The sequence below is a fragment of the Staurois parvus genome, unplaced genomic scaffold (genome assembly GCF_062004578.1).
Source record: "Staurois parvus isolate SC_StPar_1 unplaced genomic scaffold, SC_StPar_1.0 ptg000512l, whole genome shotgun sequence".
In the NCBI taxonomy this organism is placed as follows: domain Eukaryota; kingdom Metazoa; phylum Chordata; class Amphibia; order Anura; family Ranidae; genus Staurois; species Staurois parvus.
In genome coordinates, this window is record NW_028318308.1 from 663,574 (window position 1) to 807,752 (window position 144,179).

The 144,179-nt window shown below is 48.2% G+C and overlaps 3 protein-coding genes across 4 annotated transcripts in view; all 3 read right to left on the bottom strand.

The window, feature by feature from the left end:
* Positions 1–14,607: 14,607 nt before the first annotated feature.
* LOC149451878 (phospholipid scramblase 3-like) lies at positions 14,608–61,489 on the bottom strand. 2 transcript variants are annotated; one of them, XM_089690054.1, is made up of 8 exons: positions 61,241–61,480; positions 48,593–48,627; positions 43,146–43,294; positions 36,081–36,108; positions 34,477–34,658; positions 18,862–19,023; positions 18,648–18,776; positions 14,608–15,025 (listed from the first exon to the last, which is right to left on the bottom strand). In XM_089690054.1, exons 2-8 carry the CDS (start codon positions 48,603–48,605, stop codon positions 14,963–14,965), a joined length of 726 nt encoding a protein of 241 aa, XP_089546180.1. In that variant the 5' UTR covers positions 48,606–48,627; positions 61,241–61,480; the 3' UTR covers positions 14,608–14,962. The 2 variants fall into 2 exon arrangements, with proteins under 2 accessions (XP_089546180.1, XP_089546181.1); XM_089690055.1 differs by lacking the exon at positions 18,862–19,023 and having other exon boundaries at positions 61,241–61,489.
* Positions 61,490–66,866: 5,377 nt separating this feature from the next.
* Positions 66,867–91,359, bottom strand: LOC149451879 (phospholipid scramblase 2-like). Its single transcript, XM_089690050.1, has 7 exons — positions 90,782–91,359; positions 89,699–89,862; positions 86,600–86,627; positions 79,410–79,591; positions 76,058–76,222; positions 69,763–69,891; positions 66,867–68,045 (listed from the first exon to the last, which is right to left on the bottom strand). Exons 2-7 carry the CDS (start codon positions 89,849–89,851, stop codon positions 67,989–67,991), a joined length of 714 nt encoding a protein of 237 aa, XP_089546176.1. The 5' UTR covers positions 89,852–89,862; positions 90,782–91,359; the 3' UTR covers positions 66,867–67,988.
* A 26,998-nt stretch (positions 91,360–118,357) lies between these two features.
* The window catches only part of LOC149451880 (phospholipid scramblase 2-like), a 42,610-nt gene continuing 16,788 nt past the window's right edge, over positions 118,358–144,179 (bottom strand). Inside the window, exons 4-7 of the mRNA XM_089690056.1 lie at positions 133,935–134,116; positions 130,311–130,472; positions 123,540–123,668; positions 118,358–120,139 (exon numbers count right to left, since the gene is read on the bottom strand). Coding sequence (XP_089546182.1) covers positions 120,083–120,139; positions 123,540–123,668; positions 130,311–130,472; positions 133,935–134,116 — 530 coding nt within the window. The 3' untranslated portion in view covers positions 118,358–120,082. The remainder of the gene's footprint in view (positions 120,140–123,539; positions 123,669–130,310; positions 130,473–133,934; positions 134,117–144,179) is intronic.

Sequence of the window (144,179 nt, forward strand, 5' to 3'; positions counted from 1 at the left end):
TGCTTGTAAGGTGATACTTACACAATAAAGCTTTCAACGTAAAAAAAAACATGAGAGCGAAGCTGAGTGAGGATATGGAGGTGAACTGGCTGGGAGGAAAGAGACATCAATGGAGGCCATCATTGGGGAAGACGGCTGCATGGTATGTGGACTCACAGTAGACACGGCCATACTTTTATTCCTCAATACCATAGACAGCAATGATTTACTGATCTCCAGTCGGGGTACAAGAAGGCCAATGGCAGTCTCCTAATACAGAGATGGTGAAGCTGAGTGAGCATATGGAGGTGAACTGGATGGGAGGAAAGATACATCGTTGGAGGCCATTGGTGAGAAAGACTGCTGCATTGTATTTGGACTCACAGTAGACACGGCCATACTTTTATTCCTCAATACTATAGACAGCAATGATTTAAGGATCTCCAGTTGGGGTACAAGAAGGCCAATGGCAGACTCCTAATACAGAGATGGTGAAGCTGCCAGCATTCAGAGTGAATCACAGCATAAAATGTAAATTAGGGAGGAGCTGAACATACCTGGATTCAGTTCAAGGAGGATTTGCAGAACATGGCTAAAGTTCAGATGCCGAATTCGAAACCCTCACCAAAATCAATGAGAGCCGAATGTTAAAAAAAAAAATATTAGTCCGCGTCTTATACATATATTAGTGAAACTTGTGCACACCGTACAAAAAAGAGGACCAGAAATCATAAACCATAAATTATAAACGAGTCCTTTAAATGTGATATATTTATCTGCAAAAAAATTGTCCTTCTATTGTGTGTGGTTGTGTCAGGGATCCAGGTATGACCAGAGATGTGTGGACTGACACAGGGAAGTAGCAGGCTTCAGGAACACAGGCGTAGTCAGGGCTGGAGAGGTGGAATGGTCAGGCGGGCCATAAGGTACTGTCAGGCACCGCCCGGCGGGATCTCTAGTGACCACAGAACAGGGTTCCCCAGGGCGCGGAGTCTAAGCCACAGTCTGCCTTTTCACCAGAGCCCCTGATGGTGGGGATGGACTTGGCGCAGGACTGAGACCAGGTCACGGCCCCTGAGTGCACCCAACTGTGGTAGAGGGGTCCGCTGAGGGTATGTACCGGAGGAAAGCCTGATGTGAAGGGGCTGGCCGGTTTGGACAGTAGTGACTGGATCCGTGCGGGATGGATGGATCGTCTGGGTAGCGTCAGGTGTAGTCAGGCAGGCCAGGTCAGCAACGTGCGGGCAGTGAGGTACCGGAGGAGCAGGCAGAGAACAGTCAGGGTCACAAGCCGGGTTCAGTAACTCACGGGCAGCGCGGAACAGAGGATCAGACAGAGAATGGTCAGGCAAGCCAGGGGTTCAACAGGAGATGGTCAGCAGGGTCAAGAACAATGCAGAGTCGGCAACAAATCAGATAGGCAGAGGAACAGGAACACAGGCTACAAGGTACAAAGGCTCATGGGAAACAACACCAAGGCACTGACTGCAGGTTCGGCCATTCCTTAAATACACCTCCTGCAATCAGACTCAGGTGATGGCTGCCTGCAGGAGTGAGCTTCTGATTGCTGAGAGCACCCGCTGGCCAGCCCTGTTACTGCAGCCCACATGGCAGGTGAGTCCCACCACCAGTGCTGAGTCCATTCCTGACAGGTTGTCCTCCCATCCAACGGTAAAAGAGTGAAAACCTTGCTTTTAGTCAGTGCTCATTATCACCAAAAACGTGTAAGTCCTCCACTGACATACATAAACACTCACTGGCCACTTTATTAGGTTCCCCTTGCTAGTCCCGGGTTGGACCACCTTTGGCCTTCATTCTTCGTGGTGTAGATCCAACAAAGTGTTGGAAACGTTACTCAGAGATTTTGCTCCATAGTGACATGATGGCATCACACATTTGCTGCAAATTTGTCAGCTGCACATCCATGATGGGAATCTCCCGTTCCATCACATCCCAAAGGTGCTCTATTGGATGGAGATCTGGTGACTGTGGAGGTCATTGGAGTCCAGTGATCTCATTGCCCTGCTGGAGAAACCAGTGTGAGATGATTGGAGCTTTGTGACATGGTGCATTATCCTGCTGGAAGGAGCCATCAGAAGATGGGGACACTGGAGGCATAAGGGGTAGACATGGTCAGCAACAATACTCGGGTAGGCTGTGGCGTTTAAACAATGCTCAGTTGGTACTAAGGGCCCAAAGTGTGCAAAGAAAATGTTCCCCACACCATGACACCCCCACCACCAGCCTGAACCATTGATACAAGGTCAGATGGATCCCCCACACCATGACACCCCCACCACCACCAGCCTGAATCATTGATACAAGGTCGGATGGATCCCCCACACCATGACACCACCACCACCACCAGCCTGAACCATTGATACAAGGTCGGATGGATCCCCCACACCATGACACCCCCACCACCACCAGCCTGAACCATTGATACAAGGCAGGATGGATCCCCCACACCATGACACCCCCACCACCAACCTGAACCATTGATACAAGGTCAGATGGATCCCCCACACCATGACACCCCCACCACCACCAGCCTGAATCATTGATACAAGGTCGGATGGATCCCCCACACCATGACACCACCACCACCACCAGCCTGAACCATTGATACAAGGTCGGATGGATCCCCCACACCATGACACTCCCACCACCACCAGCCTGAACCATTGATACAAGGTCGGATGGATCCCCCACACCATGACACCCCCACCACCACCAGCCTGAATCATTGATACAAGGTCGGATGGATCCCCCACACCATGACACCACCACCACCACCAGCCTGAACCATTGATACAAGGTCGGATGGATCCCCCACACCATGACACTCCCACCACCACCAGCCTGAACCATTGATACAAGGTCGGATGGATCCCCCACACCATGACACCCCCACCACCACCAGCCTGAACCATTGATACAAGGCAGGATGGATCCCCCACACCATGACACCCCCACCACCAACCTGAACCATTGATACAAGGTCAGATGGATCCCCCACACCATGACACCCCCACCACCACCAGCCTGAACCATTGATACAAGGTCGGATGGATCCCCCACACCATGACACTCCCACCACCACCAGCCTGAACCATTGATACAAGGTTGGATGGATCCCCCACACCATGACACCCCCACCACCACCAGCCTGAACCATTGATACAAGGCAGGATGGATCCCCCACACCATGACACCCCCACCACCAACCTGAACCATTGATACAAGGTCAGATGGATCCCCCACACCATGACACCCCCACCACCACCAGCCTGAATCATTGATACAAGGTCGGATGGATCCCCCACACCATGACACCACCACCACCACCAGCCTGAACCATTGATACAAGGTCGGATGGATCCCCCACACCATGACACTCCCACCACCACCAGCCTGAACCATTGATACAAGGTCGGATGGATCCCCCACACCATGACACCCCCACCACCACCAGCCTGAACCATTGATACAAGGCAGGATGGATCCCCCACACCATGACACCCCCACCACCAACCTGAACCATTGATACAAGGCAGGATGGATCCCCCACACCATGACACCCCCACCACCAGATTCTGACCCCATCATCTGAATGTCCCAACTGAAATCCAGAATTCAGACCAGGCAATGTTTTTCCAATCTTCAATTGTCCAATTATAGTGAGCCTGTGTGAATTGTAGCCTCCGTTTCCTGTTCTTAGCTGACAAGAGTGGCACCTGGTGTGGTCTTCTGCTGCTGTAGCCCATCTGCTTCAAGGTTCTACATGTTGTGCATTCACAGATGGTATTCTGCATACCTTGGGTGTAACGAGGGGTTATTGGAGTTACTGTTGCCTTTCTATCATCTCCAACCAGTCTGTCCATTCTCCTCCGACCTCTGACCTCAACAAGGCATTTTCTTCCACACAACTGCCGCTCAGTGGATATTTTCTCTTTTCGGACCATTCTCTCTAACCCTGGAGATGGTTGTGCAGGAAGATCCCAGTAGACCAGCAGTGTTTGAAATACTCTGACCAGCCCATCTGGCACCAACAACCATGCCATGTTCAAAGTCTCTTAAATCCCCTTTCTTCCCCATTCTGATGCTCTGTTTGAACTTCAACAAGTCATCTTCACCACGTCTAGATGCCTAAATGCATTGAGTTGCTGTCGTGTGATTGGCTGATTAGCAATTTGTGTTACCAAGCAACTGAACAGGTGGACCTAATAAAGTGGCCGGTGAGTGTAAACCCTCACCTCTTGTATATGACCTGTGAGATTTAGGTCAGATGGGGCTTCTCCCTTTAACCAAGGTTGGTTTAGCCCAGTGTTTCTCAACTCCAGTCCTCATGGACCCCCAACAGGTCATGTTTTCAGGATTTCCATTATTTTGCACAGGTGATTTGATCAATTTCACTGCCTTAGTAATTACCACAGCTGTTTCATCTGAGGGAAATCCTGAAAACATGACCTGTTGGGGGTCCATGAGGACTGGAGTTGAGAAACACTGGTTTAGCCTCCTGCGCTCTCCAGCCTCCAATTCCTGATGTAACTCAATCCATTCTCATCCTCTCAATCCATACACGATATTGCCTTCAAATGTCAGAAGGAATACACCATCCTAGTGTATCAAACGTTTCTCACCGGTATTTATTAAATATTATATTGCATTCATATTAAAAAGTGAACAACCGGAGCACCTCAGTAAAAAGCCTTCTGTTCCCTTAAGAGATTAGGTTCCCTGGTCGTGACGCCAGAGCCCCTGACTCTGACGTCACCACGTTGTGGGCTTTCCACGGCCAGTATAGGAAGTGTGAAATGTGAGTGGAATTATGCACCTTATATGAATAGAACACTTCAGAGGATAACACACGATGGGTTTGTTTCTTCTTTTCTGACATTACTTCTGTGGAGTTCTGGAGGGGGCATAAGGAGGAATTAGACCCCTGGAGGGGGCATAAGGAGGGATTAGACCCCTGAAGGTGAGAAGGAGGAATCCATCCATCCATAACCAATACCATCCAATATCAGAGCATTGCAGAGACAACAGGTGGAAAATGATTATATTACAACGTTGTATCGTCTGAGAAGGATTTCTGGCTCAGGAGGTTCTTATCTGTCCATGTAGGACAAAAAGCGATTTTAGCCTAAATATTAATTAAGCTGAAAAGAAGGGGAGTGCATAGAAAAATCATAACTGATCCACTTAATGAAGCAAGCCTCTTCAGCCTTAATTCAAAGAGGACTGTTTATAGATTGTTGTATGGACACATTTTATATGCAAATTTCCTATGATATTGATTTTTCACTCATTATTTTTAATGGTTATTGATATATTTTAACCACAAGCCTACAGGGCACTTCTACCCCCTTCCTGCCTACCGGGCACTTCTACCCCCTTCCTGCCTACCGGGCGCTTCTACCCCCTTCCTGCCTACCGGGCACTTCTACCCCCTTCCTGCCTACCGGGCACTTCTACCCCCTTCCTGCTTACAGGACACTTCTACCCCCTTCCTGCCCCCTACACACTTCTACCCCCTTCCTGCCTACCGGGCACTGCTACCCCCTTCCTGCCTACAGGGCACTTCTACCCCCTTCCTGTCTACCGGGCACTGCTACCCCCTTCCTGTCTACCGGGCACTTCTACCCCCTTCCTGTCTACCGGGCACTTCTACCCCCTTCCTGTCTACCGGGCACTCCTACCCCCTTCCTGCCTACCGGGCACTGCTACCCCCTTCCTGTCTACCGGGCACTGCTACCCCCTTCCTGCCTACAGGGCACTTCTACCCCCTTCTTGCCTACCGGACACTTCTACCGCCTTCCTGCCTACCGGGCACTTCTACCCTCTTCCTGCCTACCGGGCACTTCTACCCCCTTCCTGCCTACCGGGCACTTCTACCTCCTTCCTGCCTACCGGGCACTTATACCCCCTTCCTGCCTACCGGGCACTTCTACCCCCTTCCTGCCTACCGGGCGCTTCTACCCCCTTCCTGCCTACAGGGCACTTCTACCCCTTTCCTGCCTACCGGGCACTTCTACCCCCTTCCTGCCTACCGGGCACTTCTACCCCCTTCCTGCTTACAGGACACTTCTACCCCCTTCCTGCCCCCTACACACTTCTACCCCCTTCCTGCCTACAGGACACTTCTACCCCCTTCCCGCCTACAGGGCACTTCTACCCCCTTCCTGCCTACAGGGTACTTCTACCCCCTTCCTGCCTACAGGACACTTCTACCCCCTTCCTTCCCCCCGGGCACTTCTACCCCCTTCCTGCCTACCGGACACTTCTACCCCCTTCCTGCCTACAGGACACTTCTACCCCCTTCCTGCCTACCGGGCACTTCTACCCCCTTCCTGCCTACAGGGCACTTCTACCTCCTTCCTACCTACAGGGCACTTCTACCCCCTTCCTGCCTACCGGACACTTCTACCCCCTTCCTACCTACCGGGCACTTCTACCCCCTTCCTGCCTACAGGACACTTCTACCTCCTTCCTGCCCAGGCCAAGTTCCAGCTTTCAGCTCTGTCACATTTTGAATGACAATTGCGCGGTCATGCAACACTGTACCCATATGAAATGTTTATCATTTTTTAGTGACAAATAGAGCTTTATGTTGGTGGTATTTAATCACCGCTGGGTTTTTAAAAAATTTTTCTTAAACAAATAAAAAACCACAGAAATGTTTGAAAAAAAAAGTTTTTTCTTAGTTTTTGTTATAAAATTTTGTGAATAAGTGATTTTTCTCCTTAACTGATGTGTGCTAATGAGGCTGCAGTGATGAGCACTGATAGGCTGCACTGATGGACACTGATAGCTCGCACTGATGGGCACTGATGAGGAGGCACTGGTAGGTGGCACTGATGGGCATTGACAGGCATCACTGATGGGCACTGAAAGGCAGCACTGATATATGGCACTGATAGGCGGCACTGATTGACGGCACTGACTGGCACTGTTAGGTAGCACTGATTGGCACTGTTAGGCAGCACTGACTGGCACTGATAGGTGGCACTGATGCGCACTGATAGGCGGCACTGACTGGCACTGATATGTGACACTGACTGGCACTGATAGGTGGCACTGATTGGCAGCACTGATAGGTGGCACTGATTGGCATTTATAGGTGGCACTGACTGGCACTGATGGGTGACACTGAAAGGCAGCTCAGATGGGCACTGATATGTGGCATTGATGTGCACTGGTAGGCACTGATATGTGGCATTGATGTGGCACTGATGAGCACTGACACAAGGCACTGATGGACACTGACAGCTGGCACTGCTGGGGCTACACAGATCATCAGTGCTCTAATGATCAGTGTAGATGTCCCCTCCGCAGAATGATGATTACCGGCTCTCCTCTGTCAGCGTGACGGCTCGTGAGAAACGTGCAGATAACCGGCATTTCCCTATTTACATGCAATCAGCTGTGATTGGACACAGCTGATCACATGACCGAGCCGACATCTTCGGCTCTTTCCGTGATCAGTGATCCGCTGTATCCGAATGGACACAGCGCACCGCCGATCACCGCGCTGCGTGGTCCCTGAGCCGCGCATGCGCAGTGAGAATGGGAGGACGTCACATGACGTCCTCCCACAACGAGAGAACCGCCTTGCGCCCGTCATTGTACTATATGGCGGGCGGGAGGCGGTTAATCAGCATTTGAGTAGTATTTGAGGTTTTTGGTTTTATCATGCACACAAGGATATATTTTTTGAATCACATTTATATATATTTATTTTATTTAAAGATTCATATTTATATGGGTGATATATAATTGATAGTCGCAGGAGCGCAACACTATTTCTGTCGTTTTATTTGGAGTTATAAGCTCTATTTATGAGTTGGTGTTGAGTGTCCGCGAACCGAATGTGTATTCTTGTCATTGAATTGATTACATTTTGCACAAGTTCACCATAGGAGCTTCCAAGCACTATAAACACTTCATAGGACATTCCTTCCTACTGCTCTGTTCTAATGGCTGGCTGGCTGCAAGGACTTTGTAAACGACACAGTGAGAGGTTGTGCAGAATCCAGGACGACGGATTTTGAACAAGTGAAGTGGCCGTTATAAGGATCCTGAGCTAAGAGTGAGCTGTATTGAGGTGCCTATATCAGGAAGGAACCTGAGAGTGTTATTGCAGAAAGGAGCGTTTGCGGCATCTTCACCTGTGACGGGATAGTATCCTTAACCAATACACGCCCGGCCAATAGCCAAAAGGTGGCCGGCAAAACGTATTGGATTTCTGGGTTGGACGCCAAATGACGTCCTCCCGCACATACGCACTTTTCGTGCTTGCAGAGCCGCGCATCGGTGCGATCTGTCACTGGCCGTGTACCTCAGACACGGCTGATGACAGATCTGAGTATTGGCCCCGTTGCCGGTACCATGTGATCTGCTGTGACCAATCACAGCAAGTCACATGACAGTTGTATACAATGGATGGCTTCATTCATGCCATCCATTGTATACTAGTGTCTAGCTATGAATGGTCACACCAGGTCACATGCACATGTCATGTAATTAGCTGTGACCAAATCTCATGTGGTGTATATTGAGGTGTACGGTGGGATGTGTGGTGTATATTGAGGTGTACGGTGGGATATGTTGTGTGTATTGAGGTGTACGGTGGGATATGTTGTGTGTATTGAGGTGTACGGTGGGATGTGTGGTGTGTATTGAGGTGTACGGTGGGATGTGTGGTGTGTATTGAGGTGTACGGTGGGATGTGTGGTGTATATTGAGGTGTATGGTGGGATATGTTGTGTGTATTGAGGTGTACGGTGGGATGTGTGGTGTGTATTGAGGTGTACGGTGGGATGTGTGGTGTGTATTGAGGTGTACGGTGGGATGTGTGGTGTGTATTGAGGTGTACGGTGGGATGTGTTGAGTGTATTGAGGTGTACGGTGGGATGTGTGGTGTGTATTGAGGTGTACGGTGGGATGTGTTGTGTGTATTGAGGTGTACGGTGGGATGTGTGGTGTGTATTGAGGTGTATGGTGGGATGTGTTGAGTGTATTGAGGTGTACGGTGGGATGTGTTGAGTGTATTGAGGTGTACGGTGGGATGTGTTGTGTGTATTGAGGTGTACGGTGGGATGTGTTGAATGTATTGAGGTGTACGGTGGGATGTGTTGAGTGTATTGAGGTGTACGGTGGGATGTGTTGAGTGTATTGAGGTGTACGGTGGGATGTGTGGTGTGTATTGAGGTGTACGGTGGGATGTGTTGAGTGTATTGAGGTGTACGGTGGGATGTGTTGAGTGTATTGAGGTGTACGGTGGGATGTGTTGTGTGTATTGAGGTGTACGGTGGGATGTGTTGAGTGTATTGAGGTGTACGGTGGGATGTGTTGAGTGTATTGAGGTGTACGGTGGGATGTGTTGTGTGTATTGAGGTGTACGGTGGGATGTGTTGAATGTATTGAGGTGTACGGTGGGATGTGTGGTGTGTATTGAGGTGTACAGTGGGATGTGTTGTGTGTATTGAGGTGTACAGTGGGATGTGTGGTGTGTATTGAGGTGTACGGTGGGATGTGTTGAGTGTATTGAGGTATACGGTGGGATGTGTTGAGTGTATTGAGGTGTACGGTGGGATGTGTTGTGTGTATTGAGGTGTACGGTGGGATGTGTGGTGTGTATTGAGGTGTATGGTGGGATGTGTGGTGTGTATTGAGGTGTACGGTGGAATGTGTGGTGTGTATTGAGGTGTATGGTGGGATGTGTTGAATGTATTGAGGTGTACGGTGGGATGTGTGGTGTGTATTGAGGTGTACGGTGGGATATGTTGAATGTATTGAGGTGTACGGTGGGATGTGTGGTGTGTATTGAGGTGTACGGTGGGATATGTTGTGTGTATTGAGGTGTACGGTGGGATATGTTGAATGTATTGAGGTGTACAGTGGGATGTGTGGTGTGTATTGAGGTGTATGGTGGGATGTGTTGAGTGTATTGAGGTGTACGGTGGGATATGTTGAATGTATTGAGGTGTATGGTGGGATATGTTGAATGTATTGAGGTGTACGGTGGGATGTGTGGTGTGTATTGAGGTGTACGGTGGGATGTGTTGTGTGTATTGAGGTGCACGGTGGGATATGTTGAATGTATTGAGGTGTACGGTGGGATGTGTTGAGTGTATTGAGGTGTACGGTGGGATGTGTGGTGTGTATTGAGGTGTACGGTGGGATGTGTGGTGTGTTTTGAGGTGTATGGTGGGATGTGTGGTGTGTATTGAGGTGTACGGTGGGATATGTTGTGTGTATTGAGGTGTACGGTGGGATATGTTGAATGTATTGAGGTGTACGGTGGGATGTGTGGTGTGTATTGAGGTGTATGGTGGGAAGTGTGGTGTGTATTGAGGTGTATGGTGGGATATGTTGAGTGTATTGAGGTGTACGGTGGGATGTGTGGTGTGTATTGAGGTGTACGGTGGGATGTGTTGAGTGTATTGAGGTGTATGGTGGGATGTGTGGTGTGTATTGAGGTGTACGGTGGGATGTGTTGTGTGTATTGAGGTGTACGGTGGGATGTGTGGTGTGTATTGAGGTGTACGGTGGGATATGTTGAATGTATTGAGGTGTACGGTGGGATGTGTGGTGTGTATTGAGGTGTACGGTGGGATGTGTGGTGTGTTTTGAGGTGTATGGTGGGATGTGTGGTGTGTATTGAGGTGTACGGTGGGATATGTTGTGTGTATTGAGGTGTACGGTGGGATATGTTGAATGTATTGAGGTGTACGGTGGGATGTGTGGTGTGTATTGAGGTGTATGGTGGGAAGTGTGGTGTGTATTGAGGTGTATGGTGGGATATGTTGAGTGTATTGAGGTGTACGGTGGGATGTGTGGTGTGTATTGAGGTGTACGGTGGGATGTGTTGAGTGTATTGAGGTGTATGGTGGGATGTGTGGTGTGTATTGAGGTGTACGGTGGGATGTGTGGTGTGTATTGAGGTGTATGGTGGGATGTGTTGAGTGTGTTGAGGTGTACGGTGGGATGTGTTGAGTGTATTGAGGTGTATGGTGGGATGTGTGGTGTGTATTGAGGTGTATGGTGGGATATGTTGAGTGTATTGAGGTGTATGGTGGGATGTGTGGTGTGTATTGAGGTGTATGGTGGGATATGTTGAGTGTATTGAGGTGTATGGTGGGATGTGTGGAGTGTATTGAGGTGTATGGTGGGATGTGTGGTGTGTATTGAGGTGTATGGTGGGATATGTTGAGTGTATTGAGGTGTATGGTGGGATGTGTGGTGTGTATTGAGGTGTACGGTGGGATGTGTGGTGTGTATTGAGGTGTATGGTGGGATGTGTTGAGTGTGTTGAGGTGTACGGTGGGATGTGTTGAGTGTATTGAGGTGTATGGTGGGATGTGTGGTGTGTATTGAGGTGTATGGTGGGATATGTTGAGTGTATTGAGGTGTATGGTGGGATGTGTGGTGTGTATTGAGGTGTATGGTGGGATATGTTGAGTGTATTGAGGTGTATGGTGGGATGTGTGGAGTGTATTGAGGTGTATGGTGGGATGTGTGGTGTGTATTGAGGTGTATGGTGGGATATGTTGAGTGTATTGAGGTGTACGGTGGGATGTGTGGTGTGTATTGAGGTGTACGGTGGGATGTGTTGAGTGTATTGAGGTGTATGGTGGGATGTGTGGTGTGTATTGAGGTGTACGGTGGGATGTGTTGTGTGTATTGAGGTGTACGGTGGGATGTGTGGTGTGTATTGAGGTGTACGGTGGGATATGTTGAATGTATTGAGGTGTACGGTGGGATGTGTGGTGTGTATTGAGGTGTACGGTGGGATGTGTGGTGTGTTTTGAGGTGTATGGTGGGATGTGTGGTGTGTATTGAGGTGTACGGTGGGATATGTTGTGTGTATTGAGGTGTACGGTGGGATATGTTGAATGTATTGAGGTGTACGGTGGGATGTGTGGTGTGTATTGAGGTGTATGGTGGGAAGTGTGGTGTGTATTGAGGTGTATGGTGGGATATGTTGAGTGTATTGAGGTGTACGGTGGGATGTGTGGTGTGTATTGAGGTGTACGGTGGGATGTGTTGAGTGTATTGAGGTGTATGGTGGGATGTGTGGTGTGTATTGAGGTGTACGGTGGGATGTGTGGTGTGTATTGAGGTGTATGGTGGGATGTGTTGAGTGTGTTGAGGTGTACGGTGGGATGTGTTGAGTGTATTGAGGTGTATGGTGGGATGTGTGGTGTGTATTGAGGTGTATGGTGGGATATGTTGAGTGTATTGAGGTGTATGGTGGGATGTGTGGTGTGTATTGAGGTGTATGGTGGGATATGTTGAGTGTATTGAGGTGTATGGTGGGATGTGTGGAGTGTATTGAGGTGTATGGTGGGATGTGTGGTGTGTATTGAGGTGTATGGTGGGATATGTTGAGTGTATTGAGGTGTATGGTGGGATGTGTGGTGTGTATTGAGGTGTACGGTGGGATGTGTGGTGTGTATTGAGGTGTATGGTGGGATGTGTTGAGTGTGTTGAGGTGTACGGTGGGATGTGTTGAGTGTATTGAGGTGTATGGTGGGATGTGTGGTGTGTATTGAGGTGTATGGTGGGATATGTTGAGTGTATTGAGGTGTATGGTGGGATGTGTGGTGTGTATTGAGGTGTATGGTGGGATATGTTGAGTGTATTGAGGTGTATGGTGGGATGTGTGGAGTGTATTGAGGTGTATGGTGGGATGTGTGGTGTGTATTGAGGTGTATGGTGGGATATGTTGAGTGTATTGAGGTGTATGGTGGGATGTGTGGTGTGTATTGAGGTGTATGGTGGGATGTGTTGTGTGTATTGAGGTGTACGGTGGGATGTGTGGTGTGTATTGAGGTGTATGGTGGGATGTGTTGTGTGTATTGAGGTGTATGGTGGGATATGTTGTGTGTATTGAGGTGTACGGTGGGATGTGTTGTGTGTATTGAGGTGTACGGTGGGATGTGTTGGGTGTATTGAGGTGTACGGTGGGATGTGTTGTGTGTATTGAGGTGTATGGTGGGATGTGTTGTGTGTATTGAGGTGTATGGTGGGATGTGTTGTGTGTATTGAGGTGTACGGTGGGATGTGTTGTGTGTATTGAGGTGTATGGTGGGATATGTTGAGTGTATTGAGGTGTACGGTGGGATGTGTTGTGTGTATTGAGGTGTACGGTGGGATGTGTTGTGTGTATTGAGGTGTATGGTGGGATGCGTTGAGTGTATTGAGGTGTACGGTGGGATGTGTTGAGTGTATTGAGGTGTACGGTGGGATGTGTTGAGTGTATTGAGGTGTATGGTGGGATGTGTTGAGTGTATTGAGGTGTATGGTGGGATGTGTTGAGTGTATTGAGGTGTACGGTGGGATGTGTTGAGTGTATTGAGGTGTATGGTGGGATGTGTTGTGTGTATTGAGGTGTACGGTGGGATGTGTTGTGTGTATTGAGGTGTACGGTGGGATATGTTGAATGTATTGAGGTGTACGGTGGGATGTGTGGTGTGTATTGAGGTGTACGGTGGGATGTGTGGTGTGTATTGAGGTGTATGGTGGGATGTGTTGTGTGTATTGAGGTGTATGGTGGGATGTGCTACAATCATTGAGATATATAATGGGGATGTGCTGAGAACATTGAGGTATATGATGGGGAGTGTTGTTTCGCTACCTTGTCTTTTTTGTGTCACCTCAGACCATTGCTGGTTTGAAGCATTTCTCTCTATAGCTGGCCAGGAGGACATGCTTTATAAAGCTGGCCTAAAGGACCTCCTATCCATAGGTAGACAGAAGGAACCCCTCTCTATAGGTAGCCAGAAAGATCCATTTTACTTGGCAAGGTAAAATAACTCTCAATCTATAGGTGGCCAGAAAGATTTCCCCTCCATAGTAACCCTGTAGGACAGCCTCTTCATAGTGCGTCTGAAGGAACCCTTTCCATAGAAGCAAGAAGGACCCCCTCTCCAAAGCAAACTTGATGGGCCCCTCTCTGTAGCTGGCTTTTACACACTTCCTCTCCTCAACTGGTCTGGTGGAGTCCCTGTTTATAACAGATTTAAAGGACTCCTCTCCATGATTAACCAGAAGGACCCCTCTCTACAGCTTGAAGAGCTTTCTCCATAACACCATAAATGGCTTGAATGATCCCCTCTCTTCAGCAAGCTTAAAATACCCCCACCCCCCACAGTCAGCTTGAAGGAATCCTCTCTATAGCAGGCTTGAAAGACCGACTCACCATAACAGGTTTGAAGGACTCCCTCTCCACAGCTGGCTTCAAGGACCCCCTCCAAAAAGCCAGCATGAAGGCCCTCCCTAACCCCCCCAGCAGGCCTGAAGGACCCTTCTGTATAGTAGGCTTGAGGGACACTTTCTTTATAGTAGATTTTAAGAACCTCCTTGAAGGATCCCTCATTATAGCAGGTTTGAAGGACCCAGTTTCTACAACAGGCTTGAAGGACCCTTCTCCACAGTCATTCACTCCATATCAGGCTTAAAAGACACTCTCTTGATAGCTGGCTAAGGCAAGAAATATTGTATGTTAAGAAGGGTTCTTTTTCAGAATATGGGAGTCGTATGCTGATGGCAGCTGAAGCCCACTTTCTGCAAACCCCCCATTTCCCATTCATCCGCTAGAGACAAAATGAAAAAAACAAAAAACAAAAACACAGCACTTACTGCAACTCAAAGTAACTTCTCCAGCCATACTAAATCCTAGGAAAATGGCCCTGATATACAAGGATACAAAAGCACTTAAGGTGTCCTGAATTGGGCTTAAGGTCCTATTGGTAGCTTGATGAGCCAGGCAAAGTGTGGTCTGAGAGGCCACTATAGTATCCCTTACTGCAGCTTAATAAATCAAGCTCATTGGTTAGTAAAGTTTTGCTAAGGCCCAAGTCATCTGCAGAGGAAGGAAGAAATGCTCAGCATATCAGATACATCTAAACATTATACGTGGCACCATAGGATACATAGTATATATGAGCAGACATGTATATGATAGCGTTGGGCTTCAGTTGTGTCTGTGCCTCGCATTTCTCTCCACATATTGCTTCTTCTTAAGGATGAGATTGTCCTGGAAGAGAGTGAAGCTGAATTAATAGAGAGCCCACAGAGGAGAACATCTCTCTATATACTGGGCGTGATGGGAACAGTGCTGCGGGGACAACGTTATCCGGGATGCAATTGTTCAGTGATAGTGATGAGACAATCTGCCTCGGATAGATCGGCTGAGGTTTAGGCAAAGCCTTTTAGAGTCTGGCAAAACCTACTTAGCAGCAAAATCTATGGGGGTCAAGTCTTGTTAGTAAAGTTTGCCCATTTTGAAGGCTAATAGCTAAGCCATGCATGGGACACTGGTGTGTAATAAGCAAGACTAGGCCTAAATGTACTGGAAACACTGGAAGGGAGTGACTGGAAGGGAGTACTGGAAGGGAGTGACTTCTGATGTGAAAGGAGGAGACTTCTGATGGGAAGGGAGTGACTTCTGATGTGAAAGGAGGAGACTTCTAAAATTCTTCTAAATGTACTGGAGACACAGGATACAGGTAGGTGTTTTCTTACAAGCACAGAAGATAGAGCAGTATCACATTAGCCAGCAGCAGGATCATTTTATTAAGCAAGGTTAGGTCCAAATGTACTAGAGACAAAGAGCAAAGGTTGGGGTTTTTAGTACAACAATAAAGACACTGCAGAGGATACAGCTGTGTACAGGTGTCCACAGGGAAAGGGGTGACTTCTTTTTTTTAAAGGGGGAGACTTCTGTTGGGAAGGGGGATACTTCTGATGGGAATGGGGATACTTCTGATGTGAAAGGGGGAGACTTCTGATGTGAAAGGGGGAGACTTCTGATGGGAAGGGGGAGACTACTGATGTAAAAGGGGAAGACTTCTGATGGGAAGGGAGAGACTTCTGGTGTGAAAGGGGGAGACTTCTGATGGGAAGGGAGTGACTTCTGATGTGAAAGGGGGAGACTTCTGATGTGAAAGAAAGACTTCTGATGGAAAGGAGGAGACTTCTAAAATTCTTCTAAATGTACTGGAGACACAGGATACAGGTAGGTGTTTTCTTACAAGCACAGAAGATAGAGCAGTATCACATTAGCCAGCAGCAGGATCATTTTATTAAGCAAGGTTAGGTCCAAATGTACTAGAGACAAAGAGCAAAGGTTGGGGTTTTTAGTACAACAATAAAGACACTGCAGAGGATACAGCTGTGTACAATTGGCCGGCAGAAGTACAGTTGTAATGAGGGAGAATTGGCTGAAATGTACTATGTGGCCTCTTGAAGGCTGGGACTTGATGGGAAAGGGGTGACTTCTTTTTTTTAAAGGGGGAGACTTCTGATGGGAAGGGGGATACTTCTGATGGGAAGGGGGATACATCTGATGTGAAAGGGGGAGACTACTGATGTAAAAGGGGAAGACTTCTGATGGGAAGGGAGAGACTTCTGGTGTGAAAGGGGGAGACTTCTGAAGGGAAGTGAGTGACTTTTGATGTGAAAGGGGGAGACTTCTGATGTGAAAGTGGGTGACTTCTGATGTGAAAAGGGGAGACTTTTGATGGGAAGGGGGAGATTTCTGATGTGAAAGGGGGAGACTTCTGATGGGAAGGGGGAGACGTTTGATGGGAAGGGGGAGACTTCTAATGGGAAGGGGGAGACTTCTGATGTGAAAGGGGGAGACTTCTGATGTGAAAGGGGGAGACTTCTGATGGGAAGGGGGAGATTTCTGATGTGAAAGGGGGAGACTTCTGATGGGAAGGGGAGACTTCTGATGGGAAGGGGGATACGTCTGATGTGAAAGGGCAAGACTTCTGATGGGAAAGGTGGAGACTTCTGATGGGAAGGGGGAGATTTCTGATGTGAAAGGGGGAGACTTCTGATGGGAAGGGGGAGACGTTTGATGGGAAGGGGGAGACTTCTAATGGGAAGGGGGAGACTTCTGATGTGAAAGGGGGAGACTTCTGATGTGAAAGGGGGAGACTTCTGATGGGAAGGGGGAGATTTCTGATGTGAAAGGGGGAGACTTCTGATGGGAAGGGGAGACTTCTGATGGGAAGGGGGATACGTCTGATGTGAAAGGGCAAGACTTCTGATGGGAAAGGTGGAGACTTCTGATGGGAAGGGGAGACTTCTGATGTGAAAAGGCAAGACTTCTGATGGGAAAGGGGGAGACTTCTGATGGGAAGGGGGAGACTTCTGATGTGAAAGGGGGAGACTTCTGATGGGAAGGGGGAGATTTCTGTTGTGAAAGGGGGAGACTTCTGATGGGATGGGGGAGACTTCTGATGGGAATGGGGAGGCTACTGATGTGAAAGGGGGAGACTTCTGATAGAAAGGAGGAGACTTCTGATGGGAAAGGGGGAGACTTCTGATGGAAAGGAAGAGACTTCTGATGGGAAAGGGGGAGACTTCTGATGGGAATGGGGAGGCTACTGATGTGAAAGGGGGAGACTTCTGATGGAAAGGAGGAGACTTCTGATGGGAAGGGGGGACTTCTAATGTGAAAGGGGGGACTTCTGATGGGAAAGGGGAGACATCTGATGGGAAAGGTGGAACTTCTGGTATGAAAGGGGGAGACATCTGATTGGAAGGGGGAGACCTCTGATGTGAAAGGGGGAGACTTTTGATTGGAAGGGGGAGACTTCCGATGGGAAGCGGAAGACTTCTTATGTTAAAGAGGGAGACTTCTAATAGGAAGGGGGAGATTTCTGATGGGAAGGGGGCTTCTGATTAGAAAAGGAGGACTCTGATGTGATGATGGCTTCTGCTTTGAAAGAGAGATCTGATATGAAAAGGGCACTCTGATGGAAGGTGGAGCTCTGCTGAAATGGGGGGCTTCTGATGTGAAGGGAACTTCTGATATGAAATGGAGGACTCTGAAGTGATGGGGGCTTTTAATTTGAAAGGGAGAACCTATGTGAAGGGAGGAGCGTTGATGTGAAGTGGGACTCTAATATGATTGGAGGGGGGTAGATATGCAGGGGAGGGGATCTGGTGTGAAGGGAACTTCTGATATGAAATGGAGGACTCTGATGCGATGGGGACTTCTAATTTGCAAGGGAGATCTCATGTAAAGGGATGTGATCGGGGGGGAGGGGCTCGTGATGTGAAAGGAGGACTAATTTTTTTTCAACTAGCAAACATTTACAAACTGTTGGAGACCCCCGCTTTAACAGAAGTCCATGCAATGCATTCTGGGAACAAACAAGCCCCTGTGAAAAAAATTCAGAATTTTGAACTTGCAGCATTCTCTGTGAATCCTTGGTCATGCTGAACCTCATCGCTGGTTATTGCCATGAGGTCTACAAAGGGGGCGCCACTGTAGGGGGCAGAATTATATATGGGTCCAATAGGATGGCATTATAACGGCACAGATATGGGGGGTGGTACTATATAGGGGTGCAAAAAACCCATCATGTAGCACTATAGAAGGGCACATAGGAAATGCGACACTAAACGTGGCCACAGACATAGCAGACCACGCAGAATGAGGGGACATGGTTTAGTCATGCCACGGTAAGTCTCAGGCATTTAGCCCCGCCCACTCCTTTTAATGTCTCCTCCCTTCTATGTGTCCCCATGTGTGTATGACCACAATGTAGGCAGAGCTTTAGATGCCATCACAGAACAGGACATTCTGCAAACCTGGGGTGCCGGTGGCCCCCCCATGTGACTACTAATATCAGATCACTCACCAGGTACATGGCGGCACCCATGAGAATGGCTTTTATAGTGACCTCCAGATCCATCGGAAATGAGATGACATAATTGCCGCTCTCCATCCGAATCACCCCGACAACATGCTGCTCGTCCCGAGACTTCACCTGAGAAGGAGACAGAAGGGTCACCTGAAATGAGGGTGATAACGCCCACCGAGCTACACCGCCCCGCAGGGGCCGGCTGCGTTACCTCGAAGGTGGAGTTTCCGAAGATGCTGGTCTGCATGCTTGGCCCCAGAATGATCAGAACGACCTCTTTGCTGGCGTTCATGACGGACAGGTGGGTCACCAAGTTGTTCCAGTGGAGCCTCACTGATCCAATTGGATGGGCGGGGGGACACTGAACCTCCATCTGTGGGAGACCATGCATTGTCATTTATTCCTGGCACGGGTGGTGAGTGGAATACTGAAGGAAGGAGGCGCGGCGAATGGCCGTCATTGTATTCATATACTTAGTGACAACCACATTGACTCTCTTCATGTCACCTATTTACTACAGGATGGGGACATCATGTTACCTCTGCTGAAAGGGGCAGAGCACCCTACATTACATGGCATGGACACGCCTACACTCTGTACTATAGAACCCTACTTCTATTACACGGCATGGACACGCCTACACTCTGTACTACAGAACCCTACTCTTATTACACGGCATGGACACGCCTACACTCTGTACTGCAGAACCCTACTTCTATTACACGGCATGGACACGCCTACACTCTGTACTACAGAACCCTACTTCTATTACACGGCATGGACACGCCTACACTCTGTACTACAGAACCCTACTCTTATTACACGGCATGGACACGCCTACACTCTGTACTATAGAACCCTACTTCTATTACACGGCATGGACACGCCTACACTCTGTACTACAGAACCCTACTCTTATTACACGGCATGGACACGCCTACACTCTGTACTGCAGAACCCTACTTCTATTACACGGCATGGACACGCCTACACTCTGTACTACAGAACCCTACTCTTATTACACGGCATGGACACGCCTACACTCTGTACTATAGAACCCTACTTCTATTACACGGCATGGACACGCCTACACTCTGTACTACAGAACCCTACTCTTATTACACGGCATGGACACGCCTACACTCTGTACTATAGAACCCTACTTCTATTACATGGCATGGACACGCCTACACTCTGTACTACAGAACCCTACTCTCTATTACACGGCATGGACACGCCTACACTCTGTACTATAGAACCCAACTCTTATTACACGGCATGGACACGCCTACACTCTGTACTACAGAACCCTACTCTTATTACACGGCGTGGACACCCCTACACTCTGTACTACAGAACCCTACTCTTATTACACGGCATGGACACGCCTACACTCTGTACTACAGAACCCTACTTCTATTACACGGCATGGACACGCCTACACTCTGTACTATAGAACCCTACTTCTATTACACGGCATGGACACGCCTACATTCTGTACTACAGAACCCTACTCTTATTACACGGCATGGACACCCCTACACTCTGTACTACAGAACCCTACTCTTATTACACGGCATGGACACGCCTACACTCTGTACTACAGAACCCTACTCTTATTACACGGCATGGACACGCCTACACTCTGTACTACAGAACCCTACTCCTATTACACGGCATGGACACCCCTACACTCTGTACTACAGAACCCTACTCTTATTACACGGCATGGACACCCCTACACTCTGTACTACAGAACCCTACTCCTATTACACGGCATGGACACCCCTACACTCCCCTTTAAAAACCGGCTCATGGGTAAGAGGGTGAGACCTCTGTAGCCAGATGTTGTCAGACGCCACATGTGCTGATCCCGGACATCTTGGAGACTCTGCCAGGCTCCACCATCCGTGCTACATATGTACAGCACCATCTGCTGGCAGACACCTTGGAGATTCCACCAGGCTTACCATCCATGTTGCACATGCACAGCACCCCCTGCTGGCGGACTCATTCGATCTCCTCTCTGGATCAGACACACAACAACACCTGGCTACACACGTCTCACCCTCCTACCCATGAGCCGGTTTTTATTTTCTAAGATGTGAGTCACTACTTCTCTTTCTATGAAATACCTTCACAGTACACACTTAGAGGCGCTGGGTTTCTTTGTTTCCCTTCTGCAGAGTTATGCGTCGCTCCTACGCAGCTTGCCCTTAGTGCCTACTGGACTACCTTCACCCCTGCCCATTTGGAACTCATCACACATACATGGACTGCCACACCATGCGCCTGTTATCCCTTTTGTATTGGCGGTGAAGAATCTCTATATTGTATTGGCAGGGCCCGGCCACTTCAACTACAGACGACGGCTGTTATATGGAGATATCACCACGGTCACTACGTTTATTCCATCATACTGTTGTGGACGACGGTCTCTATATAAGATTTATACCACTCATTTTGCCCACTAGCACTATTTTTTGAACCATCACTAATTTTTTCAGTGAAAAAGTCCAAAGATTTTGAAAAAAAGTGTTTTTCTTATACAATTTTGCAAATAAATAATATTTCCTCATAAATCTCAGCCAAAATGTATTCCGTTATCTTTTTGGTAAAAAAAAAATAACCCAAATTAGTTTATAACCAAAAAATATCATTTTTAATTTTTTTTTTACATTTTTATTTTATGTTTTTTATATTATTATTATTATTATTATTATTTTTCTACATACTGTCACCCTATCAGGACAGTGTTACCATGGTGACACTGTACTACTTGTGGGGGGTGATGAAGATTTTTTTTTTCACACTGATTGCTTTTACATCCATAAAGGCTGTAAAATTAATCATTTCTCCTTCTCTCTGTCTGCATTCCTGCAGCCATTGAGAAATACTGTGTGAGCTGTGATTGGTCACAGCTTGTCACATGATACCAGGCTGTTGTGAATGGCCCTGTACCATGTGACCTTTGTGATCATTCACAGATTTCACACGTAGTAGGCAATGATGTCAGGAAGTGACATCTTGCTTACTACTCTGCATGTGATCACTGATTGGCCAATCCGTGATCACATTATTGGGACCTCACATAGAGGTCCCGTACGATGATCGGTGTTCCATTGTGTCCAAAGGACACAGTGGGCACCGGATTGCAGTAGAGCGCTCCCAGGGAGTGCGCACAAGCAGGGTGCGGGCAGGCCGTTCACCCCCCCCCCCCCCCCTGCAATGCGCTCGTTTATATAGAACGGCCGGACGGGAAGTGGTTACTGGTACCTGTTATACTTCATTGCATGTCTGATGTATAGCCTACTATGGTACAATGTTTGCATACATCCCCTACATGGTGGTGTGACCGGTGTGTCAGTGCTGCTCATGCACTAGACTGAGTGTCATCACATACCAGCACTGTACATCCATGCCGGTCAGGACGTCCGTTTATACCGATATCTTGGTTTTAGGTCACACTTCTCTGTGTGGTCTCATCTTGTGATGGATATCTCAGGGATCTTCCTCAATGTCTGTATCTGCATTGTTTGTAATCAAGCTTCATTGTTTGGGAAATGCTTGGGTATGGCTTCCTGTCCGTGATGTCACCGCTCTTCTTGTGAATCCCTTTTCACGCCCCCCCTTTTCTGATGTCTGGTTTTTGGTCACTTGGCAGATGGTATACGTTCAGCGATACGTTATATTTATGGTGCCTCTTGCTGAACCTCCACCTGTAATCAGAGACCCGGTCATCTCGCCTCCACGCCCCATATTCATGTACATAGCCAAATGTTTGTGAACACCTGACCCATCGGGATGAGGAGGTTCAGATCTCTGAGCGATAGGTGACCCTGGCGGGAGGTCCACGAACCCTAAACGTAGTGCAGGACCCCGAGGAGAGCTACAGTTGGCGAGTCTTGATTTTTTTCTGGTATTTTTTGAGGCTAAATTGTGAGAATTTGGAAATAAGAGACACCAGTAGCCTGGCACTACCATGGGAACAGACAACAATCCATGTAAGCAGTCTCTGACAGTCTCATGCTCCATGTAAGCAGTCTCTGACAGTCTCATGCTCCATGTAAGCAGTCTCTGACAGTCTCATGTTACATGTAAGCAGTCTCTGACAGTCTCATGTTACATGTAAGCAGTCTCTGACAGTCTCATTATCCATGTAAGCAGTCTCTGACAGTCTCATGTTACATGTAAGCAGTCTCTGACAGTCTCATGTTACATGTAAGCAGTCTCTGACAGTCTCATTATCCATGTAAGCTGTCTCTGACAGTCTCATTATCCATGTAAGCAGTCTCTGACAGTCTCATGCTCCATGTAAGCAGTCTCTGACAGTCTCATGTTACATGTAAGCAGTCTCTGACAGTCTCATGCTCCATGTAAGCAGTCTCTGACAGTCTCATGTTACATGTAAGCAGTCTCTGACAGTCTCATGCTCCATGTAAGCAGTCTCTGACAGTCTCATGTTACATGTAAGCAGTCTCTGACAGTCTCATGTTACATGTAAGCAGTCTCTGACAGTCTCATGCTCCATGTAAGCAGTCTCTGACAATCTCATGCTCCATGTAAGCAGTCTCTGACAGTCTCATGTTACATGTAAGCAGTCTCTGACAGTCTCATGTTACATGTAAGCAGTCTCTGACAGTCTCATGCTCCATGTAAGCAGTCTCTGACAATCTCATGCTCCATGTAAGCAGTCTCTGACAGTCTCATGCTCCATGTAAGCAGTCTCTGACAGTCTCATGTTACATGTAAGCAGTCTCTGACAGTCTCATGCTCCATGTAAGCAGTCTCTGACAGTCTCATGTTACATGTAAGCAGTCTCTGACAGTCTCATGTTACATGTAAGCAGTCTCTGACAGTCTCATGCTCCATGTAAGCAGTCTCTGACAATCTCATGCTCCATGTAAGCAGTCTCTGACAGTCTCATGTTACATGTAAGCAGTCTCTGACAGTCTCATGTTACATGTAAGCAGTCTCTGACAGTCTCATGCTCCATGTAAGCAGTCTCTGACAATCTCATGCTCCATGTAAGCAGTCTCTGACAGTCTCATGTTACATATAAGCAGTCTCTGACAGTCTCATGTTACATGTAAGCAGTCTCTGACAGTCTCATGTTACATGTAAGCAGTCTCTGACAGTCTCATGTTACATGTAAGCAGTCTCTGACAGTCTCATTTTACATTTGAGTAGGGAAGAGTCAGCAGGTCATTCTGAACCCAAGTGTGGACCAAACTCTGACTGTTGGGGCATTCAAACAAACATTTGGACTTTTTCCCATTCAGTTCTCCAGAGAGCAACATGACAAGGTGACTATACACTGTATATACAGCATCTCCCAGACGTGGGTCCCCCCTCCCCCGGACTGTATACAATGTATATATATACAGTATCCCCCCGAAGTGAGTCCCCCCCTCCCCCGGACTGTATACAATGTATATATATATATACAGTATCTCCCAGAAGTGAGTCCCCCCCTCCCCCGGACTGTATACAATGTATATATATATACAGCATCTCCCAGACGTGAGCCCCCCCTCCCCCGGACTGTATACAATGTATATATATACAGTATCCCCCCGAAGTGAGCCCCCCCTCCCCCGGACTGTATACAATGTATATATATATAGTATCTCCCAGAAGTGAGTCTCCCCTCCCCCGGACTGTATACAATGTATATATATACAGTATCTCCCAGAAGTGAGCCCCCCCTCCCCCGGACTGTATACAATGTATATATATATAGTATCTCCCAGAAGTGAGTCTCCCCTCCCCCGGACTGTATACAATGTATATATATATAGTATCTCCCAGAAGTGAGTCTCCCCTCCCCCGGACTGTATACAATGTATATATATATATAGTATCTCCCAGAAGTGAGTCTCCCCTCCCCCGGACTGTATACAATGTATATATATATATAGTATCTCCCAGAAGTGAGCCCCCCCTCCCCCCAGACTGTATACAATATATATATATACAGTATCTCCCAGAAGTGAGCCCCCCCCTCCCCCGGACTGTATACAATGTATATATATATACAGTATCTCCCAGAAGTGAGTCCCCCCTCCCCCGGACTGTATACAATGTATATATATACAGTATCTCCCAGAAGTGAGCCCCCCCTCCCCCGGACTGTATACAATGTATATATATATATAGTATCTCCCCGAAGTGAGCCCCCCCCTCCCCCGGACTGTATACAATGTATATATATACAGTATCTCCCAGAAGTGAGCCCCCCCTCCCCCTCACATTTGTGTAAATATTTGATTCTCTCCCTTCATGTGACAACACTGAAGAAATGACACTTTGCTACAATGTGACGTAGTCAGAGTACAGTTTGTATAACATGGAAATTTGCTGTCCCCTCAAAATAGCTCAACACACCGCCATTAATGTCTAAACCGCTGGAAACAAAAGTGTCTCCACCCCTAAGTGACAAGGTCCAAATTGGGCCCAATGAGCCATTTTCCCTCCCCGGGGTCATGTGACTCGTTAGTGTTACAAGGTCTCAGGTGTGAATGGGGAGCGGGGGGGGGTTACATTTGGTGTTATCGCTCTCACTCTCTCATACTGGTCACTGGAAGTTCAACATGGCACCTCATGGCAAAGAACTATCTGAGGATCTGAAAAAAAAGGATCTGTTGGTCTACATAAAGATGGCCGAGGCTATAAGAAGATTGCAAAGACCCTGAAACTGAGCTGCAGCACGGGGGCCAAGACCATACAGCGGTGTAACAGGACAGGTTCCACTCAGAACAGGCCTCGCCATGGTCCACCAAAGGGGTTGAGTGCACGTGCTCAGCGTCATATCCAGAGGTTGTCTTTGGGAAATAGACATATGAGTGCTGCCAGCATTGCTGCAGAGGGTGAAGGGTGGGGGTGGGGGGGGGGTCAGCCTGTCAGTGCTCAGACCATACTCTGCACACTGCATCACATTGGTCTGCATGGCTGTCATCCCAGAAGGAAGCCTCTTCTAAAGATGATGACCAAAAAAGCTGCAAACAGTTTGCTGAAGACAATCAGACTGAGGACATGGATTACTGGAACCGTCTCCTGTGGTCTGATGACACCAACATCAACTGATTTGGTTCAGATGGTGTCAAGCGTGTGTGGGGGCAACCAGGTGAGGAGTACAAAGACAAGTGTGTCTTGCCTACAGTCAAGCATGGTGGTGGGAGTGTCATGGTCTGGGGCTGCATGGTGGTGGGAGTGTCATGGTCTGGGGCCGTATGGTGGTGGGGGTGTCATGGTCTGGGGCCGCATGGTGGTGGGAGTGTCATGGTCTGGGGCTGCATGGTGGTGGGAGTGTCATGGTCTGGGGCCGTATGGTGGTGGGAGTGTCATGGTCTGGGGCTGCATGGTGGTGGGAGTGTCATGGTCTGGGGCCGTATGGTGGTGGGAGTGTCATGGTCTGGGGCCGTATGGTGGTGGGGGTGTCATGGTCTGGGGCCGCATGGTGGTGGGAGTGTCATGGTCAGGGGCCCCATGGTGGTGGGAGTGTCATGGTCAGGGGCCCCATGGTGGTGGGAGTGTCATGGTCTGGGGCCGTATGGTGGTGGGGGTGTCATGGTCAGGGGCCCCATGGTGGTGGGAATGTCATGGTCAGGGGCCCCATGGTGGTGGGAGTGTCATGGTCAGGGGCCCCATGGTGGTGGGAGTGTCATGGTCTGGGGCCGTATGGTGGTGGGGGTGTCATGGTCTGGGGCCGCATGGTGGTGGGAGTGTCATGGTCAGGGGCCCCATGGTGGTGGGAGTGTCATGGTCAGGGGCCCCATGGTGGTGGGAATGTCATGATCTGGGGCCGTATGGTGGTGGGGGTGTCATGGTCTGGGGCCGCATGGTGGTGGGAGTGTCATGGTCAGGGGCCCCATGGTGGTGGGAGTGTCATGGTCAGGGGCCCCATGGTGGTGGGAGTGTCATGGTCTGGGGCCGTATGGTGGTGGGAGTGTCATGGTCAGGGGCCCCATGGTGGTGGGGGTGTCATGGTCTGGGGCCGCATGGTGGTGGGGGTGTCATGGTCTGGGGCTGCATGAATGCTGCCGGCACTGGGGAGATACAGTTCATTGAGGGAACCATGAAGGCCAACATGTACTGTGACATACTGAAGCAGAGCATGATCCCCTCCCTCCGGAGACTGGGCTGCAGGGCAGTATTCCAACATAACGACCCCAAACACACCTCCAAGACCACCACTGCCTTGCTAAAGAAGCTGAGGATAAAGGTGATGGACTGGCCAAGCATGTCTCCAGACCTAAACCCTATTGAGCATCTGTGGGGCCTCCTCAAATGGAAGGTAGAGGGCAAGATCTCCAACATCCACCAGCTCCGTGATGACGTCATGGAAGAGTGGAAGAGGACTCCAGTGGCACCCTGTGAAGCTCTGGTGACCTCCATGCCCAAGAGGGTTAAGGCAGTGCTGGAAAATAATGGCGGTCACACAAAATATTGACACTTTGGGCCCAATTTGGACCTTGTCACTTAGGGGTGGACTCACTTTTGTTGCCAGCAGTTTAGACATTAATGGAGGTGTGTTGAGTTATTTTGAGGGGACAGCAAATTTCCATGTTATACAAACTGTACATTGACTACGTCACATTGTAACAAAGTGTCATTTCTTCTGTGTTGTCACATGAAAAGAGAGAATCAAATATTTACACAAATGTGAGGGGGAGGGGGATTCACTTCTGGGAGATACTGTATATATATACATTGTATACAGTCTGGGGGAGGGGGGATTCACTTCTGGGAGATACTGTATATACAGTCAGGTCCATAAATATTGGGACATGGACACAATTCTAACATTTTTGGCTCTATATACCACAATAGATTTGAAATGAACAAGATGTGCTTTAACTGCAGACTGTCAGCTTTAATTTGAGGGTATTTACATCCAAATCAGGTGAACGGTGTAGGAATTACAACAGTTTGCATTTGTGCCTCCCACTTGTTAAGGGACCAAAAGTAATGGGACAGAATAATAATCATGAATCAAACTTTCACTTTTTAATACTTGGTTGCAAATCCTTTGCAGTCAATGACAGCCTGAAGTGTGGAACGCATAGACATCACCAGACGCTGGGTGTCATCCCTGGTGATGCTCTGCCAGGCCTTTACTGCAACTGTCTTCAGTTCCTGCTTGTTCTTGGGGCATTTTCCCTTCAGTTCTGTCTTCAGCAAGTGAAATGCTCAATCGGATTCAGGTCAGGTGATTGACTTGGCCATTGCAGAACATTCCACTTCTTTCCCTTAAAAAACTCTTTGGTGTCTTTTGCAGTCTGCTTTGGGTCATTGTCCATCTGCACTGTGAAGCGTCCAATGAGTTGTGAAGCATTTGGCTGAATATGAGCCGATAATATTCCCGAAACACTTCACAATTCATCCGGCTGCTTCTGTCAGCCGTCACATCATCAATAAATACAAGAGAAGCAGTTCCATTGGCAGCCATACATGCCCACGCCATGACACTACCACCACCATGATCACTGATGAGGTGGTATGCTGAGGACCATGAGCAGTTCCTTCTCCATACTCTTCTCTTCCCATCACTCTGGTACAAGTTGATGTCGGTCTCATCTCTCCATAGGATGTTGTTCCAGAACTGTGAAGGCTTTTTTACATGTCGTTTGGCAAACTCTAATCTGGCCTTCCTGTGTTTGAGGCTCACCAATGGTTTCCATCTTGTGGTGAACCCTCTGTATTCACTCTGGTGAAGTCTTCTCTTGATTGGTGACTTTGACACACATACACCTACCTCCTGGAGGGTGTTCTTGATCCGGCCAACTGTTGTGAAGGGTGTTTTCTTCACCAGGGAAAGAATTCTTCGGTCATCCACCACAGTTGTTTTCTGTGGTCTTCCGGGTCTTTTGGTGTTGCTGAGCTCACAGTTGCGTTTCTTCTTTTTAAGAATGTTCCAAACAGTTGTTTTGGCCACGCCTAATGTTTTTGCTATCTCTCTGATGGGTTTGTTTTGTTTTTTCAGCCTAATGATGGCTTCACTGATGGTGACAGCTCTTTGGATCTCATCTTGAGAGTTGACAGCAACATATTCCAAATGCAAATAGCACACTTGAAATGAACTCTGGACCTTTTATCTGCTCATTGTAATTGGGATAAGGAGGGAATAACACACACCTGGCCATGGAACAGCTGAGAAGCCAAGTGTCCCATTACTTTTGGTCCCTTAACAAGTGGGAGGCACATATGCAAACTGTTGTAATTCCTACACCGTTCACCTGATTTGGATGTAAATACCCTCAAATTAAAGCTGACAGTCTGCAGTTAAAGCACATCTTGTTCCTTTCATTTCAAATCCATTGTGGTGGTGTATAGAGCCAAAAATGTTAGAATTGTGTCCATGTCCCAATATTTATGGACCTGACTGTATGTATATACATTGTATACAGTCTGGGGGAGGGAGACTCACTTCTGGGAGATACTGTATACTATACTATATATATACAGGTCCAGCAGGGAGCACACATGACATGGTGCCTTACAATGGCCTCTGTCACTTGGATGGACGGCTCCTTTGAACGCATGATGGAGGTTCACAGCAATAGATTCCAAATGCAAATCCTGCACTTAGAATCAACTCCAGACTTTTTACCTGCTTAATTGATGAAGAAATAATGAAGGAGTAGCCCACACCTGGCCATGAAACAGCTTTTGATTCAATTATCCATTTGTTTTTGGTCCCTTGAAAAAGGGGGGGTGGCTACTCTTAAGAGCTGTAATTCCTAATCCCTTCCTCCAATGTGGATGTACATACCCTCAAATTAAACCTGAGAGTGCACACTTTCAGCCCATATCCATTATAGAACTAGAGCTGGAATATGTTTTGGTCAATACCTGAAGAAAACTAAAATTGTGCCTGTGTCCAAATATATATGGACCTAACTGTGAATTCAATACACAGCGGCTAAATGGTTAGCTGTTCCACCTGGCAGTACTAGGGTTATGGGTTTGAATCCCAACCATGGTACCACTTGCCTGGAATTCGCATGTTCTCCCTGTGCCTGTGTGGGTTTCCTTCCACACTCCAAAGATGTTCTGGTAGGTGAATTGGCTCCTGTCTATAACTGGACCTAGTATGTGTATGTATGAATGTGAGTTAGGGACCCTAGATTGTACGCCCCTTGAGGGTTAGGGACCTTATATTGTAGGGACCTTAGATCGTACGCCCCTTGAGGGTTAGGGACCTTACATTGTACGCCCCCCTGAGGGTTAGGGACCTTAGATTGTACTCCCCTTGAGGGTTGGGGACCTTAGATTGTACGCCCCTTGAGGGTTAGGGACCTTAGATTGTACGCCCCTTGAAGGTTAGGGACCTTAGATTGTACGCCCCTTGAGGGTAAGGGACCTTAGATTGTACGCCCCTTGAGGGTAAGGGACCTTAGATTGTACGCCCCTTGAGGGTTAGGGACCTTAGATTGTACGCCCCTTGAGGGTTAGGGACCTTAGATTGTACGCCCCTTGAGGGTTAGGGACCTTAGATTGTACGCCCCTTGAGGGTTAGGGACCTTAGATTGTACGCCCCTTGAGGGTAAGGGACCTTAGATTGTACGCCCCTTGAGGGTAAGGGACCATAGATTGTACGCCCCTTGAGGGTTAGGGACCTTAGATTGTATGCCCCTTGAGGGTTAGGGACCTTAGATTGTACGCCCCTTGAGGGTTAGGGACCTTGGATTGTACGCCCCTTGAGGGTTAGGGACCTTAGATCGTACGCCCCTTGAGGGTTAGGAACCTTAGATTGTACGCCCCTTGAGGGTTAGGGCCCTTAGATTGTACGCCCCTTGAGGGTTAGGGACCCTAGATTGTACGCCCCTTGAGGGTTAGGGACCTTAGATTGTACGCCCCTTGAGGGTTAGGGACCTTAGATTGCACGCCCCTTGAGGGTTAGGGACCCTAGATTGTACGCCCCTTGAGGGTTAGGGACCTTAGATTGTACGCCCCTTGAGGGTTAGGGACCTTGGATTGTACGCCCCTTGAGGGTTAGGGCCCTTAGATCGTACGCCCCTTGAGGGTTAGGGCCCTTAGATTGTACGCCCCTTGAGGGTTAGGGACCTTAGATCGTACGCCCCTTGAGGGTTAGGGACCTTAGATTGTACGTCCCTTGAGGGTTAGGGCCCTTAGATTGTACGCCCCTTGACGGTTAGGGACCTTAGATCGTACGCCCCTTGAGGATTAGGGACTGATGTGGATGTAAATTGATGGTGCTATATAAATACCTGTAATAAATATAAAGTTCTCTAGTATACAGTGCATACAAATGTCCACCAGGGGGCACATGTGAGATGGTGAATCTACTCTCTCTCTCTCTCTCTATTATTATACAGGATTTATGGCGCCAACAGTTTGCGCAGCGCTGTACAATATAAGGGGGGCGGTACAATTACAATACATTTCAGTACAGAAGGAATAGGAGGGCCCAACTCGTGGAGCTTACTATCTAAAGGAAGGGGGAGGGGATAGCTGCGGGGGATGATCTGGTGGAGGTGATTCAAGTACAGGTCTTAGGTGGGGGTGGGGTGGGCTTCCCTGAAGAAGTGAGTTTTCAAAGATCGCCTAAAGGCAGACAGGGTGGGGGCTGACCGGACATGCTGTGGTAGGGAGTTCTGGAGGATGGGAGAGGCTCTGGAGAAGTCCTGGAGGCGAGTGTGGCAGGAGGTGACGAGGGAGCTAGAGAGGAGGATATCATGGGAGGAGCGGAGTGGGCGATTTGGGTGATATCTGTGGGTGAGGTTGGCGATGTAGCTGGGGGCAGTGTTGTGGATATATATATTACACTATAGTATGCAATGCATACATATGTCCACCAGGGGGCGTGTGTGAGAATGTGACTATACACTGTATATGACTAGACCCTCAATATATACAGTATATATATATATATAAGCTCGAAAGAGCAGAGCCCTCGCACCCCTCGTGTTTTGTATTGTTACTGTATTGTCTCATGTTCTGTCCCCCACTAATGTACAGCGCTGGGCAAACCTTCTGCCGCTATATAAATACTGTATAATAATATATATCATACTGTACTATACAATGCACAGATATGTCTACCAGGAGGCACATACATGTGAGAAGGTGACTATACAGAGTATATATATACAGTTGTGGCCAAAATTATTCAACCCCCAATGCTGTAAAGGGGTTTAGGGACTATAGTGTACATTTGGAATTGTATTCAGAATCAAATCCTACAAGGACGTTGTAACTACCCAAATGCAACTAAAATGACATCAATTGTTTATGTAATACAGTAGTAAATGGTTCTTATGTGGTTTCTTCATTGCCACAATTATTCAACCCCTTAAAGACTACCACTCTGAAGAACAGAGGTTCATACAGGTGCTTTCCATCAGGTATTGAAAACACCTGTGGATGTCACCGAGCAGCAATCAAGCATAATAAGCACCAATTAGGCAGCTTTAAAATGACTGTGATACTCAGCTCCTTCTAGACATTTACTGGTGTGGTTACAAACATGGTGAAGGCAAGAGAATGGTCCAGGAAGACAAGAGAAGAGGTGATTTCTCTTCACAGGAAGGGCAATGGCTATAAGAAGATTGCAAAGATGTTAAACATACCAAGAGACACCTTAGGAAGCATCATTCGCAAATTCAAGGCAAAGGGCACTGTTGAAACGCTACCTGGTCGTGGCAGAAAGAAGATGCTGACTTCGACTGCTGTGCGCTACCTGAAGCGTAGAGTGGAGAGAAGTCCCCGTGTGACTGCTGAGGAACTGAGAAAAGATTTGTCAGATGTGGGTACAGAAGTTTCAGCCCAGACAATAAGACGCACACTGCGTAATGAAGGCCTCCGTGCCAGAACTCCCAGGCGTACCCCCTTGCTGTCTCCAAAGAATAAGAAGAGTCGACTGCAGTATGCCAAAAGCCATGTGGACAAACCACAAAAGTTGTGGGATAGTGTTCTGTGGACTGATGAAACAAAATTAGAACTGTTTGGGCCCATGGATCAACGCTATGTTTGGAGGAGGAAGAACAAGGCCTATGATGAAAAGAACACCTTGCCTACTGTGAAGCATGGTGGAGGGTCAATCATGCTTTGGGGCTGTTTTGCTTCTGCAGGTACAGGGAAGCTTCAGCGTGTGCAAGGTACCATGAATTCTCTTCAGTACCAGGAGATATTGGATGGAAACGTGATGCAGTCCGTCACACACCTGAGGCTTGGGAGACGTTGGACCTTTCAACAGGACAATGATCCCAAGCATACCTCCAAGTCCACTAGAGCATGGTTGCAGAGGAAAGGCTGGAACATTTTGGAGTGGCCATCGCAGTCACCAGACTTAAATCCGATTGAGAACCTCTGGTGGGACTTAAAGAAAGCAGTTGCAGTGCGCAAGCCTAAGAATGTGACTGAACTGGAGGCCTTTGCCCATGAAGAATGGGCGAAGATACCCGTAGATCGCTGCAAGACACTTGTGTCAAGCTATGCTTCACGTTTAAAAGCTGTTATAACTGTAAAAGGATGCTGTACTAAGTACTAAGATTGAATGTCACTTGGGGGTTGAATAAAACTGATAATGCTGTGAGCACAGAAAAGACATTTGTGGTTATTTCATTATAACTGTTATGTTATATTTGTCTGACCTACAAGTGCCTCTTTAATGTAAATGTAAGCAAGATGACTGAATGATCAAAAGCAATGTCAAACTGGCCAAAACACTCAATTTCAGTGGGGGTTGAATAATTTTGGCCACAACTGTATATATAAATGTGCTATACTATACAGGCATATGTCCAGCAGGGGGCACATGTTAGAAGTTGGCTACACACTGTATATGAGTAGACCCTGAATATATACAGTATATATATATATATATCTCATACTGTACTATACAATGCATACATATGTCCACCAGGAGGCACATACACGTGAGAAGGTGACTGTGCAGTATATATATATATTACACTACACTATGCAATGCATACATATGTCCACCAGGGGGCACATGTGAGAAGGTGGCTCCACACTGTATATGAGTAGACCGTGAATATATACAGTATATATATATATATATTACACTACACTATACAATGCACAGACATGTCCACCAGGAGGCACATACATGTGAGAAGGTGACTATACAGAGTATATATATATATATAAATGTGCTATACTATACAGGCATATGTCCAGCAGGGGGCACATGTTAGAAGTTGGCTACACACTGTATATGAGTAGACCCTGAATATATACAGTATATATATATATCTCATACTGTACTATACAATGCATACATATGTCCACCAGGGGGCACATACACGTGAGAAGGTGGCTCCACACTGTATATATATATATACTGCTACAGAATGTACAAGGTCCATGCGTTTGTCATGCGTAGGGAAGCTCTGAAATGAATTGGCTGCTCTATGTGAGAATCTCAATAATGCGTGGGGAAAAAATGGCCCATACAATGATAAGTTTCATAGTGTGGATGGTGGTGATGGGGGGAGGGGGTAAGGAAACATGGGTCCAATCCTGTGCTGGGATCAGCGCTGAGTCCGGTCTGGTTTATGTTGTTTCTATGGACATCTTCGTTATCCAATCATAACTCTGTCTGTGTTACGTCTCCCCCAGGTTCTGACTTTGTCCTCTTTATCCTGACAACGGGCGAGGACGTCTGAGAACACAAGACGGCTCTGTGTGCTGCGTCACCCGCTGCAGTGGTGGGAACCTGGAGCACATCTGGCGGTATTCATGGGCTTTAATGCTTGAGCCGTGCTGAGCACCCCTACAACACAGTATATACCTAGCAGGAGTATATTTTATGTATACTGTATATGCACATCCCCACCTCTCTGGTGCAGGTACATCCACAGTTCTCCAGAAGCTGCATGACCTCCATGCCACCGTTGTCCCTGATGGTCACATCATACAGCGGCCCACAGCACACCACCCTCTCTTCCATCTGGAAGACTCGTTGGCTGACATTGTTCAGCACATCAAAGGAGCGCCCCCAGCCCTGGGATGTGGTAACTGTGGGAAAGAAGACAGGAAGGGGTCATCTTCTGAATGGTGGATACAGCATCACAAACCATTGATGATATATTGAACATTCCCCGTCATCTATAGACAATGGGATTTGGGATCAATATGGCTCTCGGGAGCTGTTGGGGACACTGGAAGCACACATCACCAGGTACCAGATCCGATCCTCCGCTTCTCCATAAATAGCCAGCTCTCCATTATGGGTGGATGAGGCTTTGATGATTGTTGATATATCAGACATTTCCCAACATCTATAGACGATGGAATTTGGGATCAATATGGTTTAGAAGAGCGGTTGGAGGACACTGGCCCTGGAAGCACACATCACCAGGTACCAGATCTGGTCCTCCACTCTCCTATGTACAGCCGGCTCTCCAATATTGGTGGATGAGGCCCATTGATGATCTTTCAAACATTTCCTTTCATCTATAGACAATGTGATTTGGGATCAATATGGCTCAGAGGAACTGCTGGAGGACACTGGCCCTGGAAGAACACATCACCAGGTACCAGATCTGGTCCTCCACTCTCCTATGTACAGCCAACTCTCCAATATTGGTGGATGAGGTCCATTGATGATATTTTGAATATTTCCTTTCATCTATAGACAATGGGATTTGGGATCAATATGGCTCAGAGGAACTGCTGGAGGACACTGGCCCTGGAAGAACACATCACCAGGTACCAGATCTGGTCCTCCACTCTCCTATGTACAGCCAACTCTCCAATATTGGTGGATGAGGCCCATTGATGATCTTTCAAACATTTCCTTTCATCTATAGACAATGGGATTTGGGATCAATATGGCTCAGAGGAACTGCTGGAGGACACTGGCCCTGGAAGAACACATCACCAGGTGCCAGATCTGGTCCTTCACTCTCCTATGTACAGCTGGCTCTCCATTATCAGTGGATGAGGCCCATTGATTGGAATGACTTTGTCGACAACCTCTTAACATCCCAGCTGACTGCATCTTCTTCAGGAGTCTCAATAACGGCCAGGTGGTCATATGACCGTAAGAAGTTTTCATTTCATTTGGTTTATTTTCCTGAAATCTGTCTTTATACTGAGTAACACACAGCAGCTGAAAGCTGAAATCAGCCTCGCACTGGGAGTGGGTTTTTAATATTCTGGTTTAGTCAATGGAGGAGGTAAAGAGGTCAGCTTATAGGAAAGGGATTGCTCAGGCTGGACAGTACGTTAAAGCAGAACTTCCTCCTTAACTATGTTGCCACTAAATTATGTCATATTTTACTTTTGATTGATTTACTTTTGATTGAGCCAAAGCTCAAGGAACTCCTGGTAACCTCTGGAGGAAAGTCAGGGTTCTACAGAATCCTGGTTGAGAATGGATGAAGAAATGGACAGAGAGGAACTTGTGAGCAGACAAAATAAAGGGAATTTTCTTACATTTTTCCCGAACAGTTAACTGGTTAATCTGAAACAAAAAATTCCGGTATTAGGTGATCATCTTTTTCCAGAAATACCATGAATCAACATGATGTGGGTGGAATGTGGACCGACAAGGAGAGACGGAGACAGCGACACTCAACAGAAAACTGATCATAATATCAACAAAATGAGGAGAATGGATTCCCCTCCAATGGCCCGAATGCTATCTACATGCCACCATCAGCAACTGACAGCCAGGTCACCATGTTACACATCTGCCATCAGTTACAATAACTTCACACCTAAGAAAAAGGATAGTTCTGTCTAAACATGGTGAATGGTCACCCCATGTCCAATATGTAGGGATCCTCCCAAAGATGACAGTCTGGTGAATGGTCACCCCCATGTCCAATATGTAGGGATCCTCCCAAAGATGACAGTCTGGTGAATGGTCACCCCATGTCCAATATGTAGGGATCCTCCCAAAGATGACAGTCTGGTGAATGGTCACCCCATGTCCAATATGTAGGGATCCTCCCAAAGATGACAGTCTGGTGAATGGTCACCCCATGTCCAATATTTAGGGATCCTCCCAAAGATGACAGTCTGGTGAATGGTCACCCCATGTCCAATATGTAGGGATCCTCCCAAAGATGACAGACTGGTGAATGGTCACCCCATGTCCAATATGTAGGGATCCTCCCAAAGATGACAGTCTGGTGAGTGGTCACCCCATGTCCAATATGTAGGGATCCTCCCAAAGATGACAGTCTGGTGAATGGTCACCCCATGTCCAATATGTAGGGATCCTCCTAAAGATGACAGACTGGTGAATGGTCACCCCATGTCCAATATGTAGGGATCCTCCCAAAGATGACAGTCTAGTGAATGGTCACCCCATGTCCAATATTTAGGGATCCTCCCAAAGATGACAGTCTGGTGAATGGTCACCCCATGTCCAATATGTAGGGATCCTCCCAAAGATGACAGACTGGTGAATGGTCACCCCATGTCCAATATGTTGGGATCCTCCCAAAGATGACAGACTGGTGAATGGTCACCCCATGTCCAATATTTAGGGATCCTCCCAAAGATGACAGTCTGGTGAATGGTCACCCCATGTCCATATGTAGGGATCCTCCCAAAGATGACAGTCTGGTGAATGGTCACCCCATGTCCAATATGTAGGGATCCTCCCAAAGATGATAGTCTGGTGAATGGTCACCCCATGTCCAATATGTAGGGATCCTCCCAAAGATGACAGTCTGGTGAATGGTCACCCCATGTCCAATATGTAGGGATCCTCCCAAAGATGACAGTCTGGTGAATGGTCACCCCATGTCCAATATGTAGGGATCCTCCCAAAGATGACAGACTGGTGAATGGTCACCCCATGTCCAATATTTAGGGATCCTCCCAAAGATGACAGTCTGGTGAATGGTCACCCCATGTCCAATATGTAGGGATCCTCCCAAAGATGACAGACTGGTGAATGGTCACCCCATGTCCAATATTTAGGGATCCTCCCAAAGATGACAGTCTGGTGAATGGTCACCCCATGTCCATATGTAGGGATCCTCCCAAAGATGACAGTCTGGTGAATGGTCACCCCATGTCCAATATGTAGGGATCCTCCCAAAGATGATAGTCTGGTGAATGGTCACCCCATGTCCAATATGTAGGGATCCTCCCAAAGATGACAGTCTGGTGAATGGTCACCCCATGTCCAATATTTAGGGATCCTCCCAAAGATGACAGTCTGGTGAATGGTCACCCCATGTCCAATATGTAGGGATCCTCCCAAAGATCACAGACTGGTGAATGGTCACCCCATGTCCAATATTTAGGGATCCTCCCAAAGATGACAGTCTGGAGAATGGTCACCCCATGTCCAATATGTAGGGATCCTCCCAAAGATGACAGTCTGGTGAATGGTCACCCCATGTCCATATGTAGGGATCCTCCCAAAGATGACAGTCTGGTGAATGGTCACCCCATGTCCAATATGTAGGGATCCTCCCAAAGATGATAGTCTGGTGAATGGTCACCCCATGTCCAATATGTAGGGATCCTCCCAAAGATGATAGTCTGGTGAATGGTCACCCCATGTCCAATATGTAGGGATCCTCCCAAAGATGATAGTCTGGTGAATGGTCACCCCATGTCCAATATTTAGGGATCCAACCAAAGATGACAGACTGGTGAATGGTCACCCCATGTCCAATATGTAGGGATCCAACCAAAGATGACAGTCTGGTGAATGGTCACCCCATGTCCAATATGTAGGGATCCAACCAAAGATGACAGACTGGTGAATGGTCACCCCATGTCCAATATTTAGGGATCCAACCAAAGATGACAGACTGGTGAATGGTCACCCCATGTCCAATATGTAGGGATCCTCCCAAAGATGACAGTCTGGTGAATGGTCACCCCATGTCCAATATTTAGGGATCCAACCAAAGATGACAGACTGGTGAATGGTCACCCCATGTCCAATATTTAGGGATCCTCCCAAAGATGACAGTCTGGTGAATGGTCACCCCATGTCCAATATTTAGGGATCCAACCAAAGATGACAGTCTGGTGAATGGTCACCCCATGTCCAATATGTAGGGATCCTCCCAAAGATGACAGTCTGGTGAATGGTCACCCCATGTCCAATATTTAGGGATCCTCCCAAAGATGACAGTCTGGTGAATGGTCACCCCATGTCCAATATTTAGGGATCCTCCCAAAGATGACAGTCTGGTGAATGGTCACCCCATGTCCAATATTTAGGGATCCTCCCAAAGATGACAGTCTGGTGAATGGTCACCCCATGTCCAATATGTAGGGATCCTCCCAAAGATGACAGTCTGGTGAATGGTCACCCCATGTCCAATATTTAGGGATCCAACCAAAGATGACAGACTGGTGAATGGTCACCCCATGTCCAATATGTAGGGATCCTCCCAAAGATGACAGTCTGGTGAATGGTCACCCCATGTCCAATATTTAGGGATCCAACCAAAGATGACAGTCTGGTGAATGGTCACCCCATGTCCAATATGTAGGGATCCTCCCAAAGATGACAGTCTGGTGAATGGTCACCCCATGTCCAATATTTAGGGATCCAACCAAAGATGACAGACTGGTGAATGGTCACCCCATGTCCAATATGTAGGGATCCAACCAAAGATGACAGTCTGGTGAATGGTCACCCCATGTCCAATATGTAGGGATCCTCCCAAAGATGACAGTCTGGTGAATGGTCACCCCATGTCCAATATGTAGGGATCCTCCCAAAGATGACAGTCTGGTGAATGGTCACCCCATGTCCAATATGTAGGGATCCTCCCAAAGATGACAGACTGGTGAATGGTCACCCCATGTCCAATATTTAGGGATCCTCCCAAAGATGACAGTCTGGTGAATGGTCACCCCATGTCCAATATGTAGGGATCCTCCCAAAGATGACAGACTGGTGAATGGTCACCCCATGTCCAATATTTAGGGATCCTCCCAAAGATGACAGTCTGGTGAATGGTCACCCCATGTCCATATGTAGGGATCCTCCCAAAGATGACAGTCTGGTGAATGGTCACCCCATGTCCAATATGTAGGGATCCTCCCAAAGATGATAGTCTGGTGAATGGTCACCCCATGTCCAATATGTAGGGATCCTCCCAAAGATGACAGTCTGGTGAATGGTCACCCCATGTCCAATATTTAGGGATCCAACCAAAGATGACAGACTGGTGAATGGTCACCCCATGTCCAATATTTAGGGATCCAACCAAAGATGACAGACTGGTGAATGGTCACCCCATGTCCTATACTTAGGGATCCAACCAAAGATGACAGAATGGTGAATGGTCACCCCATCTCCAATATTTAGGGATCCAACCAAAGATGACAGACTGGTGAATGGTCACCCCATGTCCAATATTTAGGGATCCTCCCAAAGATGACAGACTGGTGAATGGTCACCCCCTGTCCAATTTTTAGGGATCTTCCCAATGTTTATAGACTAGTGAATGATCACCCCATGTCCAATATTTAGGGATCTTTCCAAAGATGACAGTCTGGTGAATGGTCACCCGTCCAATATTTAGGGATCCTCCCAAAGATTATAGACTAGTGACTGATCACCCCATGTCCTATACTTAGGGATCCAACCAAAGATGACAGAATGGTGAATGGTCACCCCATGTCCAATATGTAGGGATCATCCCAAAAATGACAGTCTAGTGAATGGTCACCCCATATCCAATATTTATGGATCCTCCCAAAGATGATAGACTAGTGACTGATCGCCCCCTGTCCAATATTTAGGGATCCTCCCAAAGATGACAGTCTGGTGAATGGTCACCCCCTGTCCAATATTTAGGGATCTTCCTAATGTTTATAGACTAGTGAATGATCATCCCCTGTCCACTATTTAGGGATCTTTCCAAAGATGACAGACTGGTGAATGGTCACCCCATGTCCAATATTTAGGGATCCTCCCAAAGATGACAGTCTGGTGAATGGTCACCCCATGTCCAATATTTAGGGATCCAACCAAAGATGACAGTCTGGTGAATGGTCACCCCATGTCCAATATGTAGGGATCCTCCCAAAGATGACAGTCTGGTGAATGGTCACCCCATGTCCAATATTTAGGGATCCAACCAAAGATGACAGACTGGTGAATGGTCACCCCATGTCCAATATTTAGGGATCCAACCAAAGATGACAGACTGGTGAATGGTCACCCCATGTCCAATATGTAGGGATCCTCCCAAAGATGACAGTCTGGTGAATGGTCACCCCATGTCCAATATTTAGGGATCCAACCAAAGATGACAGACTGGTGAATGGTCACCCCATGTCCAATATGTAGGGATCCTCCCAAAGATGACAGTCTGGTGAATGGTCACCCCATGTCCAATATTTAGGGATCCAACCAAAGATGACAGACTGGTGAATGGTCACCCCATGTCCAATATGTAGGGATCCAACCAAAGATGACAGTCTGGTGAATGGTCACCCCATGTCCAATATGTAGGGATCCAACCAAAGATGACAGACTGGTGAATGGTCACCCCATGTCCAATATGTAGGGATCCAACCAAAGATGACAGTCTGGTGAATGGTCACCCCATGTCCAATATGTAGGGATCCTCCCAAAGATGACAGTCTGGTGAATGGTCACCCCATGTCCAATATTTAGGGATCCAACCAAAGATGACAGACTGGTGAATGGTCACCCCATGTCCAATATTTAGGGATCCAACCAAAGATGACAGACGGGTGAATGGTCACCCCATGTCCAATATTTAGGGATCCAACCAAAGATGACAGACTGGTGAATGGTCACCCCATGTCCAATATGTAGGGATCCAACCAAAGATGACAGTCTGGTGAATGGTCACCCCATGTCCAATATGTAGGGATCCAACCAAAGATGACAGACTGGTGAATGGTCACCCCATGTCCAATATGTAGGGATCCAACCAAAGATGACAGTCTGGTGAATGGTCACCCCATGTCCAATATGTAGGGATCCTCCCAAAGATGACAGTCTGGTGAATGGTCACCCCATGTCCAATATTTAGGGATCCAACCAAAGATGACAGACTGGTGAATGGTCACCCCATGTCCAATATTTAGGGATCCAACCAAAGATGACAGACGGGTGAATGGTCACCCCATGTCCAATATTTAGGGATCCAACCAAAGATGACAGACTGGTGAATGGTCACCCCATGTCCAATATTTAGGGATCCAACCAAAGATGACAGACTGGTGAATGGTCACCCCATGTCCAATATTTAGGGATCCAACCAAAGATGACAGACTGGTGAATGGTCACCCCATCTCCAATATTTAGGGATCCTCCCAAAGATGACAGACTGGTGAATGGTCACCCCCTGTCCAATTTTTAGGGATCTTCCCAATGTTTATAGACTAGTGAATGATCACCCCATGTCCAATATTTAGGGATCTTTCCAAAGATGACAGTCTGGTGAATGGTCACCCCGTCCAATATTTAGGGATCCAACCAAAGATGACAGACTGGTGAATGGTCACCCCCTGTCCAATATTTAGGGATCCTCCCAAAGATTATAGACTAGTGACTGATCACCCCATGTCCTATACTTAGGGATCCAACCAAAGATGACAGAATGGTGAATGGTCACCCCATGTCCAATATGTAGGGATCATCCCAAAAATGACAGTCTAGTGAATGGTCACCCCATATCCAATATTTATGGATCCTCCCAAAGATGATAGACTAGTGACTGATCGCCCCCTGTCCAATATTTAGGGATCCTCCCAAAGATGACAGTCTGGTGAATGGTCACCCCCTGTCCAATATTTAGGGATCTTCCTAATGTTTATAGACTAGTGAATGATCATCCCCTGTCCAATATTTAGGGATCATTCCAAAGATGACAGACTGGTGAATGGTCACCCCATGTCCAATATTTAGGGATCCTCCCAAAGATGACAGTCTGGTGAATGGTCACCCCCTGTCCAATATTTAGAGATCCTTTCAAAGATGATAGACTAGTGAATGATCACCCCTGTCCAGTATTTAGGGATCCTCTCAATGATGATAGAGTAGTGAATGGTCACCCCCTGTCCAATATTTAGGGATCCACCCACAGATCACAGACTGGTCAATGGTCACCCTTTGTCCAATATTTAAAGATCCCCAAAAAACAACAGATTGGTGAATGGTCACCCCATGTCCAATATTTAGGGATCTTTCCAAAGATGACAGACTGGTGAATGGTCACCCCGTGTCCAATATTTAGGGATCTTCCCAAAGATGACAGCCTGGTGAATGGTCACCCCCTGTTCAGTATTTAGGGTTCTTCCCATTAGTGACCGTCTGGTGAATGGTCACCCCCTGTCCAATATTTGGGGTTCTTCCCATTAGTGACAGTCTGGTAGTCATAATAATCTAAGAAGGTCACAGACATTAAGACACATGACACCAGGCACAGGATTCAGGCCAATGGCCAGACAAACACAGGAGGGTGGACACAGGACATCGATGATTAGATAATGGGTGGCATTGGTGGTCAGATTGGTTGATAGTCAAATTACCTGGAGTAGAAGCTCCAGACCTGATGTTATGCCCATAATCTCCGGGCTGGGGGCGGTCGGTGGGTAGGTATCTGGAGGAGCAAATGGTGCGATGACATTGTAACTAGGAGGGTCTTCCTGGAGGGACTTATATACCATAGAGCCAGGATCTGCAATAAGGAGAGATATGGTCAGTTCATGGGCTATGAGTATCATATATAGGTTTCATGTGAGGTATCCTATGGCCAACATCACCAAGGTGTGTATATGATGTCATTGGGATGTGTTTATAATGTGATGTCACCCGGGGTCATTGGGGTGTGTTTATAATGTGATGTCACCCGGGATCATTATATGTGATGTCAGTGTGGTGTCATTGGGATGTGTTTATAATGTGATGTCACCCGGGGTCATTATATGTGACATCATTGTGAGGTCAGTATTATGTATTAGAGAGTATCTATTATATGTGATGTCAGTGTGGTGTCATTGTGGTGTGTTTATAATGTGATGTCACCCGGAGTCATTATATGTGATGTCAGTGTGGTGTCATTGGGATGTGTTTATAATGTGATGTCACCGGGGGTCATTATATGTGATGTCAGTGTGGTGTCATTGGGATGTGTTTATAATGTGATGTCACCTGGGATCATTATATGTGGTGTCAGTGTGGTGTCATTGGGGTGTGTTTATAATGTGATGTGTTCGGCGGTCATTATATATGACATCATTGTGAGGTCAGTATTATGTATTGGAGAGTATCTATTATATGTGATGTCAGTGTGGTGTCATTGGGGTGTGTTTATAATGTGATGTCACCGGGGGTCATTATATGTGGTGTCAGTGTGGTGTCATTGGGGTGTGTTTATAATGTGATGTCATCGGCGGTCATTATATATGACATCATTGTGAGATCAGTATTATGTATTGGAGAGTATCTATGTGGTGTCAGCGTGGTGTCATTGGGGTGTGTTTATAATGTGATGTCACCGGGGATCATTATATGTGATGTCAGTGTGGTGTCATTGGGGTGTGTTTATAATGTGATGTCACCCGGTATCATTATATGTGATGTCAGTGTGGTGTCATTGGGATGTGTTTATAATGTGATGTCATCGGGGGTCATTATATATGACATCATTGTGAGGTCAGTATTATGTATTGGAGAGTATCTATTATATGTGGTGTCAGTGTGGTGTCATTGGGGTGTGTTTATAATGTGATGTCACCTGGGGTCATTATATGTGATGTCAGTGTGGTGTCATTGGGGTGTGTTTATAATGTGATGTCACCGGGGATCATTATATGTGATGTCAGTGTGGTGTCATTGGGGTGTGTTTATAATGTGATGTCACCGGGGGTCATTATATGTGGTGTCAGTGTGGTGTCATTGGGGTGTGTTTATAATGTGATGTCACCGGGGGTCATTATATGTGGTGTCAGTGTGGTGTCATTGGGGTGTGTTTATAATGTGATGTCATTGGGGGTCATTATATGTGATGTCAGTGTGATGTCATTGGGGTGTGTTTATAATGTGATGTCACTGGGGGTCATTATATGTGATGTCAGTGTGGTGTCATTGGGGTGTGTTTATAATGTGATGTCATTGGGGGTCATTATATGTGGTGTCAGTGTGGTGTCATTGGGGTGTGTTTATAATGTGATGTCATTGGGGGTCATTATATGTGGTGTCAGTGTGGTGTCATTGGGGTGTGTTTATAATGTGATATGGTGCAGCGCTAAATAATATATGCATATTAAATGGATAAATAATTAAATAAATACCAACATATGGATCCCCCCAAAAAGGGAGCTTAAGATAAAGTGCAAAAATACTTAAAAGTGCAATTAAGCGGATTCCTAAAAGAGGGGCCACAAATGCAGACCCTATATGCCATGAAAAACAACAAACCCAAATCCCAAACTGGGCTGATACCCACCAATATGTGTGAGCGAGGGGAACCCCTTAAATTGGGATAATCTTTGAGTGACAAATAAGTGTATACACACAGTGCAAAATACAAAAACAATACATATGTGTAGTGAACCAAACAAATGTCAGGTATGCAGTGAAAACAATTATAGTGAAAAACGTAACATAAAAAAGCAGCAAAATGTCCTTTTTGAGTCCAAATATTAGTGCTGTGGGAATCCTCCACACTAAATACAGACAGCGCTCCACTCTCAACAGGGGACTGGTGCCATGTGGGGTGCACTCCAAAGGAATCCCAAAATGGCTGTATTGCCCGCTCACCTCCAATAAGTGACCCAACGGGTCATCACACTTTTGGATCACACCCGGATCACACGGTATAAATCTCCTTAATGGCCGATCTCCATATACACGGGTTCCAATGTACCATGTCATCCCCTTCTGGGATCTATAGGCAGGTGAACCTAACTAACTCCAGCCCACTCACAGAAACTCTGCCCAGATCTCAGTGAAAACATCCTGGACCCCGGGTCACTTTTTGTGGCCGAGAAACATCACCAGCCAATGAGATCTCAATGGTCTCATGTAGTGTGTCATGGGATGCCATGGGGCAGGTGTGTAATATGTGACTCATTGAAAGTGTCTCACGTGATGTGTCATGGGATGCCATGGGGCAGGTGTGTAATATGTGACTCATTGGAGGTGTCATGTGATGTGTCATGGGATACCATGGGGCAGGTGTGTAATATGTGACTCATTGGAGGTGTCTCACGTGATGTGTCATGGGATGCCATGGGGCAGGTGTGTAATATGTCACTCATTGGAGGTGTCTCACGTGATGTGTCATGGGATGCCATGGGGCAGGTGTGTAATATGTGACTCATTGGAGGTGTCATGTGATGTGTCATGGGATGCCATGGGGCAGGTGTGTAATATGTGACTCATTGGAGGTGTCATGTGATGTGTCATGGGATGCCATGGGGCAGGTGTGTAATATGTGACTCATTGGAGGTGTCATGGGATGCCATGGGGCAGGTGTGTAATATGTGACTCATTGGAGGTGTCATGTGATGTGTCATGGGATGCCATGGGGCAGGTGTGTAATATGTGACTCATTGGAGGTGTCATGTGATGTGTCATGGGATGCCATGGGGCAGGTGTGTAATATGTGACTCATTGGAGGTGTCATGTGATGTGTCATGGGATGCCATGGGGCAGGTGTGTAATATGTGACTCATTGGAGGTGTCATGTGATGTGTCATGGGATACCATGGGGCAGGTGTGTAATATGTGACTCATTGGAAGTGTCTCACATGATGTGTCATGGGATGCCATGGGGCAGGTGTGTAATATGTGACTCATTGGAGGTGTCTCACGTGATGTGTCATGGAATGCCATGGGGCAGGTGTGTAATATGTCACTCATTGGAGGTGTCTCACGTGATGTGTCATGGGATGCCATGGGGCAGGTGTGTAATATGTGACTCATTGGAAGTGTCTCACGTGATGTGTCATGGGATGCCATGGGGCAGGTGTGTAATATGTCACTCATTGGAGGTGTCTCACGTGATGTGTCATGGGATGCCATGGGGCAGGTGTGTAATATGTGACTCATTGGAGGTGTCTCACGTGATGTGTCATGGGATGTCATGGGGCAGGTGTGTAATATGTGACTCATTGGAGGTGTCATGTGATGTGTCATGGGATGCCATGGGGCAGGTGTGTAATATGTGACTCATTGGAGGTGTCATGTGATGTGTCATGGGATGCCATGGGGCAGGTGTGTAATATGTGACTCATTGGAGGTGTCATGTGATGTGTCATGGGATGCCATGGGGCAGGTGTGTAATATGTGACTCATTGGAGGTGTCTCACGTGATGTGTCATGGGATGCCATGGGGCAGGTGTGTAATATGTGACTCATTGGAGGTGTCTCACGTGATGTGTCATGGGATGCCATGGGGCAGGTGTGTAATATGAGATCTCATAGGCTGGTGATGTTTCTCGGCCACAAAAAGTGACCCGGGGTTCAGGCATGTTTTCATCAACATATGGACAAGATGCTTTGCCAGGTGGTCCCTCCCCATGTTGAGGGCATGTGACACTTGTCCCCTCCCCTTTTCTGCTTGCTCTAATAAGCGTTCGGTATGGATATGGATTTTTATTTTTTTTTGGGGGGGGGGGGGGCTTCAACTTTTTTTCTTGTTTTTTTTCCATAAAACGTAGCATGTTGTATTAACGTTCTCATTGTGATGTCATCATTTGGGTGTATATGTAATAACTGTGAACACGTGTCAAATGGCATCTTTGTAGGTCTATTATGTGATGCCATGGGGCAGGTATGTGATATGTGACTCATTGGAGGTGTCTCACGTGATGTGTCATGGGATGCCATGGGGCAGGTATGTGATATGTGACTCATTGGAGGTGTCTCACGTGATGTGTCATGGGATGCCATGGGGCAGGTGTGTAATATGTGACTCATTCGAGGTGTCATGTCATGTGTCATGGGATACCATGGGGCAGGTATGTAATATGTGACTCATTGGAGGTGTCATGTGATGTGTCATGGGATGCCATGGGGCAGGTGTGTAATATGTGACTCATTGGAGGTGTCATGTCATGTGTCATGGGATACCATGGGGCAGGTGTGTAATATGTGACTCATTGGAGGTGTCATGTCATATGTCATGGGATACCATGGGGCAGGTATGTAATATGTGACTCATTGGAGGTGTCTCACGTGATGTGTCATGGGATGCCATGGGGCAGGTGTGTAATATGTCACTCATTGGAGGTGTCATGTGATGTGTCATGGGATGCCACGGGGCAGGTGTGTAATATGTGACTCATTGGAGGTGTCATGTGATGTGTCATGGGATGCCATGGGGCAGGTGTGTACTATGTGACTTATTGGAAGTATGTAATGTTATGTGATGTCATGGGGTAGGTAGGCACTATGTGACTCATTGAGGGGGGTCTCATGTAGTGTGTCATGTGATGCCATTGTGGCAGGTATGTGATATGTGACTCATTGGAGGTGTCTCACGTGATGTGTCATGGGATACCATGGGGCAGGTATGTAGTATGTGACTGATTGGAAGTATGTAATGTTAAATGTTATGTGATGTCATGGGGTAGGTAGGCACTATGTGACTCATTGAGGGGGTGTCATGTGGTGTGTCATGCGATGCCATGGGGCAGGTATGTACTATGTGACTTACTGGAAGTATGTAATGCTATGTGATGGCATGGGGCATGTATGCAGTATGTGACTCATTGGAGGTGCATCATGTGATACTATAAAGCATAATGTGATGTCATTGGGTTACATGTATTGTGTGATGTCATTGGTGGTGTAATGTGATAACATTGGGGGTTAGTATATTATCTGACCTCACTGGGGGGTATATTCCATGATGTCACTGGAGTGTATGTGTAATAAGTGATGTCATTTGGCTCTGTACTTGCAATGTCACCTTTTTTGTAGTGGGGGACACAAACATCTGACACAAAAGCAGTGTGATGTGTATTACCTGCGGATGACATGGTGGGTCAAGAAACAGGTTGTCTGTAAAAATGAAAAAAAAAAAAGATTAGTTACTCCACCTATAAATGACACCCAGCACAGGACACATACCATGCAGCATTTTAGGGAGGACCATAGAGTAGTTGGAGGTGTCACGTAAAGCAGTAGGAGGAGTTATCAGACAATATTGTAAATGCTGTATATATAATATGTACAGAATATATAATATCCATATAATGAGGATGGACATCACCAACAGGAAAAGGTAGTCATTAGAGATGAGCGAATTATTCAAAAATTTGATTCGGCTGATTCGGCGAATACGCGGAATAAATTCGATTCGAGTCGAATATATTCGCTGCGAATTTAACTTATAAAAGGGTGTTTCTAGGCTTCAGAGAGACTTTATATTAGTGCAGAACACTGTACCTTTAATTTAAATGCCCTTGGAATCTGCTGGGGAAGAGAAATAATACTGTCAGTCAGTATGACATGCAGATGAGTGCCGTCCATCTTAGAATCACCGCACACTTCACTCATTTGGGCAGTCACGGGGCCAAAACCAGAGTGTGGAGCCACAGTGTGGCGGTGGAGGCAGCAGCAATGGGAGGCCATACAGCAACCTATGACAAAATGGAAACCAGCAGGAGTGTGAGGAGACCTGAAAGTGGCACATGGCAGAGTGTGGCGATAGAGACAGCAGCAATGGGAGGCCGTACAGGGACCCATGACACACTCTGGACCTGGCAGCAGCATGAGGAGGCGGTACAGGGGCCCATGGCAGATTACGGGCCTTGACTGGCTGATAGAGGGCGATTGACGTCGGGTGACGGAGCAAGTAACGGAGCGGGTGATGGAGCGGGGGCTGGGGCAGGCAGAACCACCGTATCTTTATCATGGTTTTCCCAGGCCACCGAATGGCGACGCTGCATATGCTGACGCAACGCTGTAGTCCCAACATGGGCCCCCTGGCCACGCTTGACTTTCTGGCCACATAGTCGACATACGGCTACGTTTACTTCCTCGGGCGGCTTGACAAAAAATTGCCACACCACCGAGTAGGAAACTTTGCCCCCGCTACTCCTCACTGGCTGACTGCTGCTTCCTCCGTGCACACCGGCACCACTACTGGCCGTGGTGGTAGGCTGCAGTGGAGCTGGTGCTCTACTCCGTGGACGTTTGGCTCCACTGACACTGCTGCGACCCTGCTGCCTCCTGGGCAACCCACCGACTGTTTCGCTCACTGCCAAGCTGGCACCCTCTTCTCCTGATGATGCGGAAGCAATAGCCTGATGACGACGAGGCTGCCAAGTGCGATCAACCTCCTCATCATCAAGTAGGGTCTCCGCCTCATTACTAGCCCCCTCGGCTGCGTGTGGGTCAGGAGACAGACCTGTCTCTAGACCGGCTACCGAGCCACTCTCCTCGCCAGTACTTCTTCGCCTGGCTGCTGAAGAGGCGGATGTCTCCCCCCGTTCCTGACCGCCCTCTGTTAGCTCTTCCTCACTGTACAGTGGGGCTGAGCCCACAGCATGCGATACTTCGCTTGGTGAGGGAACACCAAAGGACAGGGGCAGGTCGAGGACACGTGATTTCAGTGGGCTTGCTCTCGGGCCATGCCAACTAACGGTTGTGTCTGACGTACCCACCGACCGTTGGCTGTAGGTGTCAGAGGTGACCTGGGAAGAGGAAGACGACCGAGCCAACCAATCGATGACGGCAGGGTTGTCGGTGGAGACATGACCGCTGGATGACACCGGGAGCACTGGCCTCTGGCTGCGACTAGTGCTGCCTCGACCCCTTCCTCTGCTGCCACGTCTGCTCGCTCCTGAAACATTGCCTCCTCTGCCACTCCTCTGCGTGTTGTCTGACATACTCTTTAATTCAACGATTCTGTGTCCCTGAGTAACAATTCTGTGTCCCTGAGTAACGATTCTGTGTCACTGAGTAACGATTCTGTGTCCCTCAGTAACGATTCTGTGTCCCTCAGTAACGATTCTGTGTCCCTCAGTAACGATTCTGTGTCCCTCAGTAACGATTCTGTGTCTGTCCCTGAGTAACAATTCTGTGTCTGTCCCTGAGTAACAATTCTGTGTCTGTCCCTGAGTAACAATTCTGTGTCCCTGAGTAACGATTCTGTGTCCCTGAGTAACGATTATGTGTCCCTCAGTAACGATTCTGTGTCCCTGAGTAACGATTCTGTGTCCCTGAGTAACAATTCTGTGTCCCTGAGTAACAATTCTGTGTCCCTGAGTAACAATTCTGTGTCCCTGAGTAACGATTCTGTGTCCCTGAGTAACAATTCTGTGTCCCTGAGTAACGATTCTGTGTCCCTGAGTAACAATTCTGTGTCTGTCCCTGAGTAACGATTCTGTGTCCCTGAGTAACGATTCTGTGTCCCTGAGTAACGATTCTGTGGCCCTAAAGTCTCTGTGGCCCTAACTCTGTCCCTAATACACACAGGTCTGTCTCTCTTGAATGACCGGAGGCTAATGGAGAATTCTAAGATGGCCGCAATTTATAGCTCCACCATTACACAGTGCTGGCTGGCCGCTGATTGGCTAATGCGATCACATGTCATGAATGAATGCATTATGGGTCAGCGCGCCTTGTCTGCGCGCCTTCCCAGAGATCCCCGCTCCGTCGCCACACATGTCGCTGCCATTTTTGGGAAAATTTGATTCGTGCATCCGAAGTTTGCTAATTTTCGGATTTGGCGCGAATCGAATTTTTCCTGATCTTCAAAACGAATTCCATGTTCGATTCGCTCATCTCTAGTAGTCATCTATGCATGCATCCAGGCGTGTTCCTCCAAAACGATGAACATCCAAGGGGGTTACAGCACATAGACCCTCATATATTACTCATTAAAGAATAATTCCTCAACATCAGGCATCCCTGTCCTCCTGATTACTGACTATCCCTGTCCTCCTGATTACTGACTATCCCTGTCCTTCTGGTTACTGACTATCCCTGTCCTTCTGATTACTGACTATCCCTGTCCTTCTGATTACTGACTTCTACTGTGCAGTGGGAATGAAGATATGTCTGTGTTCAGGTCCTACATGGCTTCTGTAATCCTCTTGTAGTTTGGAATTACTTTGACATGGTTGGCCAGAGAGGGATCACTTTGACATGGTTGGCTAGAGAGGGATCACTTTGACATGGTTGACCAGAGAGGGATCATTTTGACATTGTTGGCCAGAGAGGGATCATTTTCAGCATTGTTGGCCAGAGAGGGATCACTGTGACCTGGTTGGCCAGAGAGGGATAATTTTGACATTGTTGGCCAGAGAGGGATCATTTTGACACAGTTGGCCAGAGAGGGATCATGTTGACATTGTTGGCCAGAGAGGGATCATTTTGACCCAGTTAGCCAGAGAGAAATCACTTTGACATGGTTGGCCAGAGAGGGATCACTATGACATGGTTGGCCAGAGAGGGATCACTTTGACACAGTTGGCCAAAGAGGGATCACTTTGATGCTGTTGGCCAGAGAGGGATCACTTTGATGCTGTTGGTCGGAGAGGGATCACTTTGATACCGTTGGCCAGAGGGGGATCACTTTGATAACGCTGGCCAGAGAGGGATCAGTGTGGCACGGTTGGCCAGAGAAGGATCAGTTTGGCACGGGTGGCCAGAGAGGGATCAGTGTGGCACGGCTGGCCAGAGAGGGATCAGTGTGGCACAGTTGGCCAGAGAGGGATCACTTTGATGAGGTTGGCCAGAGAGGGATCACTTTGACATGGTTGGCCTGAGAGGGATCAGTGTGACAAAGCTGGCCAGAGAAGGATCACTTGGACGCTAATGACCAGAGTAGGATCGCTTTGACTCAACTGGCCATAGAGTGATCACTTTGACATGGTTGGCCAGAGAGGGATCACTTTGACACGGTTGGCCAGAGAGGGATCACTTTGACACGGTTGGCCTGAGAGGGATCACTTTGACATGGTTGGCCTGAGAGGGATCACTTTGACATGGTTGGCCTGAGAGGGATCACTTTGACATGGTTGGCCTGAGAGGGATCACTTTGAAACGGTTGGCCAGAGAGGGATCATTTTGATGCTGTTTGTCAGAGAGGGATCACTTTGACACGGTTGGCCAGAGAGGGATCACTTTGACACAACTGGCCATAGAAGGATCACTTTGACACAGTTGGCCAGTTTGAACAAGCATTGCAATAACTGCACCTGAAGAATCCCCGTTTTGTTAGGCAGGTTTGCTATGAATATGTGATGGTTACCCATTGGTCAGAACTTATTAGCGTCTTCTGTGTTGTATACATACAGTATATAGAAGTAGTCTAGGACCTGAAGACAGATATATCTCCATTACTATGACATATAAATGATGCTCTCTCCACCGTAACCCCCATTGTTACGAATACATACACAAAGTCCAATAGTGGGCACCACACTCAGCTAAGGACTGCCGGGGAACCCTTCAGGATGAGGCCCCGGCAGGTTCTGTATTATGTTGGTGGACATTTCTGTATAGCCCTGCTTGACCAATAAATCTGTCCATTTATGTTCATCCGTTCTCCAATGGCAGTGCCTCTGCTACAAATGCTTGTAATGTCTCCTCCATCCAGAAGCTGGACACGGGAACACCAGAAGAACAGTTTTGGGAGTCCTCCTTGAGTGCACAAGTGTACAATTCTCGGAAAAAAAGGAAATACCTCGCCCTCACTGTTGCTAGGCAACAGGCTATAAAAATGGTAAACAAAATGCTACAAAGTATCTTCACGTGAGATGACAATGTATCAGATCACCTGACCACAAAGAGGGAAAACGGGGAGTAATCTACACCCCACAACAATAGAACATTCTTCTGAAGGATAAACACGAACAACGTTGTGGTAACCAGATGACACCCCAAAGAATATTCCATCGTTGTAGAGAATTCATCGGTTCACTTTTCCCCTCTTTGTGGTCAGGTGATCTGATACAAAAGTATCTTGGCCTGAGATGACAATGTCTCTAGTGTCCCTAGGGTGGCGTGTTTCCTTAGCCGAGGCCATGGCCATATATGGTCAATGATGTCACCACTATCCCCCCCCCCTTCCCTTATAAAGTTGATGACATCTCAGGAATTGGTCGTTTGGCTGGTGGTACCATCGGGATTGGTCTTGTGTGCCGAGTCTCTGGGTTTGTTTTCCGGGAGGCATCATGATTGATGATGGATTTACAACGAGGGGAAATTTTTTTTTTTATTAAAGGACTCAATGAATGTTTGGGTATCTTTTTTCTAAATGACTTTGTTTTGTAAAAATAGGGGTACTACTCATACCCATGGGGTGGGCGACATCTAGGGGCCCCCCTATTAATAAAGGCTAAGGTTGTAGGGAAGAGGACCTTATCCTCATCAACATGGAGATACGGTGCTTTGTGAGCATGTGACCTGGTATGGATAATGCATGCCAGACTGAATACTCGGATTACGGGTCAGCTGTGGATTTCCTTTCTGCATGGAGAACCCCTTTAAAATCCATACCAGACTCAAAGACATTGTACTGTATGTATTTCTGGAGAACTTTGTTGTTGTCCTGCTGTCGGATGTGCTACAGCAACAGTGACATTTACAAAGAAATTTTAAATTGCCAGCAAATGACATTTCATCTCCAGCTTCTTTAAAAAAAATTGCCAGCAAATTTAATTTCATCTCCAGCTTCTTTAAAAAAAATTGCCAGCAAATGACATTTAATTTTCAGCTTTTTACAAAAATTGTTGGGTAATGACATTTCATTGCCGGCTTCTTTAAAAAAATTGACAGCAAATGACATTTCATTACTACCTTGTTTAAAATTGCCAGCAAATTACACTTCATTGCAGGCTTCTTTAAATAATTGACAGCAAATTACATTTTAGCACAAGCCTCTTTAAACAAATTGTCAGTAAATGACATTTCATCTCCACCTTCTTTAAAATTGCCAGCAAATTATTATTATTATTATTATTATACAGTATTTATATAGCGCCAAAAGGTGTGCTCAGCGCTGTACATTATAGTGGGGACAGAACATGAGACAAGACAGTAACAATACAATACACGAGGGGTGCGAGGGCCCTGATCCTTGGAGCTTACAATCTAGGAGGGAGGGGAAGGTGGTACAGGAGGAAGTGGCTGTGGGGGATGGAGTGGTGGGAGGAGTGGAGGAGATCGGTTGTTAGGTGAGGGTGGGGTAGGCTTCCCTGAAGAGGAGGGTTTTCAGGGTGCGCCTGAAGGTGAGGAGGGTAGGTGACAGTCTGATGGATTGGGGTAGGGAGATCCGGACGATGGGGGAAGTCCTGGAGAAATCCTGTAGTCGGGCGTGGGAGGAGGAGATCAGGGAGCTGGAGAGTAGGAGGTCTTGTGAGGAGCGGAGGGCACGGGTAGGGTGGTATTTGGGTATCAGGTCAGTTATGTAGTTTGGGGCGGCATTGTGAATGGCTTTGTAGGTCAGGGTTAGTAATTTGAATTTGATGCGCTGGGCAATCGGGAGCCAATGAAGGGATTGACAGAGGGGGGAGGCAGAAGTGGAGTGGTTGGTGAGGTGGATGAGTCTAGCCGCTGAGTTCAGGATCGACTGGAGTGGGGATAGCGTTTGTTTGGGTAGGCCAGTGAGGAGGGAGTTGCAGTAGTCCAGGCGTGAGATGATGAGGGAGGCCAGTGAGGAGGGAGTTGCAGTAGTCCAGGCATGAGATGATGAAGGAGGCCAGTGAGGAGGGAGTTGCAGTAGTCAAGGCGTGAGATGATGAGGGAGGCCAGTGAGGAGGGAGTTGCAGTAGTCCAGGCGTGAGATGATGAGGGAGGCCAGTGAGGAGGGAGTTGCAGTAGTCCAGGCGTGAGATGATGAGGGAGGCCAGTGAGGAGGGAGTTGCAGTAGTCCAGGCGGGAGATGATGAGGGAGGCCAGTGAGAAGGGAGTTGCAGTAGTCCAGGCGTGAGATGATGAAGGAGGCCAGTGAGGAGGGAGTTGCAGTAGTCCAGGCGTGAGATGATGAGGAGGCCAGTGAGGAGGGAGTTTCAGTAGTCCAGGCGTGAGATGATGAGGGAGGCCAGTGAGGAGAGAGTTGCAGTAGTCCAGGCGTGAGATGATGAGGGAGGCCAGTGAGGAGGGAGTTGCAGTAGTCCAGGCGTGAGATGATGAGGGAGTGTACGAGTTGTTTAGTGGTGTCTGGGGTGAGGAACGTATCTTGGAGATGTTGAGGTGGAGCCTGCATGATCTTGATAGTAATTGGACGTGAGGTAGGAAGGAAAGGTTTGAGTCCAGGGTGACACCCAGGACTTTGGCGTATGGAGTGGGAGTGATGGTGGCGTTGTTAGTTGTGATGGAGAGGGCGGGGGGGGGGGCGCGGGCTGGGGGGGAAGACCAGGAGCTCGGTTTTGGACAGGTTTAATTTGAGGAAATGGAGCGACAGTAGGCTGTTTTGGTGGAGTGTAGGGGACGGAAGCCAGACTGTAGAGGATCAAGGAGGTTGTTATCAGTGAGGTGGGTGCTTAGGCGATTGTAGGCCAGGTGCTCAAGGAGCTTGGAAGTGAAGGGCAACAAGGAGATGGGTCTAAGGTTGTTCAGGTCAGTGGGGTCAAGGGAGGTTTTTTTGAGTATGGGGGTGATGTGTGCGTGCTTTAGAGGGGAGGGGAAAGTGCCAGTGGAGAGGGAGAGATTGAAGATGTGGGTGAGGGAGGGAATGATGGAGGAGGGGGGTGACTGGAGGAGCTGTGAGGGGATAGGGTCCAGGGGGCAGGTGGTGAGGCCGGCTTCAGTGAAGACCTTAGAGACCTCCTCAGGGGTAGCTCGGCTGAAGGAGCAATGATAGTGTGCAGGGCGTTGGGCATAGTGGGGGGTAATGTGGCTATGAGGTCGGAGGGGGGGAGAGTTGAGGGGTTGAAGGAGGGCGGGAGGCTGGGTGGGGAGGTAGATTGTGAGTTGACAATGTCCTTACAGATTGCGTTGACCTTGTTTTGGAAATGATTTGCAATCTCGTGGGCGGTGAGTGAGGTGCTGGGTGGGGGGGGGAGAGAGCAGGGATTTGAAAGTGGAGAAGAGCCAGGGAGGACAGTTGGAGAGGGTGTTGATGAGGGTTACGAAGAAAGCTTGCTTGGCGGCATGGAGGATACTGTCATAGAGACGGTCAGCTGCTGGGTGGAGATGGGTAGGGTTCAGATTGCGGAGGTTGCGGGTGATGGTTAGACGCTTTGGGGGGGGGGGGGTTAAGGGAGGGGAGATGGAGAATGTGAGGAGGTGATGGTCAGAGAGGGGGAAGGGGGTGTTAGTGAAGTCGCGGGGGGTGCAGAGGTGGGAGAAGAGGAGGTCCAGGGTGTTTCCATTGGTGTGGGTGGAGGACTGAGTGTGCTGTGTGAGCGCGAAGGAGGAGGTTAGGTGGAGGAGTTGGGAAGTAGCCGAGCTGTTGGCGTTGATGGGGATGTTGAAGTCCCCGAGGATGATGGTCGGTAGCTCGGAGGAGAGGAAGAAGGAAAGCCAGACGGCAAAGTCGTCTAGGAAGAGGGATATGGAACCAGGAGGCCGATAGATTACCGCAATCTTCAGGGGGGTGGGAGAGAAGAGCCGGATGCAGTGGGCCTCGAAGGAGGAGAAGGATAGGGAGGGGGGGTTAGGGAGGACCTGGAAGGTGCTCAGCGGTGGTAGGAGCATACCGACCCCTCCGCCTCTGCATCCGCTCGGTCTGGGTGAATGGGTCCAGACGAGGCCTCCATAGGAGAGGGCTGCAGGGGAGGTGGAGTCAGTGGCCTGTACCCAGGTTTCAGTGACCGCTAGGAGGTTGAGGGAGTGGGAGACAAAGAGGTTGTGGATGGCGGTGAGCTTGTTGCAAACCGAGCGGGCGTTCAGGAGTGCAACCAAGAGAGGAGGGGTGGATGTGGGGAAGAGGGGGACAGATATGAAGTTGAGGGGGTTGCAGCGGCTGGCGGGAGTAGGGGGGTGCCGAGAGGGGGAGTGGGGAGGTGGGGGGCCAGGGTTCGGAGAGATGTCTCTGGCGGTTAGGAGAAGGAGGAGGGTGAGGAAGGTAGCATGGGAACGGGATGCGCAGGAGCATGTGGGTCTGTTGGTGGTAGCATGTGGGTCGGCGGGGGAAGTGGAGTATCAGGAGGAGGTGGTGAGAGCCGTAGAGGGATAAAGGAAGAAGTGAGGGTGCAATGTAGAGTTGTTTTGGGGGAGTAGGGGGGTGGGGGGAGGCAAGTTTGGGAATGGAGGAGAGGAGAACGAGGAGGAGGAGTGCAGGTGGCATGCTAGGGTGAGCGGAGTGCTGGTCGGGTCGGGGAGGAGGGAGGTTTCAGTCAGGACGTGAGGATGGGGAGAGTCCGTTATGCCATGTCTGAGTTCATCAGTGTCCAATCGTAGGAGGGGAGTGGGAGTGGTGGGCGGCTGGGGCCGCAGCTGGCTGGTTGCAGTCTGTGGGTGCTGTAGGCCGGTGTCCGTGGGTGTCGTGGCCACGGCATCGGTGGGTACAGTGGTTCGACGACTGGACGAGCCGTGGGGCGCGGTGTTTGGAGGTGTTGTAGGCGCGGCGTCAGGGGGTGCTGGAGGCCTGACGTCAGGAGGCATTGAGAGCTCGGCGTCGGGAGGCGATGAGGGCCCGGCGTTGGAAAGTGTTGAGGGCCCGGCGTTGGGAGGTGTTGGGGGCCCGGCGTCAGGAGGAGCTGAGGGCCCGACATCAGGAGGAAATGACATTTCATCGCCAGCTTCTTTAAAAAAATTGCCAGCAAATGACATTTCATTGCCGGCTTTTAAACAAATTGTCAGCAAATGATATTTCATCACCAGCTTCTTTAAAATTGCCAAATTACACTTTGTCCCGGCTTCTTTAACCACTTCCCGTCCGGCCCATGTACATAAACGGCTAGATGGGAGCAGTGCAGGAGTGGGTGGACGTTTATAAACGGCCTCTGCATTCACTGCCTGTACGTGCTCCCTGGGAGCGTGCGGCACTGCGATCCGGTGCCCGCTGTGTCCTTGCTGTGCCTCGCTGTGCCTTGCTGTACGGGGCCTCTGTACGGGTCCTGATCATGTGATCATTGATTTGCCAATCAGTGATTACATGAATAGTAGAAAGCAAGATGTCCCTTCCTGACCTCATCGTTTACTACGTGTGAAATCTGTGAATGATCACCAAGATCACATGGTACAGGGCCATTTACAACAGCCTTGTACCATGTGACAAGCTGTGACCAATCACAGCTCACACAGTATTTCTCAATGGCTGCAGGAATGCAGCCAGAGAGAAGGAGAAATGATTCCTCTTACAGCCTTTATTGGTGTAAAAGCAATCAGTGTAAAAAAAAAAAAATCTTCATCACCCCCCACAAGTAGTACAGTGTCACCATGGTGACAGTGTACTGCTAGGGTGACAGTATGTTAAAAAAAACATAAATAATAATATAAAAAAAAATAAAAAAATGTTTTACTAAAAAGATAGATGAATACATTTTGGCCAAGATTTATGTAGAAAGATTACTTATTTGCAAAATGTTATAAGAAAAACATTTTTTTTTTAAATGTTTGGACTTTTTCATTTATATAGCAAACAAATAAAACTCCCAGCGGTGAATAAATACCACCAAAACAAAGTTTTATCTGTCTCAAAAAAATGCTAAAAAATCCATATGGGTGGAGTGGTACATGACCGCGCAATTGTCATTCAAAGTGTGAAAGCGCTGAAAGCGGAAAATTGGCCTGGACAGGAAGGGGGGGGGGGGGGAAGTGTCCGGACTGGAAGGGGGGGGGGGGAGTGTCCGGACTGGAAGGGGGGGGGAAGTGTCCGGACTGGAAGGGGGTGAAAAACTAACAGCAAATGACATTTCATCGCCGTCTTCTTTAAAAAAATTGTCAGCAAATGCCATTTTGTTGCTCACTTCTTAAAAATACACTAAGACCACTCCAAAGGTCTCCCGAAATACATAGCAGACCCTTGGAGGGGTCTCTTAGAGGGGTCTCTTGGAGGGGTCTCTTGGAGGGTCTCTTGGAGGGGTCTCTTGGAAGGGTCTCTTGGAGGGGTGTCTTGGAGGGGTCTCTTGGAAGGGTCTCTTGGAGGGGTGTCTTGGAGGGGTCTCTTAGAGGGGTCTCTTGGAGGGGTCTCTTGGAGGGTCTCTTGGAGGGGTCTCTTGGAAGGGTCTCTTGGAAGGGTCTCTTGGAGGGGTCTCTTAGAAGGGTCTCTTGGAGTGGTCTCTTGGAGTGGTCTCTTAAAAGGGTATCTTGGAGGGGTCTCTTGGAAGGGTCTCTTGGAGGGGTCTCCTGGAGGGTCTCTTGGAGGGGTCTCTTGGAGGGGTCTCTTGGAGTGGTCTCTTGGAGGGGTCTTTTGGAGGGGTCTCCTGGAGGGTCTCTTGGAGGGGTCTCCTGGAGGGTCTCTTGGAGGGGTCTCTTGGAGGGGTCTTTTGGAGGGGTCTCTTGGAGTGGTCTCTTAAAAGGGTATCTTGGAGAGGTCTCTTGGAGGGGTCTCTTGGAGGGGTCTCTTGGAGGGGTCTCCTGGAGGGTCTCTTGGAGTGGTCTCTTAGAAGGGTCTCTTGGAGGGGTCTTTTGGAGGGGTCTCCTGGAGGGTCTCTTGGTGGGGTCTTTTGGAGGGGTCTCTTGGAGGGATATTTTGGAGGGATCTTTTGGAGGGGTCTCTTGGAGGGGTCTTTTGGAGGGGTCTCCTGGAGGGTCTCTTGGAGGGGTCTCCTGGAGGGTCTCTTGGAGGGGTCTCCTGGAGGGTCTCTTGGAGGGGTCTCCTGGAGGGTCTCTTGGAGGAGTCTCTTAGAAGGGTCTCTTGGAGGGGTCTTGAAGCAGAAGGACCCGGTAATGAAATGTCATTTGCCAGAAATGTTTTTCTTTCAGTGCTGCTGCAGCACTTTCTGTACATGACAGCGATGTTCCCCTCATATCCATCCTTTGTATTAAAATGTATCTAAACCCAAGAATTGATAGTATTTGTTCGTATTGCAGCTTACAGGCCCTTGGATGTGGCGGCTGAGTTAGCTTTCTTTTCTTTCCCCCCTTTTTTAACATAGTGATCCTGCCAGTAACTCACTTCCTGTGCCAGGGTGACCGCCATATTGAGCAGCAGCATGGTCACCCTAGGCAGGAAATGCATAACATTGTGTCAGCTCTACATAACACCTCCCTCTCCTCTCCATAACAGGGGGTTGTGTTTGTAGTCCACAGAGAAAACAGGAAACAATGCTAACTGATAACAGTCCAGAGGCAGAGAGCCCAGATCTCATAAAACACTTTCCATGGGATATTTAACCAACCAAAAAGGGTGAGCAATGTGTTGTTGGAGTGTAGATACACTTTAAGTCCCTCCCACAATCCTCTGGCCGCCCTGTGCTGTGAGAGCCGATCTGCTCCGGGTAGCATCGGACGGCTCGTTCAGGTTGAATAGTCGATAAACTTCTAGGAGATTTCGATGTGTGTGAACGGACTTGGGTCAGTTCCGTGTCGCCCCCTGCAGCCCCCAATCAATGTGTGGGGAGGGGAAGGAGCTAGGAGACACACAACACTCAATATCCCCCATGGGGACGGAGCTATTGGGGGAGATTTACTAAACCTGGAGCACTCAGGATCTGGTGCAGCAGTGCATGGGAGCCAATCAGCTTCTGACTTCAGCTTGTTCGGTTAAGCTTTGGCAATAAAGCCCGGAAGCTGATTGGTTGCTGGGTCTGGGAAGATCTAGTATTATTACCTGCAGCCTGAAGAGTCGAAGCGTTGGTGTCGTCTAGAGACACTCCCTATAGAACGGCGGTGTGGTGTGGTCAGAGAGGGAGGGGGGAAGAGTAAAGATGGAGGCGCTCCACCTCTAATAACGTCTTCCAGGATGGACTATCAGGACTACTCTATCGATCTGTCCCAGTTGCCGGACCGCCGATCTGATCTGCAGTGAAGAGAAGTCGGTGTACCAGCTATATTCCTACTTATTGTTCTGGAATGACGTCCTGCATGGTCACCGGGGGGTTAACTCTGCTGTGTGTTCATCGGATGGGTGGGATCAGAGTTTTGGTCTTTGGCCAGTTTTCTGGCCATGGAAGGCAGAGTCAGATAAGGCGTTGAGGGAAGAAAATAGAAACATGAAGAGAGAAGGACATTGAATATCCATCTGTTTTATGAACCCCGCACAAAGAGGACCTGTCAATGAATAGATCCCAGACTTGTCCCAATGTACAGAGACAGGATCATCATACAGAAAATCTCCACCTTTTCTCATTAAAAAGCCATCTCTGAGCTCCAGATACTGCGCCTGGGATGAGGTGACCGTCATCCCAGAGTGTAGAAGTGAATATACCGTATACTCCCCGTCCAGAGCTCGGGGAACTCATAGAGAACATCATCTGTGGAACAAACAGAATGCAAAGCAACACTTCATGATGACTGAGGAGGAAACGTCACAACTGGAAACAAACATCACTCCATAGAATCTTCTGAAACAACAATAAAGTATCTTTTCTTACACACATGACTTGTGTCTTCCCGGGAAAATGAGAGAAGACCTCTGCTGGGAAATGTTCTCCTCCCCATAGTCAGTCCCTATACAGTGAGGAACAGAAGTATTTGAACACCCTGCGATTCTGCAAGTTCTCCCACTTCATCATGGAGGGGTCTGACATTCACATTGTAGGTGCATTCCCACTCTGAGAGACAGAATTTAAAAAAGATTTCAAAAATCACATTGTATGATTTGTAAAGAATGTATTTGTCTCGCACTGCTGAACAGAAGTATTTGAACCCCTGAGAAACAGCAAGAATTCTGGCTCTCAAAGACCTGTTACTGCGCCTTTATAAAGTCCACCTCTACTCCACTCATTCATCTCACTTAGTAGCACCTGTCTGAGCTCTTTAAAGACACCTGTCCACCCCACACTCAGTCAGATGCCAACTACTACCATGGGCAAGACCAAAGAGCTGTCAAAAGACACCAGAGACACAATTGTGGACCTCCACAAGGCTGGAAAGGGCTATGGGGCAATTGCCAAGCAGCTTGGTGAAAATAGATCAACTGTTGGAGCAATTGTTAGAAAATGGAAGAGGCTAAAGACGACTGTTAGTCTCCCTCGGACTGGGGCTCCATGCAAGATCTCACCTCGTGGGGGATCACTGATGAGAAGAAAGGTGAGGAATCATCCCAGAACTACAAGGGAGGAGCTGGTCAATGACATGAAGAGAGCTGGGACCACAGTTTCCAAGGTCACTGTCGGTAGAACACTACGCCGTCATGGTTTCCAATCATGCATTGCACGGAAGGTTCCCCTGCTCAAGTCATCACATGTCCAGGCCCGTCTGAAGGTTCCCCTGCTCCAGTCATCACATGTCCAGGCCCGTCTGAAGGTTGCCCTGCTCCAGTCATCACATGTCCAGGCCCGTCTGAAGGTTCCCCTGCTCCAGTCATCACATGTCCAGGCCCGTCTGAAGGTTGCCAATGACCATCTAGATGATCCAGAGGAGGCATGGGAGAAAGTCATGTGGTCAGATGAGACCAAAGTAGAACTTTTTGGTCTAAACTTCACTCGTCGTGTTTGGAGGAAAAAGAAGGATGAGTTGCATCCCAAGAACACCATCCCTACTGTGAAGCATGAGGGTGGTAACATCATGCTTTGGGGGTGCTTTTCTGAGAAGGGGACAGGACGACTGCACTGTATTAAGGAGAGGATGAATGGGGCCATTTATTGTGAGATTTTGAGCAACAACCTCCTTCCCTCAGTCATAGCATTGAAGATGGGTCGTGGCTGGGTCTTCCAACATGACAACGACCCGAAGCACACAGCCAGGAGAACCAAGGAGTGGCTCCGTAAGAAGCATATCAAGGTTCTGGAGTGGCCTAGCCAGTCTCCACACCTAAATCCAATAGAACATCTTTGGTGGGAGCTGAAACTCCATGTTGCTCAGTGACAGCTCCGCAACTTGACAGATCTAGAGGAGATTGGTGTGGAGGAGTCGGCCAAAATCCCTGTTGCAGTGCAAACCTGGCCAAGGACTACAGGAAACGTCTGACCTCTGTAATTGCAGACAAAGGCTTCTGTACCAAATATTAACACGGATCTTCTCAGGGGTTCAAATCCTTCTGTTCAGCCATGCGAGACAAATACATTCTTTACAAATCATACAATGGGATTTCCTGAACTTTTTTTTTACATTCTGTCCTCAGAGTGGGAATGTCCTACAATGTGAATGTCAGACCCTCTATGGTTTCTAAGTGGGAGAACTTGCAAAATCACAGGGGGTTCAAATACTTCTGTTCCTCACTGTATCTGAAGATGGGATAAGAGGTGACCAGAAAAAGTCATTGCCGGGCACATGACTTGTGTTTTCCAGGGAAAATGTGAGAAGACCACTGCTAGGAAATGTTCTCCTCCCCATAGTCAGTCCCTATATCTGAAGACGAGATGAGAGGAGACCAGAGAAAGTCACTTCCGGGCTTCTGGCTGCAGACTTGTGATTGGTCATCTCTCCCTCTCCGTGGGATCCATGGATGGAGGTCAAGAGATAAAACAGAGTTGGTGATTTACAAACAGTGTTAATGAAGAAAAATATTTAACCATTTGCCTCCTGCCCAGGGGTGGACTGACCATTTGGAAACTCGGGCACTGCCCGAGGGCCTGGGGCCAGTAGGGGGCCCCATGAGATGCCCCTGGAACCTTTTTCATAGGCTTTTTAGAGTTTGGGCAAGGACACAGGGGCCCCATGATCCCCTATTGCCCGGGGGCCCCATGAGTTGTCAGTCCGCCCCTGCTCCTGCCCCTAGTACATTTACTGCATCAGGGCAGCAGTTCCAGGCTAAGTGATGTACTGGTAAGTCGCTCAGCACATGTGCACAGTAGAGTGATCCCAATCAAGGTGCTCGGCAACCAGGCACTGTGATTGGCCAGGGTATCGTGCAATTGATACGACTAATCCTAGTGATCACATAATTAAATGTTAGGAAAAACTGAAATGAATGGCTTCCATTCATGACAGCTTGCTTACTATTGTGATGTTGTGATTGGCCCACAACTATCACATGGTACCTGGGCTATTCACAACACCCTGTACCATATGATTAGCTGTAGCCAATCACAGCCTCACAATCATAAGCAAACTGTAATGAATGGAAGTCAGTTAAAACTATTATTTATAACAGTGATCCTCACTAGTATAAACCATAACAGTGTAAAAAAAAATCCATGATCACCCCTTAACCCCCCCCCCTCCCCACCGAGTAGTTCAGTGTCAATAAAAGAAATCTTAAAAAAAAAAAAAGTCTTAAAGAGAGTCATAAAATGTTAAACATTTTAAACTTGTTTTTTTCTACCATACTGTCACGAGTCAGTGTCCCTGATCACCAGTCATTTGATGACGCTGTACTGCACTGGTGACAGGATGGAAAAAGAATTGGAAAACAAAAAAAAAAATTTGATTTCTTCATTTTCCAGAAATTCATAACAAAAAAAATTACAACTTTAAAATATGTCTCTTACTAAATGCCTGACATTTGGGGGGGGGGGGAGTTGTGCTGTCCTGATATTTGAGGGGGATTTGTACTGTCCTGGCATTCCAATCCCCTCCCAATCATGTGATTCAGGTGTTCCAATCCCCTCCATATCATGTGATTCAGGTGTTTCAATCCCCTCCATATCATGTGATTCAGGTGCTCCAATCCCCTCCATGGACACAGGTGTATACAATCAAGCCCCTAGGCATTCAGACTGCTTCTACAAACATTGGTGAAAGAATGGGTCGCTCTCAGGAGCTCAGTGACTCCAAGCGTGGTCCCGTGATAGGTGGCCACCTGGGCAATAAGTCCATCCATTTCCTGGCTACTAAATATTCCACGCTCAACAGTTAGTGGGATTATAACAAAGTGGAAGCCACTGGGAACAACAGCCACTCAGCCACCAAGTGGTAGGCCACGTCACATGACAGGGTGGGGTCAGCGCATGCTGAAGCGCACAGTGCGCAGAAGTCACCAACTGTCTGCAGAGTCAATAGCTAAAGACCTCCAAACTTGGTGTGGCCTTCAGATGAGCCCAACAACAGTGCGTAGAGAGCTTCATGGAATGGGTTTCCATGGCCGAGCAGCTGCATCCAAGCCTTCCATCACCAAGTGCCATGCAAAGCGTCAGATGCCGTGGTGTAAAGCACACCGCCACTGGACTCTAGAGCATGGAGACGTGTTCTCTGGAGGGACCAATCACGCTTCTCTGTCTGGCTATCAGATGGGTGTGTCTGGGTTTGGCAGTTGCCAGGAGAACAGTACTTGCCTGACTGCATTGTGCCAAGTGCAAAGTTTGGTGGAAGGGGGATTATGGTGGTGGGTGTTTTTCAGGGGTTGGGCTTGGCCCCCTAGTTTCAGTGAAGGGAACTCTTAAGGCAACATTTTGGACAATTTCATGCTCCCAACTTTGAGGGAAGAGTTTGGGGATGGCCCCTTCCCGTTCCAACATGACAGTGCACAAAGCAAGGTCCATAAAGACATGGAGGAGCCAGTTTGGGGTGGAGGAACTTGACTGTCCTGCACAGAGTCCTGACCTCAACTCCATAGATCACCTTTTGGATGAATTAGAGCGGAGACTGCGAGCCAGGCCTCCTCCCCCGACATCAGTGCCTGACCTGACAAATGTGCTTCTGGAAGAATGGTCCAACCTTCCCATAGACACCCTCCTAAACCTTGTGGACGGCCTTCCCAGAAGAGTTGAAGCTGTTATAGCTGCAAAGGGCGGGGCCAACTCAATATTGAACCCTACGGACTAAGACTGGGGGGCCATTAAAGGTCATGTGCGTGGAAAGGGTGAGCCAACTCAATATTGAACCCTACGGACTAAGACTGGGGAGCCATTAAAGTTCATGTGCGTGGAAAGGGCGGGGCCAACTCAATATTGAACCCTACGGACTAAGACTGGGCGGCCATTAAAGTTCATGTGCGTGGAAAGGGTGGAGCCAACTCAATATTGAACCCTACAGACTAAGACTGGGAGGACATTAAAGTTCATGTGTGTGGAAAGGGCGGGGCCAACTCAATATTGAACCCTACGGACTAAGACTGGAAGGCCATTAAAGGTCATGTGTGTGGGAAGGGCGGGGCCCAATACTTTTGGCAATATAGTGTATATCCCAGAGTTTGTGAACTCTATAACTTTCCTACAGACTAAATAAACATTGATTTTGGTTATTTTCTTCAAAGAATTGGAGCAGAATACATTTTGGCTAAGATTTATGAAGAAATTTTATTTTGTAACAGAAACAAACAAAAACTATTTTTTTAAAATTTTCTGTCTTTTTTTGTTTATATAATAAAAAATAAAACCCCAGTGGTGAATAAATGCCACCAAAATAAAGCTCTATTTGTGTGAAAAAATTACATAACTTTCATTTGGGCACAATGCTGCATGACCACGCACTTCCCAGATAAAGTAGCGCAGTGCTGAACAGCAAAAAAATGGCCTGGTCATGAAGAGGATACAACCTTCTGAAGATCATGTATTACATTTTTTATTAAATTTGGGCAAAATGAAAGTTGAAGAGTACACTAGTCATGCGTTATTGTGATCAGAAGAAGAAAATACATTTACAAATCAGATATAAAGAACAAATAATATTCATCTAAAAAAATTATGAAAAATAATTCAAAAACAAATGTTAGTCCTCAAAACAAGTTACAGTGTAACAGTTCACAGTGTAAAGGTCACAGGTCATAGAGTAAATTTCACAGTGTAACAAGTCATGGTGTAAAGGTCACAAGTCACAGTGTGGCAGGTCATAGGTCACAGTGTAACAGGTCACAGTATGACAGGTCATAGGTCACAGTGTAACAGGTCCTGGTGCAAAGTTCAAGATATCACAGGTCATGGCGTAAAGATCACAGTGTAACAGGTCATAGGTCACAGTGTAACAGGTTATGGTGGAAAGGTCACAGGTCACAGTATGACAGGCCATAGGTCACAGTGTAACAGGTTATGGTGTAAAGGTTCAAGTGTGGCAAGTCATAGGTCACAATGTAACAGGTCACAGTGTAAAGGTCACAGTGTGGCAGGTCATAGGTCACAGTGTAACAGGTCACATTATCACAGGTCATGGTGTAACAGATCACAGTGTCACAGGTCACGGTGTAACAGGTCACACATCACAGGGTAATAGGTCACACATTACAGAGAACAGATCACAGAGTAACAGGGCATGGTGTAACAGGTCACAGGTCACGGTGTAACAGGCCACAGGTCACAGAGTAACAGGTCACAGTGTAAAGGTCACAGTGTGGCAGGTCATAGGTCACAGTGTAAAGGTCACAATATCACAGGTCACAGTGTAACAGGTCACGGTGTAACAGGTCACACATCACAGAGATCAGATCACAGAGTAACAGGTCACAGGTCACGGTATAACCGGTCACAGGGCATGGTGTAACAGGTCACACATCACAGAGATCAGATCACAGAGTAACAGGTCACGGTGTAACAGGTCACAGGTCAGCTGCTGCTGGGCCGGTCTGTGACGCTCCGTCTCTGGTCATAAATGATGGAGTCCTGTGGGACAGAATTAGGAGAGGATTAGGATTACATCATCATTAGTAGAAATGGCGGAAAGGTTTAAAGCAATACTAACAGGGTGTTAAACCAGCTCAGCTCTCATCCCTCCACAGCCCTTCTGTTCCCTTGTGACCAGTTTATTTGGCAATGAGTTAACCCTTCTGCTGCCAGAGCCAATTTTGATTTTTGTTCAAATGTTTAAAAAATAATTTTAGGCCTGAAGCAGGGGCGGACTGACCATTTAGAAACTCAGGCACTGCCCGAAGGCCCGGGGACAGTAGGGGGCCCCATGAGATGCCCCCGGTACCTTTTTCATGGGTTTTTTTGAGTTTGGGCAAGGACACAGGGGCCCCATGATCCTCTATTGCCCGGGGGCCCCATGATCCTCTATTGCCCGGGGGCCCCATGAGTTGTCAGTCTGCCCCTGGCTTGAAGATTACATTAAAGCCATTATATACCCATTTTGTATTTTCTGAAAGCAGACACGCTAGAGCAGGGGTCAGCAGCCCGTTGATTGCGATCTAGTCGTCTATCACAGGTAGCGGACAGGTAGACCATGATCCTTCCTTACTGACCCCCTGCACTTGGACAGGAGGGGTGGTGGGGGCAGCATCCACTGGAACCGATCCCCTTTCCTCCTGCAGCCACTGAAAGCCACCTCTCTTCCTCTCCCTCCTGCTGGCGTTTGGTGGTTTCAGGAGGAAAGGGGATTGGTTCCAGTAAATACTGCCCCCTCCACCCCTCCTGTCGCTCAAGCACTTATTTTGGCTTCCTGGGTTCCACACCCCCCTCACCCCAGCAGCAGGGCCGACTTCCCTCCTCTCCCATCGGCTGCTGCGGGGGATGTTTCAGGGTGAAGAACAGGGAAAAGGGATGGTAAATATGTCATTTGCTGGCCCCTTTCTTTTCTGAATGAAGTGAGTGATCACTCAGAGATTGTACTCTGTGTAGAAAACCTTCAGGTACCCGGTACTCCTTCCACCTCCCTTCCCTTCCTTAATGCAGAACTGTTCTGGTTTATCATGAAGTGCCATATTCCGCCCCTTGGAAATGAACCCCAACTGAGATAAATGTGCCTGGGACCTTATTGATAAGTCAGTTTTCTTAGGACATTTACAATACGGCCTATAATTAGCTGAAGGCAAATATTTATTGAAGTCAAGTCTAATGGCAATATACAAGTATTCACAAACTTGGAGGTCATTTACTTGGACCTCTGACCATATGCCTATAGCCAATCCATGGTTGGTACTGGGAGGAGGGCCAGCACTGCCTGTCAATGATGTCAAGTGGACCTCTCTGAATGGTCATGGAGGTGGGTGGGCCGTGAATGCAGAGGGGAAGACCAGGTTTTATACTGGATAGCATAGAGAACTGTCAATTACAGCCTATCGCAAGGGTATTTGTAGAGAGTCCGGGATCCTCAAGGACTTATAGAGAGTCAGGGATCCTCAGGCAAATGTATGGCGTTTGGGATTCTCCAGTCCTCTGGCGGGCCATTCTGAGCCCGTGTGAATGCCATGTGACAATCTTCTGGGTGCTAATAAAAATGGCACTGCCTGCCCACCCTGGCACACATGTCTTAGTTGCCTATCCTTGCTATTCTCGAATACACCTAGCATATGTTGCTGCACATTCTTCCATTGAAGCCCAAAAATCCTAATTTTATCTCCAACAACAGGTTACATAAAGAGAAGAATGGTGATGCCCTCACCAGATAGAAGCAGGAGGCCAGAATCATGGCTTTCACTGTCAACTCCAGGTCCACTGGAAATGTGACCGTGTATTGGTTCCCCTCACTCCTTATTGTTCCCACCACATGCTGGTCGTCCCGAGATTTCACCTTACAGGAAAAAGCACAAAGATATCAGACAGAAACTCCAGAAGATACAATTAAAAAAAAAGTTAAAAGCCCTATTGAACTTTCCCAATTGATGGTGTGGTCTGAGCCCCCTCCCTTCTAAGTAAGCACCATAAATCAGCAATGAGCAAAGCCCAAGCTCCCTATTGATTGGAGAGATCTAGCTCTGACTCATCAGGGGCTGTGTTGAACCTCTGCAGATAGACCACTGCTTCCACACACAGAGCAAGCAACCTTTTCTTCAGTATGCTGCTAGGGCATAGTCTTTTCTTCACAGGCTGTGGCTTCCTTTTTATTAAACCAGCTGTAGGACTTTTCACACCTTTTGTTTGAATACACATAGAATACACAGCTGATGTAAACTGAAAGTGCCATTGGACTTTACTTTTATTTCTCTAAAGAAGAGCCTTTTCCCATGTTAGTCTAGTGACATTGAATGTGGGTCAGTCCTCAGAATTGCCCCATCTCTAGAGTACAGATTAGTCTTTAACATATTGGTCCTACTGGTAGATTTCGGGAATTATGGGATTGGTGGTGTAGGCAGGGGGCTCTAAGTGATTAGCTCTTTTTTGCCTTGGGTTTCATTCCCATGATATTCACTGTCTACATGATGTTTGCATGTTTTCCTCATGTCTGGAAGTTTTCTTCCCAGAACCAAAAAACATACTTGTAGGGAAAGTGGGTCCTCACCAAACCAGACATGGAATGAGCATGAGAGTACTGGAAACACAATGTACCAAGCAGGAGCAGACTGACCATTTGGGAACTCGGGCACTGCCTGAGAGCCCAGGGTTAGAAGGGGGCCCCATGAGATGCCCCGGTATCTTTCATAGGCTTTTTTGGGTGTGGGCAAGGACACAGGGGCCCCATGATCCCCTATTGCCCGGGGGCCCCATGAGTTGTCAGTCTGCCCCTGGTACCAAGGAGATGCTGGATTTTTTTTTTAGTATTCCTGCTTTCTCTACTAGTGACCTGCCCAATAACTTCCAAGCTTGTCAAAATGTTTTGGCTCATATATCTAGGGAGAGGGGGCTAGGGGTACCGGATATCCCAAAATAGCAAAAAAAAATCCCACATTCTTCAGTAGCAGGCTCCCAATGACTATGGATCAGTTAGGTATCAATATTGGTGGTCGTAGGTGCTTTAGTAGCAGGCTCCCAATGACAATGGGTTCTTTGTGTACCTACATTGGTGGCCCTAGATTCTTCAGTAGCAGGCACCCAATGACAATGTATTCTTTTTGTACCTACATTGGTGGCCCTAGTCTCTTTGGTAGTAGGCTCCCATAGACAATATATCATTTGTGTACCTACATTGGTGCCCCTAGATTCTTCAGTAGCAGGCCCACAATGACAATAGATACTTTGTGTATCTATATTAGAGGCCCTAGATTCTTGAGTAGCAGGCTCCCAATGACATTGGATCATTTAGGTATCTAGATCAGTGGCCCTAGTCTCTTCGGTAGTAGGCTCCCATAGACAATAGATCATTTGTGTACCTACATTGGTGGCCCTAGATTCTTCAGTAGCAGGCCCACAATGACAATGGGTTCTTTGTGTACATACATTGGTGCCCCTAGATTCTTCAGTAGCAGGCCCACAATGACAATGGGTTCTTTGTGTACATACATTGGTGCCCCTAGATTCTTCAGTAGCAGGCCCACAATGACAATGGGTTCTTTGTGTACATACATTGGTGCCCCTAGATTCTTCAGTAGCAGGCCCACAATGACAATGGGTTCTTTGTGTACATACATTGGTGCCCCTAGATTCTTCAGTAGCAGGCCCACAATGACAATGGGTTCTTTGTGTACCTACATTGGTGGCCCTAGATTCTTCAGTAGCAGGCACGCAATGACAATGGATCCCTTGGGTATCTATAGTGAATGCCCTAGATTCTTCAGTAGCAGGCACCCAATGACAATGTATTCTTTTTGTACCTACATTGGTGGCCCTAGTCTCTTCGGTAGTAGGCTCCCATAGACAATAGATCATTTGTGTACCTACATTGGTGCCCCTAGATTCTTCAGTAGCAGGCCCACAATGACAATAGATACTTTGGGTATCTATATTAGAGGCCCTAGACTCTTCAGTAGCAGGCCCACAATGACAATAGATACTTTGGGTATCTATATTAGAGGCCCTAGATTCTTCAGTAGCAGGCTCCCAATGACATTGGATCATTTAGGTATCTATATCAGTGGAACAAAAACCAAAATGCCATATCATAGGGTATAACTACCCATTAAATTTCTTTGACTCACCATATATAAAAGGTGTGGATTTTGTAAACCGAATACTTAGCATACAAAAAGGGGGAGCAGTTGACAAGAGGAAACTGCAAAAAGATCGGTATCTAAATTCATAGCAGAGTAAAGAATACATCCCAACAGATGTAAAACACTTGTTTTGCATCTGTTTGGATGTATTCTTTACTCTGCTATGGATTTACATACTGATCTTCTTGCAGTTTTCTCTTGTCAACTGCTCCCCCTTTCTGTATCTATATCAGTGGCCCTAGTCTCTTCAGTAGTAGTCTCTCATTGGGGGCCGGCTAGATTCTTCAGTAGCAGGCCTCCAATAACAATTAATCCTTTAGGTACCTGGAGAGTGTAGATACCGCAGCTGCATCTTCCCAACATGCACTAGTTTTCAGTCCCCTTGTGAGCAATCACAGATCCCTAAAGGGTTTAGCCACTGTCACGGAGTGCCCGTGCCTTCCCAACCCCCCTTTTTTTCCTGCTGTCCCTCTGCTGTGTCCCTTCACCCCTCCCTCCACTCTTGCAGATTCCTCGAGTCCTGCCAGCCTACATCAAAGGGCTGTGCAGGACGGGAGGAAATGCCCCCTGTGGTGCAGTTAGCACCTCTCGGCCCCCCACCAAGAATCCCCAGCAAAGGGCCGCCAAGGTGTCTCTACGCGCCCCCCAGCGGGCACAAGGTTTCCCGTGCCGGAGACAAAGGCTGCGTTCTCGAGAGCACGGCCCGTGTCAAGGGGGCAGGGCCTCATTGCCCCGGCAACCCGACGCTGGGCCGGCCATTGCCGGGGCAACCGGGGAGTGTCCTGCGCCGGCTTAAGAAGGCCAGCGGGGGACCCTGGTGGGTGCGTGTGTGCTCGTCCCTGCTCGGGACAGGGTGCTTTGTGGGGTCTGAGCTGAGGCCATACCCCACAGCCAAGATCCTGCTGAGCCCCTGCAAGCCTGCCGTGTTGATCTGCGCTCGGGATAAGCACTGTGTGGGGTCTGAACTGAGGCCAGACCCCACAGCCAGGACTCCCGCTGCTGTCCCTGGAAAGCTGACCGCTGTGAGGGCCCCTGTCTTCTGATCACTATTGTCCCTGGAAAGCTGACTGTTGTGAGGGTCCCAGTCCGCTGACCGCTGTGAGTGTCCCTACAAGCCACCTGCTGCTGAGTGTCTGCAAGCTGCCTCCCATGAGTGTCCCTACAAGCCACCTGCTGCTGAGTGTCTTCAAGCCTCATCCCGTGCGTGTCCCTACAAGCTGCCTGATGCTGAGTGTCTGCAAGCCGCCTCCCGTGAGTGTCCCTACAAGCTGCCTGCTGCTGAGTGTCTGCAAGCCGCCTCCCGTGAGTGTCCCTACAAGCTGCCTGCTGCTGAGTGTCTGCAAGCCGCCTCCTGTGAGTGTCCCTACAAGCTGCCTGATGCTGAGTGTCTGCAAGCCGCCTCCCGTGAGTGTCCCTACAAGCCGCCTGCTGCTGAGTGTCTGCAAGCTGCCACCCTTGAGTGTCCCTACAAGCTGCCTGCTGCTGAGTGTCTGCAAGCTGCCTCCCGTGAGTGTCCCTACAAGCTGCCTGATGCTGAGTGTCTGCAAGCTGCCTCCCGTGAGTGTCCCTACAAGCTGCCTGTTGCTGAGTGTCTGCAAGCTGCCTCCCGTGAGTGTCCCTACAAGCTGCCTGTTGCTGAGTGTCTGCAAGCCGCCTCCCGTGAGTGTCCCTACAAGCTGCCTGTTGCTGAGTGTCTGCAAGCTGCCTCCCGTGAGTGTCCCTACAAGCCGCCGGCTGCTGCGTGTCTGCAAGCCGCCTCCCGTGAGTGTCCCTACAAGCCGCCTGCTGCTGCGTGTCTGCAAGCTGCCTCCCGTGAGTGTCCCTACAAGCCGCCTGCTGCTGCGTGTCTGCAAGCCACCTACTGTGAGGGTCCCTACAAGCTGCATGTTGCGGAGGGCCTTGGACTGCCTCTATGGTGGGCTCAGATTACCCTTGCCTGAACTGCCCCTATTGTGTGCCCAGATTAGTGCTACCTGGACTGCCCCCGAGTGCTCGGACCATCGCTACCTAGAGTGCCCTATCATGGGCCGGATTACAATTATGTTGGGCTCCTCCCCTCTCTCCCCCTTTTTGGGTACCTGGACGCTACCTTCCTACCCTGATTGAGTGCCTTCCATAGTTCAATAAAGCTTTGTGTGTTCAACATCTTCTTTGTGTGTTCTGTCCTGCCTACGCTCCCATCACAGCAACCAGTTCTCCATACCATGTCCATCCTTCAGCAGCTTCCCCCAAGCTCGCCTGGACATAATTCCGCATAGCAGACTTCTCTGAAATTGCATCAACAGGCTGCCATCTCTCTGGTTCTTTAAGCCCTAACTGAGGCCATCTTGGATTCCTTGGTTTTTTGGCCTAGGCCCCAGGCAAACTAGGCCCCAAGAAACGCACCTCCTCACACTGACATCTCCCTTCAGGTAGCAGGCCTGGAGGACAAAGACTAGACCCCAGTAAACACGCATTCCCACCTGCAAGGCAAGGACCCTTCTAGAAGCTTCCATGAAATATTTATCTTCTTCTGCAGTCCCCATTGCTGGCATGAACACCCCATTTATTGGCTGGGGTAGAATGTATATTCATAATGCTATACTTTGTATCTTTTTGTAGCACTCTCCTAGATAGGTGCTAGGTTGGGTAAATGTAGTTCTTGGCTCACTGTAATCAGTGCAGCTGCATGCAATTAGTTTGGTCTGTTCTGTGTTTCACTGGCTGCAGGGTTGATTGCTTCCCCCTGTATGTCTGAGGGAACTTTGGAAGGTAGTGGACAGGAAGAGTCAAACAGGCAGCTGAATATTTATGCAGCCCTGGCCAATCCATGGGGGGAGTTTCTCTGATGGTGGTTGGGAGTGTGTATAAATACTTTGAGACCTGGAATAGAAGGTTCTTTTCCCTGAGGAGGAGATCACAGCCCAGGGGGGATGCTTGCCCCCTAGTCAATTCTGCCATGTGCTAGCAGTTCACTGAGGCTTCAGCTGGGCTAGCTGAGGAGACCTACATTTGTGAAAGTTTGTAGAGCTGACTGAGAGGCTTTTCATCTGAGGATTGTCTGGTATCACATTGAGAAAGAGCCTGGAAGATATTGGAAGGACTATCTGAGACCTGTGTGAGTACAGGATGGTGTCAGAGATCCTAGAGACTATGGACTGCTGCCACTCCTCTGGTGCTAGAGAGTCAGCTGTGTGTAAAGGGGACATTGTGTCTGGTGTCCTGAAGAGCTCAGTCTATATAATTCTTAGTGAAAGGACTCTGCTCAGATCTCTAAGAGGAGGATTTACTGTACATCCTCATGTCGCTCAGTCCACCATCCACTTATACAAGGACTTGGCTCAAAGTTCTAAAGAAGGAGGTTCAATGTCCTCAAAATTGCTGCTAAGAGTTACTGGAGTATTCCACAACCACCCTGAACCTATCAAAGTTCATAAAGCATCAGAAAAGCCATACCCTTAGACTATTCTTTCAGCTAAAGAAGTGACTGTGTGCCTGGCTGTGGGGCAATTCTGGGAAAAGACCTAAGGGACCTGTAAATACTGCAGGCTCCTACGGGGGTACCACTACATTCTCATTCTACTTACTGGAGAAAATTCCCCAGACACCAACAGAAAACAACAATATCTTGGGCTTAGGAGAAATCTAATGATCCCAGATAACATCAACAAAGCTCAGGCTGGCTATATCCTGGCTGCAAACCCTAACTTTAGTCTAGAGACACTCCAGCTTAAGTTAGGATCCCTACACTTAGAGTGCAACCACTTTTAGGGACCGATGTGAATGGTTCTATGTACTCTCTAATGCATTTTGTATTATCAGGACACAAGACACAACATAAACAGAGTCTATCCCTGGAATCATAAGATGGTTTGGATTTGTACCTCATACCTCAAAGGTGATGTTCCCGAAGATGCTGATCTTGAGGCTGGGACCCAGGATAAGGAGGAGAACCTCCCTTGAGGAGTCCATGATGGACAAGTGGGTGATGAAGGCATTGGAGGGAAAAGTGATGAATCCGATGCAATCTCCAGCATGAGGAAGAATCACTTCTGCCTAGAACAGAGACAACAAGATTGTCACCCCACATTGGGGAGGACTTTAGAAGCCTCTCTCTTCCATAAAATGATGGTGCCCCCCAGGGGTAAACTGACAACTCATGGGGCCCCAGGCAATAGGGGATCATGGGGCCTCTGTGTCCTCGCCCACACCCAAAAAAGCCTATGAAAAAGCCAATGAAAAGGTACCAGGGACATCTCATGGGGCCCCCTACTGACCCTGGACCCCCGGGCAGTGCCCGAATGCTTGAATGGTCAGTCCGCCCCTGGTGCCCCCTACCTTTTCCTGGCAACCAGGCTGTGTGCTCCGATTAAGGGTCTCATAAGGATTTTTAGGGGGACCTCGTGCCTTTTTGTTTCTTTTTGCATGGAGTTCCCATTAAAATCTGTAAAGGGTCTGGTGTGGATTTCCTGAGCGACCTTGCACATTTTCTTTTCATGGGGTACCCTCTACAAATCTATAACAAGGCTCAAAGGGTCTGGTGTGTGTTTTGGGGTGGGGGGGCCTCCATTGTTTATTCTTGCTGTAGGATGTGCTATGGAAAAATACATAGTAAATAGCAGACCCTAGGAGCAGTCTGTGGGTTTTTTTTTTTTTTCAAGAAGCCAAAAATGAAATGCTATTTGCCAGCGATTTTAAACACTTTTTGTGCCCCATTCACAGGCAGGATTAGGACACCCCCCCTAGGAATGGTATATAAAGGAATTGGACATTTTTAAAGGCACATTTTTTTTCTACCGTAATGCACTCTCTACATTAAAGTGAAATTAAAAGTTCAAATTTTATTTATTTTAAATCAAAAACATTTTATACTTCCCGGCTCTGTAATGGTTTTCCACAGAGCAGTCCCGAGCATCCTCTTCTTGGGTCCCCCTATGGCGCTTTTGGCTCCTCCCCCCTACTGAGTGCCTCCACTGCCCTCATGTGTGCTCGCTGCTGTGCCCTGCCCTGTGTGTCCAGTCGTGCACAGGTGTACCGGCTCCTCCCCTTCAGTCTTGCACAGGTGTACCGGCTCCTCCCTTCCAGTCTTGCACAGGTGTACTGGTTCCTCCCCTTCAGTCTTGCACAGGTGTACTGGCTCCTCCCCTTCAGTGTTGCACAGGTGTACAGGCTCCTCCCCCCTACTGAGTGCCTCCACTGCACTCATGTGTGCTCGCTGCTGTGCACTGCCCTGTGTGTCCAGTCGTGCACAGGTGTACCGGCTCCTCCCCTCTAGTCGTGCACAGGTGTACCAGCTCCTCCCCTCCAGTCTTGCACAGGTGTACTGGTTCCTCCCCTTCCATCTTGCACATGTGCACCTGCTCACCCCTTCAGTCTTGCACAGGTGTACCGGCTCCTCCCCCTCCAGTCTTGCACAGGTGTACCGGCTCCTCCCCTCCAGTCTTTCACAGGCGTACCGGCTCCTCCCTTCCAGTCTTGCACAGGTGTACCGGCTCCTCCCCTCCAGTCTTGCACAGGTGTATCGGCTCCTCCCCTCCAGTCTTGCACAGGTGTATCGGCTCCTCCCCTCCAGTCTTGCACAGGTGTACCGGCTCCTCCCCTCCAGTCTTGCACAGGTGTAACAGTTCCTCCCCTACAGTCTTCCATAGGTGTACCGGCTCCTCCCCTACAGTCTTACACAGGTGTACCAGCTCCTCCCCTTCAGTCTTACACAGGTGTACCGGCTTCTCCCCTTCAGTCTTACACAGGTGTACCGGCTCCTCCCCTCCAGTCTTGCACAGGTGTATCGGCTCCTCCCCTCCAGTCTTGCACAGGTGTATCGGCTCCTCCCCTCCAGTCTTGCACAGGTGTACCGGCTCCTCCCCTCCAGTCTTGCACAGGTGTACCGGCTCCTCCCCTCCAGTCTTGCACAGGTGTACCGGCTCCTCCCCTCCAGTCTTGCACAGGTGTACCGGCTCCTCCCGTCTAGTCTTGCGCAGGTGTACTGGTTCCTCCCCTTCCATCTTGCACATGTGCACCTGCTCCCCCCTTCAGTCTTTCACAGGCATACTGGCTCCTCCCTTCCAGTCTTGCACAGGTGTACCGGCTCCTCCCCTTCAGTCTTGCACAGGTGTAGTGGCTCCTCCCCTTCAGTCTTACACAGGTGTACCGGCTTCTCCCCTTCAGTCTTACACAGGTGTACCGGCTCCTCCTCTCCAGTCTTGCACAGGTGTACAGGCTCCTCCCCTCCAGTCTTGCACAGGTGTACAGGCTCCTCCCCTCCAGTCTTGCATAGGTGTACCGGCTCCTCCCCTCCAATCTTGCATAGGTGTACCGGCTCCTCCCCTACAGTCTTGTACAGGTGTACCAGCTCCTCCCCTTCAGTCTTACACTAATGTAATGACATCGTAAGGTTTTAATGAAAATGGAAACTTTTTTTTAGCAAGTCTATTTGGGGGGGGGGGGGGGCAGGGAAGGCAGAATATAATCACATTAAACTCCTTGGTAAATACAAGGACTGAAATACTTTTGTGGGGAAAATGCTGCTGCACCTGGCTCCCTCCAGTGCTAGTAAGGTGTTCTGTTCTGAAGGGGAGAGATCCCCCCCCCCCCCGAGCAGGCAGATCCACTGATGGGGGCCAGATGTGAATCTGCGGGTACCGGCACCTTCTGGCTATAAGTAGGGGACTGTGAAGTGCGGCCATAGACCCTGTTCCTCCTGAAGGTGGCACTCCTTGTTAGACTGAATGTCCTTTATTGGTATGTTTTGGTGTATTTTCTGCTTTGAATAAATGTAAAACCCAGCTCTACATTATTTGTTTTCCTTGAAAAGGTCAGCCAAGCCCCCCCCCCCCCCAAAAAAAAAAAAAACTCATCTCTGCAATACACACCTGTAATCCAGAGCTGTACCCTGCAATATGTATTTTTCTCCAATAGATGTCCTCAGCTTCCTAAGGCGAATGGCCCCTGACATCACCCAGCCCAGAAGACTGAGGACATACTGTGAGTGCAGGACATCAGTGACATCAGTGCAGAGCCCTACATTCACAGTGTATTGATGCAGAGAGGGGCACTGACGTCATCATGTTATTGGGGACTGCCCAGAGAAAAGACAAAGAGGACCCTGCATGTCATGTGACCAGCTTAGGTACCGTGTCTGCAGAACGTTTAGTGTATAAAACCAAAACCACACATGAGGGGTACATGGTGGGGGAGGGGGGCAGCTTGTATAAGGGAGTCTGGAGTTGGGCTTTAAGCCTCTTACCTCTCTTGAACACCCGCAGCTGTTCCTCTCTACTACACCCATGACGTCATCCCCTCGGCTATCTCTGACCTTCACATCAAAGTTGGCTCCACAGCACTCTACATGCTGATTGGCCTGATATATCCGCTGGCCTCTGTGATTGAAAACATCGAAGCTCCTCGCCCAGCTTTGTGACACCGAGACTGAGAGAAAGAGAGAAGGACTTACTAAACATCGATCGGGTGGGAGATGGAGAGATACAAAGTAACATTGTTTATAAACATCGATCAGACGGGAGATGGAGAGATACAAAGTAACATTGTTTATAAACATCGATCAGACAGGAGATGGAGAGATACAAAGTAACATTGTTTATAAACATCGATCAGACGGGAGATGGAGAGATACAAAGTAACATTGTTTATAAACATCGATCAGACGGGAGATGGAGAGATACAAAGTAACATTGTTTATAAACATCGATCAGACGGGAGATGGAGAGATACAAAGTAACATTGTTTATAAACATCGATCGGGTGGGAGATAGAGAGATACAAAGTAACATTGTTTATAAACATCGATCAGACGGGAGATGGAGAGATACAAAGTAACATTGTTTATAAACATCGATCGGGTGGGAGATGGAGAGATACAAAGTAACATTGTTTATAAACATCGATCAGACGGGAGATGGAGAGATACAAAGTAACATTGTTTATAAACATCGATCAGACGGGAGATAGAGATACAAAGTAACATTGTTTATAAACATCGATCAGACGGGAGATAGAGATACAAAGTAACATTGTTTATAAACATCGATCAGACGGGAGATGGAGAGATACAAAGTAACATTGTTTATAAACATCGATCAGACGGGAGATGGAGAGATACAAAGTAACATTGTTTATAAACATCGATCAGACGGGAGATGGAGAGATACAAAGTAACATTGTTTATAAACATCGATCGGGTGGGAGATAGAGAGATACAAAGTAACATTGTTTATAAACATCGATCAGACGGGAGATGGAGAGATACAAAGTAACATTGTTTATAAACATCGATCGGGTGGGAGATGGAGAGATACAAAGTAACATTGTTTATAAACATCGATCAGACGGGAGATGGAGAGATACAAAGTAACATTGTTTATAAACATCGATCAGATGGGAGATAGAGAGATACAAAGTAACATTGTTTATAAACATCGATCAGACGGGAGATGGAGAGATACAAAGTAACATTGTTTATAAACATCGATCAGCCGGTAGATAGAGAGATACAAAAGATACAAAGTAACATTGTTTATAAACATCGATCAGACGGGAGATAGAGAGATACAAAGTAACATTGTTTATAAACATCGATCAGACAGGAGAGAGAGATACAAAGTAACATTGTTTATAAACATCGATCAGACAAGAGATAGAGATACAAAGTAACATTGTTTATAAACATCGATCAGACGGGGGATGGAGAGATACAAAGTAACATTGTTTATAAACATCGATCAGACGGGAGATAGAGATACAAAGTAACATTGTTTATAAACATTGATCAGACTGGAGATAGAGATAAAAAGTAACATTGTTTATAAACATCGATCAGACGGGGGATGGAGAGATACAAAGTAACATTGTTTATAAACATCGATCAGACGGGGGATGGAGAGATACAAAGTAACATTGTTTATAAACATCGATCAGACAAGAGATAGAGATACAAAGTAACATTGTTTATAAACATCGATCAGACGGGGGATGGAGAGATACAAAGTAACATTGTTTATAAACATCGATCAGACGGGAGATAGAGATACAAAGTAACATTGTTTATAAACATCGATCAGACGGGGGATGGAGAGATACAAAGTAACATTGTTTATAAACATCGATCAGACGGGGGATGGAGAGATACAAAGTAACATTGTTTATAAACATCGATCAGACAAGAGATAGAGATACAAAGTAACATTGTTTATAAACATCGATCAGACGGGGGATGGAGAGATACAAAGTAACATTGTTTATAAACATCGATCAGACGGGAGATAGAGATACAAAGTAACATTGTTTATAAACATTGATCAGACTGGAGATAGAGATAAAAAGTAACATTGTTTATAAACATCGATCAGACGGGGGATGGAGAGATACAAAGTAACATTGTTTATAAACATCGATCAGACGGGGGATGGAGAGATACAAAGTAACATTGTTTATAAACATCGATCAGACGGGGGATGGAGAGATACAAAGTAACATTGTTTATAAACATCGATCAGACGGGGGATAGAGAGATACAAAGTAACATTGTTTATAAACATCGATCAGACGGGAGATGGAGAGATACAAAGTAACATTGTTTATAAACATCGATCAGACGGGGGATAGAGAGATACAAAGTAACATTGTTTATAAACATTGCTTGTACAGGAAATAAAGATACAGCTTACTTTGTTATCTTTAGTAATGACACATTTGTTGCTGATTCGGTAGCACTAGAACAGATATGTACTCAGTGTATGTAAACCCCACAGTTCTTTATTGTATATACACTATATTGCCCCAAGTATCGGGCCGCCAGCCTTCCCACACACATGACCTTTAATGGCCCCCCAGTCTTAGTCCGTAGGGTTCAATATTGAGTTGGCCCCGCCCTTTCCACACACATGACCTTTAATGGCCCCCCAGTCTTAGTCTGTAGGGTTCAATATTGAGTTGGCCCCGCCCTTTCCACGCACATGACCTTTAATGGCCCCCCAGTCTTAGTCCGTAGGGTTCAATATTGAGTTGGCCCCGCCCTTTGCCTCTTCTGGGAAGGCCGTCCACAAGGTTTAGGAGGGTGTCTATGGGAAGGTTGGACCATTCTTCCAGAAGCACATTTGTCAGGTCAGGCACTGATGTCGGAGGAGGAGGCCTGGCTCGCAGTCTCCGCTCTAATTCATCCCAAAGGTGTTCTATGGGGTTGAGGTCAGGACTCTGTGCAGGACAGTCAAGTTCCTCCACCCCAAACTGGCTCCTCCATGTCTTTATGGACCTTGCTTTGTGCACTGGTGGGCAGTCATGTTGGAACAGGAAGGGGCCATCCCCAAACTCCTCCCACAAAGTTGGGAGCATGAAATTGTCCAAAATGTCGCCTTAAGAGTTCCCTTCACTGGAACTAGGGGGCCAAGCCCAACCCCTGAAAAACAACCCCACACCATAATCCCCCCTCCACCAAACTTTACACTTGGCACAATGCAGTCAGGCAAGTACCGTTCCTGAGAGCTCCTGAGAGCGACCCATTCTTACACCAATGTTTGTAGAAGCCGTCTGCATGCCTAGGGGATGGATTGTATACACCTGTGTCCATGGAGGGGATTGGAGCACCTGAATCACATGATTGGGAGGGCGGGCCCAATACTTTTGGCAATATAGTGTATCGCTCCCCCAGTTCCAGAAGGATCTCTGAACAAAGTGCCAATGAGCCCAAGGGCCCCTTTTACCAGATCTTAGTGCTGTAGAATACCCGGGTGACTTGCTTTTATATTAAAATAATTGTTTTATCTTCAACTTGAGGATTCAATCCAGGTATTTGTATAGCAGCAACTATTCATGTTGTGTTTATATATTGTACATTCACATCAGTCCCCGCCCCTGAGGAACGTACAACTTGGACAGTAGTGTTATTGATACTGTGATGGGAGTGACTTTGGGTGGGGGGCCCATGGAACACAGCTCACTTTGGAGAGGTGGGGAGACCCCTGTCTCAGCTCCCCATACCCCTCTTATGTGTAAGTCACCCTGTGCTGTTAGGGGTACAGGGTGATCTGTCCTAATACTGGGGTGGGGGATTGTTGATTGTTTAATGTTATGTGGCTGCATCCCATTGTTCTATTGTGTGTCTTGCTTGGGAGCAAACTATTATGGGATGTATGTGTTTATGTGTATTAGCTTAGTGGGGGGTGTCTCCAGCAGCCCTCCCTCCTGATGGGACTGTCTGCTGGTGTGAAGTTGGAATACCTGTGTGTCTTTTGTTATTAATGTAGATTGCCCCGCCCTGTATCATTATGCAGGGAGGGGGGATTGTCCCGCCCTGTATCATTATGCAGGGAGGGGGGATTGCCCCGCCCTGTATCATTATGCAGGGAGGGGGGATTGCCCCGCCCTGTGTCATTATGCAGGGAGGGGGGATTGTCCCGCCCTGTGTCATTGTGCAGGGAGGGGGGATTGTCCCGCCCTGTATCATTATGCAGGGAGGGGGGATTGCCCCGCCCTGTGCCATTATGAAGGGAGGGGGGATTGTCCCGCCCTGTATCATTATGCAGGGAGGGGGGATTGCCCCGCCCTGTGTCATTATGCAGGGAGGGGGGATTGTCCCGCCCTGTGCCATTGTGCAGGGAGGGGGGATTGTCCCCTGAGTGTATATATCTTGTATCTGTGTTCAAATAAACTAGTCTACCTCCTGGTTTCCTTCAAGACTGGTGTCGTCTAGTCTTCTTTGGTCGGCGGTGGTGTCTGTGGTCGGTGTTCGGACGGGGAAGAGGTAGCCTAACGGAGGTACCCAATCACAGTCTGGGTCGGTTCCATTACAGATACAATGTATGAATGTTATTGGTTCAGTACAAACCTTGGATATTGGAGGGGACCACACAACATTTTTTTGGTGGGGCGTCCACTTTGCCATCCATACCAGACACTCTTCAAAGATAATGGTTGGGTATGTTTTGTTTTGGGAGAACCCTACCCTTTTTTGTGTGCATGGGGTTCCCCCAGGAACATCTGTACCAGACCCTCCTGTACGGTAATGTTTTGGTGTAGATGAAGCTATCCCCGGCCGGGGGATGGTCTATTATATTGCAGTTATATTATGTTTAATTATTATTACGACATAATTAGCGCTCCTATGCACCATGGCTCCAGAAACCCAATGCACGCTTCTGTAAATTGTGGGGTTTCCTTTCAGAATTAGAGTACATTATATTGTACATTCACATCAGTCCCCGCCCCCGAGGAGCTTACAAATGGGATAATACTGTAATTGATCCCACATTGGGGTGAGCTGCTGGTTCAAATCGAACTCTGGAAGTTGGAGGGGACCCCACGCCATTTATTAATTTTTGCATTGGGTTCTGTTTGACATTTATCCCAGACACTCACCAAGGATAAGGGTCTGATATGTATTTTTAAGGGGTACCCCACGCCATTCTTTTACTTGAGTTTGGCTCCCTCATTACCTGCTATATAAGTACCACATCCAAGGTAAGTGTTTGGTATAGATCAGGGGTCTCCAGACTTCATTAAACAAAGGGCCAGTTTACTGTCCTTCAGACTTTAGGGGGGAGGGCCAGATGTTGGTGTCAGTGGAAGGAATAGTACCTCATCATTGGTGTCAGTGGGAGGAATAGTTCCTAATCATTTGTAGTAGAAGGAATAGTACTCCTTCATTTGTTGTCAGTAGGAAGAATAATGCCCCATCATTGGTGTCAGTGGAACAAAATAGTACCCCATCACTGTTGTCGGTGGGATGAATAGTGCCCCTCATTAGTGCCAGTAGGAAGAATAATACCCCATCATTGGTGTCAGTGGAAGGAATAGTGCCCCTCATCAGTGCCAGTAGGAAGAATAATACCCCATCATTGGTATCAGTGGGAGGAATAGTGCCCCATCATTGGTGTCAGTGGGAGGAATAGTGCCCAATCATTGGTGTCAGTGGGAGGAATAGTGCCCCATCATTGGTGTCAGTGGGAGGAATAGTGCCCCATCATTGGTATCAGTGGGAGGAATAATGCCCCATCATTGGTGTCAGTGGGAGGAATAGTGCCCCATCATTGGTGTCAGTGGGAGGAATAGTGCCCCATCATTGGTGTCAGTGGGAGGAATAGTGCCCCATCATTGGTGTCAGTGGGAGGAATAGTGCCCCATCATTGGTGTCAGTGGGAGGAATAGTGCCCCATCATTGGTATCAGTGGGAGGAGCCCCCCTCCCCCCACTCCTGAAGCACCAAATCTATTGTAGTGGAGGTCCAACAGATGTGTAATTGTGGATATCTGCCATCTGTAACTGAGTCTGATGGTAGGGTGGTCTCCTATCCTGTAAGGTTGTCTCCAACCCATAGCTTGTTCCCTTACCCTGTAGGGTGGTCTCATAACCTGTAGGGTGGTCTCCTACCCCATAGGGTGGTCTCATACCCTGTAGGGTGGTCTCCTACCTCATAGGGTGGTCTCCTACCCCGTAGGGCAGTCTGCTACCCTGCAGTGTTGTCCCCTGCACTATAGGGCGGTCTCCTACCCCACAGGGTGATCTCCTACCCCATAGGGTGGTCTCGTACCCCATAGGGTGGTCTCCTACCTCATAGGGTGGTCTCCTACCCCGTAGGGCAGTCTGCTACCCTGCAGTGTTGTCTCCTGCACTATAGGGCAGTCTCCTACCCCACAGGGTGATCTCCTACCCCATAGGGTGGTCTCCTACCCCATAAGGCAGTGTTTCTCAACTCCAGTCCTCATGGACCCCCAACAGGTCATGTTTTCAGGATTTCCCTCAGATGAAACAGCTGTGGTAATTACTAAGGCAGTGAAACTGATCAAATCACCTGTGCAAAATAATGGAAATCCTGAAAACATGACCTGTTGGGGGTCCATGAGGACTGGAGTTGAGAAACACTGCCATAAGGTGATCTCCTACCCCATAAGGTGGTCTCCTACCCCATAGGGCAGTCTGCTACCCTGCAGTGTTGTCCCCTGTGCTATAGGGCGGTCTCCTACCCCACAGGGTGATCTCCTACCCAATAGGGTGGTCTCCTACCTCATAAGGTGGTCTCCTACCCCATAGGGTGGTCTCCTACCCCATAGGGCAGTCTGCTACCCTGCAGTGTTGTCCCCTGCGCTATAGGGCGGTCTCCTACCCCACAGGGTGATCTCCTACCCCATAGGGTGGTCTCCTACCTCATAAGGTGGTCTCCTACCCCATAAGGTGGTCTCCTACCCCATAGGGTGGTCTCCTACCCCATAGGGCAGTCTGCTACCCTGCAGTGTTGTCCCCTGCACTATAGGGTGGTCTCCTACCCCACAGGGTGGTCTCCTACCCCACAGGGTGATCTCCTACCCCATAGGGTGGTCTCCTACCCCACAGGGTGATCTCCTACCCCATAGGGCGGTCTCCTACCCCATAGGGTGATCTCCTACGCTATAGGGTGGTTCACTCTTCTGTGATTGGTGGGATACTTACATCTCTCATGTATGGAGAGCTGGTTTATCTGCAAGAACAAGAGAACAGTTACTGGAATGTTCTTCTAGTGACACCATTTGCGGATGAATGACGGGAATGTACAGATGACATCGGGGGACAGTGATATAAAAGTGATATAAAAGTGATACAGAGAGAACAATGGATCCCAGGCTTGTCCCCAGTTAGTGTTTTTGATTCCTGAGTCCTTATGGAGATTACGGTCCAACTCTAAAGTGTAAGGCCAAAGCTTCCCTCACCCATCCCCCCTCCCTCTCCCTCAGTCAGTGTGCAATTAATGTTTGTTAATCAAATAAAGTCAATTTCAAGAAATACCTCTTTTTGTGACCTGAAAGTCATATTTTTTTTCTGCTGGTGTTTGCTTTGTAGTAAGATGTTTGGGGGGTGGGGAGTGGGGGCAGCAGGCTCCAGTAAATGTCACAACAATCTCCATTGTGATATGAAAGAACGCATCTTTGGCAACCCTTTGGATGTGCATTCCTGGTGGCCATTGAATGATGCAAACCTTAACTGTGCAATCTGCCATCAGGAATGCACATCTAAAGGGATGCCAGAGATGTGATGTGAATGTGAAAAAGTCTCATCATTTTCATATGGAATCATGAGAAGCCTTTCTGATGGGAACCCTAACGGAGTAATGAACTGATACAGCCAGAGTTCTGGAGATGAATGGTATAGAGGTGTGCAGGACACAGAACATGGAGAACGTGACAGACAGACAGGGAATGGATAATGGTGTGAATGGTCTCACCTGGAGAAGATTCTGGAGATGAATGATATAGAGATGTGCAGGACACAGAACATGGAGAACGTGACAGACAGACAGGGAATGGATAATGGTGTGAATGGTCTCACCTGGAGAAGATTCTGGAGATGAATGATATAGAGGTGAGCAGGACACAGAACATGGAGAATGTGACAGACAGGGAATGGATAATGGTGTGAATGGTCTCACCTGGAGCAGATTCTGGAGATGAATGATATAGAGATGTGCAGGACACAGAACATGGAGAACGTGACAGACAGACAGGGAATGGATAATGGTGTGAATGGTCTCACCTGGAGAAGATTCTGGAGATGAATGATATAGAGGTGAGCAGGACACAGAACATGGAGAATGTGACAGACAGGGAATGGATAATGGTGTGAATGGTCTCACCTGGAGCAGATTCTGGAGATGAATGATATAGAGATGTGCAGGACACAGAACATGGAGAACGTGACAGACAGACAGGGAATGGATAATGGTGTGAATGGTCTCACCTGGAGAAGATTCTGGAGATGAATGATATAGAGATGTGCAGGACACAGAACATGGAGAACGTGACAGACAGACAGGGAATGGATAATGGTGTGAATGGTCTCACCTGGAGAAGATTCTGGAGATGAATGATATAGAGGTGAGCAGGACACAGAACATGGAGAATGTGACAGACAGGGAATGGATAATGGTGTGAATGGTCTCACCTGGAGCAGATTCTGGAGATGAATGATATAGAGATGTGCAGGACACAGAACATGGAGAACGTGACAGACAGACAGGGAATGGATAATGGTGTGAATGGTCTCACCTGGAGAAGATTCTGGAGATGAATGATATAGAGGTGAGCAGGACACAGAACATGGAGAATGTGACAGACAGGGAATGGATAATGGTGTGAATGGTCTCACCTGGAGCAGATTCTGGAGATGAATGATATAGAGATGTGCAGGACACAGAACATGGAGAACGTGACAGACAGACAGGGAATGGATAATGGTGTGAATGGTCTCACCTGGAGCAGATTCTGGAGATGAATGATATAGAGATGTGCAGGACACAGAACATGGAGAATGTGACAGACAGGGAATGGCTAATGGTGTGAATGGTCTCACCTGGAGAAGATTCTGGAGATGAATGATATAGAGGTGTGCAGGACACAGAACATGGAGAATGTGACAGACAGACAGGGAATGGATAATGGTGTGAATGGTCTCACCTGGAGCAGATTCTGGAGATGAATGATATAGAGGTGTGCAGGACACAGGACATTGAGAACATGACAGACAGGGAATGGATAATGGTGTGAATGGTCTCACCTGGAGAAGATTCTGGAGATGAATGATATAGAGATGTGCAGGACACAGAATATGGAGAACGTGACAGACAGGGAATGGTGATGGTGTGAATGGTCTCACCTGGAGAAGATTCTGGAGATATATGATATAGAGGTGTGCAGGACACAGGACATTGAGAACATGACAGACAGGGAATGGATAATGGTGTGAATGGTCTCACCTGGAGCAGATTCTGGAGATGAATGGTATAGAGATGTGCAGGACACAGGACATGGAGAACGTGACAGACAGGGAATGGTGATGGTGTGAATGGTCTCACCTGGAGCAGATTCTGGAGATATATGATATAGAGGTGAGCAGGACACAGAACATGGAGAACGTGACCAACAGGGAATGGTTAATGGTGTGAATGGTCTCACCTGGAGCAGATTCTGGAGATGAATGATATAAAGATGTGCAGGACACAGAATATGGAGAACGTGACAGACAGGGAATGGATAATGGTGTGAATGGTCTCACCTGGAGCAGATTCTGGAGATGAATGGTATAGAGATGTGCAGGACACAGAATGAACATGGAGAACGTGACAGACAGGGAATGGATCATGGTGTGAATGGTCTAACCTGGAGCAGATTCTGGAGATATATGATATAGAGGTGAGCAGGACACAGAACATGGAGAACGTAACAGACAGGGAATGGATAATGGTGTGAATGGTCTCACCTGGAGCAGATTCTGGAGATGAATGATATAAAGATGTGCAGGACACAGAACATGGAGAACGTGACAGACAGGGAATGGATAATGGTGTGAATGGTCTCACCTGGAGCAGATTCTGGAGATGAATGGTATAGAGGTGTGCAGGACACAGAACATGGAGAACGTGACAGACAGGGAATGGATAATGGTGTGAATGGTCTCACCTGGAGCAGATTCTGGAGATGAATGATATAGAGGTGTGCAGGACACAGAACATGGAGAACGTGACAGACAGGGAATGGATAATGGTGTGAATGTTCTCACCTGAAGAAGATCTTGCAGTCCAGGTAGAACTCCTTTCCTTCCTGCAGTGATTGGTGATGAGGAGGACATCAGAGGAGAGACAACAGGGGTGGAAATAACATTGTAGCTGGGAGGGTCCTCGGGAGGGTCCTCGGGGTTCTCAGTATTCATCATTGGAGAAATGTCTGGAAGAACATCCAGATAGTCTGCTTATAGTGAACCCTCCCGAATGTAAGATCTGCAATGTCCTCCTCATAGTTCACAAGGACTGAATGAAGCTTTACAATGGAACCAACCAAGCCTGGTGATACTTCTCCGGAGCTCCAGAGCATGGGCACTTATCTCAGGGGACCACCAGATAGTGGGCTCACAATGTACACATTGGGGAACTCAGCACAGGGATGGTGCGAACCCCTCATAATGGGCACAGCGGGTGTACAGACCTGGGAACCCAGCACAGGGATGGTGGGAATCCCTCATAATGGGCAGAGCAGGTGTACAGACCCAGGAACTCAGCACAGGGATGGTGGGAACCCCTCATAATGGGATCAGCGGGTGTACAGACCTGGGAACCCAGCACAGGGATGGTGGGAATCCCTCATAATGGGCAGAGCAGGTGTACAGACCCAGGAACTCAGTACAGGGATGGTGGGAACCCCTCATAATGGGCACAGCAGGTGTACAGAACCGTGAAATCAGCACAGGGATGATGGGAATCCCTCATAATGGGATCAGCGGGTGTACAGACCCGGGAACTGAGCACAGGGATGGTGGGAACCTCTCATAATGGGCATAGCAGGAGTACAGACCCGAGAACTCAACACAGGGATGGTGGGAACCCCTCTTAATGGGCAGAGCGGGTGTACAGACCTGGGAACTCAGCACAGGGATGGTGGGAACCCCTCATAATGGGCACAGCAGGAGTACAGACCCGGGAACTCAGCACAGGGATCCCCTCAGTAGGACTCCAGAGAGAGAAGAGACTGTTGGGGGTGTATCCCTCCATCATCCACTGCACACTGACACCATTTGTGGACTCACACTACTCCTATCATTATATAGAGATCGATGTAATAGAAGGAGGATAGGGATGGTGGGACTTACCCAGCAGACGGTGTATGGAGCTGGCTGTGTGAGCTGGTCAGGGTGGAGAAGGATGGAGATGACACAAGCAGGATGTATGGTTACACAATGTTCACCATGAAGGACTGCAGGGTGGAGGTGTCACCATCCATGTGTGACACCAGGAGGCCAGTCTGTTGAGGAGCACAAAGTGCGACAGACTTGGAGAAATGAATCCGCATAAAAAATGTAAAATCCAAAACAAACGCAACATTTTTATTCTGCAATACTCGCTTCCTCCTTTTCTCAGAAAGTCATTGGAGAAGCACTGCTGGTGTCACTCGTACAGAGAAAGAGAAGGAAGCCGGAGAAGTGAGAATGATCTGCAGGAAATGAAGGGGAAGCTGAGACGGTTACGGAACTTCAGGAGGCCTCGGGTTCAGCTCAGCAATCACAGGAACTTCTGCTGAAGAAGCATCTAAAGGTCAAGAAACAAACAAAATGTTTCTGCGAGATATGAAGGATCACAAGATGGGGAAGATGTGGAGGCCGGTGACAACTCCTAGAAGGTTGGGGAGGTCGTGAGAGGTCCATTCCGGAGTGTGGGGCTCTGGGGGGCTCTGGGGGGCTCTGGGGCCACATCTCTCCTCTACCCTGGAAAGCATGGAATAAAAAATGGAACCATTCATCTCATGCTTTCCAGGAAAGAAAATGTCGGTGTTTACATCGGCCCAACCAGAAGTGACAACATGCCATTGCTTCTCCTGTCTTACACCCGTGGTCACCAAACTGGGGGGCCAGGGGCCCTATGTGACCCCCTGCTTGCCTTTACCCTTGGGGAACTTTTCATTCCGCTGATACAAGACATTATTCCTCCCACTGACACCAACGATGGAGCACTATTCCTCCCACTGACACCAACAATAGAACATAGTTCCTGCTACTGACACCAACAATGGGACACTATTCCTCCCACTGACACCAATGATGGGACAATATTTCTGCTACTGACACCAACAAAGGGACACTATTCCTCCCACTGACACCAATGATGGGGCACTATTCCTCCCACTGACACCAATGATGGGGCACTATTCCTCCCACTGACACCAATGATGGGACACTATTCCTCCCACTGATACCAATGATGGGGCACTATTCCTCCCACTGACACCAATGATGGGGCACTATTCCTCCCACTGACACCAATGATGGGGCACTATTCCTCCCACTGACACCAATGATGGGGCACTATTCCTCCCACTGACACCAATGATGGGGCACTATTCCTCTTACTGACACCAATGATGAGGCACTATTCCTCCCACTGACACCAATGATGGGGCACTATTCCTCCCACTGACACCAATGACGGGGCACTATTCCTCCCACTGACACCAATGATGGGACACTATTCCTCCCACCAACAACAGTGATGGGGTACTATTTCGTCCACTGACACCAATGATGGGGCACTATTCCTCCCACTGATACCTATGATGGGGCACTATTCCTCCCACTGATACTTATGATGGGGCACTATTCCTCCCACTGACACCAATGATGGGACACTATTCCTCCCACTGACACCAATGATGGGGCACTATTCCTCCCACTGACACCAATGATGGGGCACTATTCCTCCCACTGACACCAATGATGGGACACTATTCCTCCCACTGACACCAATGATGGGACACTATTCCTCCCACTGACACCAATGATGGGACACTATTCCTCCCACTGATACCAATGATGGGGCGCTATTCCTCCCACTGACACCAATGATGGGACACTATTCCTCCCACTGACACCAATGATGGGACACTATTCCTCCCACTGACACCAATGATGGGACACTATTCCTCCCACTGACACCAATGATGGGGCACTATTCCTCACTGACACCAATGATGGGGCACTATTCCTCCCACTGACGCCAATGATTGGGCACTATTCCTCACTGACACCAATGATGGGGCACTATTCCTCCCACTGACACCAATGATGGGGCACTATTCCTCACTGACACCAATGATGGGGCACTATTCCTCCCACTGACACCAATGATGGGGCACTATTCCTCACTGACAGCAATGATGGGGCACTATTCCTCCCACTGACAGCAATGATGGGGCACTATTCCTCCCACTGACACCAATGATGGGACACTATTCCTCCCACTGACACCAATGATGGGGTACTATTCCTCCCACTGACACCAATGATGGGGCACTATTCCTCCCACTGACACCAATGATGGGACACTATTCCTCCCACTGACACCAATGATGGGGTACTATTCCTCCCACTGACACCAATGATGGGGCACTATTCCTCCCACTGACATCAATGATGGGACACTATTCCTCCCACTGATACCAATGATGGGGCACTATTCCTCCCACTGACACCAATGATGGGGCACTATTCCTCCCACTGACACCAATGATGGGGCACTATTCCTCCCACTGACACCAATGATGGGGCACTATTCCTCCCACTGACACCAATGATGGGGCACTATTCCTCCCACTGACACCAATGATGGGGCACTATTCCTCCCACTGACACCAATGATGGGACACTATTCCTCCCACTGATACCAATGATGGGGTACTATTCCTCCCACTGACACCAATGATGGGACACTATTCCTCCCACTGACACCAATGATGGGACACTATTCCTCCCACTGACACCAATGATGGGACACTATTCCTCCCACTGACACCAATGATGGGGCACTATTCCTCCCACTGACACCAATGATGGGACACTATTCCTCCCACTGACACCAATGATGGGACACTATTCCTCCCACTGACACCAATGATGGGGCACTATTCCTCCCACTGACACCAATGATGGGGCACTATTCCTCCCACTGACACCAATGATGGGGCACTATTCCTCCCACTGACACCAATGATGGGGCACTATTCCCCCCACTGACACCAATGATGGGGCACTATTCCTCCCACTGACACCAATGATGGGGCACTATTCCCCCCACTGACACCAATGATGGGGCACTATTCCTCCCACTGACACCAATGATGGGGCACTATTTCTCCCACTGACACCAATGATGGGGCACTATTCCTCCCACTGACACCAATGATGGGGCACTATTCCTCCCACTGACACCAATGATGGGACACTATTCCTCCCACTGATACCAATGATGGGGCACTATTCCTCCCACTGACATCAATGATGGGGCACTATTCCTCCCACTGACACCAATGACGGGGCACTATTCCTCCCACTGACACCAATGATGGGGCACTATTCCTCCCACTGATATCAATGATGGGGTACTATTCCTCCCACTGACACCAATGATGGGACACTATTCCTCCCACTGACACCAATGATGGGACGCTATTCCTCCCACTGACACCAATGATGGGGCACTATTCCTCCTACTGACACCAATGATGAGGCACTATTCCTCCCACTGACACCAATGATGGGGCACCATTCACCAGGATCCTGATGAAGTCATGTGTGACACGTGACGCAACACGTCGATACGCTACGTGGTGAAGTCATTACGCCGGCAGCCATCTTGGTGCACCCATGATGCAGGTGGATACACCCATAGCATGTGGTGGTAATGCTTTACCTAACGTGTGGAAATGTGAGTGTCTGCTGGCGGTTTCTTGTCTGATTTCCCACATTAATATAGTACAGCACTATGGAAGTGTTTACTGAGCAGAGATTCTGTGAGTGAGCTGCAGGTATCTGAGTTACCTGCCTAATCGATCCCGGAAGGGGGATATACACTTGGCGTGTTGGATCCAGGAAGGGGGATATACACTTGGCGTGTTGGATCCAGGAAGGGGGATATACACTTGGCGTGTTGGATCCAGGAAGGGGGATATACACTTGGCGTGTTGGATTCAGGAAGGGGGATATACACTTGGCGTGTTGGATCCAGGAAGGGGGATATACACTTGGCGTGTTGAATCCAGGAAGGGGGATATACACTTGGCGTGTTGGATCCAGGAAGGGGGATATACACTTGGCGTGTTGGATCCAGGAAGGGGGATATACACTTGGCGTGTTGGATCCAGGAAGGGGGATATACACTTGGCGTGTTGGATTCAGGAAGGGGGATATACACTTGGCGTGTTGGATCCAGGAAGGGGGATATACACTTGGCGTGTTGGATCCAGGAAGGGGGATATACACTTGGCGTGTTGGATTCAGGAAGGGGGATATACACTTGGCGTGTTTGATCCAGGAAGGGGGATATACACTTGGCGTGTTGGATCCAGGAAGGGGGATATACACTTGGCGTGTTGGATCCAGGAAGGGGGATATACACTTGGCGTGTTGGATCCAGGAAGGGGGATATACACTTGGCATGTTGGATCCAGGAAGGGGGATATACACTTGGCGTGTTGGATCCGTGGCTACATGGAGTTCGGGCAATAAGGAGATCCATACTTTAGGATCCAGGTGTGATCCAAAAAGTGTGATGAGCCGTTGGGTCAATGATTGGAGATGAGTGGCCGTTTTGGGGATCCCTTGGAGTGCACCCCACACGGCACCAGATTCTTGTTTGGAGTAGAGCGCTGTCTGTATTTAGTGTGGAGGATTCCTACAGCACTAATATTTGGACTCAATTAGGAATGTTTTTGCTGTTTTTTGTGATTTCACTATTATTGTTTTGCTGTATATTTGATGTTTGTTCATTATATTCATCACTGTTTTTGTCTCACTACTTAATATTGTTTTCTGTGTTCCTCGCTGTGTATAGTGTACATGTCATGGAAATTTTGTATTGTTGGTTGAACTTTAAATGTGTCATATATTCGTGTTATTCATATGTCTCTGGTGTGTATAATTAAAGCTCTGAAGGCTGCAATTGGGCCATGCGCATGTACAATGTATGTATTACAATACTCAGCTCGGTAATGGATGAGATGGCAGATCTGCGCTTATAGACCGGCGTGTATACCACCATTCCATGCGAATGCCGCCAGCGGTGGGCCGCAGGCCTGTATCCACATATCAGCAGCATAGTTCCACATGGACTCCGTACCGCAAGGCGCCAAGCGGTGTGAACTCCGCGTGTAGGCTCATGTATATCTTACAACCCATTACCGACCTGAACTGTATCCGGATGGATGTGTTTTAATAAAGATCGTATCGGGCCCATCCAGGTACAGACTGGTGTTCCTAGGGGATGCTTGTACAGAGAATTTACATACCACTAGGAGCTAGTAGGACAGGAAGTATGCTCTCCATAAAGGGCTCATGGGGGGAAGGGGAGGAAGTCTGCTGACCTCAGAGGGCTCATGGGGGAGGACCAGTGATAGATAAAAGGAAAGGCTATGCTCCAATCGGAATGTACATCCTGTGTATAGGCACTCCCCATTGCATTGTTCTGTGGGAGGGGATTGACCTGACTCATGTGGGGGGCGTGTGTCTGCTTGTAATAAAACCGGGGGCTGAGAATGAAAACATCCTCTATGTGAATTCCAACAGCAACCTGAGAGTGTCGCCTGATCATTCCTGGGTATAGGGGGCCCCATTTCCTCACATCTCAACAGAAGCTAACCCAGTTGGAGGCACAGGAATCGTGGGGCTAAGCTGCAGTCGTGGTAAGCGAGATTCGCACAGCTTTATGGGGGATTTCTGCGCATCCAACTGCGAGTACTCACGGTAAGGAGAAATTTGTTTAAAAGCGAATTTCCAAGACATACACTTGTCTGTATCTCGGCACTTTATATTCATCCCATTTGTAGGGATTCTTTTTGTTTACACTGTTGTTGTGTAGTACCCCAGATTTGGGATTTGGGTTTGGAGGTTCTATCACAGAATTTGGGGTCTGTTTTTATGACCCATGTTTTATTTATTTATTGCACTTTAAGGATTTTCTTTTGCACTTTTCCAGTTCCCTGTATTGGGACTCGGATGGTGATATTTGATTTATTTATTATATTCAGTGCACTTTATATTGATATGTATTGCTGCACCAGTTATACATCATTAAAGCTCAGGCAGTGCCTCACGTGGTCCCCATCCTCTCCCAGATCCCATGGCAAAGCTCAGGCAGTACCTCACGTGGTCCCCGTCCTCTCTCATATCCCATGGCAAAGCTCACCCAGTACCTCACATGGTCCCCATCCTCTCCCAGATCCCATGGCAAAGCTCAGGCAGTACCTCACGTGGTCCCCGTCCTCTCTCATATCCCATGGCAAAGCTCACCCAGTACCTCACGTGGTCCCCGTCCTCTCTCAGATCCCATGGCAAAGCTCAGGCAGTACCTCACGTGGTCCCCGTCCTCTCCCAGATCCCATGGCAAAGCCCAGGCAGTACCTGACGTGGTCCCCGTCCTCTCTCATATCCCATGGCAAAGCTCAGGCAGTACCTCACATGGTCCCCTTCCTCTCCCAGATCCCATGGCAAAGCTCAGGCAGTACCTCACGTGGTCCCCGTCCTCTCCCAGATCCCATGGCAAAGCTCAGGCAGTACCTCACGTGGTCCCCGTCCTCTCCCAGATCCCATGGCAAAGCTCAGGCAGTACCTCACATGGTCCCCGTCCTCTCCCAGATCCCATGGCAAAGCTCAGGCAGTGCCTCACGTGGTCCCCGTCCTCTCCCAGATCCCATGGCAAAGCTCAGGCAGTACCTCACATGGTCCCCGTCCTCTCCCAGATCCCATGACAAAGCTCAGGCAGTACCTCACGTGGTCCCCGTCCTCTCCCTCATCCCATGGCAAAGCTCAGGAAGTACCTCACATGGTCCCCGTCCTCTCTCAGATCCCATGGCAAAGCTCAGGCAGTACCTCACATGATCCTCATCCTCTCTCACCCGCCACGAGTGTCCCTGCTTCTGGGAGACGGTGCCGCCCCCCCCCCCCCCCCCCCGAAAAATGCCGCCTAAGGCAGACGCCTTGTTTGCCTCATGGTAATGCCCATGGATGAGGGTACTACAAGTGGAGACCACTCAGTTCCGAGGAGGATTGTGGAGGAGTATCTGGATTTGTGTGCGATCTAGCCTGGGATGGAAGGGCAGTAAGTCTGGTAAGAGGACATCTGCATAGGGTGTGAGGCACACTGGAGAATTTCCAAGGTGAGGAGAGAGGTTTCGTATTCCACACTAATGGTCACTATTTGAGGTCAGCACAATTATATTTATATATGAGGTTCTCTGTGTAATACTCTACAATATTTAGTGTCCTTCTTTCTCTGGGAATATTCCTCGGAGGATATATGGGAGAGGAACAATGGAGGAGCACTGACCGGGGTGAAGAAGGATGAAGTTTGGAGATTCCCGGTGTCGTTTCATCCAGCTTTGGGTGACCCATTGGTTTACAAGGGTCCAGGCATCTGCTGAGAGTTCAGAGCTAGAACTTTGTGAAAGAAGGAAGAAGAAAGAGCACAAAGTGCATTTGCCTGGGGCTTTGGTTGCATATTTTTGCACATTGTTTGGAGATTCAGTCATAATGAATATTAATAGAGATGAGCGAATCGAAGTATCCGAAGTGGAATTCGAGTCGAATATCGGAAAAATTTCGAAATTTTTCCGAAAATGGCGGCTGACATGTGCGGCGACGGAGCGGGGATGTCTGGGAAGGCGCGCAGACAAGGCGCGCTGACCCATAATGCATTCCTCAACGACATGTGATCGCATCAGCCAATCAGCAGCCAGCCAGCTAGCACTGTGTAATGGTCGAGCTATAAATAGCGGCCATTTTGGAATTCTTCATTTGCCTCCAGTCATTGAACAGAGGCAGACCGCTCTGTATTAGGGACAGAGTTAGGGCCACAGAAACGATACTTGGGGACAGAGAAACGATACTTAGGGACAGAGAACTATTACTCAGGGACACAGAATTGTTAATTAGGGCCACAGAATCGTTACTTAGGGACAAAGAAACGCTAGTTAGGGCCACAGAATTCATACTCAGGGACAGACAGAATTGTTACTGAGTGCCAGAGAATTGTTACTTAGGGCCACAGAAACGTTATTAGGGCCACAGAATTGTTACTCAGGGACAGACAGAATTGTTACTGAGTGCCAGAGAATTGTTACTTAGGGCCACAGAAACTTTAGTTAGGGCCACAGAATTGTTACTCAGGGACAGACACAGAATTGTTACTGAGGGCCACAGAACTGTTACTTAGGGCCACAGAATTGTTACTCGCACAGACACAGAATTGTTACTCGCACAGACACAGAATTGTTACTGAGGGCCACAGAACTGTTACTTAGGGCCACAGAATTGTTACTCGCACAGACACAGAATTGTTACTCAGGGACACAGAACTGTTACTGAGGGCCACAGAACCGTTACTTAGGGCCACAGAATTGTTACTCGCACAGACACAGAATTGTTACTCGCACAGACACAGAATTGTTACTCAGGGACACAGAACTGTTACTGAGGGCCACAGAACTGTTACTTAGGGCCACAGAATTGTTACTCGCACAGACACAGAATTGTTACTGAGGGCCACAGAACTGTTACTTGGGGCCACAGAAACGTTAATCAGGGACACAGAATTGTTACTGAGGGCCACAGAACTGTTACTTAGGGCCACAGAATTGTTACTCGCACAGACACAGAATTGTTACTCAGGGACAGACAGAATTGTTACTGAGTGCCAGAGAATTGTTACTTAGGGCCACAGAAACTTTAGTTAGGGCTACAGAATTGTTACTCAGGGACAGACACAGAATTGTTATTGAGGGCCACAGAACTGTTACTTAGGGCCACAGAATTTTTACTCGCACAGACACAGAATTGTTACTCGCACAGACACAGAATTGTTACTGAGGGCCACAGAACTGTTACTTAGGGCCACAGAATTGTTACTCGCACAGACACAGAATTGTTACTCAGGGACAGACAGAATTGTTACTGAGTGCCAGAGAATTGTTACTTAGGGCCACAGAAACGTTATTAGGGCCACAGAATTGTTACTCAGGGACAGACACAGAATTGTTACTGAGGGCCACAGAACTGTTACTTACGGCCACAGAATTGTTACTCGCACAGACACAGAATTGTTACTCGCACAGACACAGAATTGTTACTGAGGGCCACAGAACTGTTACTTAGGGCCACAGAATTGTTACTCGCACAGACACAGAATTGTTACACAGGGACACAGAACTGTTACTGAGGGCCACAGAACCGTTACTTAGGGCCACAGAATTGTTACTCGCACAGACACAGAATTGTTACTCGCACAGACACAGAATTGTTACTCAGGGACACAGAACTGTTACTGAGGGCCACAGAACTGTTACTTAGGGCCACAGAATTGTTACTCGCACAGACACAGAATTGTTACTGAGGGCCACAGAACTGTTACTTGGGGCCACAGAAACATTAATCAGGGACACAGAATTGTTACTGAGGGCCACAGAACTGTTACTTAGGGCCACAGAATTGTTACTCGCACAGACATAGAATTGTTACTCGCACAGACACAGAATTGTTACTGAGGGCCACAGAACTGTTACTTAGGGCCACAGAATTGTTACTCGCACAGACACAGAATTGTTACTCGCACAGACACAGAATTGTTACTGAGGGCCACAGAACTGTTACTTGGGGCCACAGAAACGTTAATCAGGGACACAGAATTGTTACTGAGGGCCACAGAACTGTTACTTAGGGCCACAGAATTGTTACTCACACAGACACAGAATTGTTACTGAGGGCCACAGAACTGTTACTTAGGGCCACAGAATTGTTACTCGCACAGACACAGAATTGTTACTCAGGGACACAGAATTGTTACTCAGGGACACAGAATTGTTACTCAGGGACACATAATCGTTTAATTAAAGAGTATGTCAGACAACATGCAGAGGAGTGGCAGAGGAGGCAATGTTTTAGGAGCGAGCAGACGTGGCAGCAGAGGAAGGGGTCGAGGCAGCACTATTCGCAGCCAGAGGCCAGTGCTCCCGGTGTCATCCAGCGGTCGTGTCTCCACCGACAACCCTGCCATCATCGATTGGTTGGCTCGGTCGTCTTCCTCTTCCCAGGTCACCTCTGACACCTACAGCCAACGGTCGGTGGGTACGTCAGACACAACCGTTAGTTGGCATGGCCCGGGAGCAAGCCCACTGAAATCACGTGTCCTCTACCTGCCCCTGTCCTTTGGTGTTCCCTCACCAAGCGAAGTATCGCATGCTGTGGGCTCAGCCCCACTGTACAGTGAGGAAGAGCTAACAGAGGGCGGTCAGGAACGGGGGGAGACATCCGCCTTTTCAGCAGCCAGGCGAAGAAGTAGTGGCGAGGAGAGTGGCCCGGTAGCCGGTCTAGAGACAGGTCTGTCTCCTGACCCAGACGCAGCCGAGGGGGCTAGTAGTGAGGCGGAGACCCTACTTGATGATGAGGAGGTTGATCGCACTTGGCAGCCTCGTCGTCATCAGGCAATTTCTTCCGCATCATCAGGAGAAGAGGGTGGCAGCTTGGCAGTGAGCGAAACAGTCGGTGGGTTGCCCAGGAGACAGCAGCAGGGTCGCAGCAGTGTCAGTGGAAGCAGTGTCAGTGGAGCCAAACGGCCACGGAGTAGAGCACCAGCTCCACTGCAGCCTACCACCACGGCCAGTAGTGGTGCCGGTGCGCACGGAGGAAGCAGCAGTCAGCCAGTGAGGAGTATCGGGGGCAAAGTTTCCTACTCGGCGGTGTGGCAATTTTTCGTCAAGCCGCCCGAGGAAGTAAACGTAGCCGTATGTCGACTATGTGGCCAGAAAGTCAAGCGTGGCCAGGGGGCCCATGTTGGGACTACAGCGTTGCGGCAGCATATGCAGCGTCGCCATTTGGTGGCCTGGGAAAACCGTGATAAAGATACGGCGGTTCTGCCCGCCCCAGCCCCCGCTCCATCACCCGCTCCGTTACTTGCTCCGTCACCCGACGTCAATCGCCCTCCATCAGCCAGTCAAGGCTCCAACACCTCTGCTGAGGGGAGTTGTCGCTCGTTGGCATCTTCCGCTCGTTCAGATGCTCCTTCTCCTGCTACTCCTCTTCACGGATTCCGTCAGCAGTCTTTCTTGGAATCCGTTGCCAAGAGACAACAGTTTGCGAGCACGCACCCGACGGTGCAAAAGCTGAACGTCCTCCTGTCCAAGTTGCTGGTGCTGCAGTCCCTCCCTTTCCAAGTGGTGGACTCAGCACCTTTCCGAGAAATGATGGCTTGTGCCGAGCCGCGGTGGAGAGTGCCAAGCCATCATTTCTTCGCCAAAAAGGCAGTGCCCAGCCCTGCATTCACATGTAGAAGAGATGGTGGGCCAGTCTTTGAGCATGTCGGTCTCTGCCAAAGTGCACGGCAGCGCCGACGTGTGGAGCTGTAACTACGGTCAGGGACAGTACATGTCATTTACGGCCCACTGGGTGAACGTGGTGCCGGCACAGCCGCACCAGCAACTTGGACAGGTCACGACGCTTTTGCCTCCACGTTTGCACGTCCTTGGTCCAGCAAGCATGTCCGCCTCTACCACCTCTTTTTCCGCCGTGTCCTCAGCCGCCACCCCCGTGCCAAGTCCCATTACCCGACCGACATATCACATGTGCAGGGCGCAACGGTGTCACGCTGTCCTGCACCTGGTATGCCTTGGCGAACGTAGTCACACAGGGGAGGAACTTCTCAGTGTAATGAACAGAGAAATCGACAGATGGCTGTCTCCGTGCAAACTGAAAATCGGAACCATGTTGACCGACAACGGAAAGAACATGGTGTCTGCTCTGCGTCAAGGAAGGTTGTGCCATGCGCCATGCATGGCTCACGTGTTCAATCTGGTTGTCAAGCGGTTCCTAAAATCCACCATCCCACTGCAAGACATCCTTAAAATGTCACGTAAACTTTGCATGCATTTCAGCCATTCCTACACCGCAAAGCACACCCTCCTTGAGCTGCAGCGGCAGAACGGAATTCCACAGCATCGCCTGATCTGCGACGTTGCAACAAGGTGGAATTCAACCCTACACATGTTAGACCGCCTTTACGAGCAGCGAAAGGCCATCACCGATTTCCTGATGTTACAAGCGGATAAAGGTACTCCCTGTGTAACTTCGATGTCAGCCATTGGCAGCTCATGCGTGACACCTGCCGCTTGCTCAGGCCCTTTGAGGAGGCCACGCTATTCGTGAGTCGGCAGGACTATGGGATGAACGACGTCATTCCTCTGTTGCACGTCCTTGAACAAATGCTGTTAACAATGGCTGGTCAGGGTGCGGTAGACGTGGCGCACAGATCTCAACGCCACATGACCCCTGTGGGGGCAGGACAGGAAGAAGATGAGGAGGTAGAGGAGGACATTTGTGCTCAGGAATTATTGAGTGAAATGGGTGGTTTTTCCACTCAGCGGACAGGAGTGGAGGAGCAGGAGCATCTGGTAGAGGAGGAGGAGGAGGAGACAGAGGACCCAGACGCACCGTGGCAGTATGCTGTGGAGATGGAGGCAGGGAGTCCCTCGCATTCCTTGGCACAAATGGCCCATAGCATGCTCGGTTGCTTGCGTAGCGACAGCCGAATAATAACCATCAGACAGAGGGATGACTTTTGGCTGTCCACCTTGTTGGACCCTCGCTACCGTTCAAAAATGGTGGCCTTTTTCACACCTGCTGAGAGGGAGGCCAAAATAACGTACTATAAAAACCACCTATGTAGTCAGTTGGTCTCTGCCTTTCTGCGCCAACGTCCATCCTCAGACACTGTGGGCCCTGTGCGCTCGCGTTCCGCTGCCATGGCAGCAGGGGAGGGGTGGGGTGGTAGGAGCAGTGGCAGCTCCACCAGCAGCGGCTGCCTCAGTCTGCAGTCGATGATGAGTAGCTTTCTTCACCAGCGCAGTGAGGAAACTACTAACCAGCCGCAGCAGCAGCAGCAGCATCAGGTGGACCTGGAGCAGGACCTCAAACAACAGGCTTGGGCCTACTTGGACAGCACCCTGCCAACCGAGGTAGACAATCCCCTTGACTACTGGGCAACAAAACTTGACCTTTGGCCCCAACTAGCTGAATTTGCCCTTGAAAGGCTGTCATGCCCGGCCAGTAGCGTGGCATCGGAGCGCGTGTTTAGTGCGGCAGGAGGTATTGTAACTCCGCGGAGGACACGACTGTCCACCCAAAGTGTGGAGAGACTCACGTTTGTGAAAATGAATCAGGCGTGGATTAGTCTGGATTTCAAACCACCAGTTCCTGACACAACTGACTAAATCCGCCATGAATCATGCCTCAAACATGTGCCACTTTCAGGTCTCCTCACACACTGCTGGTGTGTAGAATTTTTTGACATAGGGTGCTGGCAGATTACGGGCCTCCCATAGCTGCTGCCAGGCCCCTAATCTGCCATGGGCCCCTATATACCGCCTCCTCATGCTGCTGCCAAGTCCAGAGTCTCTCATGGGTCCCTGTACGGCCTCCCATTGCTGCTGTCTCCATCGCCACACTCTGCCATGTGCCACTTTCAGGTCTCCTCACACACTGCTGGTGTGTTGAATTTTTTGACATAGGGTGCTGGCAGATTACGGGCCTCCTATAGCTGCTGCCAGGCCCCTAATCTGCCATGGGCCCCTATATACCGCCTCCTCATGCTGCTGCCAGGTCCAGAGTCTCTCATGGGTCCCTGTACGGCCTCCCATTGTTGCTGTCTCCATCGCCACACTCTGCCATGTGCCACATTCAGGTCTCCACACACTGCTTGTGTTTTCAATTTTTTGACATAGGGTGCTGGCAGATTACGGGCCTCCCATAGCTGCTGCCAGGCCCCTAATCTGCCATGGGCCCCTATATACCGCCTCCTCATGCTGCTGCCAAGTCCAGAGTCTCTCATGGGTCCCTATACGGCCTCCCATTGCTGCTGTCTCCATCGCCACACTCTGCCATGTGCCACTTTCAGGTCTCCTCACACACTGCTGGTGTGTTGAATTTTTTGACATAGGGTGCTGGCAGATTACGGGCCTCCTATAGCTGCTGCCAGGCCCCTAATCTGCCATGGGCCCCTATATACCGCCTCCTCATGCTGCTGCCAAGTCCAGAGTCTCTCATGGGTCCCTGTACGGCCTCCCATTGCTGCTGTCTCCATCGCCACACTCTGCCATGTGCCACTTTCAGGTCTCCTCACACACTGCTGGTGTGTTGAATTTTTTGACATAGGGTGCTGGCAGATTACGGGCCTCCTATAGCTGCTGCCAGGCCCCTAATCTGCCATGGGCCCCTATATACCGCCTCCTCATGCTGCTGCCAAGTCCAGAGTCTCTCATGGGTCCCTGTACGGCCTCCCATTACTGCTGTCTCCATCGCCACACTCTGCCATGTGCCACTTTCAGGTCTCCTCACACTGCTGGTGTGTTACATTTTTTGTCATAGGGTGCTGGCAGATTACGGGCCTCCCATAGCTGCTGCCAGGCCCCTAATCTGCCATGGGCCCCTATACCGCCTCCTCATGCTGCTGCCAAGTCCAGAGTCTCTCATGGGTCCCTATACGGCCTCCCATTGCTGCTGTCTCCATCGCCACACTCTGCCATGTGCCAATTTCAGGTCTCCTCACACTGCTGGTGTGTTACATTTTTTGTCATAGGGTGCTGGCAGATTACGGGCCTCACATAGCTGCTGCCAGGCCCCTAATCTGCCATGGGCCCCTATACCGCCTCCTCATGCTGCTGCCAGGTCCAGAGTCTCTCATGCCATGTGCCACTTTCAGGTCTCCTCACACTGCTGGTGTGTTCAATTTTTTGACATAGGGTGCTGGCAGATTACGGGCCTCCCATAGCTGCTGCCAGGCCCCTAATCTGCCATGGGCCCCTGTACCGCCTCCTCATGCTGCTGCCAGGTCCAGAGTCTCTCATGCCATGTGCCACTTTCAGGTCTCCTCACACTGCTGGTGTGTTACATTTTTTGACATAGGGTGCTGGCAGATTACGAGCCTCCCATAGCTGCTGCCAGGCCCCTAATCTGCCATGGGCCCCTTTACCACCTCCTCATGCTGCTGCCAGGTCCAGAGTCTCTCATGCCATGTGCCACTTTCAGGTCTCCTCACACTGCTGGTGTGTTACATTTTTTGTTATAGGGTGCTGGCAGATTACGGGCCTCCCATAGCTGCTGCCAGGCCCCTAATCTGCCATGGGCCCCTATACCGCCTCCTCATGCTGCTGCCAAGTCCAGAGTCTCTCATGGGTCCCTATACGGCCTCCCATTGCTGCTGTCTCCATCGCCACACTCTGCCATGTGCCACTTTCAGGTCTCCTCACACACTGCTGGTGTGTTCAATTTTTTGACATAGGGTGCTGGCAAATTACGGGCCTCCCATAGCTGCTGCCAGGCCCCTAATCTGCCATGGGCCCCTATACCGCCTCCTCATGCTGCTGCCAGGTCCAGAGTCTCTCATGCCATGTGCCACTTTCAGGTCTCCTCACACTGCTGGTGTGTTCAATTTTTTGACATAGGGTGCTGGCAGATTACGGGCCTCCCATAGCTGCTGCCAGGCCCCTAATCTGCCATGGGCCCCTATACCGCCTCCTCATGCTGCTGCCAAGTCCAGAGTGTGTCATGGGTCCCTGTACGGCCTCCCATTGCTGCTGTCTCCATCGCCACACTCTGCCATGTGCCACTTTCAGGTCTCCTCACACTGCTGGTGTGTTCAATTTTTTGACATAGGGTGCTGGCAGATTACGGGCCTCCCATTGCTGCTGCCAGGCACGTAATCTGCCATGGGCCCCCGTACCGACTCCTCATGCTGTGACGTTGCAACAAGGTGGAATTCAACCCTACATATGTTAGACCGCCTTTACGAACAGCGAAAGGCCATCACAGATTTCCTGATGTTAAAAGCGGATAAAGGTACTCCCTGTGTAACTTAGATGTCAGCCATTGGCAGCTCATGCGTGACACCTGCCGCTTGCTCAGGCCCTTTGAGGAGGCCACGCTATTCGTGAGTCGCCAGGACTATGGGATGAACGACGTCATTCCTCTGTTGCACGTCCTTGAACAAATGCTGTTAACAATGGCTGGTCAGGGTGCGGTAGACGTGGCGCACAGATCTCAACGCCACATGACCCCTGTGGGGGCAGGACAGGAAGAAGAGGAGGAGGTAGAGGAGGACATTGGTGCTCAGGAATTATTGAGTGAAATGGGTGGTTTTTCCACTCAGCGGACAGGAGTGGAGGAGCAGGAGCATCTGGTAGAGGAGGAGGAGGAGGAGACAGAGGACCCAGACGCACCGTGGCAGTATGCTGTGGAGATGGAGGCAGGGAGTCCCTCGCATTCCTTGGCACAAATGGCCCATAGCATGCTCGGTTGCTTGCGTAGCGACAGCCGAATAATAACCATCAGACAGAGGGATGACTTTTGGCTGTCCACCTTGTTGGACCCTCGCTACCGTTCAAAAATGGTGGCCTTTTTCACACCTGCTGAGAGGGAGGCCAAAATAACGTACTATAAAAACCACCTATGTAGTCAGTTGGTCTCTGCCTGTCTGCGCCAACGTCCATCCTCAGACACTGTGGGCCCTGTGCGCTCGCGTTCCGCTGCCATGGCAGCAGGGGAGGGGTGGGGTGGTAGGAGCAGTGGCAGCTCCACCAGCAGCGGCTGCCTCAGTCTGCAGTCGATGATGAGTAGCTTTCTTCACCAGCGCAGTGAGGAAACTACTAACCAGCCGCAGCAGCAGCAGCAGCAGCAGCAGCAGCATCAGGTGGACCTGGAGCAGGACCTCAAACAACAGGCTTAGGCCTACTTGGACAGCACCCTGCCAACCGAGGTAGACAATCCCCTTGACTACTGGGCAACGAAACTTGACCTTTGGCCCCAACTAGCTGAATTTGCCCTTGAAAGGCTGTCATGCCCGGCCAGTAGCGTGGCATCGGAGCGCGAGTTTAGTGCGGCAGGAGGTATTGTAACTCCGCGGAGGACACGACTGTCCACCCAAAGTGTGGAGAGACTCACGTTTGTGAAAATGAATCAGGCGTGGATTAGTCTGGATTTCAAACCACCAGTTCCTGACACAACTGACTAAATCCGCCATGAATCATGCCTCAAACATGTGCCACTTTCAGGTCTCCTCACACACTGCTGGTGTTTTGAATTTTTTGACATAGGGTGCTGGCAGATTATGGGCCTCCTATAGCTGCTGCCAGGCCCCTAATCTGCCATGGGCCCCTATATACCGCCTCCTCATGCTGCTGCCAAGTCCAGAGTCTCTCATGGGTCCCTGTACGGCCTCCCATTGCTGCTGTCTCCATCGCCACACTCTGCCATGTGCCACTTTCAGGTCTCCTCACACTGCTGGTGTGTTGAATTTTTTGACATAGGGTGCTGGCAGATTACGGGCCTCCCATAGCTGCTGCCATGCCCCTAATCTGCCATGGGCCCCTATATACCGCCTCCTCATGCTGCTGCCAAGTCCAGAGTCTCTCATGGGTCCCTATACGGCCTCCCATTGCTGCTGTCTCCATCGCCACACTCTGCCATGTGCCACTTTCAGGTCTCCTCACACTGCTGGTGTGTTGAATTTTTTGACATAGGGTGCTGGCAGATTACGGGCCTCCCATAGCTGCTGCCAGGCCCCTAATCTGCCATGGGCCCCTATATACCGCCTCCTCATGCTGCTGCCAAGTCCAGAGTCTCTCATGGGTCCCTCTACGGCCTCCCATTGCTGCTGTCTCCATCGCCACACTCTGCCATGTGCCACTTTCAGGTCTCCTCACACTGCTGGTGTGTTCAATTTTTTGACATAGGGTGCTGGCAGATTACGGGCCTCCCATTGCTGCTGCCAGGCACGTAATCTGCCATGGGCCCCCGTACCGACTCCTCATGCTGTGACGTTGCAACAAGGTGGAATTCAACCCTACACATGTTAGACCGCCTTTACGAACAGCTAAAGGCCATCACCGATTTCCTGATGTTAAAAGCGGATAAAGGTACTCCCTGTGTAACTTAGATGTCAGCCATTGTCAGCTCATGCGTGACACCTGCGCTTGCTCAGGCCCTTTGAGGAGGCCACGCTATTCGTGAGTCGGCAGGACTATGGGATGAACGAGGTCAAATCGGCCATGGGCCCCCGTACCGCCTGTTCACGCTGATGCTGGTCCCACAGTGTGACCTGGGTCCCTGTACGGCCTCCCATTGCTTCCACTCTGCCATGTGCCACTTTGAGGTCTCCTCACACTCCTGCGGTTTTCCATTTTGTCATAGGTTGCTGGCAGATTACAGGCCTTCCATAGGTGCCACCAGGCCCCAAATCGGCCATGTGCCCCTGTACCGCCTGGTCACGCTGCTGCTGGTCCCACAGTGTGACCTGGGTCCCTGTACGGCCTCCCATTGCTTCCACTCTGCCATGTGCCACTTTGAGGTCTCCTCACACTCCTGCGGTTTTCCATTTTGTCATAGGTTGCTGGCAGATTAGCGGCCTTCCATAGGTGCCACCAGGCCCCAAATCGGCCATGGGCCCCCGTACCGCCTGGTCACGCTGCTGCTGGGCCCACAGTGTGACCTGGGTCCCTGTACCGCCTCCCATTGCTCCCACTCTGCCATGTGCCACTTTCAGGTCTCCTCACACTCCTGCTGGGTTCCATTTTGTCATAGGTTGCTGTATGGCCTCCCATTGCTGCTGGCTCCACCGCCACACTGTGGCTCCAAACACTGGTTTTGGCCCCGTGACTGGCCAAATGAGTGAAGTGTGCGGTGATTCTAAGATCGACGGCACTCATCTGCATGTCATACTGACTGACAGTATTATTTCTCTTCCCCAGCAGACTCCAAGGGCATTTAAATTAAAGGTACAGTGTTCTGCACTAATATTAAGTCTCTCTGAAGCCTAGAAACACCCTTTTTTAAGTTAAATTCACAGCGAATTTATTCGACTCGAATCGAATATTGTCCACGAATTCGCCGAATCAGTCGAATCGAATTTTTCATTTCTTCGCTCATCTCTAAATATTAAGCCTCACTCCCAGCCCGACCAAAGTGTGAGCGAGCCTCCGACATTTCTACACAGGCCACACCCCCTGACACGTTTCGTCCTGACCGCGGTGACTAACCCCCTGGTGGGCGGGGCGACACACATCAGAGGGCGGGGCCTGTGTGGGAGAACTGTCTGAGGCCATTGCACACACTCACACTTTGGTCGGGTTGGCAATGCGGCTTTCCCTTCATCATGATTTACTCACTGCTGGATGAGCGAACACTGGTGCCAGCACCCCTATCTCAGGAGCTGAGGGATCGACTTTTCCGCAACTTTCAGTGGCGCTCTAAGCTTGTTACATTATTCAGAGGATTTAATGGACGCATACTGATATATAAGCGCTGTTTTTTTATGCTCCTATTTGAAGTGCCTGCCCGGTGGGTAAGGGATTTCCAGTGCCTGGGGTATTCATGGGGTATTGTATGTTGGTACCTGGAAATGGAATAATGTACATTACTGATACAGAATGGTATAGAATGGTTGGCTCCTCTTTTGTGCTGAAACGGCTTACTCTGATTTCACTGCACACTGTGAGCTTCTCAAAATGTGCATTAGAAGCTGCAGCCTCATTTCCCAGCTGGAGGACATCCAGCATCATCTAGCCAACAAAGTCATGTCGCTTCTCTGCCTTTTGGCTTAGAGCATCCCTGAGGCGACCACTGTGGGGGGCACTGCTCCTCAGACTCTCTTTTGGCTTAGAGCATCCCTGAGGCGACCACTCTCGGGGGGCACTGCTCCTCAGACTCTCTTTTGGCTTACAGCATCCCTGAGGCGACCACTCTCGGGGGGCACTGCTCCTCAGACTCTCTTTTGGCTTAGAGCATCCCTGAGGCGACCACTCTCGGGGGGCACTGCTCCTCAGACTCTCTTTTGGCTTACAGCATCCCTGAGGCGACCACTCTCGGGGGGCACTGCTCCTCAGACTCTCTTTTGGCTTACAGCATCCCTGAGGCGACCACTCTCGGGGGGCACTGCTCCTCAGACTCTCTTTTGGCTTAGATCGTCTAGTATCTGTTCCTATCAGTGTCCAGTAGGGGCGCTCCGCCATCATTCTTGCTTTTCGGTGAAGATGACTGGCTGTATAGTACCTGCTGGTATGATGGGGGCTCCGAAAGTTGGAAGAGAAACCGAGGCGCCCACAGGCTGTTGGAGCTCGGGAGTAATTCCCCCGGGAAAACTGGAGGGGCCCAGTTCCTCCTGATTTGAATGGATCTACCTTGTCTGGCCAGGGGCCGGGGAGGCAGAGAGTCCGCGGAGCAGTACCCCCTGAGTGGTCGCCTCAGGGATGCTCTTAGTAGCACATGGGGATGGGATCCCAAGTATGAAAAGTGCACATGGTCACCATTCCAAGCACTTTTTCTGCACTGCGCCTTTTAGGGCTAGGCTTTTTTGTCAGGTCCGGGGCACTTTTTTTTACTACGGGCCCCAGGGCCTAGCCAGTGCACAATTGTGCGGCCACTTATTTATTTATTTATTTTCTCCCACTATTTTGTCACGTTTCACATTTGTGTGTGTTTCTTTCTCATTAAGATGGAAGGTGTGGGTCCTCGGGCCTGCCCTGAAGTCTAGGGGAAGGATGCGTGGTCATCAGGTTCCTTACTCCCCTGTCCCTAGGGGGTCTCTCTTCGGGAGAGCCTCCTGATGTAGTACTTGGTGGTTGCTAGCCACAAGGAAAGGTCCACCAGGCCTTTTGGCTAGGTGGACCATGTGGAAACCTTTGTCCCTGTCAGGAGTCTTGCACCCCGGGGGATCAGGTTAGAGGTCCTACCCCTTCGGGGGGGTGGACTAAAACACACCCCTAAGCGCACTTTTTTGTGGTTTTCACTTGCATGGTTTTTGTTCACTTATGGCTTTTTGTTTTTTTGCATCTCTGTGGACTTTAAAAAACAAAACAAAAAAAGAAACAAAGTCATGTTGTAGCCTGGTAACATAACTGAGTGGTGTCAGCCCTGCCCGGTGTCGTTTGCTTCTCAGATCTCCAACACATAAATATTTGTATACTGTTTCTTCACCCCCCCCCCCCCCCATGACAAACACAATGTTTAGCAATTCCTACATTTACAATTATATGATTGGCTTGTTACTGCAGACGCACCCCGCTCCTCCCCCCATTTTGGGGAAGATTGGACGACTTCCATGAACTTGATTTCCCTAAGAAATCATCTATTACAGTTCACGTATTTTTTTTCCTTCCAACTTAGCTGGGCAGGCAGGAAACTGGGATAGGAGACAGGAGCAATGTCATAGGAATAGCCGGGGTCATCAACGGGTGGACAGCGAGGTACAAAATCATAAGCAAGCCAAAATCAGGAGCACAGCCAAAGTCAGGAACCAGTATCAAGCAGGAGAGTAATCAGAGTCAGGTCAGGAACAAGGAAATCACACAGGAATGAGCAGGGAACGGGGAACAGCTGAAGACCAGTCAGCACTCAGCACAGGCAGAGGCACCTTTTAAATAGTCTGTTTACATTTTGCTTTGCAGCACTAGACTGATATTTATTTCTTGATTTTTGTTAATTAATTATTATTATTTAGTATTTGTTTATCACGATCACACACATTGTTAGCAAAAATAAATACAATAATTAAAAAACTCCTTTGAAAATCTTGTGATTGTACAGTATATATGCAGTATATACACGTATTGAGTGCATTGTGTTCTGTTTTCAGAGGCATTTGGTTGTATTAAAGGAATTGTATACTTTTCTACGTAGTCCCCGATGGGAGCGCACACAAATGGGTGGCCATGGCAGAGCTCCATTGGACGCTGCAAGCCAAGGAGCCAACTGTACACAAGAAAGCAGGACCAGCGATCGGGGCGCCGGGTGACAAGGAGAACACAGACAAGAAGAAATACGGGATAAAGACAAAGGCAATTCAAATTTTGCCGTCAGCTTCTGAAATTGGATACAAATTTGGTTTATTATGACTTTAAGGTGTTTTTGGTGGTTTCTGAAGTCAAACTACAATAGTTAATGAAACAATGATCTGCTCTACCACAGTGCACCATGAGTTCTCTATCCATGGACACCCTTCTCCTGCATGCAGCAAAACATTTCCTCTTTCAATGGACTTATGAAAACTGACATCCTGCGTCACACAGCCATTTCCTGTCCTGTCTGTCGGTTGAGCTGAAGCACCCCCAGCAGTTCTGCAGACTATAGGGGTGATGTAATCGCCTTCTTAACACTGATAACTCCCATCTCAGGCTCCCTATCTCACACAGTGGGCTGTACAAGGCAGAATGTTTAATGGGACTAATGAAGACCATGTGCTGTAATGAAGATCATGAAGACCGTGTGCTGTAATGAAGATCATGAAGACCGTGTGCTGTAATGAAGATCATGTGCTCTAATGAAGACCATCTGCTGTAATGAAGATCATGAAGACCATGTGCTGTAATAAAGATCATGAAGACCATGTGCTGTAATGAAGATCATGAAGACCATGTGCTCTAATGAAGATCTTGAAGACCATGTGCTGTAATGAAGACCATGTGCTGTAATGAAGATCATGTGCTGTAATGAAGATCATGAAGACCATGTGCTATAATGAAGATCATGAAGACCGTGTGCTGTAATGAAGACCGTGTGCTATAATGAAGATCATGAAGACCGTGTGCTGTAATGAAGACCGTGTGCTGTAATGAAGATCATGAAGACCGTGTGCTGTAATGAAGACCGTGTGCTGTAATGAAGATCATGAAGACCATGTGCTGTAATGAAGATCATGAAGACCATGTGCTGTAATAAATATCATGAAGACCATGTGCTGTAATGAAGATCTTGAAGACCATGTGCTCTAATGAAGATCTTGAAGACCATGTGCTGTAATGAAGACCATGTGCTGTAATGAAGATCATGAAGACCATGTGCTGTAATGAAGATCATGAAGACCGTGTGCTGTAATGAAGACCGTGTGCTGTAATGAAGATCATGAAGATCGTGTGCTGTAATGAAGATCATGAAGATCGTGTGCTGTAATGAAGATCATGAAGACCGTGTGCTGTAATGAAGACTGTGTGCTGTAATGAAGATCATGAAGACCGTGTGCTGTAATGAAGATCATGTGCTGTAATGAAGATCATGAAGACCATGTGCTGTAATGAAGACCATGTGCTGTAATGAAGATCATGTAATCGATGGTGCCAAGGTTCAGGGCTGAGCCGGCTTTAATGAAGACCATGTGACCATGGTGCCAAGTTTCAGGACTGAACAGGCTGTAATGGAAATAATGTAATCGATGGTGACAAGGTTCATGACTCAGTGTCACATACCTGATTGGAGACTGAAATGACGAGGTCGGCCTCACTTGTGCCACTAGCCCTGACCCCACTGGAGGTGGAACAGAGGGTGTCTAGGGACCAGGGGGACAAGAGCGCCAGCAGATGTTGTTTGCAGGTCTTGCAGTTGGAGACTTTGGAAGACCGATGATCCTCCAATTCAGGATCAGTAGTGATACGCAGAGCTGGTATGGTGGGTCGCCAGGTGTGCACCAGAGGAAGGCAGGAAGCTAGGATGGGAGACAGGAGCAATGTCACAGGAATAGCCGGGGTCATCAATGGGTGGACAGCGAGGTACAAAATCATAAGCAAGCCAAAATCAAGAGCAGACCCGAAGTCAGGAACCAGTATCAAGCAGGAGAGTAATCAGAGTCAGGTCAGGAACAAGCCGGGTCAGCAACAAGGAAATCACACAGGAACGAGCAGGAAACGGGGAACAGCTGAAGACCAGTCAGCACTCAGCACAGGCAGAGGCACCTTTTAAATAGTCCGTCTGGACAGGAGCCAATTCATCTACCAGCAGGGGCAGACTGACAACTCATGGGGTCCCTGGGCAATAGGGGATCATGGGCCCCTGTGTCCTTGCCCAAACTCAAAAAACCTATGAAAAATGTACCAGGGGCATCTCATGGGGCCCCCTACTGACCCTGGGCCCTTGGGCAGTGCCTGAGTTTCCAAATGGTCAGTCCACCCCTGCCTACAGCATGTCTTTGGAGTGTGGGAGGAAGCCGAAGTGCCCCAAGGAAACCCATGCAGGCACAGAGAGAACTTGCAAACTCAAGGCAGGTGATGCCATGGTTGGGAATTGAACCAGCGACCCGAGTACTGCCAGGTGACAGTGCTAACCATTTAGCCGCTGTGCTGCCCATGCTGCAGCGTGTACTTGTTTTTTCACAGCCAATGGTGCATATATATTTCCTGGCTTCTCACATCCTCACTACCTACATAATAATAATAAAAAAAAATTAAAATGTAAAAAAAAAGTTTTATAAACTTTTATTTGGGTTTTTTTTTTTTACCAAAAAGATAGTGTAATACATTTTGGCCAGGATTTATGAAGAAAGATTATTTATTTGCAAAATTTTATAAGAAAAACACTTTTTTCCCCCAAATGTTTGGTCTTTTTCATTTACATAGCAAAAAAAAACCCAGTGGTGAATAAATACCACCAAAAGAAAGCTCCGTCTGTCTAAAAATAAATACCAATAATTTCATACGGGTGCAGTGTTGCATGACCGCGCAATTGTCATTCAAAGTGTGACAGCGCTGAAAGCTGAAAATTGTCCTGGGCAGGAAGGGAGGAGGTGAAAGTACCTGGAACTGAAGTGGTGAAAGAGCGCTACGTTTTTATACACTCACCACTTCGTTGCATTAAATAAAAAATTTAAAAAATTATATTCTTTTTATAAACTCTTATTTGTTTTTTTTTTTTGTTTTTGTTTTTTTTTACCAAAAATATAGTGGAACACATTTTGGCCAAGATTTATGAAGAAAGATTATTTTCAAAATTTTAGAAGAAAAACACTTTTTTCTTCAAATGTTTGGTCTTTTTCCATTTACATAGCAAAGAAATATCCCAGTGCTGAGTAAATACCATCAAAAGAAGGCTCTGCCTGTCTAAAAAAAATGCTAAAATGTCATTTGGGTGCAGTGTTGCATGACTGCGCAACTGTCAATCAAAATGTGACAGTGCTGAAAGCTGAAAATTGTCGTGGGCAGGGAGGGGGGTAAAGAGCCTGGAATTGAAGTGGTTAATCACCTCCCGTCCGGCCGTTGTATATAAAAGGCTGGACGGTGGCAGTGCAGGGTCAGGTGGGCGTTTATAAACGGCCTCCCCGCCCCCTGCTTGTGCGCGCTCCCTGGGAGCACGCAGCACTGCGATCCGGTGCCCACTGTGTCCTCTGTGCGAGGTCCCGATCATGTGCTCACTAATTGGCCAATCAGTGATCACATGCAGAGCAGTAAACAAGATGTCACTTCTGACATCATTGCTTACTACTTATCACAGAGATCACATGGTACAGGGCCATTCACAACAGCCTTGTACCATGTGACAAGCTGTGACCAATCACAGCTCACACAGTATTTCTCAATGGCTGCAGGAAGGAGAAATGATTCCTCTGACAGCCTTTATGGTTGTAAAAGCAATCAGTGTAAAAAAAAAAAAAATCTTCATCCCCCCCAGAAGTAGTGCAGTGTCACCATGGTAACACTACTGCTAGGGTGACAGTATGTAAAAAATAACATAAATAATAATATAAAAAAATAAAATAAAAATGTAAAAAAAAAAAGTTTCAAATTTATAATTTTTGATTATAAACTAATTTGGTTAAATTTTTTTTTTTTTTACTAAAAAGATAACGGAATACATTTCGGCCGAGATTTATAATGAACTGTTATTTATTTGTAAAATTTTATAAGAAAAACACTTTTTTTCAAAATTTTTGGACATTTTCATTTACATAGCAAAAAAAATAAAAATCCCAGCAGTGACTAAATACCACCAAAATAAAGCTTCATCTGTCTCAAAAAAATGCTAACAAATTCATATGGATACAGTGTTGCATGACCGCGCAATTGTCATTCAAAGTGTGATAGTGCTGAATGCTGAAAATTGGCCTGGGGGGAAGGGGGGGGGAACGTGTCCAGACTGGAAGGGGGGGAAAGTGTCCGGACTGGAAGGGGGGGAAAGTGTCCGGACTGGAAGGGGGGGAAAGTGTCCGGACTGGAAGGGGATGAAAGTGTCCGAACTGGAAGGGGGGGAAAGCATCCGGACTGGAAGGGGGGGAAAGTGTCCGGACTGGAAGGGGGTAAAAATTCCTCCCACTGACACCAATGATGGGGCACTATTCCCCCCACTGACACCAATGATGGGGCACTATTCCTCCCACTGACACCAATGATGGGGCACTATTCCTCCCACTGATACCAATGATGGGACACTATTCCTCACACTGACACCAATGATGGGGCACTATTCCTGCCACTGACACCAATGATGGGGCACTATTCCTCCCACTGACACCAATGATGGGGCACTATTCCTCCCACTGACACCAATGATGGGGCACTATTCCTCCCACTGACACCAATGATGGGGCACTATTCCTCCCACTGACACCAATGATGGGACACTATTCCTCCCACTGACACCAATGATGGGGCACTATTCCTCCCACTGATACCAATGATAGGACACTATTCCTCCAACTAATACCAAGGATGGGGCACTATTCTTTCCTCTGATATCAATGATGGGACACTATTCCTCCCACTGACACCAATGATGGGGCACTATTCCTGCCACTGACACCAATGATGGGGCACTATTCCTCCCACTGACACCAATGATGGGGCACTATTCCTACCACTGACACCAATGATGGGGCACTATTCCTCACACTGACACCAATGATGGGACACTATTCCTCCCACTGATACCAATGATGGGACACTATTCCTCCCACTGACACCAATGACGGAGTACTATTCCTCCACTGACACCAATGATGGGGCACTATTCCTCCCACTGATACCAATAATGGGGCACTATTCCTCCCACTGACACCAATAATGGGGCACTATTCCTCCCACTGACACCAATGATTGGGCACTATTCCCCCCCACTGATACCAGGGATGGGGCACTATTCCTCCCATTGACACCAATGATGGGGCACTATTCCTCCCACTGACACCAATGATGGGACACTATTCCTCCCACTGACACCAATGATGGGGCACTATTCCTCCCACTGACACCAATGGCGGGACACTATTCCTCCCACTGACACCAATGACGGGACACTATTCCTCCCACTGACACCAATGATGGACACTATTCCTCCCACTGACTACAAGCACTATGTCATTTTTTTACCCTTACTGATGCTGGGACATTGTCTACTCCCACTGGCCACTTTGGCCCTCCTAAAGTCTGAGAGACAATAAATCGGCTCTTTGGTTAGAAAGTGTGGAGACTCCTGTCATAGACACAATGAGCACGTAATCCGTATAGTACGGGCACAGCCCCACTGCATGGAGATATAAATCTTTTTCCTGGAGTTCTGCTCTCAAGCATATTTTCGGAGGGGAAAGGCAGCTCAGGATTTATTGAACCATGCCCCTCCCCCTAGTAACACAAGCAGCTCGCACCACAATATTACGTCCCTTGGAATGCTCAAAGGTTCCTCCAGTCCTTGGCAATCCTAGCAATGCCCCTGGCCTGTAGGGTGTTCATTTCAGCTGCACTCACTGTACCCGATTGTCTGTTTAGGTCGGCTCTATGATGGACTTGCACTGTCTCCTGACGTGGAAGATCAGTTTGCACAGATACGTGGATCCAAATACAGAGATCAATGCAAAGGCCACCTTTTTCATACAGAAGAATTACACTACAGACGCGATAATATTTACCTTAATTACAGGTATATTTTAATGAGAAATATCAAATTATTTGTATATACAAAATTGATATTCTGGGTGCGTCTAAAATGGCTTAGCATGCCCACCTTGGCCCCCCCGGCCTTAGGCTGCTGAAGCTGGAAAATAACGAATTTGTGCAGCAAACATATCACATCGGCACAGTAACATGCAACAGCATTCCAAACCTTGGTGGAATTCCACGCCCTATGCTAGAGGAACCACATCCTGTCCATCCACGTCAACAGGTAGAAGTTCCTTTCCTCCAAGAAGTCATTATCTCTGGTAAATTTTGCAGAGTGATCCATCTCCAAACTGGCTCCTGTTGGCTGGTATCTTTGTTAGGAAAGGGATGTCTTCTTATGATGTGGAAGCCTCTAAAACTGGCCGTACTAGACTGGTATAAACTTTAGGGAGAAGGTGGCTGCTTGTGATGAGAAGTCCCTCAAGGCTGGCTCTCATGGGCTGGTATCTCTATTATTAATGGGATGCCACTTGTGTTGAAGATTCCTACCAAACTGGTTCTGATGGGCTAGTATCTGTATTAGGTATGAGGTCTGCTTGTGATGAGGAGTCTTTTGAAACTGGCTCTGGTGGGCTGGTATCTCTATTAGGAAAGGAGTGTCCACTGATGTTGAGGAGTCTTTCAAAACTGGCTCTGGTGGGCTGGTATCTCTATTAGGAAAGGAGTGCCCACTGATGTTGAGGAGTCTTTCGAAACTGGCTCTGGTGGGCTGGTATCTCTATTAGGAAAGGAGTGCCCACTGATGTTGAGGAGTCTTTCGAAACTGGCTCTTGTGGGCTGGTATCTTTATAAGGAATGGGATGACTCCTGGTGATAAGAATTCCAAACAGAACTTGCTCTAGTGGGCTGCTATCTCTTTTAGGAAAGGAGTGTCCACTGATGTTGAGGAGCATTTCAAAACTGGCTCTGGTGGGCTGGTATCTCTTTTAGGAATGGAGTGTCCACTGATGTTGAGGAGTTTTTCAAAACTGGCTCTGGTGGGCTGGTATCTCTTTTAGGTATGAGATGTCCATGTCTGATAAATCTTTCAGAAGCTGCTCTGTTGGGCTGGTATGTCTCTTAGGTATGATATGTCCGCCTGGGATAAGGAGTCTTTAAAAACTGGCACTGGTAGGCTGGTATCTCTACTGAGCATGAGATATGTGTTTTAAATGAGGAGTCTTTTGAAACTGGCTTTGGTGGACCGCCCACTCCATTAGGAATCGGATGCCTGCTTACGATGAGGAATCTTCAAAACTGGGTCCAGTGGGATGGTATCTTTATAAGGAATGGGATGACTCCTGGTGATAAGAATTCCAAACAGAACTTGCTCTGGTGGGCTGGTATCTCTATTAATAATGAAATATCCGCTTATGATGAGAAGTCCTCCAAAACTGATCTCTATTATCAATGAGATTCTAATTGTGATAAAGAATCCTCAATAACGCAGGATCAAAATGAAAGTCTTGTTGTATAATCAGTGGGTAACACATGGTTAGCAAATTTATATTTTGGCCCAAATATGATATAAATTGAAGATTGGGGTCCAAGAATCTAGACCAGGTTTAACACCAGTGAGCTACAAGACCATCAGAGATGGAAGCTGCTACCGGAGACAAAGGTTTTTCAACATGATACTGAGCAGGGTTTCTTATTTTCTGTAGTCAGGACACGAGAAGACCAGTCTTAAGACTTCAACATCTGCTTAGTCGCTGCTTGGACGGTTTGCCACGTGCCTCCTTTTGTCATGAATCATGGAATCCTGCATTAGAGACAAGCACAATTCCAGTCATTATGAAAGGCTCATCAAATATAAAGCCCAGATATGATAATAGAGAATTAACGAGCCATTAACACCTTGTTGGCTGTGTGTTTATGACTTCCCTTTCTATCTGAAGATAACCTTACTACATTGGACAGCAGACATGTGCTAATGTCGGAGGGTACCCAACATGTACACCTAGGGTGGGAGTACAGACAAAAATAATGGTGCACAGGGACCCCCCTCCCTATTATTTCATAGCACCACCTGAGACTCTAAAATAGGTAATAGTGACCTCAGCACCTCACTGTGGGAAGTTTGGAGAAGATGTAGCTATACTCCGACTTTCACAAAGTGGCTGTGTTCACTGGGAGTCCAAGAGGTTCTCGGGCTGCATTGGATCCACATGTTTAGAAGCTGACAACATTGGCCCAGATACTGATTCTTCTGGCACACTGTAACCCATTGGTAGCATATTCTGGCTAGAACTAGTATTGACTGAACTCAAGAGGATTAGTTCCCTGGTCTCCTCCTCCCATGCCCACCTCCAGGACTTCTCCAGGGTGTCACCTATCCTCTGAAACTCCATGCCCCAACCCATCAGATTATCACTTACTCTCCTCTCCTTAGGCGCACCCTGAAAACCCACCTCTTCAGAGAAGCCTACCCCACCCCCTGCTAACTTGCCGACCTCCTCCACTCTTCCTACCACTCCATCCCCCACAGCTATCTCCTCCTGTGCCACCATCCCCTCCCTCCTAGATTGTAAGCTCCAAGGAGCAGGGCCCTCAATCCCCTCATGTTTTGCATTGTATTGGTATTGTTCTGTCACATGTTCTGTCTCCCTTTGTAATGTAGCGAACTATTGGCGCTTTATAAATACTGTATAATAATAATAATAATAATCTGCTACCATCTGGCAAATGTAGGTCCATGGTCTCAATCACAGGGTGGAGAATCTGCCACCGATTGCCAGCTAAGAGGAAATCTTAATACTCTCCTTGAAGATCTTATGCTTTATGTCAGGCAAGATGGCTCTTCTAGGCGGATCCTCGTGCTCATACATGCGCATCTATCACTAATGTTGACCCCAGGCAGGCTATTTAAATTGAACCAATGCTCAGGTTCAGTGCTGTCTTGTCTACAGGGTTTCCCATCTGATTTGTGATGCGGTACTTGCATCGAATACCAGTTACTGGACCAGCTAGCCCTGACCATTCCTTGGACTCTGTCTGCCTTGAATTTGGCTTGCTTCCTGAGCTCTGCTCCTGTTGCCACTGTACTGCTCATCTGGTATGGACCCCGACCGGTATCCTGACCATGTTTTTCTCTATGTACTTGTACCTGTTCCAATTACCAGTCTCTAAGCAGGTATGTCTGACTTCACTGTTCCTCTACTTGCTTGCTAGCAATCTGCTCCAAGCACCTACCTGCTATAAGCTGCCGCCTATTGATCATCTGCTCATTGACCAGCCAGCACCTGCCCATCACCTACCTACTACCAATTACTGCCTGCTCACCACCTGACGGCTACCAGCCAGTACCTGCTCTACATTTGCCTTCTGCCAGCCAGGACCTGTTTTTTCCAGCCTGCTACTTAGCTGCTATCACCCAGGCAGTCCATTCCTCTGTGGTCCGCTGTCTACTTTTTTCTTCTCTGGCTTGAACACTATCTGCTGCTAACAAGATCAACAGCCACTCATGCCACTCTGGGCTCTTGCACCACCTGTCTTCTCTATCAGGGGCACTGAGCCAGAGGTGTAGGAGATGCCCTCCGCATCACGTCAGGCTCCGCCACCAGGTACTTGACACTTTATTTTAGAGTGTAGATCCCTACCTCAGACCTTAGAGTGTGACTAGGCTCGTAGGCATTTATCTACCATGTAGTAATGGCCTTATAATGTGTGACATATTACCTGTATATTTAATCTATTTAAGGTGTTATTTGGTATGGTATGGTCTAAATACGGGCAAACGCACACAATGAATTTACAATTGACAACTGTCCATTGGCCGTTCACTTCCTGACCTCTGGTCCGTAAGATTAACAGGATACCCATGTACTGGAAGGGAGTACAGATTGGCAGGAGACCCATGTTCTGTAAGAGGAAGGAGGAGAGCATGGGACCTTTTTTTTCCTAAAAAGGAGACTGTAGGAGGGTATGGGCCAACTCTCTGGAAGAGAGTACAGGTGGACAGTAGACCCATGTACTGGAAGTGACAATGAATGGGCATGGTTTTCTGGTTGGGAGCACATGAGAGCAGGAGACATGTATTTTAGAAGGTAGGGCACATTAGCAGGGAACAGATGTTCTGGAAGGGACAGTGGGAGAGCAGCTAAACTGTGTACTGGATAGAAGTGTGGGAGTGCATAAGACCAAAGTTCCTGAAGGCAGTGTGAATGGACAGAAGAAATGTGTCCTGGAAGATAGGATTAATGGGCAGGAGAACCATGTCCTGGAACATAGTTGGATGGGCAGAATATCTATCTTATGAAATAGACAGTAGGAGAGCAAGAGAACTTCTTTTGGAAGGACAGGGCAGAAGATCCATCTTCTGGATGGAACCAGTAAAGTGAATGGGCAGAGAACTATTTATAATAGGGTGGATTGCCAGGAGGCCCATATTCTGGAAGGGACAATGGCAGCATTGGAGATCGTTGTTCAGAAAGGTATGGAGGATGGGCAGGAGATCAGAAACAATGGGAGGACTGGCCCATGCTCAGGGAGGTACAGTGGGAGGGCTATAGACCAGTGGTTAGGAGGGGATGTGTGGATGAACTCTTGTGAGTGAACTAGTAATATACAAAGGTCATTGACCATAGATGTCAGTACTGTTCATTCTGTGAAAAATTGCAGCACTGCCTCACCCCGGGTACACACGGGACGTTTTTTTTCATGCATCCCAGTGGTTAGTGCAGCGATCTTTCCGCTGAACTATTGTGTTCTGACAGGAAGGCCACCCTCGTGCCAGGACAATCTGATCAGCAATCGCAGTCATTGGCTGTGAGCGTTGATCGGATGCTGGTTTTCCATCATGCTCATTCAGTAGAAGCCGGTCATGCACAATTAGTTATCCAATGTTTTGCAGATCCCTTTAAAGCATATCAAGTGGCAAATGATCAATCCAGTGACGACTCATCTCCTTTTTAAACAACATTTGTCATTTGTTTTTAAACAAATATTTTATCCCAGCTACCTCTGCCTCACTCATTGTACAATGATGATTCAGAGTCTCCCTATTGAGCCTCACTGCACCCGTGACTATTTTAACATACGTTACATGAAATAAAAACGAAGGCAGAAGAATAAACTGCTCATTCACATCTACTGAGATTGCCCCTTGCACTGAAGCAGTAAATAGTACAGTGATGTAAAGAGATGAATGGTGATGTCCTTACCAGATAAAAGCAGGAGGCCACAATCACCGCTTTCATTGTCACCTCCAGGTCCATCGGAAATGTAACTGTGTATTGGCCTCCCTCACCTTTTATCACCCCAACCACATGCTGCTCATCTCGAGATTTTACCTTCCGGGAAAAAGAGTCACAGAGATGTCAGATACAAATCCCAGCAGAAAAAACAAAAAAACAAAAAAATGAGAACAACACCCATCTAAATAAAAGAAAACAAAAACTGGTATTGTTTATCCTAAAATTCCAATGGTTTATGCAATGCCTAGAGTTCACTATATACAATGACAGTTGGTTACACTAGATACAATAGGGTGGGAGATGGCGGTGGATGGAGGTGATGACAGTCGGGTACACTAGATACAATAGGGTGGGAGATGGCGGTGGATGGAGGTGATGACAGTTGGGTACCCTAGATACAATAGGGAAGGAGATGGCGGTGGATGGAGGTGATGACAGTCGGGTACACTAGATACAAAATAGGGAAGGAGATGGTGGTGGATGGAGGTGATGACAGTTGGGTACACTGGATACAATATGGAAGGAGATGGCGGTGGATGGAGGTGATGACAGTTGGGTACACTAGATACAATAGGGAAGGAGATGGTGGTGGATGGAGGTGATGACAGTCGGGTACACTAGATACAATACAGAAGGAGATGGCGGTGGATGGAGGTGATGACAGTCGGGTACACTAGATACAATACAGAAGGAGATGGCAGTGGATAGAGGTGATGACAGTTGGGTATACTAGATACAATAGGGAAGGAGATGGCGGTGGATGGAGGTGATGACAGTTGGGTACACTAGATACAATAGGGAAGGAGATGGTGGTAGATGGAGGTGATGACAGTCGGGTACACTAGATACAATAGGGAAGGAGATGGCAGTGGATGTTGGGATGACAGTTGGGTACACTAGATACAATACAGAAGGAGATGGCAGCGGATGGAGGTGATGACAGTCGGGTACACTAGATACAATAGGGAAGGAGTTGGCAATGGATGGAGGTGATGACAGTCGGGTACACTAGATACAATAGGGAAGGAGATGGCGGTGGATGGAGGTGATGACAGTCGGGTACACTAGATACAATAGGGAAGGAGATGGCGGTGGATGGAGGTGATGACAGTCGGGTACACTAGATACAATAGGGAAGGAGATGGCAGTGGATGGAGGTGATGACAGTCGTGTACACTAGATACAATAGGGAAGGAGATGGCGGTGGATGGAGGTGATGACAGTCGGGTACACTAGATACAATATGGAAGGAGATGGCGGTGGATGGAGGTGATGACAGTCGGGTACACTAGATACAATAGGGAAGGAGATGGCGGTGGATGGAGGTGATGACAGTTGGGTACACTAGATACAATAGGGAAGGAGATGGCGGTGGATGGAGGTGATGACAGTCGGGTACACTAGATACAATAGGGAAGGAGATGGTGGTAAATGGAGGTGATGGCAGTCGGATACACTAGATACAATAAGGAAGGAGATGACAGTGGATGGAGGTGATGACAGTCGGGTACACTAGATACAATAGGAAAGGAGATGGCCGTGGATGGAGGTGATGACAGTTGGGTACACTAGATACAATAGTGAAGGAGATGGCGGTGGATGGAGGTGATGACAGTCGGGTACACTAGATACAATAGGGAAGGAGATGGTGGTAAATGGAGGTGATGGCAGTCGGATACACTAGATACAATAAGGAAGGAGATGACAGTGGATGGAGGTGATGACAGTCGGGTACACTAGATACAATAGGAAGGAAGAGGTCAGTTGATGGAGGTGATGACAGTCGGGTACCGTAGATACAATAGGAAGGAAGAGGTCAGTTGATGGAGGTGATGACAGTCGGGTACACTAGATACAATAGGGAAGGAGATGGCGGTGGATGGAGGTGATGACAGTCGGGTACACTAGATACAATAGGGAAGGAGATGTCAGTGGATGGAGGTGATGACAGTTGGGTACACTAGATACAATAGGGAAGGAGATGGCGGTGGATGGAGGTGATGACAGTTGGGTACACTAGATACAACAGGGAGGGAGATGTCAGTTTATGGAGGTGATGACAGATGGGTACACTAGATACAATACGGAAGGAGATGGCGGTGGATGGAGGTGATGACAGTCGGGTACACTAGATACAATATGGAAGGAGATGGCGGTGGATGGAGGTGATGACAGTTGGGTACACTAGATACAATAGGGAAGGAGATGGTGGTGGATGGAGGTGATGACAGTCGGGTATACTAGATACAATAGGGAAGGAGATGGTGGTGGATGGAGGTGATGACAGTCGTGTACACTAGATACAATAGGGAAGGAGATGGCGGTGGATGGAGGTGATGACAGTCGGGTACACTAGATACAATAGGGAAGGAGATGGCGGTGGATGGAGGTGATGACAGTTGGGTACACTAGATACAATAGGGAAGGAGATGGCGGTGGATGGAGGTGATGACAGTCGGGTACACTAGATACAATAGGGAAGGAGATGGTGGTAAATGGAGGTGATGGCAGTCGGATACACTAGATACAATAAGGAAGGAGATGACAGTGGATGGAGGTGATGACAGTCGGGTACACTAGATACAATAGGAAGGAAGAGGTCAGTTGATGGAGGTGATGACAGTCGGGTACCGTAGATACAATAGGAAGGAAGAGGTCAGTTGATGGAGGTGATGACAGTCGGGTACACTAGATACAATAGGGAAGGAGATGGCGGTGGATGGAGGTGATGACAGTCGGGTACACTAGATACAATAGGGAAGGAGATGTCAGTGGATGGAGGTGATGACAGTTGGGTACACTAGATACAATAGGGAAGGAGATGGCGGTGGATGGAGGTGATGACAGTTGGGTACACTAGATACAATAGGGAAGGAGATGGCGGTGGATGGAGATGATGACAGTTGGGTACACTAGATACAATAGGGAAGGAGATGGCGGTGGATGGAGGTGATGACAGTCGGGTACACTAGATACAATATGGAAGGAGATGGCGGTGGATGGAGGTGATGACAGTCGGGTACACTAGATACAATAGGGAAGGAGATGGCGGTGGATGGAGGTGATGACAGTTGGGTACACTAGATACAATAGGGAAGGAGATGGCGGTGGATGGAGGTGATGACAGTCGGGTACACTAGATACAATAGGGAAGGAGATGGTGGTAAATGGAGGTGATGGCAGTCGGATACACTAGATACAATAAGGAAGGAGATGACAGTGGATGGAGGTGATGACAGTCGGGTACACTAGATACAATAGGAAAGGAGATGGCCGTGGATGGAGGTGATGACAGTTGGGTACACTAGATACAATAGTGAAGGAGATGGCGGTGGATGGAGGTGATGACAGTCGGGTACACTAGATACAATACTGAAGGAGATGGTGGTAAATGGAGGTGATGGCAGTCGGATACACTAGATACAATAAGGAAGGAGATGACAGTGGATGGAGGTGATGACAGTCGGGTACACTAGATACAATAGGAAGGAAGAGGTCAGTTGATGGAGGTGATGACAGTCGGGTACCGTAGATACAATAGGAAGGAAGAGGTCAGTTGATGGAGGTGATGACAGTCGGGTACACTAGATACAATAGGGAAGGAGATGGCGGTGGATGGAGGTGATGACAGTCGGGTACACTAGATACAATAGGGAAGGAGATGTCAGTGGATGGAGGTGATGACAGTTGGGTACACTAGATACAATAGGGAAGGAGATGGCGGTGGATGGAGGTGATGACAGTTGGGTACACTAGATACAACAGGGAGGGAGATGTCAGTTTATGGAGGTGATGACAGATGGGTACACTAGATACAATACGGAAGGAGATGGCGGTGGATGGAGGTGATGACAGTCGGGTACACTAGATACAATAGGGAAGGAGATGGCGGTGGATGGAGGTGATGACAGTCGGGTACACTAGATACAATATGGAAGGAGATGGCGGTGGATGGAGGTGATGACAGTTGGGTACACTAGATACAATAGGGAAGGAGATGGTGGTGGATGGAGGTGATGACAGTCGGGTATACTAGATACAATAGGGAAGGAGATGGTGGTGGATGGAGGTGATGACAGTCGGGTACACTAGATACAATAGGGAAGGAGATGGTGGTGGATGGAGGTGATGACAGTTGGGTACACTAGATACAATAGGGAAGGAGATGGCGGTGGATGGAGGTGATGACAGTTGGGTACACTAGATACAATAGGGAAGGAGATGTCAGTGGATGAAGGTGATGACAGTCGGATACACAAGATACAATAGGGAAGGAGATGGCAGTGGATGGAGATGATGGCAGTTGGGTACACTAGATACAATAAGGAAGGAGATGGCAGTGGATGGAGGTGAGGACAGTTGGGTACACTAGATACAATAGGGAAGGAGATGGCCTTGGATGGAGGTGATGACAGTTGGGTACACTAGATACAATAGGGAAGGAGTTGGAAATGGATGGAGGTGATGACAGTAGGGTACACTAGATACAATAGAGGAGGAGATGTCAGTGGATGGAGGTGATGACAGTTGGGTACACTAGATACAACAGAGAAGAAGGTGGCAGTGGATGGCGGTGATGACAGTTGGGTACACTAGTTACAATAGGGAAGGAATTGGAAATGGATGGAGGTGATGACAGTTGGGTACACTAGATACAACAGAGAAGAAGATGGAGGTGGATGGAGGTGATGACAGTTGGGTACACTAGATACAATAGGGAAGGAGATGTCAGTGGATGGAGGTGATGACAGTTGGGTACACTAGATACAATAGGAAGCATGTGGCAGTGGATGGAGGTAATGACAGTTGGGTACACTAGATACAATAGGGAAGGAGATGTCAGTGGATGGAGTTGAGGACAGTTGGGTACACTAGATACAATAGGGAAGGAGATGGCCTTGGATGGAGGTGATGACAGTTGGGTACACTAGATACAATAGGGAAGGAGATGGCAATGGGTGATAATAGCTGGATACACTAGATACAATAGAGGAGGAGATGTCAGTGGATGGAGGTGATGACAGTCGGGTACACTAGATACAGTAGGGAAGGAGTTGGAAATGGATGGAGGTGATGACAGTCGGGTACACTAGATACAATAGGGAAGGAGATGTCAGTGGATGGAGGTGATGACAGTCGGGTACACTAGATACAATAGGAAGGAGATGATGGTGGATGGAGGTGATGACAGTCGGGTACACTAGATACAACAGAGAAGAAGATGGCAGTGGATGGAGGTGATGACAGTTGGGTACACTAGATACAATAGGGAAGGAGATGGTGGTGGATGGAGGTGATGACAGTCGGGTACACTAGATACAATAGGAAGCAGGTGGCAGTGGATGGAGGTAATGACAGTTGGGTACACTGGATACAATAGGGAAGGAGATGGCGGTGGATGGAGGTAATGACAGTTGGGTACACTAGATACAATAGGGAAGGAGATGGTGGTGGATGGAGGTGATGACAGTCGGGTACACTAGATACAATAGGGAAGGAGATGGCGGTGGATGGAGGTGATGACAGTCGGGTACACTACATACAATAGGGAAGGAGATGGCGGTGGATGGAGGTGATGACAGTTGGGTACACTAGATACAATTGGGAAGGAGATGGCGGTGGATGGAGGTGATGACAGTTGGGTACACTAGATACAAAGGGAAGGAGATGGCGGTGGATGGAGGTGATGACAGTCGGGTACACTAGATACAAAGGGAAGGAGATGACCGTGGATGGAGGTGATGACAGTCGGGTACACTAGATACAATAGGGAAGGAGATGGCAATGGATGGAGGTGATGACAGTTGGGTACACTAGATACAATATGGAAGGAGATGGCGGTGGATGGAGGTGATGACAGTCGGGTACACTAGATACAATAAGGAAGGAGATGGCAGTGGATGGAGGTGATGACAGTCGGGTACACTAGATACAATAGGGAAGGAGATGGCGGTGGATGGAGGTGATGACAGTCGGTTACACTAGATACAGTAGGGAAGGAGATAGCGGTGGATGGAGGTGATGACAGTCGGGTACACTAGATACAATAGGGAGGGAGATGGCAGTGGATGGAGGTGATGACAGTTGGGTACACTAGATACAGTAGGGAAGGAGATAGCGGTGGATGGAGGTGATGACAGTCGGGTACACTAGATACAATAGGGAGGGAGATGGCGGTGGATGGAGGTGATGACAGTTGGGTACACTAGATACAGTAGGGAAGGAGATGGCAATGGATGGAGGTGATGACGTAGATAGGGAGAAGGGAAGGTTGTATAGGTTGAAAAGGGACTTTCAAATGTTCTACAAATGTTGGACATGATTAGCCTAGTGAAGGATAACACCTAGCAGGCAGATAGCATGATTTAACTATAAACAGTTAATAGGATTTCAAAGAATGGTTTGAAAACCACATTTTCTTATTTTTGTCTTGTCACAGATGAGATAGCAGTTTCATCCAGCCATGAAGACAAAAGACCATCAATTTAATTTTAGAAATGTAGCCAGAAGACTGGAGGTGCCAAGCTTACCATTATTCGTTTACCATCATTGGTCTCATCTCATTGCAAACCATCCCGGTGGTATGGAGCTGATCCTTTGTTAGGTGGGATACAATAACATAAAAATCGGCAACACCCTAAATTGGTCTAAAGCCAATCCTAGAGATCCAGCCTGCCTCTCCTAGAATGATAGCATGGACTGGACTCTATGCTCATTAGAATTTCCTTTATGAAATACCTCAAAGGCTACGTTCCCGAAGATGCTGGTCTGGAAGCTGGGGCCCAGGATCAGCAAAACAACTTCCTTTGATGGGTTCATAATGGATAAGTGGGTGATTAGGGGCTTGAAGTGCAAAGTAACCAATCCGACGACCCCATATGATGGGACAATCACCTCCATCTAGAACAGACACAAATATTAGAACATGAGCAACTGCAAACAACTGTTTGCCCTAAAAAAGAATGGTCTTTGTCCTGAGTCCACCTTTTACGATCTAGAAGTTAGTAATATTTTGCAATAGTTTTCAGGTACTCTTTGCTTACAATGTCCAAGCTCTGTACATGTATACAGTTTGAAGCTACAGATGATACCCAAACCCTGAGAAAATCCTGCGGAATTGCTTTGTCATGCAGGCCAGAGTACTGGGTGTCATTCTGGACTCCAACCTATCCTTCCAGCCCCAAGTCCAATCTTTAACAAACTCGTGCAGACTCCACCTCCGCAACATCGCCAAAATCCGCACGTTCCTAACCCCAGAAACCACTAAACAGCTCATCCACTCCCTCATCATATCACGACTCGACTACTGCAACTCCCTCCTCACTGGCCTGCCTCGCCGCTGGCTATCCCCTCTTCAGTCCATCCTGAACACGGCTGCCAGACTCATTCACCTTTCCAACCGCTCTGTCTCCGCCACCCCCCTCTGCCAATCCCTCCACTGGCTTCCGATTGCGCAACGGATCAAATTCAAAATCCTAACGCTGACGTACAAAGCTGTCCACCATACTGCCCCGAACTACATCACTGACCTAATATCCAAGTACCGCCCAGCACGCACACTCCGCTCCTCACAAGACCTCCTTCTCTCTAGTTCCCTGGTCTCCTCCTCCCATGCCCGCCTCCAGGACTTCTCCAGGGTGTCACCCATCCTCTGGAACTCCCTGCCCCAACCCATCAGATTATCACCTACTCTCCTCTCCTTTAGGCACACCCTGAAAACCCATCTCTTCAGGGAAGCCTACCCCACCCCCTGCTAACTTGCCTCCCTCCTCCACTCTTCCTACCACTCCATCCCCCACAGCTATCTCCTCCTGTGCCACCACCCCCTCCCTCCTAGATTGTAAGCTCGAAAGAGCAGGGCCCTTGATCCCCTCATGTTTTGCATTGTATTGGTATTGTTCTGTCACATGTTCTGTCCCCCTTTGTAATGTACAGCGCTGAGCGAACTATTGGCGCTTTATAAATACTGTATAATAATAATAATAATAACTTTGATTAATATTAAAGTGGTTAGGTTTAGCTCAGCTTTGAGTTTTCACAAGCCCAGGCCTGAGGAAGCCCAGGATGGACGAAACATGTTGGGAAGCATCACCTGTGCACCGCAGGAAACAGTCAAGCATGTTGTGATTGCTAAGTCTGTTTGAACTGTATCAAATGTAATTTTATGGATATAAATAAATTGTAAATTTAAAAAACATTTGGATTATTTTTACGCACTTCCAAAATCCCATTACCTATGTTTCTCTATATAATTTTGATAGGGATGTCGTGCAATATGTTGGTGGTAATTTTTTCAATTTTCTGGACAGTCCTAGACACTGCATGGATATACTTGTTGGTGGGGGGCTCCTTGTGCAGTGTAGATGGTATGGACATTACAAAGAAAAAAAAACACATACATTTATACCAGGCCCTTTAGGTTTGGGTACCAGTGACATCATACATTTATGTCCATATATGATCAGTGATGTCACCTGAGAAATCCCACCTCTTTGTATATATCAGCCGTCATCAGCTGGTCATTTGGTGGGAGAGAAGAGACCTGTCCAGACATGTTGGCAGGTGACGTTTATTTTCCCTGTTTTGGCGGGTGGCAGTGTCTGGGTGCCCCTGCATTGCTAAAGGGAGCTTCTAGATTCTGATAAGCCCTCCACCTACAGACCCCCAGAACCACCAGGCCAGGGTTGTGGAGAAGAGGCCCTTGTCCTCATCAACCTGAGTACAATGGAACCCCCTCATGTTGAGGGCATGTGGCCTGTTATGGTTAAGGGGGAGGGTAGAACGCTGATTCCCCTTTTCCACAACCGTCAGGGTCTGGCATGGATTTTTGTGAGGGACCTCAAGATTTATTTCTCCTTGATTTTTGAGCAGGGTTCCCTATAAATAATAGACTGGTATAGAATATGGGGAAAACGCATGCTGGTTTCTTGTGTGTGGGTGATCCTTTTTAAAATTTATACCCATTGTGAAGCGCCTGGCAGAAATTATGGGGAACCCCTGTGCCTTTTTTTTAACTATCCGGGCCCAACTGCTCACATGGCTGGGGATTCCTAGCTCCTGTATGTACTATAAGTGAATGAGGCCGTGTGACATCACTGCTTGTTAAGGACGTGGTGGTGACAGCAAATCTGCAGTAATTCCATCATTCTACACAAAGTTCGACTCCAACCAAAAGGGGTTCATTTTCGGGCATTTGTTCAAACACCTGAACAGCCAAAGTTCAGTCCAAACTTGTGTTCGGACTGAACCTTAACCTCATCCCTAGTGGTGAGTGACTGTCTTGGTGGGAAAGTAACACAGGAACCTTCCAATGCTGTCCTGCCGTGGAAGAGAACAGTGGTAAAGACTGAGATACCACTAGAACCTCAGATGTGAGGGAGCCGAATTCTAAGTCTAAGGGGTCTATTGATTAAAAATTTGCTGTGTGAATAACTCAGGCCTATACAGGGGCGGACTGAGAACTCACGGGGCCCCCGGGCAATAGGGGCTCATGGGGCCCCGTGTCCTCGCCCACACTCAAACCACACCCAAAAAAGCCTATGAAAGGTACTAGGGGCATCTCATGGGGCCCCTACTGACCCTGGGCTCTCGGGCAGTGCCCGAGTGCCCGAATGGTCAGTCCGCCCCTGGGCCTATGCCCTCATGTTTGGACTAGCTGGCTTATTTCTTATGATTGCCAGCTCCATCTAGTGGCCATAATGCAGTATTTTCCTGATTGAGGCATTTCAGGAAAATACCACAATATAGCCACTAGATGGAGCTGGAAGTCATAATAAACATATTAGGGAAAATTCAGGACAGCTGAGCAAATTCTTGAGACATTCACATGGCAATTTTTGTAAAAAAGTAGACTCAACCAGCATATGTAGCACTGAGAGCGAGGTACTCAAAAGGCTAGAAGGACACACAGAAGACCAGAGAAGATGTAGAAACCTTAGGGCAGGGGTCTCAAAACTTTGGCCCTCCAGCTGTTGAAGTACTACAAGTCCCATCATGCCTCTGGGAGTCTTGCCTGTGGTTGTCAGAGTCTTGCAAGGCCTCATGGGACTTACAGTTCCTCAACACCTGGAGGGCCATAGTTTGGAGACCCCTGCTTTAGGATATCCCGTTTTCCCCCCTTCTTGTACCCCTATGCACATGTCCAATAAAATCTACAATAAACCCAAATGAAGTGACCAGCAGCCATCACTCCAAAGACCATAATCGCTGCCTGGGACGAAGGTTCCAGGCAACAAATTCATTGACTTAGAACATTGGCAATGTATCTATTGGACAGCCGGAGATCAATATTCATTCCCAACGATGAAATCTCGTTACCAATAACATTAGTAATATATAATAAGTCGTATAAAAACCACCAACCAGACGAGAGCAGGTACATGCGCGGTGTTCCAGCACCTCCATGACATCCTGACCCGCATTGTCTTTGACCTTCAGATTGTAGATCGGCCCGCAGCACTCCACGGTCTGAGTGGCCTGATATATCCGTTGGCCCATCTGATCCAGAACATCAAAGCTCCGCCCCCAGCCTTGTGACACCGTGACTACAAGAAAAAGAAAAGGACGTTGTGGGAAAATACTAAGCTTTGTGGCGAGATTGGTCACTGTCTGTGTACCTCGGACACAGCCGATGACAGATCTGTGTACCAGCCACGTTGCCAGTACCATGTGACCTGCTGTGGTCACATGACAGTTGTATACAATGGACGGCTTCCTTTCATGCCATCCATTGTATCAGTGTTAACAATGAAAACCAGCGCAAACCCACATATTCAATTGCATTACTCAACTTGAAAAATCATTTTTTTGCTAATAAAGATATATATAATAAATTATATATAAATAAATTAATATAAAAATAAAAACATTAAATTAAATTCATAAGTCCAGTGACAAAAAAAATCAAGTGATAAAAAATCGAAAAAGTCCCAAAAAAATATATATATATATTTAACAGTCCCGTGACAAAAATAAATCAATTTATAATTATCATTGGATTCTTCCGTGTTACTGATCCCTTCACCATCCACCAGTGCAGAAATCAACATTAACCGCACTCACCAGATATTAGTAAGTCACACGCCTTTCAGGAATATTAAGGGCTCCTGGACCCCCTTTACTTTTGTGAGACCTCCAAATGCTGTTTCCTCTTATATTTGGGTACCTCTTCTGCTTACTCCTCTCACCGAATCCCCCAAAGAAAATCAGGAAAAAGAAAAGACCATAGCGTGATACCGTAGTAATCTCTCCTCCAAATAATCTCTCCAGACCACTCACATTCTTTTGCGGGATATAGCCCGCCTTTTATTCAAAACAACAATGATTTTCTTCCAAAATGATCCACTTTTCAGGTACACCGACTTCTTATAAGAGACCCCACAGTTTAGTGTGCAGCAGGATGGCAGACCTCAGCTACAGACTCATCTACTAGGCTAAGATGGCCCCTTGGAACGCACCGCTCGGCGTGCGCTCCACTCACCGGAAATGACGTCAGACGACGGACCAGGCAACCGGAAGTGCGTCAACGCGTTTCACCCCACCCACAGGGCGTTATCAAGACTTGTAATAAAAGGCGGGCTATATCCCGCAAAAGAATGTGAGTGGTCTGGAGAGATTATTTGGAGGAGAGATTACTACGGTATCACGCTATGGTCTTTTCTTTTTCCTGATTTTCTTTGGGGGATTCGGTGAGAGGAGTAAGCAGAAGAGGTACCCAAATATAAGAGGAAACAGCATTTGGAGGTCTCACAAAAGTAAAGGGGGTCCAGGAGCCCTTAATATTCCTGAAAGGCGTGTGACTTACTAATATCTGGTGGGTGCGGCTAATGTTGATTTCTGCACTGGTGGATGGTGAAGGGATCAGTAACACGGAAGAATCCAATGAAAATTATAAATTGATTTATTTTTGTCACGGGACTGTTAAATATATATATTTTTTTGGGGACTTTTTCGATTTTTTATCACTTGATTTTTTTTTGTCACTGGACTTATGAATTTAATTTAATGTTTTTATTTTTATATTAATTTATTTATATATAATTTATTATATATATCTTTATTAGCAAAAAAATGATTTTTCAAGTTGAGTAATGCAATTGAATATGTGGGTTTGCGCTGGTTTTCATTGTTAAAAGTTTTTTGGTCTTTGTACCTGTGCACAGCAGCATCTCACGGGGATTTGTGTGTTAAATAGGAGAGTCCTGGGCGCTGAGGTTTTGTTTTCTTTACATTGTATCAGTGTGTCTAGTTGTGAATGGTCACAGCGATCACATGCACAAACTGGGCCTATCACAGCCCAGCTGTGTCATGTGATTAGCCGTGTCCAGTCATAGCTGATCGCAACAAAAAAAACCTGAAAAAATCGATTTCATTCAGTTAAATGCTTGCTTAGAGCAAAGGAATTATTTGATATAAGCAATCATATTGTGTACAAAAAAAAAAAATTCTGATCACTTCCCCAGAGTAGAACAATGTTACTCTGGTAGCATTATATTACTTTGGGCATAGTGTAATATATAAAAACAATTGTAAACAAAAATGTAATTAAAAAAGAAAATGAAATAACTTTGTTTTTTTTTAAATTATCAAATTTTTTTATTTTCATACTGTCACCAGTCAGTGTCCCTGATCACCGCCATGCCAGTTATATGCTGACGCTGTACTGCTCTGGTGACAGGATGTGTAAAAAAAAAAAAAAGTAAAAATATTTTTTTTCATTACTCCATTTTCCAAAAAAATGACAAAAAAACTTGCCATGCCTCTTATGTAATATACGTCAGACTGTCTACTTTGAAAAAAGGGGTCATTTGGGAGATATCTGTCCTGTCCTGACATTTGGGGGATATCTGTACCGTCCTGACATTTGGGGGATATCTGTCCTGTCCTGACATTTGGGGGATATCTGTCCTGTCCTGACATTTGGGGGATATCTGTACTGTCCTGACATTTGGGGGATATCTGTACCGTTCTGACATTTGGGGGATATCTGTACTGTCCTGACATTTGGGGGATATCTGTACCGTTCTGACATTTGGGGGAATTTGTACTGTCCTGACATTTGGGGGGAATTTGTACTGTCCTGACATTTGGGGGGAATTTGTACTGTCCTGACATTTGGGGGATATCTGTACTGTCCTTACATTTGGGGGGATATCTGTACTGTCCTGACATTTGGGGGGAATTTGTACTGTCCTGACATTTGGGGGGATTTGTACCGTCCTGATATTTGGGGGGATTTGTACCATCCTGACATTTGGGGGGGATTTGTACTGTCCTGACATTTGGGGGGAATTTGTACTGTCCTGACATTTGGGGGATATCTGTCCTGTTCTGACATTTGGGGGATATCTGTACTGTCCTGACATTTGGGGGATATCTGTACCGTCCTGACATTTGGGGGATATCTGTACCGTCCTGACATTTGGGGGATATCTGTACTGTTCTGACATTTGGGGAATATCTGTACCGTCCTGACATTTGGGGGATATCTGTACTGTTCTGACATTTGGGGGGTATCTGTACCGTCCTGACATTTGGGGGATATCTGTACCGTCCTGACATTTGGGGGATATCTGTCCTGTCCTGACATTTGGGGGATCTCTGTACCGTCCTGACATTTGGGGAATATCTGTACCGTCCTGACATTTGGGGGATATCTGTACTGTCCTGACATTTGGGGGATATCTGTACTGTCCTGGCATTTGGGGAATATCTGTACCGTCCTGACATTTGGGGGATATCTGTACCGTTCTGACATTTGGGGGGTATCTGTACTGTCCTGACATTTGGGGGATATCTGTGCTGTCCTGACATTTGGGGGATATCTGTGCTGTCCTGACATTTGGGGGGTATCTGTACTGTCCTGACATTTGGGGGATATCTGTACTGTCCTGACATTTGGGGGATATCTGTCCTGTCCTGACATTTGGGGGATATCTGTACCGTCCTGACATTTGGGGGATATCTGTACCGTCCTGACATTTGGGGGGATATCTGTACCGTCCTGACATTTGGGGGATATCTGTACCGTCCTGACATTTGGGGGATATCTGTACCGTCCTGACATTTGGGGGGATATCTGTACCGTCCTGACATTTGGGAGATATCTGTACCGTCCTGACATTTGGGGGGATATCTGTACCGTCCTGACATTTGGGGGATATCTGTCCTGACATTTGGGGGGATATCTGTCCTGTCCTGACATTTGGGGGATATCTGTACTGTCCTGACATTTGGGGGATATCTGTACTGTCTTGACATTTGGGGGGATATCTGTCCCGTCCTGACATTTGGGGGGATATCTGTCCCGTCCTGACATTTGGGGGATATCTGTACTGTCCTGACATTTGGGGGATATCGGTGCCCGCATTCACTATATCCGGTCTCCCCGGACCCCGCATTCACTATATCCGCTCTCCCCGGACCCTGCGTTCCCTATATCCGCTCTCCCCGGACCCCGCGTTCACTATATCCGCTCTCCCCGGACCCCGCGTTCACTATATCCGCTCTCCCCGGACCCCGCGTTCACTATATCCGCTCTCCCCGGACCCCGCGTTCACTATATCCGCTCTCCCCGGACCCCGCGTTCACTATATCCGCTCTCCCCGGACCCCGCGTTCACTATATCCGCTCTCCCCGGACCCCGCGTTCACTATATCCGCTCTCCCCGTACCCCGCGTTCACTATATCCGCTCTCCCCGTACCCCGCGTTCACTATATCCGCTCTCCCCGGACCCCGCGTTCACTATATCCGCTCTCCCCGGACCCCGCGTTCACTATATCCGCTCTCCCCAGGCCCCGCGTTCACTATATCCGCTCTCCCCAGACCCCGCATTCACTATATCCGCTCTCCTCGGACCCCGCGTTCACTATATCCGCTCTCCCCGGACCCCGCGTTCACTATATCCGCTCTCCCCAGACCCCGCATTCACTATATCAGCTCTCCCCGGACCCCGCATTCACTATTTCCACTCTCCCCGGACCCCGCATTCACTATATCCGCTCTCCCCGGACCCCGCATTCACTATATCCCCTCTCCCCGGACCCCGCGTTCATTATATCCGCTCTCCCCGGACCCCGCGTTCACTATATCCGCTCTCCCCGGACCCCGCGTTCACTATATCCGCTCTCCCCGGACCCTGCATTCACTATATACGCTCTCCCCGGACCCCACATTCACTATATCCGCTCTCCCCAGACCCTGTGTTCACTATATCCGCTCTCCCTGGACCCCGCATTCACTATATCCGCTCTCCCCGGACCCCGCATTCACTATATCCGCTCTCCCCGGACCCCGCATTCACTGTACCCGCTCTCCCAGGACTCCGCATTCACTATATCCTCTCTCCCCGGACCCCGCATTCACTGTATCCGCTCTCCCAGGACTCCGCATTCACTATATCCGCTCTCCCCGGACCCCGCATTCACTATATCCTCTCTCCCCGGACCCTGTGTTCACTATATCCGCTCTCCCCGGACCCCGCATTCACTATATCCGCTCTCCCCGGACCCCGCATTCACTATATCCGCTCTCCCCGGACCCCGCATTCACTATATCTGGTCCCCCACAGTACACAGAACATGGAAATGCAATTTTTTTAGTAAATATAAACTGCTAAATCCCTTTTCTCATCAGCAGTATATAGCAGTCTTGTGACTTTTATCAGTGTCCGGCTGAGCACTGGTTAAAGTTTGTAGTAGGAGTTTGCTTTCTGCTCTAGGAGGATGCAGAACCCCTGGCCTCTTTCTGGACAGTGCTGATCACACACACTCCCCCAAGAAATAAAAAAAAACAACCTCTCTAGCAATACACACCAAACTGAGCATGTGCAGAGTGACTCCATATGATATGTCTTATCAGAAGATAACAGGGGGGCACTGGAAAAAGGGGAGGATCAGACAGGATCAAACAGCCTTGTTACACAATGCGGAGGATTAACCCCTGAGGTCCCACAGTGAGTATGACAAGCATGCTTTCCTGCATCTACAGACGGATTGTATGTTGGGGGTTCAGGAACACTTTAATAGGTGTTTTATTTTTTGCACTATAAATGAAAAAAGAGCAAAAATTTTGAAAAAAAAAGTTTTCTTTGTTTCTGCTATAAAATGAAGCAAACAGGTAATTTTTCTCCTTCACTAATGTGCGTTGATCAGGCACTGGTGGGCACTGACAGGGAGCACTGATAGGGAGCACTGATAGGGAGCACTGACAGGGAGCACTGACAGGGAGCACTGATAGGGAGCACTGATAGGGAGCACTGGAGGGCACTGACAGGGAGCACTGATAGGGAGCACTGATAGGGAGCAATGATAGGGAGCAATGATAGGGGGCACTGGAGGGCACTGATAGGCAGCACTGATAGGCAGCACTGATGAGGGCATTGATGAGGTGGCACTTATAGGCAGCACTGAGAGGGAGCACTGCTTGGCATTGATAGGGGGCATTGGTGGGGAGCACTAATAAGGGGCACTGATAGTGGGCACTGGTGGGGAGCACTGACAGGGGGCACTGATAAGGGGCACTGATAGGGGGCACTGGTGGGGAGCACTGATAAGGGGCACTGATAGGATGCACTGACGGGGCAATCGTGGGGAGCACTAGTGGGGAGCACTGATGGGCACTGATAGGCAGCACTGATAGGCAGCACTGCTGGGCACTGATAGGCAGCACTGAGAGGGAGCACTGCTTGGCATTGATAGGGAGCACTAATAGGGAGAACTGGTGGGCACTGATAGGCAGCACTGATAAGGGGCATTGGTGGGGAGCACTGATAAGGGGCACTGATAGTGGGTACTGGTGGGCAGCACTTATGGGCACTAATAGGCAGCACTGATAGGAAGCACTGATAGGCAGCACTGATGAGGCGGCACTAGGGCATTGATGAGGAGGCACTGATATGCGGCACTGAAGGGCACTAATAGGTAGTACTGAAGGGCACTGACTTGCGGCACTGATGGGCAGCACTGTTGGGCACTGATGGGCAGCACTGTTGGGCAGCACTGCTGGGCACTGATGGGCAGCACTGTTGGGCACTGATGGGCAGCACTGATAATCAGTGCCCTGAACTGCGCACCTTGGTGCGGCACAAGTTTATAAAAGGTCCAGGGACTGCTCTGTCTCCCAGCCGGTACGGCGGCCCATTACAATGAATATACTGCCCTATTATTATTATTATTCAGGATTTATATACCGCCAACAGTTTGCGCTGCGCTGTACCCACAAAATGCGCAGGAATCGCACACAGAACTGAATCGAACCTCAGGGCTCTTTTCTGCTGCAGCTAGGGGTTCAGTAAAACTCCACTAACTAATATACATTTTTACCGCCCCTCAACCACTGCCCCTATGGCTGAAAAGGCACCAGTCAGGGGTGTACACGTGCCAAAGCAACCTCTCACAGTCCCTGTACAGAAGAGATCAGACTGGGAAAGGGAGAAGAAGCACACAGAGCCAATTAATGAGCATGCTGACAGGAGGAGGGAGGATAGTGACAGACAGATGACCTCATCAGTCTGGTGCTTCTCATTTCATTATCGAATCGTAGGCTGGAGGGGGGGGGGGCTGTAAGGGTTACTGGACTGCAACAGTCTTCCCTTCTACCGGGGTGTGTGGCAGAGCTGTGTAAATTATAGGACTGGATGGACGGAATTACAAATCCATCAGCAGATGGCCCGTCGCTCGGCTCTCTGCACATCATCGTCGGCAGAATCAACCTTTGTGTTTGCTTTACAGAGGCCGAGGATCGGCGCACACACCAATACAAACACTGGGTGGGTGGGGGGGGGGGGGCAAAGGAGTTCAGGTGAGACCGGCGGGGCCGGAATAATAGGAATGTCATTGGCTTCCACACCGCAAGCGACACCGCAGATGGAAGGACTCCGGGTCACTGGCTGGGCGTGGCCGGGGTGGTTCTAATAGGATTTTGTATAAACAAATATTCAGTTTTCAAAAAGGGAGGAAAATAAAAAAAAAAAAATCACCCAATCGATGAGGACAAAGAGCGATTGTGGGTGGAGTTTGAGAAAATCTATAGACAGAAGAAACAATGTAAGAGGAATAAAGGAAGCAAAATGAAGAAATAATGTTAAAGATGATCTCCGGGCAGGGGCGGACTGCCCGAGGGCCCGGGGTCAGTAGGGGGCCCCATGAGATTCCCCTGGTACCTTTTCATAGGCTTTTTTGAGTTTGGGCAAGGACACAGGGGCCCCATGATCCCCTATTGCCCGGGGGCCTCATGAGTTGTCAGTCCGCCCCTCTCTCCGGGCGAACATAAAAGACTCATGGCCGCTCCCCGACAATTACAGAATATTCCTGGTGGTCCCACCAGTGTCACTGGAACTGTCTGTGCGATGGACTGACATCTGAGACAATCTTATCCACCTTTACAAGTATCTTCTAAGAACTACAAAACACCTCCCTCTATAGAACAAAACAAATGAGAGGGAGGGGCTTCGTAGTCCTGTGCTAGGGTGACAACGCTGCTCCTCAATAGATGCAGTGCAGTGAGTGAGCACAGGATGGGAGTTTGATTACTTCCCCCAGCCTCCTGAAGACATTAGGGAGGGAGGATTCAAACTCCCCCCCCCCCCCGACTACATATTTATCAGGACCCAGCCAATCCCTAGGGAGGTGTGCCCAGATGGTGGCTGGGTTACTGGTAACTAGTCTGGAGCCCTGTAGGGATGGATCTGCATGCTGAGAGGAAGGGAGACTGCTTGTCCCTGGAACCTCCCTTTCTAGACCGGAGACTGGGCTTCCTTGTTGGAAGCTGCACCTCTTTATCTGCATTAAGGCCGATTCATGGTCCTCAGCCATGAACCATATTCCACTCAAGTCCTTATTCATGTTTATTCTGCTTCGTGGTCCTCAGCTGTGAACGGTATTCTCCTCAAGTCCTCTGTGTTTATTTTGGTTCATGGTCCTCAGCCATGAACCCAGGGGCGGACTAACAACTCATGGGGCCCCCGAGCAATAGGGGATCATGGGGCCCCTGTGTCCTTGCCCAAACTCAAAAAAGCCTATGAAAGAGGTACCAGGGGCATCTCATGGGGCCCCCTGCTGACCCCGGGCCCTCGGGTAGTGCCTGAGTTTCCAACTGGTCAGTCCGCCCCTGCATGAACCATATTCTCCTCAAGTCCTTCTTCATGTTTAATCTGCTTCATGGTCCTCAGCTGTGAACCATAATCTACTCTAGTCCTTCTATGTTCTGCTTCATGGTCCTCAGCCATGAAAACGTATGCTATTCAAGTCTTTCTTCATGTTTTATTTTCTGCTTCATGGTCCTCAGCTGTGAACCATATTCCACTCAAGTCCTTATTCATGTTTATTTTGGTTCATGGTTCTCAGCCATGAAAACGTATGCTAGTCAAGTTCACCCTCATGTTTTTTTCTGCTTCGTGGTCCTCAGCTGATAACCATAATCTACTCAAGTCCTTCTTCATGTTTATTCTGCTTCATGGTCTTCGCTGTGAACCATAATGTACGCAAGTCCTTCTTCATGTTTATTCTGCTTCATGGTCCTCAGTCATGAAAACGTATGCTATTCAAGTCCACCCTCGTGTTTTTATTTCTGCTTCATGGTCCTCAGCTGTGAACTGTATTCTACTCAAGTACTTCTTCATGTTTATTCTGCTTCATGGTCCTCAGTCATGAAAACGTATGCTATTCAAGTCCACCCTCGTGTTTTTATTTCTGCTTCATGGTCCTCAGCTGTGAACCATAATCTACTCAAGTACTTCTTCATGTTTATTCTGCTTCATGGTCCCCATCCGTGAACTGTATTCAACACAAGTCCTTCTTCATGTTTATTCTGCATCATGGTCCTCAGCCATGAACCATACTCTACACAAGTACTTCTTCATGTTTATTCTGCTTCATGGTCCTCAGCCATGAACCATACTCTACTCAAGTCCTTCTTCATGTTTATTCTGCATCATGGTCCTCAGCCATGAACCATACTCTACACAAGTACTTCTTCATGTTTATTCTGCTTCATGGTCCTCAGCCATGAACCATACTCTACACAAGTCCTTCTTCATGTTTATTCTGCATCATGGTCCTCAGCAGTGAACCGTAGATGTGTCTAGCATTTCTGCACATTTAGACACATTTAGGCATGTATCGCATTTTCTCTGCTTTCCTGAATGCAGCTATGGAGGTCTTTTCCTGCCTGTAAATGCTCCTCTTCTGCTATGCCTGGTAATGTCTATGTGTACATGGAGATTTACTAAAACTGGAGCATACAGAATCTGGTGCAACTGTGCATGGTAACCAATCAGCTTCCAGGTTTTATTGCTAAAGCCTAACTGAACAAGCTGAAGGTAGAAGCTGATTGGTTACCATGCACAGCTGGCCTACATTCTGGGCACTCCAGTTTCAGTAAATCTCCACCATAGGTTTACATAGCGGTGCTATGCTCAGTGCTCCTCCAGGGGAAAACTCCTTCCTGATCCCCCAGGATGTAATCGGATATTCCCTGGATCACAAATCCCGGGTGTTAGCACCTACAAATGTTAGTATTCAGTTTTATTCTGGAATGCATCCAGATTTTTCTTAAATTTTATTTTGTATAATAAAGTGAGCTGGTCAGAACCGGTTCCTGAGTGAGTC

Excerpts from the sequence above, each read along its gene's own strand:
- LOC149451879 (XM_089690050.1), bottom strand. The coding sequence starts at position 89,851 with ATGATGAATACTGAGAACCCCGAGGACCCTCCCGAGGACCCTCCCAGC. Across the intron at positions 69,892-76,057 it reads TCGGGAACATCACCTTTGAG|GTGAAATCTCGGGACGACCA; the intron begins GTATGAGGTACA and ends TTTTCCTGTAAG. Across the intron at positions 68,046-69,762 it reads TGGCCTCCTGCTTCTATCTG|GACTCCATCATTTATGACCA; the intron begins GTGAGGGCATCA and ends TCTGTCCCACAG.
- LOC149451878 (XM_089690054.1), bottom strand. Across the intron at positions 19,024-34,476 it reads GATGTACCTGCACCAGAGAG|ATGGAGGTTCAGTGTCCCCC; the intron begins GTGGGGATGTGC and ends GGTCTCCCACAG. Across the intron at positions 18,777-18,861 it reads TCGGAAACTCCACCTTCGAG|GTGAAGTCTCGGGACGAGCA; the intron begins GTAACGCAGCCG and ends TCTCCTTCTCAG.